Genomic DNA, 144179 nt, shown 5'->3' with positions numbered 1-144179 from the left:
AAGAGATTTTAGAAGCTAGTTTGTTAGAAGTTGAGTTCTGCTTTCCAAAGTTGTGGTTTGCCCTGAAGCTATCTGTATTTTAATGCTTATCCCACTGCCCCAAGGACAGCTGCCTAATCACGTACTCAGAACTCAGGTGACCTTGTGGTTGTGCTCTGGTGTTACAAAGAGAACTTAAAGATTGTGATTAAGGATTGCCAGTGTTGCCCAGGAGCGGCAGGACCCCTGCCAGAAACACCGCCGGACCCTGAAGGAAACAGACCGGATAAACAGTTCTCTGCACCCAAATCCCGTGGGAGGGAGAGCTAAACCTTCAGAGAGGCAGACAGGCCTGGGAAACCAGAAGAGACTGCTCCCTGCACACACATCTCGGACGCCAGAGGAAAAAGCCAAAGACCATCTGGAACCCTGGTGCACTGAAGCTCCCGGAAGGGGCGGCACAGGTCTTCCTGGTTGCTGCCGCTGCAGAGAGCCCCTGGGCAGCACCCCACGAGCGAACTTGAGCCTCGGGACCACAGGTAAGACCAAATTTTCTGCTGCAAGAAAGCTGCCTGGTGAGCTTGGGACACACAGAAGCAGAATTTCTCTAGAACCGGGCACGTTCTGTGTTTACCGGAAGTCCCACACCCGCGGATCCCGGCCCGCAGCAGCTCTCTGCTCCCAGACCCGGTGAGAGAGAGACCCAACCGCCTGGTCAGGTGGGCACTCCTGAGACTGCAGAGCGGAAGAGACCACCAACACTGCTCACCCCTGCCCACATCCCTGGCCCAAGAGGAAACTGTATAAGGCCTCTGGGCTCCCGTGGGGGAGGGCCCAGGAGCGGCAGGACCCCTGCCAGAGACACCGCCGGACCCTGAAGGAAACAGACCGGATAAACAGTTCTCTGCACCCAAATCCCGTGGGAGGGAGAGCTAAACCTTCAGAGAGGCAGACAGGCCTGGGAAACCAGAAGAGACTGCTCCCTGCACACACATCTCGGACGCCAGAGGAAAAAGCCAAAGACCATCTGGAACCCTGGTGCACTGAAGCTCCCGGAAGGGGCGGCACAGGTCTTCCTGGTTGCTGCCGCTGCAGAGAGCCCCTGGACAGCACCCCACGAGCGAACCTGAGCCTCGGGACCACAGGTAAGACCAAATTTTCTGCTGCAAGAAAGCTGCCTGGTGAACTCAAGACACAGGCCCACAGGAACAGCTGAAGACCTGTAGAGAGGAAAAACTACACGCCCGAAAGCAGAACACTCTGTCCCCATAACTGACTGAAAGAGAGGAAAACAGGTCTACAGCACTCCTGACACACAGGCTTATAGGACAGTCTAGCCACTGTCAGAAATAGCAGAACAAAGTAACACTAGAGATAATCTGATGGCGAGAGGCAAGCGCAGGAACCCAAGCAACAGAAACCGAGACTACATGCCATCATCGGAGCCCAATTCTCCACCAAAACAAACATGGAATATCCAAACACACCAGAAAAGCAAGATCTAGTTTCAAAATCATATTTGATCATGATGCTGGAGGACTTCAAGAAAGACCTGAACACACTTAGGGAAGCAGAGGAAAACATTAATAAACAAGTAAAAGCCTACAGAGAGGAATCGCAAAAATCCCTGAAAGAATTCCAGGAAAACACAATCAAACAGTTGAAGGAATTAAAAATGGAAATAGAAGCAATCAAGAAAGAACACATGGAAACAACCCTGGATATAGAAAACCAAAAGAAGAGACAAGGAGCTGTAGATACAAGCTTCACCAACAGAATACAAGAGATGGAAGAGAGAATCTCAGGAGCAGAAGATTCCATAGAAATCATTGACTCAACTGTCAAAGATAATGTAAAGCAGAAAAAGCTACTGGTCCAAAACATACAGGAAATCCAGGACTCAATGAGAAGATCAAACCTAAGGATAATAGGTATAGAAGAGAGTGAAGACTCCCAGCTCAAAGGACCAGTAAATATCTTCAACAAAATCATAGAAGAAAACTTCCCTAACCTAAAAAAAGAGATAACCATAGACATACAAGAAGCCTACAGAACTCCAAATAGATTGGACCAGAAAAGAAACACCTCCCGTCACATAATTGTCAAAACACCAAACGCACAAAATAAAGAAAGAATATTAAAAGCAGTAAGGGAAAAAGGTCAAGTAACATATAAAGGGAGACCTATCAGAATCACACCAGACTTCTCGCCAGAAACTATGAAGGCCAGAAGATCCTGGACTGATGTTATACAGACCCTAAGAGAACACAAATGCCAGCCCAGATTACTGTATCCAGCAAAACTCTCAATTAACATTGATGGAGAAACCAAGATATTCCATGACAAAACCAAATTTACACAATATCTTTCTACAAATCCAGCACTACAAAGGATAATAAATGGTAAAGCCCAACATAAGGAGGCAAGCTATACCCTAGAAGAAGCAAGAAACTAATCGTCTTGGCAACAAAACAAAGAGAATGAAAGCACACAAACATAACCTCACATCCAAATATGAATATAACGGGAAGCAATAATCACTATTCCTTAATATCTCTCAATATCAATGGCCTCAACTCCCCAATAAAAAGACATAGATTAACAAACTGGATACGCAACGAGGACCCTGCATTCTGCTGCCTACAGGAAACACACCTCAGAGACAAAGACAGACACTACCTCAGAGTGAAAGGCTGGAAAACAACTTTCCAAGCAAATGGTCAGAAGAAGCAAGCTGGAGTAGCCATTCTAATATCGAATAAAATCAATTTTCAACTAAAAGTCATCAAAAAAGATAAGGAAGGACACTTCATATTCATCAAAGGAAAAATCAACCAAGATGAACTCTCAATCCTAAATATATAGGCCCCAAATACAAGGGCACCTACATACGTAAAAGAAACCTTACTAAAGCTCAAAACACACATTGCACCTCACACAATAATAGTGGGAGATTTCAACACCCCACTCTCATCAATGGACAGATCATGGAAACAGAAATTAAACAGTGATGTAGACAGACTAAGAGAAGTCATGAGCCAAATGGACTTAACGGATATTTATAGAACATTCTATCCTAAAGCAAAAGGATATACCTTCTTCTCAGCTCCTCATGGTACTTTCTCCAAAATTGACCATATAATTGGTCAAAAAACGGGCCTCAACAGGTACAGAAAGATAGAAATAATCCCATGCGTGCTATCGGACCACCACGGCCTAAAACTGGTCTTCAATAACAATAAGGGAAGAATGCCCACATATACGTGGAAATTGAACAATGCTCTACTCAATGATAACCTGGTCAAGGAAGAAATAAAGAAAGAAATTAAAAACTTTTTAGAATTTAATGAAAATGAAGGTACAACATACCCAAACTTATGGGACACAATGAAAGCTGTGCTAAGAGGAAAACTCATAGCGCTGAGTGCCTGCAGAAAGAAACAGGAAAGAGCATATGTCAGCAGCTTGACAGCACACCTAAAAGCTCTAGAACAAAAAGAAGCAAATACACCCAGGAGGAGTAGAAGGCAGGAAATAATCAAACTCAGAGCTGAAATGAACCAAGTAGAAACAAAAAGGACCATAGAAAGAATCAACAGAACCAAAAGTTGGTTCTTTGAGAAAATCAACAAGATAGATAAACCCTTAGCCAGACTAACGAGAGGACACAGAGAGTGTGTCCAAATTAACAAAATCAGAAATGAAAAGGGAGACATAACTACAGATTCAGAGGAAATTCAAAAAATCATCAGATCTTACTATAAAAGCCTATATTCAACAAAATTTGAAAATCTTCAGGAAATGGACAATTTCCTAGACAGATACCAGGTATCGAAGTTAAATCAGGAACAGATAAACCAGTTAAACAACCCCATAACTCCTAAGGAAATAGAAGCAGTCATTAAAGGTCTCCCAACCAAAAAGAGCCCAGGTCCAGACGGGTTTAGTGCAGAATTCTATCAAACCTTCATAGAAGACCTCATACCAATATTATCCAAACTATTCCACAAAATTGAAACGGATTGAGCCCTACCGAATTCCTTCTACGAAGCCACAATTACTCTTATACTTAAACCACACAAAGACACAACAAAGAAAGAGAACTTCAGACCAATTTCCCTTATGAATATCGACGCAAAAATACTCAATAAAATTCTGGCAAACCGAATTCAAGAGCACATCAAAACAATCATCCACCATGATCAAGTAGGCTTCATCCCAGGCATGCAGGGATGGTTTAATATACGGAAAACCATCAACGTGATCCATTATATAAACAAACTGAAAGAACAGAACCACATGATCATTTCATTAGATGCTGAGAAAGCATTTGACAAAATTCAACACCCCTTCATGATAAAAGTCCTGGAAAGAATAGGAATTCAAGGCCCATACCTAAACATAGTAAAAGCCATATACAGCAAACCAGTTGCTAACATTAAACTAAATGGAGAGAAACTTGAAGCAATCCCACTAAAATCAGGGACTAGACAAGGCTGCCCACTCTCTCCCTACTTATTCAATATAGTTCTTGAAGTTCTAGCCAGAGCAATCAGACAACAAAAGGAGATCAAGGGGATACAGATCGGAAAAGAAGAGGTCAAAATATCACTATTTGCAGATGACATGATAGTATATTTAAGTGATCCCAAAAGTTCCACCAGAGAACTACTAAAGCTGATAAACAACTTCAGCAAAGTGGCTGGGTATAAAATTAACTCAAATAAATCAGTTGCCTTCCTCTATACAAAAGAGAAACAAGCCGAGAAAGAAATTAGGGAAACGACACCCTTCATAATAGACCCAAATAATATAAAGTACCTCGGTGTGACTTTAACCAAGCAAGTAAAAGATCTGTACAATAAGAACTTCAAGACACTGAGGAAAGAAATTGAAGAAGACCTCAGAAGATGGAAAGATCTCCCATGCTCATGGATTGGCAGGATTAATATGGTAAAAATGGCCATTTTACCAAAAGCAATCTACAGATTCAATGCAATCCCCATCAAAATACCAATCCAATTCTTCAAAGAGTTAGACAGAACAATTTGCAAATTCATCTGGAATAACAAAAAACCCAGGATAGCTAAAGCTATCCTCAACAATAAGAGGACTTCAGGGGGAATCACTATCCCTGAACTCAAGCAGTATTACAGAGCAATAGTGATAAAAACTGCATGGTATTGGTACAGAGACAGACAGATAGACCAATGGAATAGAATTGAAGACCCAGAAATGAACCCACACACCTATGGTCACTTGATTTTTGACAAAGGAGCCAAAACCATCCAATGGAAAAAAGATAGCATTTTCAGCAAATGGTGCTGGTTCAACTGGAGGGCAACATGTAGAAGAATGCAGATCGATCCATCCTTATCACCCTGTACAAAGCTTAAGTCCAAGTGGATCAAGGACCTCCACATCAAACCAGACACACTCAAACTAATAGAAGAAAAACTAGGGAAGCATCTGGAACACATGGGCACTGGAACAAATTTCCTGAACAAAACACCAATGGCTTATGCTCTAAGATCAAGAATCGACAAATGGGATCTCATAAAACTGCAAAGCTTCTGTAAGGCAAAGGACACTGTGGTTAGGACAAAACGGCAACCAACAGATTGGGAAAAGATCTTTACCAATCCTACAACAGATAGAGGCCTTATTTCCAAAATATACAAAGAACTCAAGAAGTTAGACCGCAGGGAAACAAATAACCCTATTAAAAAATGGGGTTCAGAGCTAAACAAAGAATTCACAGCTGAGGAATGCCGAATGGCTGAGAAACACCTAAAGAAATGTTCAACATCTTTAGTCATAAGGGAAATGCAAATCAAAACAACCCTGAGACTTCACCTCACACCAGTGCGATTGGCTAAGATCAAAAACTCAGGTGACAGCAGATGCTGGCGAGGATGTGGAGAAAGAGGAACACTCCTCCATTGTTGGTGGGATTGCAGACTGGTAAAACCATTCTGGAAATCAGTGTGGAGGTTCCTCAGAAAATTGGACATTGAACTGCCTGAGGATCCAGCTATACCTCTCTTGGGCATATACCCAAAAGATGCCTCAACATATAAAAGAGACACGTGCTCCACTATGTTCATCGCAGCCTTATTTATAATAGCCAGAAAATGGAAAGAACCCAGATGCCCTTCAACAGAGGAATGGATACAGAAAATGTGGTACATCTACACAATGGAATATTACTCAGCTATCAAAAACAACGAGTTTATGAAATTCGTAGGCAAATGGTTGGAACTGGAAAATATCATCCTGAGTGAGCTAACCCAATCACAGAAAGACATACATGGTATGCACTCATTGATAAGTGGCTATTAGCCCAAATGCTTGAATTACCCTAGATCCCTAGAACAAACGAAACTCAAGACGGATGATCAAAATGTGAATGCTTCACTCCTTCTTTAAATGAGGAAAAAGAATACCCTTGGCAGGGAAGGGAGAGGCAAAGATTAAAACAGAAACTGAAGGAACACCCATTCAGAGCCTGCCCCACATGTGGCCCATACATATAGAGCCACCCAATTAGACAAGATGGATGAAGCAAAGAAGTGCAGACCGACAGGAGCCGGATGTAGATCGCTCCTGAGAGACACAGCCAGAATACAGCAAATATAGAGGCGAATGCCAGCAGCAAACCACTGAACTGAGAATAGGTCCCCTATTGAAGGAATCAGAGAAAGAACTGGAAGAGCTTGAAGGGGCTTGAGACCCCAAAAGTACAACAATGCCAAGCAACCAGAGCTTCCAGGGACTAAGCCACTACCTAAAGACTATACATGGACTGACCCTGGACTCTGACCTCATAGGTAGCAATGAATATCCTAGTAAGAGCACCAGTGGAAGGGGAAGCCCTGGGTCCTGCTAAGACTGAACCCCCAGTGAACTAGTCTATGGGGGGAGGGCGGCAATGGGGGGAGGGTTGGGGGGGAACACCCATAAGGAAGGGGAGGGGGGAGGGGGATGTTTGCCCGGAAACCGGGAAAGGCAATAACACTCGAAATGTATATAAGAAATACTCAAGTTAATAAAAAAAAAAAAATCAAAAAAAAAAAGAACAAATAAATATCTCCTTGTTCATTCAAAAAAAAAAAAAAAGGATTGCCAGTGTTACATTGACAAACTCAAACTTATTTTTAATTAAGAAAAAAAATCAAACAGGTAGAGATTGTTACAAGATTTACGAAGGATTGATGAGGTTTTGGAACTTGTGAGAACATTACAGCCAGTTTACTTACTCCAACTGCCATTTCAAGATAGATTTAGAGGATTGATTTTGAGTTTTCATTTCGTGAGCTTGCTTACAGTTTTAGAGAGCCCATAGAGTGATATCATTAAAAATGGCTAATAGCCTTATATTATGTAATTTTGTTGCTTCTTCAGTGTAAGAAGTTAGAACTTAAATCTTTCAATGTATATGGAAATTTTTACCACAAACCTTTGCTCTCAAAATGAGCTTTAATATTTGGGGAGCAGCTGTTGCACTACTCCAGAAAAGAATATTTGAAGCTAATTTTAATCTTCTAAGGATATGTTAATTGGCTAAGTACCTCACCAGAGGACTTATGTCTTTGTTATGTACATTGAAGATAAAACTTCAGCTGTGTTAATACAGAGTTGTGGACTAGAGTCATGGAAGTATTTTAAAAAGAAACCTGGTGAAACATATCTTATTCCAAACAACAGTTAATTGGTTATTACAAAATACTGATATTTGGCCTATTACATATACAAATTTTTCAGGCAAAGTTGATAATTTTACTCTTTGCATGCTTTTGTATTTCCTGTACATTTGTGCATGCAACCCATAGAAAATGTGCTTACTGTATTATAGGTGGTTCATGTAATGAAAAGGCTCCATGTGTAGATTGGATCACTTGTTTATTCTCTTGAATTTCCCCTGCTTCAACACAGACTATTAAATCACGTGCTGTAGCCACTGTTTTTAAATGTTAAAAAATCAATTCATATACTGATAGCCAATGTGTGGCTTGTGGTTTACAATTGATTAAAAGGTTTTATCTTTTTAGATACTACTAGCCCTCAAATTTTACAATTACTTAATGCTTTATTAGAGGCAGGTTTTCTACATAAAATCAGTGAGTGATGATTTCAGTGTGAATTGTCTGACAATTCACTGTCCTTTCAATGCTCTGGCTCAGACAACTAAACAAAACCATAGACCCAGCTCCTTGAAAATGGTAATGGAGTTGATAACACACCCTCACGAAAAGAGGAAGACTCCATTTGCTTACTTTCAACGCCCAACCTCACCCTGCCAACTTAGGGATTTCTAAATAAGGCTAAAACTGGACCTTGTTACAGGATTTGGCATTTCTAATTAATGCTTATGTTTAGGTAAATAAAACTTGTGAGGTGCTGGAGAGATGGCTTAGTGGTTAAGAGCACTAAGTACTGTTCCTTTATAGGCCATTTAAGAACTCAAACTAGATTGCCTGGACCCCTTAACGAGGGAGGACAATGATACTAGACAGTTTATATCTTAATAAATAAAAAGGGGAAGTTATATCCCTGTATGCTATGTATGCTATACAATTATTTAATGATGCTCCTTTTATTTCAATTTTAAAATTTGGATGCCAAAGTTTATGGCACCCTACAACTAGGCATACTTCTGCCTAGGTGAAATAGAAAGATCCACATATTGACATGATCCTGTCCAGATATTTTATATGGGGAAGAGGGAATGTTTGTGTTTTTTCTACAGGATGCTACAAGAGTGTGCCAGCTGCCAGAGGTGTTTGCTGAGACTTGCTGATACTGGGAGCATGAAGATTCAGCTCTCATGGTTCGGGTCCCTGGAGTCATTCCTCTGCCCTGAGAGGAAGATGGAAGATTCCCCCTCATCTTTTGTCATCACAGAGATTTTGGCGTTGCTGCAGTCAGTGTTACCGCTGTGTGTGTCCCGTCCCACTGTGGCCTGCTCTCTGACCCTCTGCGCACTGCTGCTTGCTGGAGAAGACTGGGCTCCAGCCGTTGCTGCCCCCCTCATTCCCCTGGTGACTCTTGCTGCCTTAACTGGTGTTGTCGTTTTACAGACTGTAGCTTTACAGGAATGCTACCTGCGTAAAGCTACAGTGGACTGGGGAACTCTGTCCTGGTTATACAGATCTCAGAAATGGTTCCATTGTCTGCTGGTTGTTCCAGAGAAAAATGACTGATCCTGAACTGTCCTAGAAAAGACCTTGACACTTTCGCTGCTATTGCAGCAGCCATTACTGCTGCAGACATTGTGTCTGCAGTGTCTGGAGTTATCCTCCCCCAATCTATTGTTAGACAAGTACAATGGGTGAACTTTCTGGAGTAGTTACTAACAATTGGGAATTCTAAATTTTACTATAGGAGCGGCTTGACTACGGCCCTTGGTGGTAACAGCTGAGGAGGACCAAATGAGGTGCCCATTACTTATCGGGAGTGGCTCTGTTTGGTGCAGCCCTATGCTGTGGATCAGTGTTCATACTATGGTTGGTTTGCAAACTCAGATCTCAACAGAAACATGACAAGGCCGTTATCACTCAAGCACTTGTGGCCATTGTACAAGGGGCCTCCCCTGGAATTTGGTTATCTATGCTCAGGAATTAGTCGGTATCTGAGTTCTCTGCTCCTGCACCCCATGGATCTGTGGATCCATTGCACTGGGATGAGAGAGACTCAGTGATCCTTTGATCAGCCCTTGCACATCGCTGAGGTTTCCTCATTGCACGCGATAGGGTGATCATGATTTGTTATAAAATAATTGATTTGTTATAAAATAAATAAATAGGGGGAGATGTAGAGGGCCGCAATAACATTCGCCACCGCTAGATGGCGCTGGCTTCCACTGCGCCCCACATGGAAGGCCAGGATAGCCTCCGCCATTACAAGATGGGGGCCAGCCTTCGCCGCGCCAGCCGACTTCCTTTCAGGAAGTTAACTGTGTGCGCATGTGCAAGAGTGCCTTCGTGCCAGGTCTTTGCCCACTCCGGGGCGTGCCTATGAGATCATGGGTAAGCAACCAATCAGGCGTGGACACGCCACATTAGGGTGTATATAAGCAGCGCCATTCTGGGGCTCGCTCTCTCCTCTTCAAGATGTAATAAATGCTTTGCTGCAGAAGGATCCTGGTGTCCGCGCGTTGTTCTTGCTGGCGAGACGTTGGGCGCGCGACACAAGGTCAGTCCATGTATAGTCTTTAGGTAGTGGCTTAGTCCCTGGAAGCTCTGGTTGCTTGGCATTGTTGTACATATGGGGTCTCGAGCCCCTTCAAGCTCTTCCAGTTCTTTCTCTGATTCCTTCAACGGGGGTCCCATTCTCAGTTCAGTGGTTTGCTGCTGGCATTCGCCTCTGTATTTGCTGTATTCTGGCTGTGTCTCTCAGGAGCAATCTACATCCAGTTCCTGTCGGCCTGCACTTCTTTGCTTCATCCATCTTGTCTAATTGGATGGCTGTATATGTATGGGCCACATGTGGGGCAGGCTCTGAATGGGTGTTCCTTCTGTGTCTGTTTTAATCTTTGCCTCTCTATTCCCTGCCAAGGGTATTCTTGTTCCCCTTTTAAAGAAGGAGTGAAGCATTCACATTTTGATCATCCGTCTTGAGTTTCATTTGTTCTAGGCATCTAGGGTAATTCAAGCATTTGGGCTAATAGCCACTTATCAATGAGCGCATACCATGTGTGTTTTTCTGTGATTGGGTTACCTCAGTCAGGATGATATTTTCCAGTTCCAACCATTTGTCTATGAATTTCACAAAGTCATCGTTTTTGATAGCTGAGTAATATTCCATTGTGTAGATGTACCACGGATTTTCTGTATCCATTCCTCTGCTGAAGGGCATCTGGGTTCTTTCCAGCTTCTGGCTATTATAAATAAGGCTGCGATGAACATAGTGGAGCACGTGTCTTTTTTATATGTTGGGGCATCTTTTGGGTATATGCCCAAGAGAGGTATAGCTGGATCCTCAGGTAGTTCAATGTCCAATTTTCTGAGGAACTTCCAGACTGATTTCTAGAATGGTTGTATCAGTCTGCAACCCCACCAACAATGGAGGAGTGTTCCTCTTTCTCTGCATCCTCGCCAGCATTTGTTGTCACCTGAGTTTTTGATCTTAGCCATTCTCATTGGTGTGAGGTGAAATCTCAGGGTTGTTTTGATTTGCATTTCCCTTATGACTAAAGATGTTGAACATTTCTTTAGGTGTTTCTCAGCCATTTGGCATTCCTCAGCTGTGAATTCTTTGTTTAGCTCTGACCCCCATTTTTTAATAGGGTTATTTGTCTCCCTGCGGTCTAACTTCTTGAGTTCTTTGTATATTGGTTTTTGTTTTTTGTTTTGTTTTGTTTTTGTTTTCTGAGTTGGGGGACAAAGTCGAATGGGTTGGGAGGTAAATCGAGAATCTGGAAGGAGTTACAGGAGGAGAAAGCATGATCAAAATATATATATATATATATATATATATATATATATATATATAAATAACCGTGGTTGTTAATTTTTCTCACTATAATAGTCTGGATGGCATCTGTGATCTTTCAGAATTTGTAGAACATTTGTATAGACCTTGCTTGTTTTCACTGTCTCCATAGAAAAGTCAGTTCTCAGTCTGCTGGTCCTGCCTCTCTATATATGACTTTCTCCCTTTCCCTTGCAGCTTTTATATCCTTTCTTAGTTCTGTTCATTTATTTTATTATATGTTGTAGTATGTTTCTTTTCTGGTCCTGCCTATCTAGTGTTCTGTTTGTTTCTTGCACCTTGATGGACATTTCTTTCTCTAGACTGGGGAAATTTTCTTCTATTATTTTGCTAAAAATATTTTCTGTGACTTTGACCTAGGTTTCTTTTCCTTTCCCTATAACTATTATTCATAAGTTTAGTCTTTTCATGGTAACCTAGATTTTCTTGATGTTTTGTACCTGGGATTGTGTGTGTGTGTGTGTGTGTGTGTGTGTGTGTGTGTGTGTGTGAGAGAGAGAGAGAGAGATTTAACATTTTCGTTGAATGAGGATTTTCTTTGTGTTCTGGATCTGAAATTGTGTTCTCTTCCACATCTCAGTCTGTTGGTGAAGCTGATGTCAGAGGTTCTGTTTGATCTCTTAAGGCTTTCATTCTCAGTTTTATTTCAGTTTAGGTTTTCTTTAGTGATTTTGTTTCCTTGTTAAATTCTGCTCTCATATCTTGAATTGTTTTATTTACCCATTTGTGTTTTCATGGTTTTCATTGACACAGTATTCATATATTCTTTAAGGTTCTTGTCTTCTGCCTCAGTTGTTGCAATAGGGTTGCTGGCTTCTGAAGAGGCTCACTGTCTTTGCTGTTTATATTGGTGTTTTTATATTGGTGCTTTGTTCTGGAATCTAGGTATCTGGAGTTATGACATTTGATTTATTCCTTGCTATAGGTACTTGGTCATGTTTTCGTTCCATGGGTGCTCAGATCTCTTGGTTTCTGTTGCCTACTCTGGATTCTAGCCAAGTGTCCATGGTAGTCAGTGTTTTCTATTCAGTGGGCATCAAAAAAGAATGAAAGAAAGGCTAGAGGGTCAGTGGGGAAGAAGTAGGGGGACTCTGGGTCTGCCCCAGCAGGCAGAGTTCTGAGCAGATTTAGATGAGCTTGGAAGAGTGGCTTCTGTGAACAGGACTAACAGTAAATTTGGACAGACCCCAGATGGAGAAAAGGAAGGATAACAAGGGTCACTTACCTAGCCTTACCCTTCTGTGGCCACTGGGAATCTCTGGCAGAGAGGGGTTTTGTGGGTCAGGAAGTGTAAAAGGAACAGAGATGGGATAAAAGGAAAAGGCAGTGGGGAAGAACTAGAATGCCCTGGTTCTGTACCAAGAGGCCGAGTGGCTGAAAATATTCCTACTAATGTTTCCATGCATTGCCAGCTCTGGTATATAAAAATTCTTTGTGGTAAGTCATTGGCTTAGTCACTTCAGCATGAGATGTTAACCATCCTTTCTTTTTCATTATCGTAGTCTTGATATAGTAGCATCACCAAGTTTCCAGGTCTATTTTGAGACATAAAACAACAGATCCAAGAATCTTCAGTAGAATAATTGACCTGTTGAACTGTTGAGTTATTTAATGATCTTCATATTGTCTGAAAAGTTACTTTACAGTATATAGTTAGTATAGAGTATACTTTATACATGACAAGAATACCCACAGTTCATTAGACTCTTTAGCTCAATATTTTAGAAATGATTTTCTCATCAAAAGAACCTATTAACATTTGCAATGTTCATGAGAGCTTATTTTTCTATTAGGAAGGGTATTAATAGTTATTAAAGGATAAAATAATACCTTAGAGCCCATGTTCACATGACAGACTGATAGTTCTCTAACTTGTGGACCTGCAGCAATTCATGGCAGACAAAATAAATGTCATGATCAAGGGAGTGGTTGATGTGGGTGCTTCACCCCTGTAGCCAAATAATTTCTGGGTCCCATCTTGGAAGCTCTTTCCCCAGCCCACACACTTGACAGAAACACCTCAGGACTTTCTGTTCTTGTTCTAGATTCTGCACCCCTCCCCCTTTCTAGCACACAATGTCATCTCTTACCCATCTTGTCATATGTCCTTTGTCTCTACCAATGTAGACAGAGGTATTGGCTTAAGATACATCTTTGCACTCAGAGAGGAAGATGAGTCAGTACTTTCAAAGAACTAAGAGGAAATGAGAGAAGAATTTGTCATCATTTCCATGGTAGATCCAAGATGGAGAGCATAGGAGATGTTCAGTGATCAAGACACCCCAGGATTGTAACATCTTGAACACCAAAGTACACATCAAGGCATCTGCTACCCACAACTCTTCTGGGCTGTGTATTTTACTTCTACAGGCTGGTTGTTTTGAGGAGATACATATGGAAGTCGTTGTCTATGTCATGTGTAGCTGTGGGATGCCAGAGGTCCAGGCTCTGGCAATTCTCTAATTAAATGCATGATTTGGACTCCTGCCCCTATTTTAGAAATGGATTTTGTTACTCTAAGGCATATCGCAGGACGGAGAAATAGGAAATATATTTGGGGAGTATCAGATAGGACACACAAATCTCCCAACCAGAAGCTAACAAATGCAATGAGAGTCTACTCATGGTCCGTATTTCAGAGGAGTTGTTTTAGAATGGTAGCTCCATCTGTGGTTTGGCCCCTCTCCCAAGCCCACCTCCATCTGCTATCAGGTTGAGAACTGTGTCCAATGTATTTTGATCACATACACTCCTCCCCCAACTCCTCCCAGATCCATCCTCCTTTCCCTCTCTGCTCAACTTTGCACCCTTTTCTCTTTATTTAAAATGGTCAAATGCAGTTGATGCTGGTTATATAAGCTTGGATATGTGGCCTTCCATTAAATCATTGTCAACCTGCCAGAGCCATGCTCTGTCCCAGCAGCTCTCAGTTGCCAATAGCTCTTTAGCGAAGGGTGATGCTTATACCTACTTCTCTATATGTGGACATGTTTGTCTGGCTTGAGCTTACACAGGTCTTGTGCATGCTCTCTCTACTGCTATGCTGTGTCTGAAAACACACTCCATACTTGTAGTCACTCACTACTCTTAGCTTTTAAAATATTTCTCTTCCTTCTTCTGTAATGATTCCTGAACCTTGAGGGAAGGGGTTTGACATAGCTGTCCTGTTTAGGGCTGGGATTTGTACATCTCAATCCTCTTCAGACATGCTTCCTTTATAGTAGATGGTGATCATCCAAGTTAGAGTTACTATTTCTATGATGAAGTACTATGACCAAAAGGAAGTTTAAGAGAAAAGTATTTATTAGACTTACACTTCCATATCACTGTTCATCATCAAAGGGAATCCAGGCAGGAACTCAGGCAGGGCAGGAGTGTGGAGGCAGGAGCTGATGCAGAGGCCATGGAGGAGTGGTGCTTACTGGGTTGCTCTTTATGGCTACCTCAGCCTGCTTTCTTGTAGAACCCAGGACCATAAGCTCAGGGGTGGCCTTCCCCATAAGGGGTTGGGCCCTCCTCCATCAATCACTAATTAAGCAAATGCCCTACAGGTTTGTTCCAGCCTAGTCTTGTGGAAGCATTTTGTTGAGTGAGGTTCTTTTCCTGCTTATTACTCTCTCATGTGTCAAGTTGATGTAAAACTGGCCGTCCAGTGACTAACTTAAAGATGCAGGGGTGACTATTTTTGCTTTCAACTTGACTACACCTGGAATTACCTAAAAGCTCAAGCAGTTGGGTACACCTGAATTTTTCTTAACTGGGGTATTTTCTCTCAGAAGACCTACCCTAAATCTGGACCACACTTTATCTTGACATCCCATATAAAGGACATGGAAGGAGGAAGCTCTTTCCCTTTTCTGTTTGTCCTCCCTCTCCCTGGCAAGTTTATTACTTCATTGAAATTGGAGCTGGTTTCTTTGGTATGCTGACTTGCACTGAAGACCCACTGAGACATCCAGTCTCATGGACTGAACAACTACTGGATTCTTGGATTTTGAGTTGAGACAGCCATTGTTGGAATATTCAGACTGCAGCCCATAATCAATCCCATATTGTGGAAAAACTCTGCTAATTAAGGTAGAAGCCCACAATAACCTGATAGCCTTCTGGGGCTCTGTGTTCAGTGGAAGATTCCCACCATGATCAGGGCTTCTCCTTCTCTGACTGTCTGGGGAATTCAAACCCCCATCCCCAAACACAAACACCCCTACCTGCAGAATGTCACATAGTCTCAGATAGATTACAGGTTCAATTTAGCACCTGAGATTCCTGAAATGCTTCTCATGCTAATGATACATTTGGGTATCTTACACCTTCAGCCAATGATCTTTGCCCATCCTGCATGCTTCTACCCCTAGTTCCCTAAATTATATAAGCTTTGAATTACCCCAAGTAAAGGTGACCTGACTCCCCAAAGCTGGTCCTGGTGTGATCATTCACTGTACATACTCCCAGGGCTTATGGACCCCCATTGTTTTCTCTGCTCCCATTGCCCTCCCTTATGGACTATATTGGCCGATGACCCCTGGGGGCAGGAAGAGCCATATCATATATATTCATCCTGTCACTTCTGCACCTCTAGAGAATCGAATACAAACCTATTACCTGATTGTCTCTGGCCTGCCAGACCCCTGGTAATGACACTGAGAACTTTTATTAATTTCGAAACCTTGGCCTCAGCTTTGCCTCCAATTAGCTCTTATATTGACCCATATTACTCTGCCCCGTGCCCCTGAGTAGCAGCACTTGCTTCTTCTTCTGTGTCTGACTAGCGAATCTCCCGCCTCAGACTCTTTCTCAGAGTTCCTAACACTTCCTGGAAGTCCCACCTATCCTTTCCCTTCTGCTAACGGCCTGTAAGCTCTTTATTAAACCAGTCAGAAGGCGATGGAGAAGATGTTTACAAAACCACGGAGACAGGTGATGCTTCATGAAAATTAACAATGCCAAAACCTAGCCTGTAATTAGATCTCTGCTGGTACAGTTACCGGCTTTAGAATAATACAAAGACATGCTTTACACAGTACACAAAAAGATCACCTCAACACAGACCTACAGCTGTTCAAAGTACAGGGAGTAAGAGACTACAAAATGTCTCCTTTTCTGTGAGGATTTCAGTTTACATTTTAACACAATGGAAATTGGGCATGGGGGTTAGAATCTTTCCTGTCTGAATATATCTTTTGCTGCCAATGATACCTTCTATTTCACAACTTAAACCCCCTCCATCTTTAACAGCCTTTCCTTTACTTGAAACACTGAGGATCACCTTGACCCAGCCCTTGGCATCCATTAGCAGCAAGTCATCAGTTTAAGAGAAGTTGGGCAGTCTGCGTGAGAGTCTCTTTAGAACTGCTCTGGTGCCTTGGGGGTGTGGAATAAAATTAAATTGTAAGTCATACATGGTAATTTAATCATCTCATCCATAGGAAGTAGGATCCTAGAAGGAAAAGACATGCAATTTCCTGAGAGTGGAAATGCAAGCAGACTGCACCGGAAGCAGCAGGGTTGGGCTGCCAAAGGCTTGTTTGTGTCTGGAAATTCAGCTCTCTTCCCATGGCCTTCACCATCCCTGCCCGTGAAGTGAAAATTTCTATTGAAAGAGTTTCTGACGCTCTACTACATGGTACTCATTCGTCAATAGATATTTAAGGACCAGACACTAGGAATGAACTGGGGAGACAGGGTTTTTGATCTCTTAGAACCTATGCAGCAGCTTTATGCCTCATAGCATTTCTGTAGAAGGAAGACGGCCCACCCCACTCAGTGCGGGCTTCACTCTGTCATTAGGCATCAGATAGTCACAGTTTCATTCTGAGTTGTGCTGCTTTTACACTGGTTTTTACTGGCTTCTTTCCCTCAACCACTTCTGATACACAGAGTGCCATGACACTCAGTCAAACATGTGCTTTGTAAAACATATCATGGGCTGGCGAGATATTCAGCAGGTAAACTGCTTGCTGTGCAGGACTGATGACTTGGAAGCCGTGTAAAGGAGAGCATTGATTCACAAAGTTGTCTTCTGTCTTCCACCTGAATGGCTTGGGCATGCACACACACACAGACACACAGACACACAGACACACAGACACACAGACACACACACACATAGACACATAGACACACACACACAAGAGAGAGAGAATAAATAAAATTTTTTTAATGAATTGATAAATGCAAAAATAAATGTTATTGGTCAATTTTTGGTTTTGGTGATGTGGTTAAAGGATGGAGCATAGAATATTGTGGCCACATTCTTCCCTTGTGGCTGTGTCGTTATTATGTGATTATTGGATAATCATCCTTCAAAATAAAATAGTTAGAAATTCTTCTCATCTTGGTCTCATTAAATTAAAGAACAAAACAAAGCCTTTGCAGGGAATCAGTTTGCTGGAGGCTTCCTACCCTTGCTGTATCGCACTTAAGCAGTAGGCTTATGTTTTTGAGTGCCAGCGTGTATTATTGTCCTACGCAAACAGCCATGCTTAAAGCTTAATGAAGTAGGAAAGGCATCCAGGAAGAGCTAGAGCCAACATCTTGTGCATTTGAACCTGTCTGTTCTGCCAGTGACCCATAGAGTGAAGCGCTGTGTCAGCTGATCACATAGCTGGGCAGTGCTGACAGACGAATGCCTGTGCCGAGCTTGGAGGGAATACCATAGACACTCAAGTCAGCACGGTGGCCCACAACTCCTGTGGGGTCCTGTGATTTTTCTCTCTCTCTCTTTTTTCTTCTGCCACTGCTTGGAGCTGCAAGAATGCATCTTATTGTAAACACCATACACATTTTAAGACTATAAATTATTTTGTTTTGAGAAGGTGTATTTTAAAACTACTTGGACACATATTTCCCAATGATGATAATTAGCTGATTAATAATATCACAGCCATCAAAAAAGATAGCATGTTTTCAAAACCATGCAACAATAGAACACCTAATTATTGGAACACCTAATAATTATAACCTAGTAGATGCAAAGGAAGAAATGTTTTCAACTGTAAACACAAATACGGAAAACCAAACAGAACTGCGTCGGCCTAATGCTGCCTGCTTCTAGGACTAGGAGGCCAGGAAGCAGCTGCCTTGCATGGTTTTAGGGGTCACAAAAGCCCTTTACTAATACTGCCATTTTCAAAAGCCTGAGGTCTAAAATTTTTGAGAATTTTTCTTCCAAAAAACTGTGTTTTATTACAGTCATTGCATTTTGGCCACCAAACACAATGAGAGCTACCAGGTGATCCAAAGATGGGTCCTCGGCACATCACTGCAGTCTCTCCTAAAACCAATGAAATTTCACAGGCCTCAAAGGCACAGAGACGCCTTCACGGTGACCAAGGAATATGATTTCTGTGTGTGTGTGCGAAAGCTTTGGACATGGCCCAGAGAACTGCTGCCACATGTCCGAGCTTCTAGAATTTCAGGGGTCGCCCATGCAGAAAGTGATGCATAAAATCATTCCTGTGTAGCGGTCTTTGGCACATCTAGGAGTTAAGAAGCTTTTATTGCCATTCCGTGTCCCAAATGTCTTTCTAAGAACACGAAGAACCAAGTTTTATTTGCTTAGTAGATACAAATAAACTCTTTGCCATTGTAAAAAGAAATGTGACGGGGCTTCCTGTGAGTTTGGTGTACAGGGAATTATCTAAGGATGTTTTTCACAGCAACGGGGCTTTTGTTGTTGTTGTTTCTGTCCTTGGTGAGAGGGTGCGATTTTAAAGCAGTTTGGATATAGATGGCCGGGAAAACAAAGCCAGTTTGAAAGACATTTTATTATGAAAACGTGAAGTTCCAGTTTCCTTGTGAATTGGCTGACTTTACGGGGTGCATAAAGAGGCTAGGAAAACATCCCTTCCTCCCTTTGAATTACACTATCTGTGAGAATTAGGCTGGGCCTTGGGAAGTGTGGGATATGATAGTTATCTACTAAGCACAGCACACTTGGAAGTCTTGCCCCAGTAGCACTGCAGTTTTTAAGTCTCGTATCTGCGATTCGTACACACGCCCCTTCCACCGGACTCCATAGCTGGAGCCTGATGTACTGCTGTCTAATGAACGTGGGGAGTTTCCCAGGAATATTCTTTTTAAGCCTGGGTGCTTCAGGCTTAGAGAAAGGTCCTCTGAGGGGACAGGGGGAAGACACTTGAGGTGAGATCTCTCTAGAAGCTAATCAGACGGGAAGGTAGAGAGGCTGTGGGTATCAAGAGATCCATGGGGGGTGGTGCATAGGGTCTGGGATGCGTGTGATGGGATTCTCCTCATGACTCGTGTTTTTAGATATTTGTTATGCACTTGACAGTCGTGTTCTTCCAGAATTCATGCTGAAACCTAGGTTTCATTGTGGTGGAGTTAAGCGCCTGCATGGGAGTGACCGCCCTGCATATTAAGTCTCGTAGTTACAGTTGTGTAGCTTGGCTTTCTTGTGGGGCTCCTAACAGTGGGTGCAGGAGCTGTTTCTGACTTGGTTGCCCTTTGCCTTGGTTTGGGACCCTTTCCCCATCCAGGTTGTCTTGTCTAGCTTTAAAAGCCAGGGAGGTTCCCAGTCTTACTCGCAGCTTGATGTGCCATGGCTGTTTGATATCCATGAGAGGCTGTAGAGAATATATCTGTGTGGACGTGGTGCCTGTCAATAATAAATTTGACTATTTGATATTAGGCACTATCCCAGATGTGGTGAGTTCAGGTGCATGGTGCCTGAGCACAGATCACCATCCACATGGCAGAGTGTAGATTAGAATAAATGGGTTATTTATGACTTAGTAGGCCAAGAGTCTAGCTATATGGCCAAAGTATTTGTAAATGTATTTTGAGTCTGGGTCTTATTTCTGGGAACATGGGGCTAGGAAGAAGAACCAGATCTAAAGTCAATAGCAGGCCTCCTCTTTTCTGAAGAAAAACAGAGGAGGAGTGGATTGGTGACTGAGAGAGAAGAGGGGGGAAGGGGAACTGCCATCGGGGTGTAAAATAAATAAAATTAAAGCAGATTTTTAAAAAAGTGAGGGCTTTAGGAAGTGAATGGGGGTCGTGAGGAAGCAGGGTTCTGCTTTCTGCCCCGAGATGTCATCAGTAGCGTGTGAGCATGAAGGCAGAGAGCATCCCTCACTGGACACCGGCTCTCAGGCTCCCAGCCTCCCAGACTGTGAACAAGACAGTCCTGTGGTTTGTGAATTGCTTTGTGCAAGGCATTTTATTACAGTAGCCAGACAGACCAGGCAATGCCTTGTCCTCGGACGTGAGGAAAGTAATGTCTAACTCTACAGTTATTCACCTGGCCTCCGCCTACTGCCATTTCCATCTGTAACTGCCTCAGCCATGCATCCAAGTCTAGTGTCTGCACAGGGCTCTGCTCGATTCACGGTGAACAGAGATGATTCAGACCGAAGGTGGGCGGACAGACGAGAGACCCAAGTGTAATTCGTGATTCTCACAATTTCACACTGCGTCCATCTATCTACCTTGTTGTATCCCTACTTCCACGTTTGGTCTAGGCCTCCATCTTGTCATGTCGGATCTCCTGTGGTCACTCAGTTGGCCTGTTGGCATCCATGCTCTTTCTCTGAGATCCACTGTGCAGAGTAGAGTCAAAGCGATGGTTCTTATAGCAAATCCAACCTCTCCTTCTCCTTAAAAGATTCTATTATTTTAATAAAGACCAAATCCTGAGTGGGCACATCTTGTCCAGCTTCACTTTGTGTCACACCCACAGCAATCTTCTTTGCTGGTCTAGTTCTGACTTATTAAAAACAACAACAACAAAACCGGACCTTCATTTACATATCAGACACAACACTCATTTTATAGTGCAGAGCTCAGTCATTTTCATGGCGCTTTCAAGGCTGTGCAAACAGAATCACTGTTTAGTTACAGATAAGCCATTACTCTTGAAAGGAGTCACTAGGGCTGAGGACATAGCCAGACAGTAAAGGACTTGCCCAAAGAAATCATTAGTGACCACTCCCCTTGCCTTTCTCTATTAGGCCCCTTAGTCTGGGAGTCTCCTATCTTTGACATTTTACATAAATAGAACCACTGAGTTGATGGCCTTTTCTGTTTGGCTTCCTGTATTTTATGTGCTGTTTCCAAGGCCTATCATGTGCTTGGCTGCATCTGCATTTCATTCATTTTTATTATAAAGTGATATGGGTGTAACATAGTTTATATATTTGAGTGTTTTTACCTGTTGGCTACTATGCATAGTGGGCCATGGATATTTATATATAAATGTTTGTGAACAATCACACACACACACACACACACACACACACACACACACACACACAGAGAGAGAGAGAGAGAGAGAGAGAGAGAGAGAGAGAGAGAGAGAGAGAGACATATGTATGTAGAATTGCTCTGCCACATGGAAGCCAAGCTGATGTCCAAAGGAACGGTACAGTTTACATTCCTACACTGGAGAAAGGGTCTCTAAGTTACCCTCATCCTTGCCAACAACTACTATGTTTGCCCTCTGATCATAAGCAAATGCATAGCTGTAAAGTGACAACTCATCGTGGTTTTGATTGAAATGTTTTTCTAGCAACTGGCTTGCTTTCCATTTCTAGAATATATCCTTTCTTCCTGTCGCAGCACCTTTTCAGATGAAGCCCGTCTTTCCCCGCAGGATGGGCAGCACACCCAGTATCTTAAACATTTGTTCTTTTGTGATGAAAGTCTAAAATCCCATTTTCTAGGTGTGTGTGTGTGTGTGTGTGTGTGTGTGTGTGTGTGTGTGTGTGTGTGTGTGTGATTTGTAGATTCATCCCTGGAAGTTGGAAAGTTTTATAAAATCAGCAAACCAGCTGACGTCCTAGTTTTCTGCTCAGGGAACATTTTATGAAATAAAATAATGAACCAGTTTTGTGATGCAGAAATACATTTATTGAATGCAGACATTCACATTCTGTGCTCCTGGTGGATTGCTCAGGAGACAATCACGCTCCCAAATTCTTCCTTTGCATGGCTAATTATATCATTTATTAGAGGACAACTTGGAGCAGATGAGGGCCCAAGGGAAGCCAATGGAGAGAAAGACGAGTGCTTCATGCTAGAGTCCTTTAGAAAACATGTAATGACTTGGGACACTAATAGAAATCAGCTCCTTTGCAGTTATTTCCTTAATTTTTTTTAAATTTAATTTTGTGATAGTGTCTTATGTGACTGAGACTGATCTTGAATTTCTTGATCCTCTTGCCTCTACTTCCAAAGTGCTAGGATTATGGCACCATACACCTGGGTCATTTATTATTTAAATTATTTTGCTAACAAGTTAAAGTTTCCGGAATTAACATGCTTTTGTATCAGCACGTAGGTACTTTCTGTCAAGAGTGGAGGTTCTTTAAAAAGCAACATGGTAGAGTTCTTGTATCCCCTAGCTTCTGGCCCATGTCTCCCCATTGCTCATTCCTACTCGAAACCCAAGATCTCCATCCATTTCAGCTGAGTGCATTTGCTAAGCATCAGATGACATTTATTTATACAAATGAGTGCTAAGATTTCAGGAAACCCTGACCTGACATCCTCCAGCGTTTATCATTTGAAGTGACCCACACTGGAGGGGCCATGCTCACCTTAACGCTGTGACAGTGGGGGTATCAGTTCTCACACGAGCTCTTTGCCTAAAGGAATTGTACCCCAGAAGGAAGGGGCTGATTAGTGTGCCACAAACAGGAATGCACAGTGACATCTGCAAGCAGGGTTTTCCCCTCTTCACCTGCAGTCAAGGGTAGCCTTGGGTAATAGAGACAGAAAATAGCAATGGTATGGAAAACACGCATCTCAAGGGCTCGTGATAAATTGTTGAGTGTGTCAAGCTTCCTTTTCCCCCCATCTCTGTTCAGAAAAATCTTCATGGTTGAAGGCATCGAAACTTAATGACAGGAGATGGACATGTCACAGACAGAAGCGGCCCTTGGACCCTGGAGGTCGCAGTGGATAATGTGTGAAGGAATGTGCTTCCGTTTTCTACCTCTGTCCTAGGGATATGGTCCACTGGCAAGCCCTGTTGCACTAAGATCGAGGTGTAGATAACCCAGACAGGACCCAGACATGGACATTGTCTTCCTGACACGGCCTTCGGAATCCAGAGCACGCCCCTTTGCAGAGGCGAACACTGTGGCTTCCCCTGTGTGGAGGACTCGGTACCTACTTCTCCTTTTCTCTCTTTCAATCTCTAACTTTTCTAGTGAGCTTTCACTGTTTCTATGTCCTGTCCTTACATGTCCATCAGCTGGATATTATACCTGTAGAAGTATTATGTGTATGTCTCTAGGTTTTGATATACATTATCTGTGAATATAAGTGGCTGATATAGGCAAGCTATGTATATGTTACAAACATTTGCAATATACAAGTAAAAAGAAAACTTAACTATCTGTCAACACATGGGTTCATGTCAATCACTTTGTCTGCCATTTATGGGGAAAGACAATACTAAATTACCTAGACATGGCATGAAGATGACATGGAGTTTGCAGTTTGTTTGTTTCAATAGACTCAGTGCTCTTAACGGCACTATCAAAAGTATGGCTCCTCTCTGTCAGCCTAGGCCACTGATTCTCAACCTGTAGACTTTGATCTCTTCGGGGATTGAACCAACTTTTCACAAGGGTTGCATTTTAGATATATCTGGTTGCATATCCTATATCCTGATATCAGATATCTACATTATGATTCATATCAGTAGCATAATTACAGTTATGAAGTATCAATGACATCATCTTATGGTTGGGGGTCCCCAGAGCATGAGAAAGTGTATTAAAGGGTCGCAGCATTAGGAAGGTTGAGAACCACTGGCCCAGAGGATTCCTCTGGGCTCCCGTTTTGTAATTTTTTCCTCGACACTGTTCCGTCTTGTGCATTCTTCCTGTACTGGCACTGCTAATCCTGGGTGTTTTTAACTTCACAGCTCTCAGATCCATCATTCCAGTGCCCTAAAGCTACAGGGAGGCAGCTATTTCCAGAAATGCTGGGATTTCCTCTCAGCCCCCCCAGCTGCAGAGCATTCTGAGAGAGCTGCAGACCTTTCTGGGGTGTGTGAGGAGGGATATATTGGGTTCAGTTATCGACCAGGTTCTTCAGCTCCAGGTCTCAGAACCCTCCAGTGGCCAAAGGGTTCTGTGCTACACTGAGAGAAGGCCCATGGCCTTTTTCTCAAGTGCCGCAGAAGGAGCACATAATGTTTAGTGTGTGTCCCAAGACACATGGTCCTGGGGGGTCCCTGCTGCAACCTGTAATTCAAAGACTTTGGTATACTAGGTCCTGGAGGCATAATTATGTCAGGGTTAAAGGAGCTCCAGGTCTCAAATAATCTGAAATGTCTGACAATTGATGAAAATCATGGAGTCAAACGCTGTGTTCAGATTGGCAAGCCTGCTTTGGAAGATTTTCTGGCTATAAGTCACCTTGAGGGTCCATTTGTGCCTCTGTCTCATGTAAAGTGACCTCAGTACAAAGACAAAGCTCAACATCCAGAGAGGGAAAATGGCCAGATATACCATTAGCTTCAGAATAGAATGGTAACGTTTTAGGGCCTAGTTTTGGAGGAGTTAAAGGGAATGGCTCTGGACCAGAATGAGCCTTCTTTATCCCCTAAACTCCATCTGGCCTCTTTCACTGAGAAGATGCTCAGATGGGGACATTCTCACAAGACTGTCCATTCCCTAACGTTTCCTAGGCTCTGCTCCAGCCTGGCATATGGGAAGAGTCTTGATGCAGATGGACCTATGTTTCACTCCCAAAATTTGTTCATTTTGTGATCTCATGTCAGATACTTTACCTCCGAACCTCAGTTTCTGTTCCTATAAAATGGTAACAGGAGGGGTTGGGGATTTAGCTCAGTGGTAGAGCACTTGCCTAGGAAGCGCAAGGCCCTGGGTTCAGTCCCCAGCTCCGAAAAAAGGAACCAAAAAAAAAAAATGGTAACAGGAACAGTTCATCTACTGGAGACACAGGCACACAATGGACACCACCAAAATGCTGGTTCTTATCTCAACACTGTCCCCTGATAGCTTTCAGAGCTCCTATGACGTCCTGTGTCATATGACTCTTTGTCCAGACCTTCAAAATGTGTTCATCTTGTATAATCTACACTGCCAGTCAAGTAATCCTGCAAGTCAAATCCAGTCAAAGACCTGCCTCGGAATTCCTAACACGGAACTCCCTTGTGACCAGGGAAGCCACATATAAGCTTTTTTTGTTGTTGTTGTTTTTCCTAATGGGAACTGAGCAGCTGAATGTGAAGTAATGGTGAAACTTTCCTTTGCTGGCGCTGGCCCTGAATGCTATTTTGGCATCCTACCACCACCCTGATAATTGATTGTTGCATGGAATATTCTATAGAGCTGCAGCGTGAAATTGTGGCCTGCAAATCCAAGACAGAAAGCCTGCTCTCAGACTCCAAGGCCTTCATAACACCATCCAAGATGAAAAGATGGTCCGACTTCTATCAGACATACCTAGCTATTGTTTGGGCAATTTCTGAGGGCTCCCACGGCCAGAGCAGTCACTGGAAGTTGCCCCATTAGTTTACTGCTTGTAAGCAGCAGCAGCAGCAGCAGCAGCACCAGCAGCACCAGCAGCAGCAGCACAAAGTTTCTCTCTATGCCCTATATGACTTGTTTTAAATCCTTCCATGTTGTCAGATGACGCCAACCCAAAGGGGCCATCAGCCACCCACCCAGAATTCCACCTTCGAGGAGTTCAAACTTACTACTGGCCAAATCTTGTTAGTCCATTGGTCCCTGGGTTAGGAGCAGAGGGAGGAATGAGGAGGTAGTAAAACTGCACTGCAGGAAAAGCAGGCGTGGCTGGTTTGAACCAGATGTCTTCGGTTCCCAAGCCTAGTGCTCTTTCTTTTACATCACAGCCTCTTTTCTCCAATGACAGAGGATCTCTGTGCTAATGAGACCCACCTTCTAAAAGGATATGAGACATAGCTTAACTTGTGACACTATAGCATTAGAATTGGCCTCAGCTTGTTAGGGTCTGAAAATTTGGGAATAATCCACTATGAAAACCAAGTTCAAGCTAGCAGAAGTATTTTTATTCAGAATCTGTTATATCAGGGAGATGGCTGGATTCAGGATCCAAACTGTGTTAGCAGTGGTGGTCATGGCAATGATGGTGGTGGTGGTTGTGGTGGTAACAGGACAGAACAGCACAGATTAGGAAGGACGAGGGAGTCCAATCAAGTTTATATATACACTGGGTACCTTGTATTTCATGTGGTTTTCTTTATTTCCCAGTAGTTTCTTTGAGGGGCATGTTGGAGGGCCCCCAGCTGAGAACTAACCAGTGAAGCCTAGGGTTCCCATCTGTGTGGCCTTGGTTTATCCAGGACATCTGGGGCCAGAAGCCATTTCTGGGAATTCAGCTGTTTCTTAGAATTTAGCTTAGTACAAAATGGAGAGACTATATACGATGGAGTCCTTGTAGCTAAGGAGGTCTCCAACAAGCTAAGAGTGGAGTTGCCCTGAGGAGATGGGAAAGAAAAGGACCGGATAGTTCAGACAGAAGGAACAGTGGGGAAAGGCATAAGGTTGGATGCTAGAGAGGACGTTTGGAGGACTTGCTTCTCCTGGATGCCATGGTTAATGTGGTATGTCGACTACATTAAGATCTGAGATGGAAATATCTGCACAGGAAGGGCTGGGCTTCTCTTCCTCTCCTGCCCAGACTTCCCATTTACGTTTCTACCCATGTGTATAGATGGTGCATTAATTGGCTTTGCCTGTGGACCATGCAAGAAGTCTGACATTGTCTTCCATCCACTTTGCTGGGCCCTAACTCATGAGCCTTCTGTTGCAGCAGACATCACTTGCCTGTTTATATATCCTCTGGCATATTCTGTCCCACTGCTCACGTTGGGGTGCCTTCTTCATGTGCGGTATCACTGGGGACAGAAGGTAGTGACATTCACACCAGTTAGAGTAGCCTTCAGTGTAAGCGGTGCCTGCTGTGTGCCTGGCCACTATTTTAGGGGCTGGGATACAAGGAGGTCAGGTGATTCCAAGTTTCACACTCATGAGTACATGCAGTAGTGGAGGAGACTGGCCCTTAGCATGTTGGCAAGCAAACACATGTAGCATAACTTCAGGTGATGAAGAGTGGTGTGGAGCACAGAGATGATACTAGGAAGGTTTGCATTCATCATAAATGCCTGCACACACAACCTTCGCTTAGAAGTATGAAAACATTTTACATTGCAATCCATAGTGAATCAGGTCATCTCTAGGAAAGTAAAGGAAAAAGTATTGTATTCTTTTGAAAGCATGCCTCTTGGAAAACTCGGATGTTGGTTCCTCATAAGAAAACCAAACCTGGGAAGCCCCAAACCCGCGGATCCCGGCCCGCGGCAGCTCTCTGCTCCCAAACCCCGTGGGAGAGAGACCTCACCGCCTGATCAGGTGGGCACTCCTGAGGCTGCAGAGCGGAAGAGACCACCAACACTGCCCACCCCTGCCCACATCCCTGGCCCAAGAGGCAACTGTATAAGGCCTCTGGGTTGCCATAGGGGAGGGCCCAGGAGCGGCAGGACTCCTGCGCCTGAGACACTGCCAGAACCTGAAGGAAACAGACCGGATAAACAGTTCTCTGCACCCAAATCCCGTGGGAGGGAGAGCTGAACCTTCAGAGAGGCAGACACGCCTGGGAAACCAGAAGAGACTGCACTCTGTACACATCCAGACGCCAGAGGAAAACACCAAACGCCATCTGGAACCCTGGTGCACAGAGGCTCCCGGAAAGAGCGGCGCAGATCTTTCTGGTTGCTGCTGCCGAGGAGAGGACTTAGGCAGTACCCCACGAGCAAATTTGAGCCTCGGAACCACAGGTAGGACCAACTTTTCCCCTGCAAGAAACCTGCCTGGTGAACTCAAGACACAGGCCCACAGGAACAGCTGAAGACCTGTAGAGAGGAAAAACCACACGCCTGAAAGCAGAACACTCTGTCCCCATAACTGGCTGAAAGAAAACAGGAAAACAGGTCTACAGCACTCCTGACACACAGGCTTATAGGACAGTCTAGCCACAGTCAGAAATAGCAGAACAAAGTAACACTAGAGATAATCTGATGGCGAGAGGCAAGCGCAGGAACCCAAGCAACAGAAACCAAGACTACATGGCATCATCGGAGCCCAATTCTCCCACTAAAGCAAACACGGAATATCCAAACACACCAGAAAAGCAAGATCTAGTTTCAAAATCATATTTGATCATGATGCTGGAGGACTTCAAGAAAGACATAAAGAACTCCCTTAGAGAACAAGTAGAAGCCTACAGAGAGGAATTGCAAAACTCCCTGAAAGAATCCCAGGAAAACACAATCAAACAGTTGAAGGAATTAAAAATGGAAATAGAAGCAATCAAGAAAGAACACATGGAAACAACCCTGGACATAGAAAATCAAAAGAAAAGACAAGGAGCTGTAGATACAAGCTTCACCAACAGAATACACGAGATGGAAGAGAGAATCTCGGGAGCAGAAGATTCCATAGAAATCATTGACTCAACTGTCAAAGATAATGTAAAGCAGAAAAAGCTACTGGTCCAAAACATACAGGAAATCCAGGACTCAATGAGAAGATCAAACCTAAGGATAATAGGTATAGAAGAGAGTGAAGACTCCCAGCTCAAAGGACCAGTAAATATCTTCAAAAAATCATAGAAAACTTCCCTAACCTAAAAAAAGAGATACCCATAGGCATACAAGAAGCCTACAGAACTCCAAATAGATTGGACCAGAAAAGAAACACCTCCCGTCACATAATTGTCAAAACACCAAACGCACAAAATAAAGAAAGAATATTAAAAGCAATAAGGGAAAAAGATCAAGTAACATATAAAGGCAGACCTATCAGAATCACACCAGACTTTTCGCCAGAAACTATGAAGGCCAGAAGATCCTGGACAGATGTCATACAGACCCTAAGAGAACACAAATGCCAGCCCAGGTTACTGTATCCTGCAAAACTCTCAATTAACATAGATGGAGAAACCAAGATATTCCATGACAAAACCAAATTTACACAATATCTTTCTACAAATCCAGCACTACAAAGGATAATAAAGGGTAAAGCCCAACATAAGGAGGCAAGCTATACCCTAGAAGAAGCAAGAAACTAATCATCTTGGCAACAAAACAAAGAGAAGAAAAGCACACAAACATAACCTCACATCCAAATATGAATATAACAGGAAGCAATAATCACTATTCCTTAATATCTCTCAACATCAATGGCCTCAACTCCCCAATAAAAAGATATAGATTAACAAACTGGATACGCAATGAGGACCCTGCATTCTGCTGCCTACAGGAAACACACCTCAGAGACAAAGACAGACACTACCTCAGAGTGAAAGGCTGGAAAACAACTTTCCAAGCAAATGGTTGGAAGAAGCAAGCTGGAGTAGCCATTCTAATATCAAATAAAATCAATTTTCAATTAAAAGTCATCAAAAAAGATAAGGAAGGACACTTCATATTCATCAAAGGAAAAATCCACCAAGATGAACTCTCAATCCTCATCTTTGGTTGGTTTATATACAAGTGTGCAATTTCTAGGCTTGAAAGTAAAATGATGCTACCTGGTGCTGGATAGAGGAGCCTTATTTTTTATTATGGCAGCTTGCTATTTTTGTAACATGGTGATTTGGTTGAACACAATAAAGTACAGTAGTAACTGATCTCCCCTTCTTCCTGGATGAGTGAGGAGATGATTAAATGTTGATGTCAGCATCCTTGAGCATATTCAGATGAGCTTCTGCTTCTGTTGAAAAGGATGCTGTGTTTGATTGTGGTCCGAAGCTTTGAAGCACTACTTGGCATCTCCTTCCTTGGAGGTCTCACTGTTTAAACATAACAGATTTGATAGCTTGTTGGCAGGGTGGGGTCCAGCTTGTCTCCACTAGGTCATCTTCATATGAATCCGGTGGTTATACGGTTTTGTTCTAGGGATATTTCATTTTTTTAATAACGGTTTTAGCTGACATTCATGGAGAGAATGGATCCTTAGAACTGTGCCACTAGTGAAAGGAAATCCTGTCTAGAGTATGTTTCTTTACAAAGCTGTGTCACACCATCCTTTGGGCCCTCTGCTGGAGAAGTAGAATCAAGTCTCAAATAATGCCTTTTAAATTGTATCCTCTAGTATTATAGATGTAGGACAGTACTGTATCATACCTCTGTGGATGTAAAATAGCTTGTACCTGCTTTATGATACGTAGTGGTGACCGTGCTTTATCAGAGCTGTTTTTAATGATGTTGCTCAGAATGTTTTCTTTCCAGATGATGATTGAGAAGCTAATTTAAAAAAAAAATGGTGCCAGGTACCACAAGAGTAACAGAACTGTGCTGTTTTCTCGGGTTTTGTTTTTTTACTTTTTTTTTTTTAATGGAGTGTGCTGGATGTCTCTACAGTTTTGTTCAGATGACTGCAGAACCTGGAAAAGCTGTTGCTGCTGTTGATGCATAACACACTGCTATTATTGGTCTTTTTATATAAATATAAATATAAATATAAATATATATATACAGATATATAATTTGAATTTTTTGAAACTTTAGCTGTGCTGTCAACTTTGGAAAAAAGTATCCCCGTTTACTGTGTTGAGTTGGCACTGTACAGAAATTAACAGCCATATTGGTCTAGAAATGTTGAACTTAAGTTTTTTCCATTTGTACAGGGGTAACACACTGTATTAAATATGTAAGGTCTTATCTACGTGGGTTTGATTACAAAAACTAATAAAGTATTCTCTAAATTAAAAAAAAAAAAGAAAACCAAACCTGAGAGCAATTCCTAAGAACTTAGACAGGCAAATATATGTATTCTTTTTTTCCCCCCGTTAAATCCTAAGAGAATTGGACAGAAGCAAGTTAATCTTGTCTCCACTTGAGATTGTGCTGTGCTATTGAGATGTAAGGGCAGTTTGGTTTTGTTTGCTTGAGAGAAATGCCTTAGTTTCTTTCCTATTGCTGCAAAAAAAAATGCTCTTATAAAAACAGCTTAAGGGAGAAGGGTTGTCACTGCTCACAGTTCAAGGGCAGGTCCTTCTCACTTCAATGAATATAATCAAGAAAATCTCCTACAGATGAGCCCAAACGTGCATCTATGATAGGATTCCAGATTCTGCCAGATTTATAATTAACACGATCACAGGAAACAAGAGTATTTGCCAGATCATTTGTATTTAAACTAATTACCACTGCCGTCGACACCATCATTAGCAACATTGTAACAGGAAATATTATTAGCTTAATGTTTTTAGGAAGAAACATCTGACAGAGAGTACAGCCCGAAGGTTGGGTCGTATGATATGCACCAGTGCATGAACGATACACTACAGAAAGTATCCTTTATAAGATGGGCTGTGTGTACAGATACATATATAAAATAGGGTTTTTGAACATTAGTTACATTCAGCAAATTATTACTAATTAGGGCCATATTTCAAGGGACTAAGGTAAAATTATACATGTTCAGTTTTTAGGTTGTGTTTTTGAGGATTTTTTTCATATATTTTTAAATTATTTCTAAAAATTTAATACAGTATGTATTGATCATATTCAATGTTGGCACACACCTTTAGTTCGAGCACTTGGGAAGCAGAGGCAGGAGGATTTCTGAGTATGAGGCCAGCCTGGTCTACAGAGTGAATCCAAAGACAGCCAGGGCAAAGTGGAGAAACTTTGTCTCGAAGACCCGGGGGGGGGGTGCAATACCAATAGCAACAACCACAACCACCACAACAAAACTCCTCAAAAATGGAGTCCATTTTGCGTTGGTCAGCTACTCCAGTGAGCCTGCCCTAAAGTGTGGTTGATACAGCTACACACCCAGTGACACTCCGTCAGAGAAAACAAATTTTTTTCTCTTAGCAGATATCAATTGCAAATAGTTTCTTGGTTATGGATGAAACTTTATAGCCACGTACTCTTCTCAGGGGTGGAATTTTGTTTAGCATGAAATTGCCAGGCATTTTGTGCATGTTGTCTTAATCTCTGTGTGTCATGTGTTCACGTATGCATCAGCTCTGCAGTGTCTGGAAGAGCTTGGAGTCATTCACCCCCTCTGGTTCCTACAAATCTTTGCCCTTATGCATAGATCCCCGAGCCCTTAGGGGGCAGGGTTGGTGAAAACATCCCACTTAACTGAGTGCTGCACATTGACCATTTATGGGTCTCGGCATTAGCTTCCATCTATAGCAAAAACAAAGTTGTCTGATGTGGATTGAGCAATGGCTAGGATATAATATCTAGGGATACAGCAATTGTAGTGACAATTATGAAATTTTGGGTTCTTTAAAAAACACAGAAATATTATACGAATGTGCTTTTATTTTAATCCTAGGTGTAGGGTCATGAAATTGCTTCAGACTGTCCTCAGTAGCTAACCATGATTTGCTTCGGTAGTTTTGCAGCTGCAGATAATTTCTGGGATGGTGTGACATTTGGAATTCTGGGAATTTTTTAGAGGGTACATAAATGTGAGGGCCCCGAGAGGTGGGGGGTTGTTGTTGGTCATTTAGGGAGGTCGTTTGCAGTTTGTTCATAGGTGTGATCAAAGAAGAAATAAAAGGAAAGAAATGAGATTTGGGGAACCCTCTCTCTCTTTCCTCTCTATCCTCTTTCTCTTCTATCTGGCGTTAGAAAGTGAAATTGGGAGGATAAAGGGTGGGAAAAAGAAAAACCCACAAGGTAGCAAGACCAGCTACAAGCAATATTTCATTAGAAGTTACTTTATGGTTATGTTCCTTAAGCAGAATAATGTTAGTTTTTCCCTAGGGCCCAAGATCTATCTAGCCCCAAATTCTTGGCTTCACTTACAATGTCAGATATAAGCCCCATCTCATGGAGTGGGCCTTAAGTCCAGTTGAGGTTTCTGCGTATTCCTGTAACAGCTGTGCTACCATGGCGGCCGTCTATCTTGCAGGCAGGTCACTGTAGTGTGTGTCTGCAGCTGGACATATCAATGATGACTTTTCTTCTCTGGTAGCATGCGGAGTACATTCTAGCACCAAGCTTGTCAGTAGGGGTGAAGCTTCTACTTGAGCACCAGGTAGAAATCCCTTTCTTTGAAGACAAAAACAAGAGGATTCAGCAATAGGGCACTACTGTCAGGTTGGGGATCGTACCCAACAGTCTTCTCAATAGACTGAGATGCTTGGGGTGTTCTATGGAACTCCGTTAGTCAAAGATCCAACAAAATTTAACCCATTCCCAGCACTGGAAGTTCGACTTGGTGGCTTCAAATGTCTATCTTGCACGTGGTCTCATTGTTTTGAAGGCTCCATTTAGTTCCCTTACATCTATGTATATATTTTCAGAGGCTTTTACAGTAGTAGGTTCCCACGTAGCTTTCCAAAGGCCTTAATGAGAGTTTTCCACCCCTATACTCTCTCTTTTGTTCTCCTCTCCCATCTACCTCCCCATTCTCCTTCCTATTCTGCTTTCTCCTTTGTCTCCATAATACTACATTCTGTTTCTTTGGAAGATCTTTTCTCTCCAGTTCCTTACTGGGTACCTACCCTTTGTAATTATTCAAACTGGAGCAAACATATCAAGAGCTTGAGGGATAATATTATATATAAAGAAAACATTTAATATTTGTCTTTTTGAGTCTGGGCTACCTCAGGATGATTGTTTCTAGGTTCATCCATTTTCCTGAAATTTCCATTGCTCTAACTGGCTGAATAATATTCCACTGTGGAAATGTACCTTATTTTTATTTTACATACATCATTGATGGACATCTAGGCTGTTTCCAGTTTCTTGTTATTGCAAAGAGAGCAGCATGAGCATGAATGGGCAAGTATTTGTGTAGTAAGATATACAGTTATTTAGGCATATACCTATGGGTGTTATACTGGATCTTACGGTACCTGAGAGAGAACGGAGTGGAAGAATAGAGAGAAGGCGTGGGTAGCCTACGTGGGTCCAGCCAAGTGTGGCAGCTGTGGGTTCACTGGCTGAGTGCTGAAAGCTGGTTGGTGTCATACATAAATGGTAGACTTATGGAGGAGTTAAAGGCAGCAGCCTGTAAGAACTAGTGCAACCTGGAGGCCATACCATGAGCTGAGTCACCAACTCTGTAGGTCTTAGGTGTAACATGCTACATACATTTGGATGAAGATTTACTACATAACCACTAAACCACCTGGCCAAATGTGGACTAGCATTCTAGAAATTTTAGACTATTCAATGGATTATGGAAAATAATTTGTAGTAAATAGTCTAGATTTGATCATAAGTTAATTCAGTCAGAAATCAAACTGATTTATGGATGAAAACTAAATATACATACTTAGTACATTTTTACCAGCATTTTAACCAAGCAAGTAATTTACTTTGACACTAGTTGACAAATATTGTCTCATACCCATGAGCTTATCTGTAATACCAAAATCATGCTACTTATGAGGTACCAAAGGCTTGCTAATTAATTTAACAGTGAACTAATTATAAATAGCTTTTTTTATAATTAGTCCATAGTGGGAGGTTTTGTTTAATTTACACCAAACATGTCCATCATTAGGTATCTTTTGGTCTTAGAAGCAATCTAAACTTTCCTGTTATAAGGGACCAGTGAGACTCTACTCCCCATGAGAAGAGGACTACAGCAAAAGCTGATTTTTTTTAAATTCATTCATTCAATGGATTAAACCCCCAGTATGTGTCAGGAACTGCTAAGTCCTGGTGTGACAGCAGTGATAAAACACATGAAAAGACATATTTTCAATGGGAGGCATGGCAGAATCAAACCAGAACAAAACAGAAAAAAAGAAAACTCAACAATCGCCCACTCAAATAAATTTATGAGATAATGTCGGATAATATGAGTCGTGAGGTAAAATCAAGGAAGAGAACAGCATGATGGGTAATGGTTAAAGCTACCATGGAGTAGATAAAAGCTCTTGAAGGACTGTAATGGAGAAGGGGTGTGGGAACCCATAGAAGCTTCTGGGAATAGCCGATATACAGACCTTGGTGGGGAATGTGCTAGAACTTACCTAGAGGCACAGTTCTGGAAAAAGTGTGGGGAAAGACAAAGATACTGAAGAGGGAAGAAGTAAGGGTACTCAACACTCTGGGCCATGGTGCCTACTTGGGAAGTGAGAGTCTTTGAAAAATGTGTTTTGAGGTCTTTTATTAAAGTTCAAGGGAATGAATATTATTGTAGTACACTTCCCTACCTTGAAGGGATAAAAAAGAAATAGGATTTAAAAACAAAAGTTAGTTACAGAAATATGAAGAAAATTTACATTTCTGAACCAGATTTTGCAAAAAGGATATCATTTTTGGAATAATTTATACAGAAAATCTATAAAGTTTATTCAAAATGTATAATAAATATCCCCCCTCCAGCTTTCCCTATTGTGAACATTTTATCTGCTGTTCCTTGGAGACTGAAAGTCTATCTTCCAGGGAAGCTCCTTAAGACAGAAAGTAAACAACTCAAAATAACTTCAGGAAGTCCCTGAAACGGAACAGACTCACCAGCTCCTTTTGCCCCTAAGAGTAAACAATAAAAACTACCGAGTATCACTCTCAGACATGCCAAACTACAAAGAAGACTCGGCCAGACTAGCTGCTTGGAAGAAGCAAGAGCTAGCTCATGAACTGCCTAGAGGAGTCACTTAGAAGGAACACTTTACACTCTATTCATCCAACTGTCGGGCTGTGTACAATGTTCCAGGTTTACAGTTTCTGTGAGTGTCACCCATACTGAGGTGAGCTTTGGTGATGCAGCTGTCTTTGAGTCATTTCTGCTCCTTTAAGTAACCCCTTACCCATATTCATGTAAGTTATCCCAATAAAAATCATTGGTTTCCCCAACTTGGGCTTAGGTAGTGTCCATATTTTGGTCTGTCATGGGATCCCTCTCTGAAGAGAATAGATATGTGTATGTGTTGTGTATTCCTGGAAAAAGTCTTGCCACACACCACATTTTCCAGTGTTCACCCCAATGCTATTGACTGAACTAGTCACTAAATTTCAGCACTTCTTTGGATTTTGTTGGTTTCCCCATCCGAGTCCTCTTCTGTGGTCTGGTAATGGTACAATGTTACAGGTGTTGTCATGCCTCCCAAGCCACATCTGGGCTGTGGTCTTTCTTATTCTTCAGGACCTTGCCTGCCTTGAGGAATCAAAAAGAAGGAACCTTGTGCAATCCTTGAGGAATACTAGTAAGGAATGCTCCCAATCTGTGGGTTTTTCTTGCTTCTTCCAATATTAGACTTGGTTTTTGAGTCTTTAGGATAATCCTGTAGAGCTTCCTTACTAAGGAACACTGCTTACTGCAGGCAACAAGGGTGGCTGAACCTTTAGGAAAGCATTTCTCAACCTATGAGTGATAAGGTTTTTACAGTGGTTACCTAAGACTTTCAGAAAACACAGACATTTACATCATGATTTATAACACCAGCAAAATTACAGTTGTGAAGTAGCAATGAGAATAAGTTTATGGTTGAGGTTACCACAACAGGAGGATGTCTATTAAAGGGTCGCAGCATTAGGAAGGTTGAGAACCACCAGTCTATGACATCATCGTAATGTGAGCACCATTTGATTAAGATAGGTTTGCCAGATTTTCTTTTCTTTATGCCAAATAGTTTTTCTTTTCCCTCACTCTTCTTTGGAATCCAACTCACTCTGGGGAGATGACAGGAGTTAAATTTTTTGGAATGCTTCAAATAGATAAATAACACAATTCTATTTATGCTTTTAAAGAGTGAGTGACTGACAGCAGAACATTGGACAGACAGACTGAATAGCTTCCAGTGGGAGCCCAGCTGTTGGAATTGGGTTTTATGGAGGAAAGAACACCTACAAGTTTTATGCTATTTCTGCTTCTTCCTGCTCCTTCCCCAACTGCAAGGGCTACTGGCTGTGATGGATATTGTATTTTTTGACTAATTATCGAATCACTTCCTGGGAGGACAGTGTTAACCGTTCACAATTAGAAAGATTAGAAGATTAGAAGATTGCTGATTGATTCATTTGCATTCTTAAAACAAACTTCTAAGCTCCAAAAGTCTCAGATGTCAAAGGGGAAGAATTAGCATACAAAACTTAAGATAATCTAAAAATTTCAGGGCTGAGGAAGCCAATGTCTTCAGCACTTTGAATTTTCTGGGTCTCAATTTAAGTCCTATAAAAAGAAAAAATACGGCTTTAATTTTTTTCCTCTGTGCACATTGAAATTTATGTTCTTCCTTCCCCAATGTAAAAACTTACTTTAGTGCTACACAAGGGATGGGACAGTTTTCATGAGCCATCCAAAAGGGTCCCTACCTGGGATGGGGTCGACAACGGCATCCTGGGAAGAAGGAGGTTTAAATCTCAGAGCTACCCTGTGGCTATGGATGTGGGTGTAGACAAGGGAGTCTGGCATCCCACAGGCAACTGTTTTAAAAATAATATTCTCCCATTTCAAAGCACGATAAACTGAACTCCAGGTAGGCAGGGACAAAGGTTGTCCATCTACTCCTAGATCAGCCCTCTAAGGCAGCCTGCCTGCTCTGTCTTCCAAACCTGCTTCTTTTTGATTGCTTCTGAAAAGGCTTTGCTGGTCCTCAGCCAGCTGGCTCATTTTCCAGCCCATGGAGTTCTTTCCATTGGTTCTGCCTCCTCTCTAGGCTGTACTGAGCCACATGCATGAAGGAAAATATCACAGGGGCAGTCGAGCATAGAAATACAGAGGAAAGGATACCACTTCCTTCTACCCAGTTCTGAAGGTGCTGGGAAGAGCAGAAGAGAGGATAGCTGTAAAAGGCCTTGGACAGGCAGTGTTTAAACAAACGGTAGGGAACATAGTGTAGTTATTTCCGAGGGTCAGTCTTCCCCCTTGTTCTCTCCCTGTAGTAGGCTTGTATCTTATGTCTAATTCTCTCCCTTAGATACTTCAGCTTCTGGACTCATTTCACTTTTCCTTACCTATTGTTTTTTTTTTTCATTCTAACCCTAGGTTTATTCAACAGTCCTTTCACTCTACACAAGTACAAACACAGCTTATCTAAAATGCTACAAAGTTATAAAACTCAAAACAAATTTTTATAGTATTAACTGTACAACAAAAGCAAAGAGGCAATGCACACATTGCCAAGGTTAACCTGTGACATCATCATGAATGGCAGGTGACAATGGGGTGGGCTAGGTTTCATGAGGACCCTATAGAACTGGCTCACCAATGTTAGAAAGTAACAGAGACACAGGGATAGAAAAGACAACCATTTATGGAGGTATCCTTCAAAGGTTTTAACCCTAGAAGTTGAAGGGTACTCAGCAGCGGCCATGGGCAGGCCTAACAGAACAGAGGCTTGGTCCTTTCCACCGGCGTGGCACAGCAAGGGCTTGACTGACTGGTCCTAGGTCATCTGGAAAACGGTGTGCTGTCCTATATTCCAATTGGCTCTGCTACCAAACAGACTCTCAAGAACTGAAGGGGTGAACTTTCTAGCCAGAAAACTACAGGGTACCTCTATGGGAACAGTCCTGAATCAATAGTACCTCTACAAACCAGAATCCTCCTGCAGAGGAAATATCTCAACTGCTGTACAGATCCTCATTTGGCTAGAGAAAAGAACAAAAAAACTGAGTCTGGGGAACATAAGTTACAGAGGTACGGATCCATGTCCCTGCTTATTGGGAGGAGTTGGAGCTGGATCGGCTCTTGTGGTGGCGGTGGCCGGGGGATCGAGACCTCTTTCACATAGGGGACCTGCGTCTCGGGGATCAAGACCTTCTCCTCATTAATGGAGGTGACCTACACCACATGGGAGGTGGTGGAAGCATTCTCCTGGGCGGGCTGAATCGCCAAGGCGGTGGACGAGGCCAGGGTGCCAACACCGCAGTGGCAGTGATCTCTTGGCCATCAATTTGTCCTCCATCCATGTGTTTCAGCGCCTTCTCTGCTTCATCTGGATTCTCAAATTCCACATACGCATAGCCTTTGGATAGATGAGGATGTATCCTTTCTACAGGCATGTCAATCATTTTAATTTCCCTGTAAGTAGAAAATATTTCCATGATATGATCCTTGGTCACATTCCTGGTGAGCCTCCCAATGTGCACTTTGGTGGGTTTAGGTGAAGGGCTCCACCTGTTCCTCTCTTTTTCATCTCTTTTAGCTAAAAAGACAGAAAAATCTTCCCAACTGTCTGTATTTCTGTTGGTTCCCTCTGTGGAAAGCACAGAACACAATTTAGAGCCCATGGCTGTCAGAGGGTAACTCAGAGGACTAGTGGGGGATGCGGTGTGATGTGCATCCTCAGGGATTAATAACTCATGGAGCATCAGGCGATATGCTTCTGGGGACAATGGGGTCCTTGGGGTCTTTGGAGTGTGATAGGAGAGGCTCCATGCTGGGCAGCGCTTCATGAAGGGCCAGAATCTGCTGCTGCCACCACGGGTGTCCTGGAACAAATGCCTTCTGGTCCCCAGCTGCCACTGGCTAGAAGAGAAGCTTGAATGCAAGCCAGCTGTAAGCATTTTGTGGCCTTCAGAATTATGACAGTGTATGTGCCCCCCATCCTTCTCTCTCTCTCTTTCTCTCCCTCCCTGTCCCTGTCCCTGTCCCTGTCCTGTCCCCCCCCCCTCTCTCTCTCTCTCTCTCACACACACACACACACACACACACACACACTGGAATCTATGGTTTAAGTGACTTTCTTAAGAAAACTGTAAGGGCGAATGTTGAAAATCATGCTATATATACTCATTTCTTTAAAGATTAGCGTCTAAGCTAGGCACTGGTGGAGCAGGACTTTAATCCCAGCACTAAGTAGGCAGAGGCAGGCAGTACTTCGAGGTCAGTCTGGACTACAGATTGAGTTCCAGGACATTCTAGGCTAAACAGAGAAACCTTGTCTGGGAGAAAAAAGGCATCCAAGCTGTGGTCTCCTCTACATATTTGGGCAACGGTTGGGTAACATGGGAAGACACACACAGCTGAGAGGAGAAAAGAAAAGCAGAATGTGACCAGGCCTTTGCCCTCTATCGTCAATCTCCTCACCCTAATTTTAGGAGTAAGAAAATTGAGGCAGATGGCATATAATCATCAAGAAGCTTTTAACTGCCCAAGAGAAGGCTACTAGAAGAGATGGGATTACAAAACCGTCCCTACACTGTGTCTGTGGGTCATGACCTTGAGATGTGAGTCTGACCTTCCCTCCGCATTTCCTTCCTTCGAGTCCAAGTCTTGAGGTAATCTCGTCTTTCTGGCTTTCCAGGGTCTTTTTGACAACTAATAGCCATGAAAGTCCTTGCTAAGTGACATTGGAAAGGAAACATTGGGTCTTTGGCCGTGGAGGGAAGAGCAAATGTTGATGAATTACTGAAATATTTGGTGAAGGCTTTGCCACCCAATGAGGTCTCTGGGATGCACTTTCCTGAAGGTTTGTCTGTTCTGTGCTGAGGAACACGCAATCCTGTGGCAGATACTAGTGCTATGAAGACAGCATTCTCCCAACTGCCTGGTTCTGCCTCTTCCCTGCTTTGTGAAATTAGACACAGCACTGACCCTTTCTCTGCAGATCCATTTAGAAATCTCAGAATTGACTCTGTTTCCTAAGATTATGTTGCCAAATATGAGAACAGACTAATGCACAGCTCTTGGCATCAAGATTGCAGCCTGGAAACTGTGATAAGCATGCTGACGTGTGCTGGCTAGACTGTTAGCCATACTAGAGTATGCAGAAGTCACATGCTGGTGTGAAGGTAAGTAGGCTCCATGAGGACCCTAGAACAGCAACATCCCCTACAGAGAGCATTCTGTGGCTTACAGAGATTTAGCTCCTAAGACTAACATTTCCCGTTTGGATTAAGTAATAACCCCAGACCTAATAAGGGTCTTGGAGCATCCCACTTTTTTGGCTTAACCTCCATCCTCCTGTCATGGTGTCATGCTAGAGATCCACAAACACCACAATGATCCATGGGAGTTAAAGTGACCTAGCAGAAATCTATAGAATATCCACCCAAACACTGAAGAGTCTACTTTCTTCTCAGCAACACATGGAACTTTCCCCAAAGATGCCAACATCGTAGGACAAAGAAAATCTCAACAAATAGAGGGAAATCAAAATAATGCCTTGCATCCTACCTGACCACCAGAGACTAAAGATAGATAAAAGAACAGTAAAAGGTGGCAGAAAGTAAACAAATTCATGGAGATTGGATAATTCACTAGTGAATGAAAATAGGCCGAAGACAGAACTCAAGAAGGAAATGAAAAATTCATTTGAAAGAGTATTGTGTAACATTCAAATGTGTCTTACTTGTTTCAGACCTTATTTTAATTTTACTTTTAAAATATTTTAAACCTCATTCTTTAGAATATTTGTGATAGTAGATATGAGTTGTATAAAAATAATTGTTTTTGTGACATTTTCATATTATATATAAAATTGTGGTTTTTGGCAATCATGTCCCATTTTTCTCCCTCTTCCCAAACAATCGCCCTTCTGCTTTTATTTCATTCCTTAAAGATTTATTTTTTCATTTTTTGTGTGTATGAATGTTTTGCCTGCATGCATGTCTATATATCATATACATGCTTGGTTCCTGTGGAGGCAAAAGAGGGCATTGCATTCTCTGTCACTGGACTTATAGACAGTTATTAGCAGCCATGTGGGTGCTGGGAACTGAACCTGGGTCTTCTGCAAGAGCAGCAAGTTCTCTTGACTGAGCTATTTCTCCAGCCCTATATATTTTGATTTTAAAATCTATATTTCACATATGTGTGGGAACATGATATTTGTCTTTTTAACTCTGGTTTCATTTGATGTGATAATCTCTGACTGTGCATTCTGTGTAAATAATAGGATTGCTTTGTTCTATATGGAAGCATGAAACGCCAGTGTGTGTGTGTGTGTGTGTGTGTGTGTGTGTGTGTGTGTGTGTGTGTGTGTGTATGTACGTGTATGTGTGCTCGTGTGCATAAATGACATTTTCTTTATCAGGGCATATGTTAATGGATACCTCTGCTGATTCTGTAACTTGGTTATTGTGAAGAGTACTGAAAGGTAGCTCAGTGGTTAAGAGAATTGACTGCTTTTCCAGGGACATTTGGTTCAAGTCCCAGCTAACAACCTGACACCTTCTTCTGGTTGCCATTTGCTTGTGTGGTACGTGTACGTCCAGGCAGAACACCCATACATATAAAAGAAAAAGAAAAAAAGCAATTACACTAAAAATTTAACCATAATAATCATAATTTGTTTAAATTACAAATATTAGGTGGGCATATGTCTTAGAGTTTTATTCCTATGAAAAGATACCATGACCATAGCAAGGAAAACACTTAATTGGGGCTGGCTTACAGGTTCAGAGGTTCAGTCCATTGTCATCATGGTGGGAAGGCATGGTGCTGGAGCAGGAGCTGAGAGTTCTCCATGAGCCACAGGCAGCAAAAGGAGACTGTACACCACACTAGGCATAGCTTCAGCATATGAGACCTTAAAGCCCGCCCCTACGGTAACACACTTCCTCCAACAAGGCCACACCCACTCCAACAAGGTCACGCCTCCTAATAGTGCCACTTCCTATGGACCAAGATTCAAACACATGGATGAGTCTCGGGGTGGGGGTGGGGTATACGTATTCAAACCAGTCATACATGTAAATTAATTGAGCTCATGTTTGGTAACACATCTAGCATTGCTCTTTTTGCTCAGTATTACTTTAGGTATTAAGGATTTATTATGTTTCATGGAGGTTTTAGGATTGCTTTTTGTAGTTTTCTGAAGGTTATAATTAGAATTTTGATGGAGGATTGCACTGAATCTGTAGATTGGTTTTAGTAATACAGCTGTTTTCACAATATTAATTCTTTCAGCCCATAAATACAGGATTTTCTTCATCTTTCAGTGGTCTCCTCCCCTCCCCAATTCTTTCTTTGGTATTTTGAAGGGTTAGGTTTATAGGTAGGGATTTTTTAAAAGTTTGTAAATGGTACTCTTTTCTTGATTTCTTTCTTGGAAATGTTGTTATTGGTATGTAAAAATGCTATTTAATTTTTGTATGCCAATTTTCTACGATGCTGCTGTGCTGTAAGAATTTATTAAATCTTAAAGCTTTTGTTGTTGTTGTTGTTTGTTTTCCTGAAGGATTCATTGAAGATTAGACCATGTCATCTTTCAGTAGGGGTGATTTAACTTCTTCCTTTCTGATTTGCATCCCTATATTTCTTCTCCCATTTTCCTGAGATGCTAAGCATTCCTGCTGCTTACATTTTATCAACTTGACACAACCCTAGGTCTTCAGCTGAGGAATTGTCAGATTGGTGCCTGTAGTAGTTTCTTGGCTTCTAATTGATGTAACAGGTTCCAGTCAACTGTGGGCAGTGCTATTCTTGGGCAGATGGGCCTGAGCCATATAAAGCGCTGAACATGCCATGGGGAGCAATATGCGGTGCTCCCTTGTGGTTTGTGCTTCAAGCTTCTAGCTTGAGTCTCTTAACGATAAACTATAAATTGTCAGCTGAAACAAACCCTTCACTAAACAAGTTTGCTTTTGATCATGGTGTTTATCACAGCAAGAGGAAAACCAAACCAGAACAGTAGTTAGGCAGCAGATTGTGTAAAAGTAAAGAGAATAATCTTCTTTTTTCCCCCCCTACTTTAAAGGAAATCTTTCGGTTCTTGCTTGTTTAGTATAATGGTGGCTATAAATGTTGTTGTAAATAGCTTTTGTTATGTGGAGTCATATGCCACTTATATCTGGTTTCTTTTCAGCTCTTATCACGAAGAGATGATGACCTCTGAGAAGGCTTTTACTGAATGTGTTGAGGTGGAAGTGTGATTCCTCTCCCTGTTCTATTTATGCACCACATTCCATTTATCTCTCCCTCCCTGGAACGAAGCCAGTGCGATGATCGTGGCTCATGACATCTTTAATGTGCTGTTGAATGTGGGTTGTAGGAATTTGATGGGGCTCTATGACTCTCCCTGGGCAAAAAGGTGTGAAACGTTTTCTTTTTGTTTGACTCTCAGTTTTGGTTCAAAGTAATACTGATTTTGTAGAGTGGATTTGGCGGTGTTTATGCCTTTTCCGTTTTCTGAAGTAGTTTGAGGAGCATCACTGGTACCGGAATTAAGCACTAATTCTGCCGGCTTGTATTTCTGTACTGGCATCAGCAGAGGCTGCTTTTCTGTTGCTGTGACCTAAGTTCCTTGTATTATGAAACTGAAGGGAGGAAGGGTCCATTGTGTCTGTTGTTTGTGGAATACAATCTACCATACCAGTGTAGGAATGCTGGCAGGGGTTGTGTCAGGCTGCGGCCATGGAACATGGAGTATCTGGTTCTACCTGAGTTCCCATGACTCACATTCACTCAAGAGCACACTGTTGCCTCTCCACACACACAGTTGTTCTTGATGCTGGGTTGGGTTTTTTTTGGGGGGTGGGGGTGGGGGTGGGGGTGGGGGTGTTGTTTTCCAGTTTGATAAGATATAAGACGCTATTTTATTATTTACTTGCTTTGTGACCTATAATGTTAATCCTTTGTCACAAGGTCCTGTATTGCAAGAAAACTGTGTACTACAATGTTTGGATGAGGTATTTTTAGATGCATATGGAGTATATTTGATGTGTGATGATTTCTACATTCGGTGTTTCCTAATTGACGTTTCTGCCTGGATGATTTCTCTTGTTTGTGAGAGTGGGTATCAAAGTCACTCACTATTACTGAACTTGGGCTTCTAGACACCTGTGTTTCCAGTAGTGAGGTTTCTTTGTATTTGGTTTTAAATGAAATTATATATATATATATATATATATATATATATATATATATATATACAGTCATTATATCTTCATGATTAATTGACCCATTTTGCTAGTGTGTTATGATCATTACTTCTGGCTAATTTTTGTATGCAGGTCATTTGGCAGACATAGTTAGAGAATGTCTTGCTGGGTTTTGTATCTCACTTAACTGACACATCAGTTTTCATTCTTTCCCTTTCAGTCTCCTGTGTGTATCCTTGATATGGAGGTACACTTCTTTTAGGGATTAGCTGGATGTTGTATTTTAATCAAACCAATTAGATGGTTATTTTATTACAACCAACCTTTAAAAAACATTTATTTTTAAAAATGTGTGAATATGTGGCTATTTGCAAATTGTGCAGGCACCTAAAGAGGTCAGAGATATCAAATCTTCCTGGAGCTGGAGTTGTGAACTGACTGAACTGGCTGAACTGGCTGAACTGGCTGTCGGGAGCTGAACTTGGTTTCTCTGTGAGAGCAGAGAGGACTTTTAAGTACTGAGCTATCTCTCTAGCTCCTAGTCTGCATCTTATAATTAAAAATTAAGACCACTTATATTTAGGGATATTATTAAGAGGCGGTAGGTGAATTTTGTTCAATGTGCTCTTGGTTTGATCCAATACAGTTTGTTCTGTTCTTTCTCCCTTATTCGCTTTAGGGGTTTGCTAGTTACTGCTTTGGCTACATGTAATCATTTTTTTGTTATTGTTTGGTGTTCATATCTCTCCCTCTCATGCAGTTTTTTTTCTTTCCTGAACTCTAGTCCTTGTAGACATCTTTCTTCTATGACTAGAATTCCTTTAAGTATCTTATGCAGTTCTGACTTGGTGGTGATGAATTGATTTAGATTGTGCTTATTGTAAGAGGTCTTCATTCATGCACTGATTAAAAAAATACTTTTCTTTATGTTTTGATTGACAGTTATTTCCTTTCAGGGCTTGGGTTTTATTATTCCATGATTTTTTTTTTCCTGGCAACTAGGTTTTCTGCTGAGAAGTTCATCTTATTCTGATGAATTTGCATTCATGAACGTGTTGGCAGTTTTCTTCCGAAGCTTTTAATATTCCTCTTTTGTTCTTAGCCTTAGCATTTTATTTAATGTGACAAGGAGAGGTTCTTTCCTTGTCGTGTCAATTGGGAGCTCTAACCGTTTCCTGTCCTTGAATATTGTGAGGGTGAGTTTTAATTGCCAACTTCACAATGTCTACACTCACCTGGAGGCAAGCCTCTGGGCACAGCTGTAAGGGATTACCTAGATTAGTGTTAGCCTCTGAGCATGTCTGTGGGGGATTGTCTCGATTAAGTTAATTGAGGTGGAAGGGAAAGATGCTCTCAATGTGAACCACACCATTTTCTAAGCAGAGGAACTTGAACTGTATTATAAAACACAATATCTTGGATGATAGAGAAAATGTATGGAGTACAAGCAGAAGGCTTTCATTCGTTTCTCTCTTCTTGCTGCCTGTAGCTTCAGTGTGACCAGGTTCTCCAAACTTCTACTGCCTTGGCTTCCCATCATTGACTCCTCAGTGATGGAAACTGTCTCCTGTGAGTTGCTTTTGTTGGAGGTATTTTATCAAAGAAATTGGAAAAGAAACTAAGATATCTAAGATTTCTCTAGCGTCCGGAAACGTTCAGCTACATTTCATGAAATAGATTTTCTATGCTTTTAGTTTGTATCTTCTCCACATGGATCCCTAGGTTCGTTTTCTTGGTCAGGTCCTAGAGATTGTGATACTCATGTCTGTGTTTATTTATTTCTTATCTATTTTTATCTTGACCTTGATTAAGTCTTCAGCCTCTGCTATTGCTTGTGTGTTATTTGAATGGTTTTTTTTTCTTTGATTCCTTGAGGTTTGTTTTTTTTTTTTTCTGTTTGTTTTTACAAACTTAATTTCCTTGTGGACTTTCTCAGTCATGTTGCTGAATTGCTATTCCAGGTCTTGAACTAACACCTTTGCCTTTTTCACTTGTTCATTGGAATTCTTTTTGGGGTCATCAATTATGTTTAAAACCAGACCTTGGAATACTTTGCTTAGAGGAAGCCTGCTGCACTGACTTTTCATGCCTCTTCTGTTTCTGTGTTGATATTTGTATGTCTGTTGGGGTGGCTTCTCTTCCTGTTTTATTTAGTGAGCTTGTCCATCAGCCTTGACTTGAGGGCTCAATTCAAAGCACCATCTAGAGAGAACAAAAGGCACAGCCACATCATCATCAGAACCAGATCCAGCCATACAGAAATATAAACTACAGCCCACCGCTATCTCAACTGATAAACACAGAAAAGAGAGCATAAAGTAGAGCAATCTATAAGGTTAAATATTTACTACAGTAAAATCAATAACTATTATAATAGTAAATGAATGAAAACAGAAAGGTGAAGGAGACTAACAAAGAATTGACCAAGCTGCATATGAAAATGTGAAGGAAAAAGGAGAAGAATGTGAAGAAGGAGAGAAAAAAAGCAATAGACAGTCTTTTTAGAAAATGAAAGAAAATTGGATAACCGTAAAAATAGGATTAAACAATAAAAATATAAAAATAGTTTAGAATATAAGTCAATTGAACATCAATAAAACATTGAAGCAAGAACAACAACAAAAAGCAAGAGGGAGAAGGAGGAGAAGGAAGAGGAGGAGAAACCTTTGTTAGATGACAAAGAATTGGAGCGTTTTCTTTATTGGTCCTGTAACTCTGGAATCTTCCAGGTGGAAGATGGTGGGGATTTTTCTTATTGTCTTGAGACAGTGTCTCACTATGTAGCCCTGACTGTACTGGAACTCACTGTGTAGATCAGGCTAGCTTCAAATTCAGAGGATTCTCTGCCTCCCAAGTTCTAGGATCATAAATATATGTCACCATGCCTGGATGGATGATGGTTTTATCTGAATGTTCTTAATGTTCTTTCAATTTAGTCTGGGGTTGACTGCTAAGAGACGGGCTAGTGTCATGGGTCAGTTGCCCATTTCAATGCCACGTTCATTCTGGAAGCTTCCATTTCCTGTGTGTGGTGGTGTTCTGGGATCATTGCTAGCCGAATTGAGCTTCATCACTTATAAATTGGGTGGCTTCTTACGTGTTAGACAGACTGTCCTGTAGTTTGTACATTCAGGCATAGAGAATGGCCTGAGAGAGTGGCATTCTTCAATTGCATTAAGAAGTAACAGAAGATGGGAATCTTCACTGAAGGGAGAACCAAGAGAACCCAATCCTCTGCCTGGCAGTCTCTGTGCTTTCCAGAGCTTCCTCCCAGCAAACCACCAGCAGGAAGGACAAGACTGTGGAAATCAAGAGCTTCCCTGGACCCTGGTTTAACTACACTTAGGAGGAAGGTGGCGCTAATACCAAGCAGGGCTGGATCTTTTGGGCTCCTCTGGTATGCAAACATGGTGGAGCTTGTATCCCAGAGAGTGGGACTAGGGGTGTCTCAGTGTCTCACAGCCAAAGGCCCCACTGTTAAAACTTCTCAAATATCCAAGTCTGACCCTGTCCCCCTACCTCCTATTCCTGCTGTCTCCCACTCAGACAGTGTGGCAGTGTAACCCCAACTCCTCAAGTTGTTATTGTTCCTGGCAGTTCAGTTTCTTACAGCAGGCTTCTTAAGGTGATGGCTGTAGCTTACTGAGTGTATTTCTTGTTTGCTGTTAGTCTGACACACAGTCAGTATCATGACCACACCAAATCTCCCACTGGCCAGAGGGCTAGGGAACTGGATTTCCCTGTGTCTGTTCTCACTGCTGGTGTTTCAGTATGTCATTGCCCTCACCTCCTGGATGTGGGATGAAACTGTGGCCATTTCTTCATAGTCTCTGCATGAGTTTTCTATTTCTCAATGACTCTCTACTGCCCATCACATCTTCTCCATTCCTGACATCCTCTCTCCCCTTTTCCTGAATGTTTCTCTGTTACCCTGTCTGTTTTCATTTATGGTGTCAGGAGGAGAAAGCTTCTAAACTTCTGTCTAACCCATGAATGCCATCAGAACTCCGTAAGTTTAATTCTAATCAGTAGAATTGCATACTCCAGGAAAGATGGGAAAGAACATTCAGAAAATACAGATCATTTTCTTCCCTTAAGGAGCTGTCTGTTGGAGGGCTAGCTGATAATCAAAGGCCCATGGGGGGATTCTCTGACAGCTATTCTGAATTTTCTTCTTTCCACCTGTTAGCCCAGCATCTTCCTTCTCTTCCCAGACCTCCCCCTTCCTCCCTCTCTTCCCATATTCTCCCCACTTCTTTTCCTTTCTCCTCCTTTCCTTTTCCCTCCCCTTTTCTTTCATATCATCTCTCTTCTCTTTTCCTTTTATATCTACCCCCATCTCCGTTTCTCTCTCTTTTTTGGTTTCAGTCACTATAGTCCAGGTTATGTCTCTGCAATGAAGATATTCTTTCTATATCTTCCCCATAACAAATGTTTATCGTTAACCTTCCATGCAATTATTCATGACAGTTTTCATTACATTCAAAAGTAAAATTGGAAGAGTTTGCCTTTCTGGTCTGCCTTAGAGAAGGACTAGAACACCATGCTATATAAAAGTGCATTTTTTCCAGTTTCACATTAAAAAGGGATCCAGATCTTTTTGCATGTTTGCCAGTAAAAATAGAAACTAGAGAAGCCAGAAATACATTCAAGAAAAAAATACATCTTCTACAAATGGTAGTGGTCTAAATGGATGGCTGCATGTTGAAGAATACAAATAGATCCATATTTATTACCCTGCATAAAACTCAAATCCAAATGGATCAAAGACATTAACAGAAAAACAGATACACTGAATCTGTTAGAAGAGAAAATGGGGAATAGCCTTGAATGTATTTGTACAGAAGAAGCTTTCTGAACAGAACACTATTAACACAGACAGGGACCTCATGAAACTAAGAAGCTTCTGCATGGCAAAGAACACCATCATTTAGACACAGCAGCAGCCTACAGAATGGGAAATTTACCAAGTACACATCTGATGGACGGTCAGTATCCCAAAAAAATATAAAGAACTTAAGAAACCAGAAATCAAGAAAACAACCCAATTTAAAAGTGGGGTACAGATTTAAACAGAGTAGAAACCCAGATGTCTGAGAAACATTTAAAGAAATGCTCAGCATCCTTAGTCATCAGGGAAATGCAAATCAAAACGACTTTGAGGTTTCATCTTACATCTGTCAGAATGACTTAGATCAATAAAACAAGTGACAGCTCCATATGACAAGATTGTAGAGTAAGGAGAGCACTCCTCCACTGCTTATAGGAGTCCAAACTTGTACAGCCACTGTGGAAATCAGCATGGCGGTTCTTCAGGAAGTTGGGGATTAATCTCCCTCAAGGTCCAGCTATACCCCTCTTGGACATACCCAAAGGACACTTCAGCCTACCACAGAGACACTTGCTCAACCATGTTCACTGCTGCCATATCCATAATGGCCAAAAATTGGAAACAACCCACTTGCTCATCAACAGAAGAATGAGTAAAGACAATGTTGTACATTTATACAGTGGAATATCACTCATCCATTTAAAATTAATCATAAAATTCACAGGTAAATGGAGGGAACTAGAAAAAAATCCTCCTGAGTGAAGTAACTAAGACCCAGAAAGAGAAATATGGTATGTATTTATTCATATGTGGATATTAACTGTTAAGTCAGTGATAACAAAGCTACAACCTGTGGAACCACTAAAGTCAGGAACAGATTAAAAGACTAGAGGGGGACAGATGTATTTCCCTGGAAAAATAGGGACATTGACTAGATATGGGTGGATAGAGACAGGAACTGAAATGGGAGGGTTAAGTGGGGAGGGGAAGAGAGAGAGACAAAGAAGGCGATACAGTGAGAGACAGATAAAATTAAGGGCATACAAGGTGTGGTATTGAAATCTAACACAGTAGAAGTTTCCTAAAATATACTCAGATGAAAGTAATCTAAGTGAAATAACCAAATAATAGGGGAGACAGAGCCCCAACTGACCATTTCTTGTCCCCAATAGAGTCTTCTTAGACCAGAATTGGGTTATGTCTAATTGAGTTGTTGGCTAAAGGAATCCAATGGAAACCCCACACCACCCAGGCTGTCACCAAGACTGTAGGTTACTCTCTAAAGGCCCCATTGCTGAAGACAACACCCATACAACTCACTGAACATGAAGAGGTTGAGCTAGTGCCTAAATAGAGCTTTCACCCCTATGTTCTAGTGTCTTTGGCATAGGAAGGTTCTCTTCAGGCTACCAAAGGAGGAATATAAATACCAACCCACCCATAAACCCTGTGATCTACAACGGTGTGCTGCCTGTAAGATATGCTAGGGCAATGTTGGCACAAAGATATGGGCATAACCAACTAATATCTGATTTGGCTTAAAGCTTAATCCATAAGATGGAGTGGATTTATATACATATTTTTATACACATGGAGTGTGTTTGTATACATACAAATATACCTGATACTAGGTGACCATGAACCTTAGACTAGTTAGCCGAGGGATTTAGGGTAAAACCAAATATTACTGTTCTTAAAAGCAAAACAAAGCAAACAAACAAGCGAACAAACACACAAAAGTGTAGCAATAAAATGACTTCTAATGACATTCTACTATACTCATATTTCAGTACTTTGCTCAGTTATCATCAGAGAAGCTTCCTCATGCAGCAGATGGGAGCAGACACAGAGATCCACAACTAGGCATCACACAGAGTGAGAGACCTGGGAACACTTAGTTCTAAACAGAATGTCTCCATCAAATTCCTCCACTTAGGGGCCAGGGAACCCTGTTGATAATGAGGAGGAAAGAGTATAGAGAGGGGACGGAGGACACCAAAGAACAAGACTCTTTAAATCAAGATGATCAACACACATGTGAACTCACAGAGATAGGCAGCATGCCCTGGACCTCAACAGGTCTATATCAGATGGTGTTCTAAAGCAGAAAGTAAAAGTGGACATGTGTCCCCATTCCTTACCCAGAACCAATCTCCAATTGGTAACCACTTGAAAATGAAAATTTAGTTTTCTCCAAGAGAAGCTAGGGAAACAAAGTGCTCCCAAGGGTAGGCTGCACGCCCAGCAGTGCATGACCAAAATAAAAGAAACCCATCAGGAACCCCAGCCCAGCCAGGGGCACCTTCCAGTCTGTGGAGCTGACCTTGGGTGCTGGCTCCCTACCCACTCCTACAACACCCAGAAGAAGCCCAACTCCCAGGTGTTCTAACACTCCCAGGATCAGAGGTGAGGAGGCCACAACAATTGCCTCAACACCTGGAGTAACTGGGACCCCCAGGATCCAGGGACACAGGAGTCTCCACCCAGCCAGTGACATGGGTTCCCTTCTGTTTTGAACCAGTGCCCGAGCAGACCATAGGGGCTGGCTCTGCACCAAGTACCACAACTCCCAGAGGAAGCCAGACTCCCAGGTGCTCTAACATGTCAAGGATCAGAGGTGCTCTGAGCACACAGGATCACAAAGGAAACTTGACTCAAGAGATCAGACACAACCAAGATCTCAGCATCACAAGATTGCAGTATCATAGGATCACAGGATCGCAGAATCATAGGCTCACAGAGACAGTTGGACTCTGAGGAGTGCTGACACAACCAGGATCACAGGAGGTACAGGCTGCAGTCAGAGACAGCAAGGGCAGGTAACACTAGAGATAACCAGATGATGAGAGGCAAGCACAAGAACATAAGCAAAAGAAACCAAGGCTACTTGGCATCACCAGAACCCAGTTCTCCCACTACAGCAAGTCCTGGATACCCCATCATACTGGAAAAGCAAGATTTGGATTTAAAAATCACATCTCATGATGATGATAGAGGACTTTAAGGAGGACATAATAAATGACTCATTTAAAGAAATACAGGATAACACAAGTAAATAGGTAGAAGCCCTTAAAGAGGAAACACAAAATTCCCTTAAACAATTACAGGAAAGTACAGCAGGTGAAGGAATTGAACAAAACCAGCCAGGATCTAAGAATGGAAATAGAAACAATAAAGAAATCATGAAGGTTGACAAACTTGGAGATAGAAAGCTTAGGAAAGAGATCAGGAGTCATAGAAAAGATACAAGCTTTTCTGGTTGCTGACTAAAGGACAGGCTATCTTGGGAGAAAGGTTTTGTCTGTGTTTTTAAAGGGGGTGGTTAGGGTCTGGACACCTTCTAAAGTTAAATGGATCAGATTTGATAAAGGTAGACCTCTTGAAAAACTAGATTTAAGAGAATCAAACCACAAGACACCTTGATGATACTAAACTCTTGTTTTGCGATTTATATACTGCAGAATGTGCAGCTTGGTGAGGCCCATCATCAGAATGCTCAGCTGGCCTGCTTGGACTCCTGATCTCAGGGACTTTCAGCCAGATCCAGTCGGGACAGACATCAGAGGTTACAACAATCATTGGGTGGCCTTTTTAAGGCCAAACAACTCCTCCATTTCCCCTACCCCTCAAAGGTATCTTTTTTTTGGGGGGGGGGTTCTTTTTTTTCGGAGCTGGGGACCGAACCCCCCTCAAAGGTATCTTAACACCCATGTAGAGCTTGAAGAAGTTATTGAAGAGTCCCCTAAACTTTGTGAGGTTAGAGGTGGTTATTCTAAAGTTGTCTTTTTGGAGAATTTAGAAATGATCATAATTTAACTGGGAGGAATTAGCTCAAATTGATTGTACAGCCATAATCTCATTTGGTAGAAATCCTTATATTTGTTACTAAGCTGACATTACAATCTTTTACATTGGTACAGAATTTATTTCATACATGTTTAAGATTTTCATTGATATGAATTTCTTACTGAATTAAAATTGAGATTAATGACCCAAATCCCATGGGGGAGAGAGCTGGACTCTCAGAAGTGTGGATAATCCTGAGAACTCAGAGGAGACAACTACTTCTGTCCACATTCCTGACCCAAGAGGGGCCTGCCTAGACCCCACTGGACACAGGAACCTAGGAACAGTCAGGGAGAGGATTCTTCCTGTCTCTGCTATCACCCAGAGCTAAAAGGCAATTGCCAGGAGAGCTGACACACATGAGAATAGACGTAAGACCAATTCTTCTGCTCTGAGTGACTCACATGGAGCCTCAGAACACACAAACCCAGCAGCAGTCTGGGACAGGACCCTTCCGGTTTCTGTGCTTGGAGCTGACCTGGTCCCACAATTCTCTGTACCCAGATCACACTGGAAGAAAACAGGTTTACAGGAGTGCTGACACATGGGCTTATAGGAGGATCAAACCACTGTTAGAGATAGCAAGACAAGCTAACACCAGAGATGACCTATGGCAAGAGGCAAGTGCAAGAACCTAAGCAACAGAAACCAGATTTCTTGGCATCATCAGAGCCTAGCTCTCCTACCAAAGCAAATACTGGATATTCAAACACACTGAAAAAGCAAGATTTGGATTTAAAATCATATCTCATGATGATACAGGACTTTAAGAAGGACATAAATAATTCCCTTAAAGAAATATAGGACAACACATGTAAACAAGTAGAAGCCCTTAAAGAGGAAACACAAAAATCCCTTAAATAATTATAGGAAAATACATCACAACAGGGGAAGGAATTGAACAAAACCATCCAAGATCTAAAAATTGAAATAGAAACAATAAAGAAATCACAAAAGGAGACAATCCTGGAGATGGAAAACCTAGGGAAGAGATTAGGAGTCATAGATGCAAGCATCACCAACAGAAAACAAGAGATAGAAGAGAGAATCTCAGGGGCAGAAGATACCATAGAAAACATTGACACAACCATCAAAGAAAATGTAAAATGTAAAAAGCCCCTAGCACAAAACATCCAGGAAATTCAGGACACAATGAGAAATCAAACCTAAAGAGGTATAGAAACAAACAGGTATAGAAAAGAATGATGACTCCCAAGTTAAAGGGCCAGTAAATATCTTCAACAAAATTATAGAAGAAAACTTTCCTAACCTAAAGAAAGAGATGCCCATAAACATACAAGAAGCCTACAGAACTCTAAATAGATCGGACCCAAGAAATTCCTCCTGTCACATAATAGTCAAAACACCAAATGCACAAAACAAAAAAGAATATTAAAAGCAGAAAGGGAAAAAGGTCAAGTAACATATAAAGGCAGACCTATAAGAATTACACCAGACTTCTCACCAGAGAGTATGAAAGTCAGAAGATGCTGGGCAGATGTCACACAGACACTAAGAGAACACAAATGCCAGCCCAGGCCACTATATACAACAAAAACTCTCAATTACCATAGATGGAGAAACCAAGATATTCCATGACAAAACCAAATTTACACAATATCTTTCCACAAATCCAGCCCTACAAAGGATAATAGATGGAAAATTCAAATACAAGGAAGGAAACTACACCCTAGAAAAAACAAAAGAGTAATCAAATTTCAACTAACCCAAAAGAAAAGAGACAAACATAATTCCACCTCTAACAACAAAAATAAAAGAAAACAAGAATCACTCTTTCTTAATATCTCTTAACACCAATGAATTCAATTCCCCAATAAGAGACATAGAACAGCAGACTGGATATGTAAAGAGGACCCGGCATTTTGCTGCATACAGGAAACACACCTCAGTGACAAAGACAGACACTACCTCCAATTAAAAGTCTGGAAAACAATTTTCCAAGCAAATGGTCCCAAGAAACAAGCTAAAGAATATTATTTATCTATTTTAATATTCTAATATTGAATAAAATCAACTTTTAACCAAAAGTTATCAAAACAGATAAGGATGGACACTTTATATCCATCAAAGGAAAAATCCATCAAGATGAACTCTCAATCCTGAATATCTATGCTCCAAATACAATGGTACCTACATACATAAAAGAAACCTTATTAAAGCTCAAAGCACATATTGCACCTCACATAGTAATAGGGGGATATTTCAACACTGCACTCTCATCAATATACAGATTATGGAAACAGAAAGTAAACAAAGACATAGAGAAACTAAAAGGAGTTACGGACTAAATGGATTTAACAGGTATTTATAGAACATTTCATCCTAGAACAAAAGAATATTCCTTCTTCTCAGCACCTCATGGTACCTTCTTCAAAATTAACTATATAGTCAGCCACAAAAGAGGCCTCAGCAGATACAAGAAGATTGAAATAATCCCATGCATCCTATCAGATCACCACAGACTACAGCTGGTCTTCAATAAAAAAGGGACAGAAAACCCACGTACATGTGGAAGTTGAATAACAGTCTACTCAATGATAACCTGGTCAAGGAAGAAATGCAGAAACAAATTAAAGACTGTTTAGAATTTAATGAAAATGAAGACACAACATACCCAAACTTATGGGACACAATGAAAGCAGTGCTAAGAGGAAAACTCATAGCTCTGAGTGCCTCCAGAAGGAAATCGGAGAGAGCATATGTCAGCAGCTTGACAGCACACCTAAAGGCTCTAGAACCAAAAGAAGCAAATACACCCAGGAGTAGTAGAATGCAGGAAATAAACTCAGGGCTGAAATCAACCAAGTAGAAACAAAAGAACTATACAAAGTATCAACAAAACCAGGAGTTGGTTCTTTGAGAAACTCAACAAGATAAATAAACCCTCAGCCAGACTAACCAGAGGGCATAAAGACAGTATCTAAATTAACAAAATCAGAAATTAAAAGGGAGATTTAACAACAGAATCTGGGGAAATTAAAAAAATCATCAGATCCTACTCTAAAAGTCTATATTCAACAAAACTGGAAAATCTGGAGGAAGTGGACAATTTTCTAGACAGATACCAGGTACCAAAGTTAAATCAGGATCAGATAAATGATCTAAGCAGTCCCATAACCCCTGTAGAAATAGAAGCAGTTATTAAAAGTTTTCCAACCATAAAAAGCCCAGGACCAGATGGGTTTAGTGGAGAATTCTATCAGACCTTCATAGAATAATACCAATACTGTCTAAACTATTCTACAAAATAGAAACAGAAGGAACACTATCCAATTCCTTTTATGAAGCCACAATTATGCTTATACCTAAATTACACAAAGACCCAACAAATAAAGAGAACTACAGATCAATTTCCCTTATGAATATTGACACAAAAATACTCAATAAAATTCTTGCAAACCAAATCCAAGAGCACATCAAAAGGATCATCCATCATGATCAAGTAGGCTTCATCCCAGGGATGTGGGGTTGGTTTAATATACAGAAATCCATCAATGAAATCCAGTATATAAACAACCTCAGAGGAGAAAAACCCACATGATCATCTTATTAGATGCTGAGAAAATATTTGACAAAATTCAACATCCCTTCATGTTAAAAGTCTGGGAAAAATCAGGAATTCAAGGCCAATATCTAAACATAGTAAAAGCAATACACAGCAAACCAGTAGCCAACATCAAACTAAATAGAGAGAAACTTGAAACAATCCCACTAAAATCAGGAACGAGATAAGGCTGCCCACTCTCTCCCTACTTATTCAATATAGTACTCAAAATCATAGCCAGAGCAATCAGACAACTAAAGGAGGTCAAAGGGATACAAATTGGAAAGGAAGAAGTCAAAATATCACTATTTGCAGATGATATGATAGTATACTTAAGTGACTGCAAAAGTTCCACCAGAGAACTACTAAGCCTGATAAATAACTTCAGCAAAGTGACTGGGTATAAAATTAACTCAAAGAAATTATTAGACTCCCTCTACTCAAAGGATAAACAGGCTGAGAAAGATTTTAGGGAAATGGCACCCTTCACAATAGTCACAAATAATACAAAATACCTCCATGTGACTCTAACCAAGCAAGTGAAAGATCTGTATGACAAGAACTTCAAGTCTCTGGAGGAAGAAATTGTAGAAGATCTCATAAGATGGAAAGGTCTCCCATGATCATGGATTGGCAGGATTAATATAATAAAAATGGCCGTCTTGCCAAAAGCAATTTACAGATTCCATCAATATTCCAACCCAATTCTTAGAAATAGCAATTTGCAAATTCATTTGGAAGAATAAAAAACCCAGGATAGTGAAAACTATCCTCAACAATAAAAGAACTTCTGGGGGAATCACCATCCCTGACCTCAAGCTGTATTACAGAGCAATAGTGATTAAAAACTGTGTCGTATTGGTACAGAGACAGACAGATAGATCAGTGGAATAGAATTGAAGACCCAGAAATGAACCCACACACCTATAGACACTTGATCTTTGACAAAGGAACTAAAACCATCCAATGGAAGAATGATAGCATTTCCAACAAATGGTGCTGGTTCAACTGGAGGTCAGCATGTAGAAGAATGCAGATCGATCCATGCTTATCACCCTGTGCAAAGCTTAAGTCCACGTGGAACAAGGACCTCCACATAAAACCAGATACACTCAAACTAATAGAAGAAAAAGTGGGGAAGAGTCTCGAACACATGGGCACTGGAGAAAATTTCCTAAACAGAACACCAATGGCTTATGCTCTAAGATCAAGAATCGACAAATGGGATCTCATAAAGCTACAAAGCTTCTGTAAGGCAAAGGACACTCTCATTAGGACAAAATGGCAACCAACAGATTGGGAAAAGATCTTTACCAATCCTACAACAGATAGAGGGCTAATATCCAATATAAAAAAGAACTCAAGAAGTTAGACTCCAGAGAGTCAGATAACCCTATTCTAAAATGGGCTATGTGCTAAACAAAGAACTCACAGCTGAGGAATATCAAATGGCTGAGAAGTACCTAAAGAAATGTTCAACATCTTTAGTCATAAGGAAAATGCAAATCAAAATAACCCTGAGATTTCACCTCACACCAATCAGAATGGCTAAGATCAAAAACTCAAGTGACAGCAAATGCTGGCGAGGATGTGGAGAAAGAGGAACACTCCTCCATTGTTGGTGGGATTGAGAACTGGTACAACCATTCTGGAAATCAGTCTGGAGGTTCCTCAGAAAATTGGCCATTGAACTACCTGAGGACCCAGCTATACCTCTCTTGGGCATATACCCAAAAGACGCCCCAACATATAACAAAGACACGTGCTCCACTATGTTCATAGCAGCCTTATTTATAATAGCCAGAAGCTGGAAAGAACTCAGATACCCTTCAACAGAGGAATGGATACAGAAAATGTGGTACATCTACACAATGGAATACTACTCAGCTATCAAACACCATGACTTCATGAAATTTTTAGGCAAATGGATAGAACTAGAAACTATCATCCTGAGTGAGTTAACGCAGTCACAAAAGAACACACATGATATATATTCACTGATAAGTGGATATTAGGCCAAAACCTTGGAATACCCAAGATACAATTCACAGACCACATGTGGCTCAAGAAGAAAAAAGACAAAAGTGTGCATGCTTCAGTACTTCTTGGAAGGGAGAACAAAATACTCACAGGAGGAAATACAGGAACAAAGAATGGATCAGAGCCTGAAGGAAAGGCCATCCAGAGTCTGCCAAACATGTAGTTCCATCCCACGTGCAGTCACCAAACCCAGTTACTACTGGGGAAGCCAAGAGGTACATGCCGACAGGAGCATGATATAGCCGTCTTCTGAGAGGCTCTGCCAGAACCTGACAGATGCTCTGACAAAGGTGGATGCTCGCAGCCAACCATTGGACTGAGAACCGGGTCCCTAATGGAGAAGTTAGAGAAAGGACTGAGGTAACTGAAGGGGTTTGCAACCCTATAAGAAGAACAACAATATCAACCAACCAGACACCACATCACTCCCAGGGACTAAACCACCATCCAAGGAGTACACATGGAGCAACCCATGGCTCCATCAGCATATGTAGCAGAGGACGGCCTTGTAGGGCATCAGTGGGAGGAGAGGCCCTTGGTCCTGCGAAGGTTCGATGCCCCAGTGTAGGGAATGTCAGGGTGGGGAGGAGAGGGGGCATGGGGGATTTTTGGAGGCAAAACCAGGAAAGGGGATAACATTTGAAATGTAAATGAAGAAAATATTCAATAAAAGTAAAGACAAAAACAGTGTCTGAGAATAAAAAGTTATTATGGTATCAACATTCTGAAAAGAATAAAAAGAAGAAAGCAAATGGCATTTTTGGAGATTTTTGTTGTCATTTTTCTTTTCAATTTAAATTTTTTCTTATTTTTTTATTTTCAGTATATATTTTCTTCTCTCTTTTTACCTAACAGGTTCTTTGCTTACATATTATGGATATATTGTGGTTTCCAGTTTGGTATTTTTATAGGATTTGTAAGCGTGTAAATGAATGTGTCTCTGTGTCTTTATCTGTTTCTAAAGCCTTTTCTTGGGTTCTTTTCGTTTTGTTTCTTTGTTTTGTGCTATTCCTTTGTGTTGGATCTTATCCTATTTTATTATTATCTGTTCAAACCTGTTTGCTTCCTGATGAAAGACAGAAAGGGGGTGGGCCAGGTGGGAAGGGAGGTAGGAGGAACTGGGAAGAGTTGGGGGAGGGAACCCATAATCAGGGTATATTATGTGAGGGGAAAAAATCATTTTCAATAAAAGAAAAAAAAGAGGAAAACTGAAGAAAAGTAGAAAGCGGTATTTTTGGTGTTCTTGCCAGCAAATTACTGATCTAACTAGAATTTCTTTTATTGCTATGAACACTTCTCCCATATATTTTTTGTTGTTTACATATCTTATTTTTAATTCTATTGCTGATTATCTGTACACTGGTTTTTGTTTTATAAACTACTCATATATAAAGGCATGATCTCTCAGTCTCCTAGGTTTCAAACATTAATGTCAAGTATATTTTAGTTCTTGCTATAAATGTGTATTATCTGGTTTTCGTTGTCACAATTATATACTGACAAAAAACAACCTGGAGGAGCTTTATTTTCCTCCACAGTTTGAGGGTATAGGCCATCACTACAGGAAGGCATGGTGTGGTGGGGATGCCTTTGGACCATGGTGGCGGGAGAATGAGGTTACTGGCTCACATCTGAAACAATTGGGAAGCAGAGAAAGGAGAAAGCTACTGCTTCAGTGACTGCCTCATTTATCCCAGTCCATTCAGTCCTCTGGGCTGGTGACCTGCACATTTGATGAGCCTTCCCTCCCGCACTGAACCTCTGTAAACACTTCCACAGGCACACTCAGTGGTGTATCTCTTAGGTGATCCTCAGTCAGCTATGTTGTCGAGGAAGATTAACCATGACAACATTCATGCAGCTGAATCTTTCAGTGTTGAACTTTGGAAAAAAGCATCTGTCACGGGCTGAAGAGATGGCTCTGCGGTTAAGAATATTCACTGCTCTTGTGGAGAACAACTCAGGTTTAGTTCTTAGCTCCCATGTCAGGTAGCCTCCAGTTGCCTGTAACTTTAGCTCCAATGGGATCTGTCACCTCTGGCCTCAGACAGCATCCGTACTCATATGCACATACACATGTACCACAGACAGACACACAGACAGACAGACAGACAGACAGACAGACACACACACACACAAAACACAAAACACACACACACTTAATTAAAGACAATACAAATGAGTCTTTTTCAGAAGTTAAAAATGCTTCTATCAGAACTTATTTTCTATTTTTAGCACATTGGAGTGACAGGGGCAGGGAAGAGATTTATAATCCAGTATTTCAGAGCGTTAACCACCTTTTGAATGATAATGAATATGGTAATCAGAAAATAACGATATCCCATCTCCTTACTTAGAAAACTCTTGGGAAGTCCCACACCCACGGATCCCGGCCCGCAGCAGCTCTCTGCTCCCAAACCCTGTGGGAGAGAGACCTCACCGCCTGGTCAGGTGGGCACTCCTGAGGCTGCAGAGCGGAGGAGACCACCAACACTGCCCACCCCTGCCCACATCCCTGGCCCAAGAGGAAACTGTATAAGGCCTCTGGGTTCCCGTAGGGGAGGGCCCAGGAGCGGCAGGACCCCTGCGCCTGAGACACCGCCGGAACCTGAAGGAAACAGACCGGATAAACAGTTCTCTGCACCCAGGTCCCGTGGGAGGGAGAGCTAAACCTACAGAGGGGCAGGCACGCCTGGGAGACCGGAGGAGACTGCACTCTGCGCACATCCAGATGCCAGAGGAAAACACCAAACGCCATCTGGAACCCTGGTGCACGGAGGCTCCCGGAAAGAGCGGTGCAGATCTTCTCGGTTGCTGCCGCCGCGGAGAGGACTTAGGCAGTACCCCATGAGCACACTTGAACCTCGGAACCTCAGGTAGGACCAACTTTTCCCCTGCAAGTGACCTGCCTGGTGAACTCAAGACACAGGCCCACAGGAACAGCTGAAGACCTGTAGAGAGGAAAAACTAGACGCCCGAAAGCAGAACACTCTGTCCCCATAACTGGCTGAAAGAAAACAGGAAAACAGGTCTACAGCACTCCTGACACACAGGCTTATAGGACAGTCTAGCCACAGTCAGAAATAGCAGAACAAAGTAACACTAGAGATAATCTGATGGCGAGAGGCAAGCGCAGGAACCCAAGCAACAGAAACCAAGACTACATGGCATCATCGGAGCCCAATTCTCCCACCAAAATAAACATGGAATATCCAAACACACCAGAAAAGCAAGATCTAGTTTCAAAATCATATTTGATCATGATGCTGGAGGACTTCAAGAAAGACGTGAAGAACTCCCTTAGAGAACAAGTAGAAGCCTACAGAGAGGAATCGCAAAAATGCCTGAAAGAATTCCAGGAAAACATAAATAAACAAGTAGAAACCCATAGAGAGGAGACACAAAAATCCCTGAAAGAATTCCAGGAAAACACAATCAAACAGTTGAAGGAATTAAAAATGGAAATAGAAGCAATCAAGAAAGAACACATGGAAACAACCCTGGATATAGAAAATCAAAAGAAGAGACAAGGAGCTGTAGATACAAGCTTCACCAACAGAATACAAGAGATGGAAGAGAGAATCTCGGGAGCAGAAGATTCCATAGAAATCATTGACTCAACTGTCAAAGATAATGTAAAGCGGAAAAAGCTACTGGTCCAAAACATACAGGAAATCCAGGACTCAATGAGAAGATCAAACCTAAGGATAATAGGTATAGAAGAGAGTGAAGACTCCCAGCTCAAAGGACCAGTAAATATCTTCAACAAAATCATAGAAGAAAACTTCCCTAACCTAAAAAAAGAGATACCCATAGGCATACAAGAAGCCTACAGAACTCCAAATAGATTGGACCAGAAAAGAAACACCTCCCGTCACATAATTGTCAAAACACCAAACGCACAAAATAAAGAAAGAATATTAAAAGCAGTAAGGGAAAAAGGTCAAGTAACATATAAAGGCAGACCTATCAGAATCACACCAGACTTTTCGCCAGAAACTATGAAGGCCAGAAGATCCTGGACAGATGTCATACAGACCCTAAGAGAACACAAGTGCCAGCCCAGGTTACTGTATCCTGCAAAACTCTCAATTAACATAGATGGAGAAACCAAGATATTCCATGACAAAACCAAATTTACACAATATCTTTCTACAAATCGAGCACTACAAAGGATAATAAAGGGTAAAGCCCAACATAAGGAGACAAGCTATACCCTAGAAGAAGCAAGAAACTAATCGTCTTGGCAACAAAACAAAGAGAAGAAAAGCACACAAACATAACATCACATCCAAATATGAATATAACAGGAAGCAATAATCACTATTCCTTAATATCTCTCAACATCAATGGCCTCAACTCCCCAATAAAAAGACATAGATTAACAAACTGGATACGCAATGAGGACCCTGCATTCTGCTGCCTACAGGAAACACACCTCAGAGACAAAGACAGACACTACCTCAGAGTGAAAGGCTGGAAAACAACTTTCCAAGCAAATGGTCAGAAGAAGCAAGCTGGAGTAGCCATTCTAATCACCTCACACCAGCGAGAATGGCTAAGATCAAAAACTCAGGTGACAGCAGATGCTGGCGAGGAAAATTGGACATTGAACTGCCTGAGGATCCAGCTATACCTCTCTTGGGCATATACCCAAAAGATGCCCCAACATATAAAAAAGACACGTGCTCCACTATGTTCATCGCAGCCTTATTTATAATAGCCAGAAGCTGGAAAGAACCCAGATGCCCTTCAACAGAGGAATGGATACAAAAAATGTGGTACATCTACACAATGGAATATTACTCAGCTATCAAAAACAACGGCTTTATGAAATTCGTAGGCAAATGGTTGGAACTGGAAAATATCATCCTGAGTGAGCTAACCCAATCACAGAAAGACATACATGGTATGCACTCACTGATAAGTGGCTATTAGCCCAAATGCTTGAATTACCCTAGATGCCTAGAACAAATGAAACTCAAGATGGATGATCAAAATGTGAATGCTTCACTCCTTCTCTAAAAGGGGAACAAGAATACCCTTGGCAGGGAAGAGAGAGGCAAAGATTAAAACAGAGACTGAAGGAACTCCCATTCAGAGCCTGCCCCACATGTGGCCCATACATATACAGCCACCCAATTAGACAAGATGGATGAAGCAAAGAAGTGCAGACCGACAGGAGCCGGATGTAGATCGCTCCTGAGAGACACAGCCAGAATACAGCAAATACATAGGCGAATGCCAGCAGCAAACCACTGAACTGAGAATAGGACCCCCGTTGAAGGAATCAGAGAAAGAACTGGAAGAGCTTGAAGGGGCTCGAGACCCCATATGTACAACAATGCCAAGCAACCAGAGCTTCCAGGGACTAAGCCACTACCTAAAGACTATACATGGACTGACCCTGGACTCTGACCTCATAGGTAGCAATGAATAGCCTAGTAAGAGCACCAGTGGAAGGGGAAGCCCTGGGTCCTGCTAAGACTGAACCCCCAGTGAACTAGACTGTTGGGGGGAGGGTGGCAATGGGGGGAGGGTTGGGAGGGGAACACCCATAAGAAAGGGGAGGGGGGAGGGGATGTTTGCCCGGAAACCAAAGAATTATTATTAAGTATTAAATAAATAAAAAAAATTTTAAAAAAAAGAAAAAAGAAAACTCTTCTAGATAGTTGAGGAACTGAAGCTGGCTATGTTATGGAGATGAGACCTCCTAGGAATATCCATTGGCAAATCCCACTTTTCCGTGAAGTAATCAATCAGGGCTTAAAAGCCAGAGAGCATCTCTTTCAACTCCCTTACCCAGGGCAGAAATCCTGCAACAGTGGGGCTACAGTCCCTGGACATGAGTCCTGAGGGACCACTCCTCTTGCTGGAGTTTTGCCTGGATGATCCATGCTAAGCCTGCCCTTGTCCTTTGAAGCCCTGTAGGCAGGGTGGGTCTACCAGGGACAGTGCCAACTATGTGCCACACTGAGACTCATGAGTGCCAGGACCTCACCATGTCCCTGTGTCCCTTCTGCCATGATGTTGAGACCCTGCCTGCACAACAACAGGTTGGGTCTCATCCCTCTGCTGCCATGTTTAACATTCTTAGCTACCACTGCAGTCACCCAGAATCCTTCAAGCTAAGACTCCCACCCTTTTTCTCCTCATGTCTCCTTTGTGTGGAAGTGGGCTTACTGGTCTGGCTTTCATTGTGTCACCACTTTCCCTCCTTGGAGTTTGGGCAGGTGCTGTCTTTGGCTTACAATACTAACAGTTATCGACCTGGGTTTGAGGGGGTGAAAGTTGGACTTTTGGACCTTGGCTCCTTATCTACTTATACATAAGCCTGGTTGTTCTAGAGCTAGTGAGACTTATCAGGGTAGCCCGGAACAGGAAGAGAAGATGAGGATGAGGTGGGGTGAGTAGAACTGGGTAGGGCTGGTCTAGATGGGAAACACACTCCTCTCTCAAGCTGGTTCTGGTGATGACAGCGTCATTGAAGTAGAGGAGGCACCATCTACAACTGATTGACAGTGGACAAAATGGCCGTATCTGAGTCTGTCTCGTTTAACAGATGTGGAGGCCCTAATTTAATTATATGGCACTCTAAGAAGAGGGCATGGGATGGGGGTTGGGGGAAGAATGTTGAGTTTGTCTAGTGTGTGTAGGCCAGAGTGATGTTGGTATTCCCGCCTCCCATCAGTTTCAAAAGGAAGGTCCTCCTGTAGCACCAAAGCCTTGATCTCAGCCAGCCTTGATCTCAGTCAGCTTCAAACAATAGCAAAGACTCATTTTGCCTAAGTCGCTATCTTTCCCCTACCAAATGAGAGCAATAGTAGGACTCTTCCTCCTGAGACTCAAAAGTCATCTCAGTGGCTAGACAGCCATGAAAATCTGCAATTAACAGGGGTGAGGATGTGGGGGGAACATCTCCAAGATGAGACCTAGAATAAGTGAGGTGCCCAAGAATCGAGGAGGTTGGCCTTAGCTGTGAGTCACTTCATTGGGGGATGTGGAACCTGAAGAGGCCACCTCCTGTAGCCAGGCAGAAACCCCAGTGGGGCAACAGGGACACCAACCCACACACAAAACTTTCAACCCCAAATTTATCCCATCTATAAGAAATTCAGGCACAGGCGATGGAGCAGAGACTGAGGGAATAGCCAACCAATAACTGACTCAACTTGAGACCCCTCCCATGGGCAAGCACCAATCCCTGACACTATTAATCATACTCTGTTATGCTTGCAGACAGGAGCATGTGGTCCTGAGAGAGGCTCCACCCCTCTGACAGCTGACAGATACAGACACCCACAGCTGTACAGCGGATAGAGCTTGGGAGCTCTTACAGAAGAACAGGAGGAAGGACTGCAGGGCCCTGAAGGGATAGAAACTCCACAGGAAGACTAACAGAGTCAACTACCCTGGATCCTTGCGGCTCTCAGAGTCTGAACCACCAACCAAAAAACATACATGGACTAGACCCCACACATATGTACCAGATGTGCAGTTTGACCTCATGTTGGTCTTGAACAACTGGAATGGTGGCTATCCCAAAAGCTGTTACCTGTAGGTGGAATATGTTCTTCTAGCTGAGCTGTCTTGTCTGGCCTCAGTGGGAGAAGTGCCTAGCCTTGCAGAGGCTTAAAGTACTGGGGATACCCAGGGAGCCCCATCTGCTCAGAGGAAAAGGGGATGGGAGAAGGATTGTTGGAGGAGGTGAGTAGGAGGGGGTCTGTGAGTAGGATGTAAGTGAGTAAGTAAAACAAAAAAGTTAAATAAAAAGTCATCTCAAGAGCTTTGGGGCAGTGACTGAGGAATGCTGGTCACAGTGTTCATTCCGTTGGACCGGGAGGAATGTGATGCTTGGTAGTCTGAGTGCCTGTCTCCTAACCTCGGTGCCAGGTTTCCTGAGGCTCAGTTCCACTCAGGTCCATAGCTTGACATAGCCCAGGACAGCTCTCCAGTTAACAGAGCATGTTTACCTGGCGGCCTGGTGTGGCAGCAGCTTCCTGGAGACCCGGGTCACACTCCTCATTTTCTTCCAGTGCCCTGCCAGCCTGTTTGAAACTCACCTTTGAATAGTCTGCGAGAGGAAAGTTCTTCCAGAAACAGGTTTCTGTCAGGTTTGGTGTTACCATCTTCAAACTCAGGAATTTGAAATCCAGAAACAAAGGCAGGCCTGAGCTCCTTCTCCGTGATCCCTCTCAAACACGCCGTGATTATGTATTCATGTTGGTCCAGGTGGTTTGCTTAGGATAATTATTCTTCTTGTAGAAATAAGAGAAATTAATCACTCTGGCTGCTTCTCTTTGATTCTCTGGTGTCCTGGCATGCCAATGCTTGAGCAAACATAGCCCACGCAGTGAGTAATACTGGGTGGAGGAATGGTATTTCCACTGCTCGAGTTTGGGGAAATATCACTGGAACACAAGAGCCAGCCCTCTGTAGATGAATAAATAAATAAATAAATAAATAAATAAATAATGAATAGTGAATAAGTCAATGGAGCAGTTCCTCTCCCCAAAGCCTTGGTTTTGTCTTTAAGAATGCTAATTTCCCCTCTTTTGATGGGTACAGTACGGTAGTTAGAGTTACATGTACAAGGCCCAGTGACCCTTGGGTGTTTGGTAGGCTTTTCTTCTAGCAGCATTTTTATTACTCTTCTCACAATGCATTGTGCATGTGGATGTGATTGATAGATGGCAGAAAGGTAGGCAGATACATGAAAGAGCAATATATCTTCGGTAGATGCTAGATCAATAGACGATAGACAGGTTATCAATAGGCAGATACATACATGTATAGATAAAGCGCACCGGGATTGGAGAGTGCTTTCATATTTAAAGACAGCTGAGCTGAGACATCAGGAACGGCCACTGAGCTTGTGTAGGGTGGAGAAGGTACTAGAGAACCCTGTTTTAGTGTGTGTGTGTGTGTGTGTGTGTGTGTGTGTTTATGTGTGTGTATCTGTGTATGTGTATGTATATGTATATGTGTGTGTTTGTGTTTATGTGTGTGTGATGTGTATGTTTGTGTGTGTATGTGTGTGTATGTGTATGTGTATCTGTCTGTATGTGTGTGTGATATATGTATATGTGAGTATGTGTATGTGTATGTGTGTGTATCTGTGTATGTATGTGTATCTGTGTATGTGTGTGTATCTGTGTATGTGTGTGTGCTTGTGTCTGTGTATCTGTCTGTATGTGTGTATGATATATGTATGTGCATATATGCATGTGTATGTGTATGTATGTGTGTGTATGTGTGTGTATGTGTGTCTTATGTGTGTGTGTATGGTATAGTATATGAATGTGTGGTACACATATGTGTAGTATGAATGCATGAACGTGAACAAGTGTGCCTGTACACAGACATGTATCGAGGCCAGAGATGAACATTGGTGTTCATCATTGAACCTTATTCCTCTGAGACAGGACCCTCACTGAACCTGAAGTTAGCCAGCAAGCTCCAGGCATTTGCCTGTCTGTCTTCCACTGTGCTAGGGCTACAAGCATGCGGCCATTTCTGGCCTTTTACCTCGGGTGCTGAGATCTAGACTCATGCTCATGTATCAGGTGCTTCTATCCACTGAGTAGACTGTCCGGCCCTCAGAACTCTATTTTTGTAGATTCATGTACTCTGTGTCTTGGAGTCAAAGTGCAACCTTCTAATAACTGCATAAACACTAAATGGCAGACAATGTGCAGAGTTCATGCCAATTCTGTCCCCTGCCCTCCAACACTATAATCACATTTATCACACCATATCCATTGCCCTAACAAATCATTCCACAGTCTAATAGAAATTCTATTTTACAACGGTTATTTTAAAATTGATTTCAGTGTCAATGTCATCTCAAATCTCATTAAGCATGTGTCTAACTAGGGTTGAGGCTGGTGTGGGGTCTCCTGAGTTCTCTCTCACATGTTTGTGCCTATGTCCAATTTAATCTGCCTCTTTGGTTTGTTATTTTGTTGTTTTACTGCTTAAATGAAGACTAAGAATGTTAAGGTCTCTCCAACGCACTCTGTGGACCATGCACAACAGCTGATCTAGAGGAAGCTGTTGAACCAAATAGCCTTTGGGAGACCCCATGGGCTCTGGTCAGCCAAGGAAACCTTGAGGAGAAACAAAATCAGTGTATTTGGACATGAGTCTCAGGACAGACCCTTCTGACATGAAAGCCAAATGTCACAGGGACATTTTAACATATGCTCACACACAATGCTTGTACACAGCATGTCTGCTGTGTGACTGCCCATCCCAGCCTCTTCCATAGAAGAAGATTTTAAGACTCAGTCTCCCTACATACTGCAGAGCCCAGAGTCAGTGTGCAATTGGCCCTAAACAGAGCTTTGTTTGTTTTTAAAAATTAATGATTAAGCTGTTTTTCATTTTTTAAAAAAATTATTTATTTCATGTACGTGAGTACACTGTAGCTGTCTTTAGACACACCAGAAGAGGGCATCAGATCCCATTACAGATGTCTGTGAGCCACCATGTAGTTGCTAGGAATTGAACTCAGGACCTCTGGAAGAGCAGTCAGTGCTCTTACTGGTCACCACACATCAAAACATACAAGGTTCATATCCTCTGACAATGTTCTTCCTGTATTAGACATTGATTTTCAGAAGAAAACGAGAAAGACATTGCAAGATGTATTTTTTTGGTTTCTTCAGACCAACTTTATTAATAAAAATAAGAATCAGGAAATGAGATATATGTCCACTAATATGAAAGCATTTGAATTAATTATGATATACTTTCAGACATAGTAAGTACTTGGGGATATTCAAAAGAAGTTTGTAACTCCATATTTATTGGCATAGAAAGGCATTTGTAATGCAGTACTAAATGAAAAAAATTACAGACCTGTACGTTTAGTGTTCCACTTGGACGTTATATTTATGTGTATACACAAAAGATATCTTAGGATGTGATGGTCTGTGGAAGCAGGGCTTAAAGATGGATGCCCCCTCTCCAGTTCTTATGCTTAAACATTTTTGTGAATGACATCATGGTTTATAACCAGTCAAAACAATACCTACAAAGAAGAAACAAAGAACCTGGAGCGCGTTCAAATAAAACGCTTAACGTTACTGTTTCTACTAATTTCTCTGATTTGTAGTATGACCAGTGGAGAACCTCAACTTCTGATAGACCTGGGATGTTAAAGATGGCTAAAGAAAAGTAGATGATAAAAGATCTGAGAAGACAGAGCAATGCTGTACTGTATTGGCGGGCTCGCCCTAAAACAGTAATCCACTTGTGAGAGAGAGATGCCAACTTCCCATGGGCTCTGTGAGCTGGGTGTCCTGGAAACAAGGTCCCGCCCACGTCGTGTGTGTTATAGGGCAGCATGGGGGTGGTAGGCACTGTCTCCCAGCTGTGGGGAGCGTTGAGTCTGTCCTGCTTCTTTCCTTTCTGAAGGACCCAGCAGGGAGAATTAGAGACTTTCAGTCCAGCCTTTCTCTACTTTGGCCTAATACTTAGATGCTATCCTGTAGAAATACCCTGGTTAATGCATATTAAGATATTAAGATAGGACATGCTTCCTTTTTTTTTTTTTTTTTTTTTTTTTTTTTTTTTGGCTTGCCTTTGCATCATTAGCCTGAAAGGAAAGAAAACTAAAAGCGCCCATATCCTGTTGTGTAACTAAAATCCCCCAGTGGAATTTGTTTAGTGTGAGAGTGATTAGTAATTTTTAGCGATTGGTAATTTTCTCCCTCAGGTGGTTTTTCTGCATTCCTGTAGAGATCATGTACTCAGCAAAGCTGCCAAGAGAGACGAAAAGACACGGGCTGAAAATATCATACTTTAGAGAACAGTGTGTGCAGCTGAGCTGGCCTGAGTGTGTGTGTGTGTGTGTGTGTGTGTGTGTGTGTGTGTACATAGTATGTGTGTATATAGTGTGTGTATGTGCATGGTATGTGGGCATGGGGTATGTGTGTGTGATGTGTTTGTTCATGTCATGTGTGCGTGTGTGTGGTATGTGTGTGAGAGTGTGTTGATGTGCACATGATATGTGTGTATATATGTGATATGGTGTGGTGTGTATATATTTGTGGTGTGATATGTGGGGAGTGTGTATATGTAGCATACACATTTGTGTACTCACATGTAGTATGTGTATACTGTGGTATATGAGTATTTGTGTGGTATGGTGTGCATGCATGTGTGATATATGTGTATGTGTGGAGTATGTATGTGCATATGGTATGCATGTATATGTGGTATGTTGTCATTTTGTGTATGTAAGTGTGTTTGTATGATGGTGTTTATGTATGTGCAATGTAATGTTGTATAGTGTATGTGTGTGTGTGTAGTATGGTGTTTATGTGTGGTGTGTGTTATGTATGTATGTGAGTGTATGTGTGGTATATGTGTATCTGTGGTATGATACATGTGTGGAGTGTGTGATATGTAGTAAGCATCTATATGTGTGATTTTTGTGTGTTTGGTGTGAGTGGTGTGTGTATACATGTTGGTGTGTTTGGTGTGTGTATTAGACAACTATTTCAGTGATAGACACAGCGGTTTGATTTACAATCATTCTTTCCCATCTCATACGAGCTCTGGCCTTGCAGGAAGTTCTATTCCTCAATCATCTTATTCCAGGGAATTGTAGCTGTCATCCATCCACTCATAAACGAGTCTCTCCCCTTAGATAATTTTTAGCCCCTCCACTGGCTTGGGAACAGCAAGCCAATCTAAAAATTGTACTTGAAGGAGACCTCTGGATTTTATATACAATTTTTAGGGCCTATTATGTAAATTATAGGGTCGAGGTAAGAAAAAATATGGATTTTTTTTAAACTAGGAAAACAAAAGACAGCAGGTGTCTATTATGAAACACCCATAAAGAAGGACTAATTTTTTTGTATTCGTGAAGTCCTAAGATTCTGCTTCTCAGTAAGGTTGGCATTTATGTGCTGGGAAACACACCCAGCTATGCCCTAGGAAGGTCTAGGTGTTTTGTGCCTTACTACTCCCTGGGGACTGAAGCTATTTAGTACAAAAGCTAAGCAACCTGGGTGGCCTTGGGATCCTCCCACCAGGAGCTTTCGTAATTCCATTGCTGCATAATTGTGGATACTCACTCTGCTCCTGGAAACCTCATTAGTGACCGCCAGCCCCTCAAAATGTCACTTTCTGAACTGAAAGAAGGCTGTTGTTGTGTTCGGGCATCCCCCTCTCGGAATGGGATCTCCCTGTGTAGTTCAGGGTGGTATTGAACTCACAATCCTCCTAGCTCAGTCTCCCTGGTGTTGGGATAGGTATAAGCTAATGTGCCTAAGTTCTCTTTGTTGTCTACAGCTGGAGTGATGTTAACGACGTCAGCGTCAACATTAAGAGGAAGGGACATGTACTGCTGGAACTTAACGATTTTCTGACAGATACTAACGAATCCAATGCTTTGCTGAGCAGCACAGTTCGTGGGTTGAGCTCATCGTTGTTGTGGTTGGCATTTATTGTTGCAACGGGCACTCAAGCTCTTCCATATGCATTTATTGTACTTTGGGTTTTCTGTTGTTTTATAAGAATACTGTGATGAGTATTTCTGGTTGTCAACTTGATTACATCTAGAATGAACTACAATCCAGAAATGGAGGGCACATCTGCGATCCAGATCTCCAGACAGGAAGACTGGCTTCCAGGTAGCTAGGATGAGGGTCTTAAAGCCCAAGCCCACAGGGACACACTTCCTCCAACAAGGCAGTCGTTCCTAATAGTGCCACTCCCTGGGCCAAGCATATGCAAACCATCACAAATACTTCACGTTTTTGTTTTGTATTTTGTTTTGATAGGAAGGCCTGGAAACACAGCCCAGACTATCCACTGATAACAGTTTTCATTAGGTCTCTAGACTGCTGAGAGGAGGAGAATTAGTCTTTCCCAGGCATGAGCCCCCAAATGGTAATCCACTACCAAGTGGTCAGCCTTGAAATCCTACACCTACGAACAACACTAACTAGACTCAGCAGGCTGTGTGCATGTGTGTCTCTCTGCGTCTTTCTGTGTCTCTCTCTGTCTCTCTCTCTGTGTCTCTCTCTGTGTCTCTGTCTGTCTGTCTGTCTGTCTGTCTGTCTGTCTGTCTCTCTCTCTCTCTCTCTCGGATTGGGAGCAAGGGGGTTGGAAGGAAGAAATGAAAGGGGAAATGATGTAACTATATTTTAATTAAAATTGAAGATTTACTTTTTATGATATTAGAGATTGAACCTAGAGCCTCAAGCATGTATGGTTGACAGAAGCTCTACCACAGAATGCATCCCATCCTTTCTCTTCTGTCTTGATGGCAGGTCAGTGAAGCCCAAATGGGTGTACACTATCTTAGCATTTCAGATGCAGTCTTTGAGACTTCACGGCTGAAGCAACAAAGAAACCCTGGGCTTCCTGGTTCCAAGCTCTCTCTCTTTCTGAAGAACCATAGGCAGAGTTTAAGGAACCAAGAGGTACAGGCCTGCTCCGAACCCTGATCTTGGTCATAGACCAGTATTACTCCTGTAATAGAGGTGGCTTTGAGTGGGTGGATCTGCCACTCTGTAAGTGCACTGAGTGATCTAAGAAGATGTTCTCCTTCCTTTGTAAACCAGCCTTGTGATGCTATGGGAGCTGTTGTGACAGGCTTCAGGAGCCTGCCACCTTGTGAGGTCTGTTCAGAAACTGCCACAGATTACCTGCTGGCTTAAGCAGTGAACCCATCCCTCCAGCTGGAGAATCTTTCCTGGGAGACAAGTACAAAACTCACTCTCTTCAGTTCTTAGAACTTCAGTGTGAGTGGCAATTCCAAATGGGCTGTCCTAATCCACCCAGTGCCATAGCACTCATTTAAATGTTCAACTTAAATATTCAATGAACAAATGATCCAAGTAACTCCGACTCACGGCAGAAGAAGGGGCAAAAGTGGGCAATGTTCTGTTGGGGTGGCTAGAGACCCCAAAGGGGTTGGGTGAACCCCTTTTCTCAAGCTCAAAGGTGTTGGGTACATGGTGGATGTTTCGTGATTATTCATTGGCACAACAGTGCTGGAAGGCATGCAACATCCATTAATGTCACCTGCCCTCTCTCCTGTGCACCAAGCTCTTTTGGGTCTAAGCTGCAAACTCCATTTGGCGGAAGCTATTAAATGGTCATTCTGATTTTGCTTCCAAGGGGAACTTGGGGACCCCCAGCCCTGAGATTCTCTCACTGCTGCCTCTCATGAGACTCCAGTGATAACTCAGTAGGTCTTACAATGTCTAATCCTTCTACTTAGTTATTAAAAACCTCCAATTTGTTTCAGGAAAAAAAATTCCTTATAGAAACCTGTGAAGCTTGATTTTCTAACAACATGAGACTTCTACATGAAGCTTTCACGAAGGACTTACATCTTATAAGTTCTGGTTAAAGAAGGAAGTATTATCTATCAAAATAAAGAAAATTATTAACATGTCGAGCTTCTAATTGCAGCTCTAGAAATCAAATCAACCAAAGCCCATGGGTGTGCCAGGGTGTCATTTCAGTGACAGCTGGGGTTGGGGCTGAATTCAATGGTAGGACACTTGCCTGGCATGTGCACAGACCTGAGTTCCTGTTCTCAGCACACACACAAAGAATAAAAACCACCTCATTTGTGGTTGTAAAAACAGAAGTCATTTTTAAGACCATCAATAAAGAAATGACTAAAAATTATAGCATATTCATGCAATAGACTACTATTCATCAAGTGAAAATTAGAATGTTATCTAAGCTATATTTTCATACTTAACAGCTGAGGGTGGATATGCATGGTATCATCACATTATTAGTATTGTTATTAAAAATCATGTACAAAGCAAGAGACCACATGTGCTGGCTAGCATGGAGACAAAGGGGAATGCTCAAGAAATGCTGGGAAGAGTGTAAAGTGGTCCAGCCCCCATGGCGATCAGTGTGAGGGTTTTATAATGGTAAAAATAGATCAGCCGTGTGACCGAGCCATACTACTCCTGAGAATTGACTCTGAAGACGGTGTGCCACAGAGGTACTTCAGTGTCTACTGCAGTGCTATTCACAATAGATGAGCTACGGGACCAACCTATGTGGCAAAGGACTGGGTAAGGGAACTGTGCTCTAGGATGCACAGTGGACTTCTCAGCCTTACGTAAGTATGAAGTTATTTTGTTTGCAGGGAAATAAATGCAACTGGAGATAATGAATTTAAATATGCAAGGACAGTCTCAGGATGACAAATATCTCATATTTCCTCTCATTTGTGGTTCCTAGATTTTACATAGATGCATGAAATCATGCATGTATGTAGGACACTGGCTATGGGAACAAAGGGGACTGCCGGGAGGGGGCTGTTTAATGAACTATCTTTATGTGGCCCACCACCATGCACAGTGACTATATACCAATGAAAGGTTTAAAAAAGGTATGAAAAACTGTACCTATATGGGCATGCGTGTGAGTGTGTAAGAGTAGCCACTGTTAGTGGTGGAAATCCATGGAGGCAGCGATGGAAAAGGACGATCACACAGTTAGCTGACCACCCCCCAGGAAGAAGGTGGTCACAGGGTTAGCTGATCACCCCTGGTTCATGTATCTTTGTTTTCTGTCACTTCAGAGTCAAATGAATTGTAGGAACCTTCTGCATTTGAACCTCTGCCTCTTACTCTTCAGTTGCCTGCGTGTGAATGTGTAAGTGTGTGTATGTGTCTATGTGTGAGCGTGTGTGTGTGTGTGTGTGTGTAAGGTGTGTCTGTGTGACTATGTATGTGTGTATGTGTGTGCTATGTGTACTATGTGACTGTGATACATGTATGTAGTGTGAAATGTTAGGTGTTATTATGATGTGTGTATGTGTATGGTATGTGTGATTGTGTATGTGGTGTTAAGTGTTGTGTGTGTATGTAATGGTTTATGTGTGTTGTATATGCATGATGTGTGTCTCTGTGTGTTATGGTGTTTGTGTGTGTATGCATGAATGCACATATGCATGTGTGTGTACTTTATCTCTGGGGTAAATTAAAATTATTGCTAATAGATTGCTCAATTGGAGATGGGGGGTTCTTGGTTTTGTATTTTATCCTCTTATTTCTCCTTGATTACTGATCACAGATACTCTGTAAAGCAGGGAATAGATGAGGGATCACCTATGGATGTGAACCGGATATAATTTCCCAGGGTTTTGTTTGTGTCAGATAGCAATGGCTCTTCTCAGTCTCAGAGACCTTAACGAAGTATGAGGTAGGCGAAGGGTGTGGGCTGTTTGTGCGTTAGCTCTTGCCTTCACTTGCCTCGAAGCTGCAGATTGAAAGCAGATTTAGGCATGAGCTTTCAGTTACCAATGTCAACATGGCCTCTCAGCCTTCCCGACCTTAGGTTTTTATCTGAGTAGCACGTTAATATCCACCAGTCAGGGTTTCCTGCTTTTAAATGATATCTCATGGGAAAGCTCCGGACTTCACATTCCTGTTTAAATATTCTCTTCAAAACAAATCTGGGTTTTATTCTCAAAGCCTGTGCTCTGTGAATGTATGTGTATGATGTGCGTGCTACATATATGTGGTGTTAGGGGTGTGTGTGTGTGTGTGTGTGTGTGTGTGTGTGAGAGAGGGGGGGGAGAGTGTGTAGTATGTGTGTGTTGAATGTACATGGTATGTGTCTCTGTGTGCTATGCTGTGTATGCATATGTGTCATGCCACTGACATTCTTTGCCCTGCCCTGTCCCCTGCCCTGCCCTGTGTGCCCTTATCCTGTTCTCTGTCCCCCTGCCGCGCTCCCGTTCTTCTCAATATTTTTCTGCTCATTTCTTCTCTCTAAAGTTCTACTTGCTTCTACTTGGTTTTTTGCTTTTTTTCTAATCCACCCTTCCCCCCATCTATTTCTGAAGACTGCTGTGGGGAGAGAGATGCAGTTTACAGAGGAAGAAGGGGAAGCACAAAGTCTGGGAAGGAAAACAACTCTTCCCTCCACACCCTTGGAGCAGGCTGAATCCTCCCGATGTCGAGGCATATCTGCACGTGCTGCTCTGATGTTACCCGCTGGGTTCTTACCTGTTTGGTCTCCAGAGCCCTCTCCTCCAAGGCTCCAGTTCACTGAAACACTGTCCTCTTACCACGCCCAGGGAGCTCCAGCATTCCCAGGCCAACATATCCACCTGTCAAAGCCACCCAAGCTGCCCCTTGGGTGTCGCTCATTACCCCACGCTGTGTGCTTTCACGAGGAATGCACTCTGTCCTTGGCCTTGCATCTTCAGAGTCTGGGTCAGTGCCTCACACCCTGTACATAGGTGCTTCAAAAGAGGCAACAAGTGTCTGCCACCATTAAGATATCTGGGGAGCCGGCATGATTCCACAAGGTGAAGTCGCCTCTACATCGTCTGGCGTGTTGCTTCTCTTTAGATTCCGCCCATCTGGCAAGCACAAGGAACTGAGTCTGGATCCCAAGCACCCACATACAAATCCGGACATGGGAGTGCATATCTGTAACACCAGAATTGGAGACAGAAACAGGAGAATCCTGAGGGCTTAAAACAGTGAACCTTGGCCTTGGGGAGAGATCCTGCCTCAAGGTAATAAGGTGGAGAGCAATAGGGGAAGACACTTAACACCTTAGTCTTATCTCCACAGACTCACACATGGGTGTGCCTGCCTGAACATTCACACACATTTACCACACACACACACACACACACACACACACACACACACACACACACACACAGGGGAGGGGGAGGGGAGGGCGAGGGAGAGGGGGAGAGTTGATCCACAGAGCCTCAGTAGGTCCAATGAAAAGAGGAAGTGTTAGCTATTACCTATATCTGCTTATTACTTAAACTTCCAAACCCCTGAGCTTCCTGACCCAGGTTCCCAATGAGCTTGTCCACCCATCCTCCTCCATGAACTCTATGGTGGTCACGCCCAACTGCAATTTCTATACCTCTTGTTTGTTGTTGATGCTGTTTTCTAGTTTTCCTTATTCTTTGTGGGAAATCCTCTTATTTCTCAAGCTTTGGTTCAAAGAATGTTTTCTCCTTGTGGGAGTTCTTGTGTAAATAAACTGAAATGTAAGAGTACGGGAGGAAGGAGTTACCACAGAGCAAGAACTCCACGTGGGTTAGCGGTCAGCATCTGTTTACCAAAGCATCCAGGGAAAGGCCATGCACATAGTAGATGTTCAGTAATTGGCTAATGGATAAATGAAAGGTTACTTGGTTGAAATGACCATGGAATAGGTCATTCTGATCCATGAATATTGTGAAATTTTAATTTATCAGGATGGGGGGTTGTATGCACACATGATGAAAATAACTCCAGCTGTTCCAAAAATGACCTCCAATACTTCTTGGAAAATAGCCAGTAAATGACTGGTTATGTATAGACATAGATACTGTAAGATCACAAGTAATATGTAGATTTTTTTCCTTTGGGTTAGCTGACGATCCCGTTTGAATGTGGACAATGTTAGTATAATAACAAACAAAAGGACTTTTGTGTTTAGTTTGTTCTCATTTACTGTAAACATATTTACTGTAAGAATACAAAGTTACCTTTTTCTCTAGAGGTGTTGGGATTTCCAGCTCAGGTGGCTCTGGGAATTGAATCCAGTTTCCCGAGTATGCTGGGTTTACACTCTATCCACCATGCTACAGTGCAGCCCAGCACAGCCCAGCCCAGCACAGCCCAGCACAGCACAGCCCAGCACAGCCCAGCACAGCCCAGCACAGCACAGCACAGCCCAGCACAGCCCAGCCCAGCACAGCCCAGCACAGCCCAGCACAGCCCAGCACAGCCCAGCACAGCACAGCACAGCACAACACAGCACAGCCCAGCACAGCACAGCCCAGCACAGCACAGCCCAGCACAGCCCAGCACAGCCCAGCACAGCCCAGCCCAGCCCAGCACAGCACAGCACAGCACAACACAGCACAGCACAGCCCAGCACAGCCCAGCACAGCACAGCACAGCACAGCCCAGCCCAGCACAGCACAGCACAGCCCAGCACAGCCCAGCACAGCCCAGCCCAGCACAGCACAGCACAGCACAGCACAGCACAGCACAGCCCAGCACAGCACAGCCCAGCACAGCACAGCCCAGCACAGCACAGCCCAGCCCAGCACAGCACAGCCCAGCACAGCCCAGCACAGCACAGCACAGCACAGCACAGCACAGCACAGCCCAGCACAGCACAGCCACAGCACAGCACAGCCCAGCCCAGCACAGCACAGCACAGCCCAGCACAGCCCAGCACAGCCCAGCACAGCCCAGCCCAGCACAGCCCAGCCCAGCACAGCCCAGCCCAGCACAGCCCAGCCCAGCCCAGCCCAGCCCAGCCCAGCACAGCACAGCACAGCACAGCACAGCACAGCACAGCACAGCACAGCACAGCCCAGTCCAGCACAGCCCACCCTTTCTCTTGGGAGAATAAATGATCTGAAGCATATGGGCTTCATAAATAGAGGCACAGAACATTACAGTTACAGTTGACACTTCTTGAGTAGTAGCTTTCATTTTAAAGCACAAGCAAGATTTTGAACTTGAACGCTTATCACAATGGTACACCAAAACCATGGCCTGATTGTGCTCTAAGATGCATGTGTTAGAAACTTGATCCTCATTGAAACAGTGCTGGTAAGTAGGGCTTTGTGGGAGGTATTTAGGTCATAAAGGTTGTACCCTTTATGGGCTCATTTACAATCCATTTACAAATGGATTGTTGGAACTGCAAATGGGCCTGGTTGTGGTTCTCTCTCTCTCTCTCTCTCTCTCTCTCTCTCTCTCTCTCTCTCTCTCTCTCTCTCTCTCTCTCCCCTTCCACCCCCCCACCCCTTCCATACCCCTCCTCCTTCCCCTCCCCTCCCCCTTCCTTCCTCCTTCTCCCCTCCCCTTCTCCCTCTCCCTTCTGTTCAGCAAAGATATCAGCTGCTGGCACCTTGATCTTGTATGCCCTAGAATCTAGCAGTGTGAGGAAATAAACTGCTGTTTAGGACTGACCCAGTCTCTGCTGTTCTGAAATAGCAGCAGAAAATGGACCAGGACAACCAGACACAAACAAACAGCAAAGAAGAACCAACGCATCCTCCTCTAAGAGCCAGTGGTGTATGCGGGAGTCCTCACAGCATCACCAGTGTTTACTCCTCGTGGGTTGAGGGTATAACCTGCCATGGCAGGGAAGCCATGGTATTGAGAGCTCTCACTGCTATGACAACAGGGCATGAGGTTGCCTGCTCACATCTCCATGAATCAGGAGTCTGAGAATGAGGACGATTGGTGCTCAGCTTTCTAACTCATGTCTCCCTTCAGCCACAGGCTCAAGCCCATGCGACGGTGCTTTTCCCGTCCCAGTTAACCCCTGGAATCACCCTCATAGACTCACCCAGAGATGTGCCTCAGTCGAGGATTTCTTAATTCAATCAAGTGGACGATGAAGATTAATCACTCTCTGACATGCCAGGAGCAGCAGGAGCAGGAGCAGCAGCAGCAGGAGGAGCAGCAGCAGCAGGAGCAGCGGCAGCAGCAGGAGCAGGAGCAGCAGCAGCAGGAGCAGGAGCAGCAGCGGCAGCAGCGGCAGCAGCAGCGGCAGGAGCAGCAGCAGCAGCAGCAGCAGCAGCAGCGGCGGCGGCGGCGGCAGCAGCAAGCCTTCTGGTCCTCTGGGTGGGGCTCATTCCTGACCGTGTTCTGGGAATATCCCTGGCCAACGCCAGCAAGTCCTGCTTAAGAGATTGTCAAGAGTGTTAGAACACTTTGTGTGGAGAGGGTACATTCTTCTCAGGTTGTCATTGTCACTGGGTCACCAAAATAGTATGATCTATGTGGGAATGTTCACAAAGTATTATGGCTGCTATTTTATGCTCTGAGTGCCAAGAACTAGTTCTTCACCTTTTCATATTCTTATGTAAGTGTCTCTACCAAAATTCTTCCTTGCAGACTTAGGCTCAGGGTTGGTGACACTACTCTGGGTCATTTCTTCTCCTTTTGAGGAACTATTATAATTTCTTAATACATTTTTCTCCTTCTTTCCATTAACCAGCACTTGGCCTATTGCTATATCTAGCTGCAAGAGAGGCTGGGGAAGTATGTTCTTTAATCTCCCATGCTATTTTTCTAGTAAAAATGTCATATTCTCTTTAAGAAAGTGGAAGATGGTGTATTTTGGGTCAGGTGATGAGCAGTCTGGTAGGGGCTTCATTCAACTCTGTTTTTAACCTTCTCTCACTTTTATGTACCTTGTATGGAAGAAATACCCTCTGTTCACTGGTCTGAATTTGACACAATATTTCTTACTTCTGTGTCTTCCCTCATTATTTTCTCTTGATTGAAATACCTCTGGACTCCTATGAATTTTTACCCTTTGGGACTTGGCTTCAACATCACACATAGTAATTACATGCTTTTCTAGACTCTAGTCTTCTCACCCATACCACATACGGAAATGTTTACTTGTTAATACACACAGTGCCTCCCTCGTCAGCCTACCACTACAAAGGCATCAGGTTTCTGAAGCAGAGAAGCCATGTTGCTGTACTTGGAGGCAGTGTATGCAGTTTGCTGTTGCTTGTGCTTAGGCTAAAGCAGAATAAGACTTATGAAGGTTCAGAACAGCCCGAGAAATGTCAAAGTCCTGTAACTGTACTGTTTCTATGTTGGACTTTTGCAGAGAAAAAACATTGCTGGGAACATTAATTAATCATAGAGGATGAGGAATGGGACAAAGATTTTCATAATCAAGCCTTCCTTTTGGATGACATCATTATGAGGATGGTCATGGTACACTATTTTCAGGGTTTTTTTATTCTTCTTCAAACTGGTAATGCATTTACATGTTTCATACATAAAGCATACAATGGCAGTTCCCTAAAAGACTCTTAAACATCTACCTCTGTCACTGAACCATCCCCACCTTCTGGATGGACATCTACTGGTTTTTTAAAATTTTTATTCCATGACAGTTTTTGAAATGCAATTCTAGGTCTATATACATTTATTCTCTTTTTTCCAAAAAAACAAAATGTTACAATTTGTAGAGGGCCGCAATAACATTCGCCACCACTAGATGGCGCTGGCTTCCACTGTGCCCCACGTGGAAGGCCAGGATAGCCTCCGCCATTACAAGATGGCGCTAACCTTTACCGCGCCAGCCGACTCCCTTTCAGGAAGTTAACTGTGCGCATGTGCAAGAGTGCCTTCGTTCCAGGTCTTTGCCCACTCCGGGGCGTGCCTTATGAGATCATGGGTAAACAACCAATCAGGTGTGGATGCGCCGCGCTAGGGTGTATATAAGCGCGCCATGTTGGCACGGCGAGGCTTCTCTTTAAGATTAAAATAAAAGTTTGGTCACAGCAAGGATTTCTATGTACCCATGTGTTTATTGCCGGCGAGAGGTCGCGCATGGGACAACAATTAACTTATATTAATTAGCATGATTTACAGATATTATCTCTCAATAAATCAATAACTTATCTTCTTCTTCCTGCTCCTTTTCTGCTTTTCCCCCCTATGTTGCTTTGAGAAAGGGTCTCACTATATATCCTAAGCCGGCCTAGAACTTGTTGTAGCCAAGAATGTCCTTAAATTCATGATCATGAGCCTTAGATTCTTAGTGTTGAGGTTTTTACAGATGGGTGCAGTTCCATCTCTTCTTGTGTTTGTATAATGTGCCACTGTGCCATAATTTATTTAATCAACCTCCTCTTAATAACCATATTGACATTTTTATACAATGTTGTAGGCAGTAACTTTAATTAGTTGATGTATTTGTACATCAGTAGCATTTAGCAAAACTAGAATTTCTAGGTATATATGTATATGTGTGTGTATGTGTATGTGTATGTGTATATGTATGTGTCTGTGTATGTGTGTGTGTATGTGTATGGTGTGTGTGTGTGTGTGTATGTGTATGTGTATTACATTGATGTTAGGACTTGGTTCTAATGCTTTGTCCTAATTCAGTCCCCCAAATCAGGAATCTGCATGTCCAACCACTAAAGGTCCCTGTACCCAATTGCTTTTGATTAATCAATAGAGCCAATTGCTGGAGGTTAAAAGGGGTGATATTTCTAGGTTGGGGGAGAGGAGAATGCAGGGAGGAGGAAGAAAAGGCCACCAGGAGAAGGGGTAGGATGGACCACACCAGGAAGGAACAGGAGGCAGGAACAGCTGATATGTAGGTACAAGAAGGAAAGAACCCTGGAAGGAGTGAGGGAAGCGAAGATAAAATATAGATTTTAAAAGATATTGACCCAGGAATAGCGGAGGGGAATGTTTGCTGGCTGCGGGGAGTTTTAGAAGTGCCCAACCATTGAGCTAGTCAAGGAATATTAAAATTAAGCTGGCATATGTGTGCTTGTCATTTGCAAATCCAGAGGGCTCTGGTGGGTGGAAGAGTGCCCCACTGGGAGCCAAAGCAGGTTAACTAATTCCCACAAAACACACACACACACACACACACACACACACACACACACACACTAACACACACTAACACACACACATCTATCTGTCTGTCTATCTATCTATCTATCTATCTATCTATCTATCTATCTATCTATCTATCTATCCATCCATCCATCTATGTATATATTACTGCAAGTGCATGTGAGCAGGAGAACCGGCCCTAACCGTTGCCTCAGTAAGGCAGGGGAGCTGGTCCCAGTGATGCAGACACGGGCGAGCTGGTGGGCTGGTCAGCTCAGCTACTACCCAGGCCCACATCCAGGGCTCTGAGTTGACCCACACCAACATCTACCCCATCTATGAACCCCTTGAACATGTGAAGAGACTATTCTCCAGATCCAAAGCTACAGGATCTCCATGACACAGGGCAACAACACCATATCTGAGAGGAGTCCTGGGGTGATCCAGTGTTGATTGTGTACCAGAAGCCAGAGGCCTCGAACCAGACCAATGAATCATTCCAAGAACATTTGCAAGCAAAGCTGTGTGGGTTTACTGTGTGACACACCATGACACTGCAGCCCCTGTGGTGAGGTGGTTTTTTATTTCCTTTTCTTTTGGGCAGAAAGTTCCAGGGGCAGAGGGCAGAGGGGATGAAGAGATGGGTGGGACTGGGGTACATGATGTGAAATTCACAAATAATCAATAAAATTTTTAATTAAAACTATTATATACTATATATCGAACAAACACTTTAGTTGTAGTCATATATAATATATATGTTCATATAATATGTTTTTGTTCACAGTCTTCAGTAAGGTTGAACTCATTACTCACAGTAACCTGCAGTTCCCTGAATGTGCCATTGGTCGAGACATAATAAAAGACACCTAGTTAGCATTTCCTTGGGGACAGGTACCCTTTCCACCATGGGCATGTCTCAAACAGAAAGATATATTTCAAAGCTTTGATAGATACAGACAGGTAGATCTTCATAAGAATTCTTCCAACTCATGATTTTTCCAATGACTTACAAAGGCTATTTTCAGGTAACCTTGGTAACATTTTATTAAACTTCTGGAGTTTTTCTCACCTGAGAGATTAGGGGAAGCTTCTCTACCTAGGTTTACCTTACACACTAATGTCTGTGAGTGAAATTGGGTGTCTGCTTGTTCTGCTTGTTGAGAACCAGACTGGTCTGTTTCCTGTGGATGCTGCCTATCTTTGTGAATTTTTTCAATTGGATGAGTTGAACTTTTAAAAATGTGTATTTTTGGATGTGTACTATGTAATTTTTTTGGGTATTGTACATATTTTGGAGTTTAGCACTGTGTATTTCAAGATGTGAGAATAAAAACTGAGGCAGGGTCTCATTTCATGGCTCAGGCTGACCTCAACCTCGGCAATCCTCCTGCCTCAGCTCCCCCAGTACTAGGATTACTGGGCTGCACTACCACACCTGTCCTCAAGTTGTAAATAGATTTTGCCTAGTTAAGTTTTGTCTTTTACTTTCCCCCCACTGAAAGAATTAAAAAAAAAACCCAATCTTAGAGAGCCTATTCTGTAACTTCCTGCAGGCCCTCTAGATTACTTGTCCATTAGAAAGGCTTTCAACACTCAAGGTCATAAGAGAATTCTGAAAATTTTCTTTGTTTTACATTTAGATATTGAGTCTACTTGAAATTTCAAAGTGTTGTTTAAATGATTCCAAGCAACTATGTCCTTGGTATAGTACTGCCAGAGGTAGTAAATAAAAAATGCAGGCGGTATTTAAATAAACAACAGATACACTTCTCTTCTATCACGACCTGTGCCATATTGGAGTGTTCGGGACATTTCTATCTATATGAAGTAGCTATCCATTGTGCACTCAGGGTGCAGACCTAACTGGCACGCTTGCATTTCATCTCACAGTTCTGGGTCTCGAGCCCCTGGCCCACGTGCCAGCTTGAGTAGACGCTCACTGCAGGCTGTGCCTGTGCTCGAGATCATTTGCTGTCTACAGCTGGATGATGCTCTGCGATGCCTCTGTTCTCCTCTACAGCTTCTCAAGTTTGTATGCACTGTAGGCAGTGCACAAATCAAAACAGATTTGTTTACTTATGAATAACTGACTAGATGGATGGATGGATGGATGGATGGATGGATGGATGGATGGATAGATGACCAGCTCCTTCTGACATTTTGTCCAAAGTTACTATGAGAAAGTATATACTTCCAGGATCAGGAAGAAACTCTGGTTGTCCTGGACAGGTAATTCCTGGTTGTGTGGCTCTGATGAAGAGTTATTTGAGCCATCGAAATAATTATCACAATTATTATTTCAAACCGTTAGACGGTTACAGTTACATAACAATTTTTCCCCTTTGGGGGACTTAAAACATCTAGAAACTAAAAATGTATTGTTTAGCTAAATTGGACAACAATAAATGTAATGTATCTTTCTGCTTTGGAAGCACATATAGGCAATGGTCCTATCGCTCTCTCTCTTACTCCTCATAACTAAGGAGGTGCAGAGATGTGCTGTGACAGCAGGCCCCTTCTCCCGCAGGGCGTAGCACACACTGAGCCGCCGTGATGAGGAAAGACTGTGATGCTGATGAAGCAGCAGTCCGGTTATGACCAAGGATAGCCGGGTACTTGTCTCTGTCTAATTTACTGCAGATTATTAATACAGTCTTTCAGCAAACATTTCTTTAATGCTTATTGATGCTAGACACTGTGCTGGGTGTGAGGGTCAAGTAGCCATAGACTGTGGTCGTTAGGGGGCTTTGCAGAAGCCAAAGCTGGCTTCTCCTGGCTGGTTGAAAGCCCATTGCTAAATTTCCAGGAACTCTGTGAGCCTCACAATCAACAACCATGGAAGGGCTTCCACGTGGAAACTGGCCAGCAGCACAAAGCAGGGCTTTCTTAGTGGTTCTCTTTCTCTCTGCCCTTCCCTTAACTGGAGAAGCAGCTATTAAACATACACTTGCTTCTCTCTCTACTCCAGACTCCTACAATACCAATGTGTTTCGCTTTTCCAAACAATGTCGTCTTCAAATGTTGAAGGAATAGAATATAAAATTGTAATGTAAGTCATTGGTCATCTGAAGAAAATAAATGTGAAAAATTTAAAAGTAGAGTTTTCATTGGGTGGTGATGGTGGTGGTGGGCTTTAATTCCAGTACTCAGGAGGCAGAGGAAGGTGGATCTCTGAGGTCAAGGCAGGCTTAGTACAGAGTTCTGGGACAGTCGAGGCTACAGGCAGAGAAACTGAAAAACAAACAAACAACAACAATAACAACCCCCAAAACAAATAAACAGAGAGAGAGAGAGAGAGAGAGAGAGAGAGAGAGAGAGAGAGAGAGAGTTTTACGGGGAAGAAATGGCATTTTGGTGGTTTAAAGAAACGGCTTAGTTTATGTCTTAATTTAACACGAATTAGGAGTAAGAGAATTAAATGAAGTAGCATGCGTAAGGCACATAGACAGTACCCAGGCAGGTAGAGCATGCAGCATCCAAGTCAAGGTCCACACTGTCCACTAGATCCATAAATGAGGTGTATTTATCTATCTCCGTGGTGTATTGTGTGGAAGGTGAACAGAGGACTGAAGTCCACCTCTGCTCTATTCAATAAGCTAAAATGATCTCCTTAATTGAAAATAAGGAAAACATTTAGGAGCTTAGCTGCTAAAAGAGAGGAGAAACCGCATGTTGCTGGAGCCTGAGAGACGCTGTATGGCTTCTCTCGGTTTTGTTTTGGTGGTGCTGGGAACTGAACTTCGAGTCTCTTTCTTAGTTCCTTTATTATTGCTGTGAAGAGCCCCCATTACCACGGACACTTACAAAAGAAAGCTTTAAACTGGGGTCTTGCTTACAGCTCAGAGGGTGAGTCCATGGCCATCGCAGCAGGGAGCGCTGAAGCAGTAGCTGAGGGCTTACTGTAGAGAACTATGGGAAGAGAGAGAGGGGCGGGGGAGGAGGAGGAGGGAGGGAGAAAAAGAGGGAGAGAAGGAAGGAGGGAGGAACTGGGGAACGGGGTTGGGGGACGGAAGGGGGGGGCGGTATGAGGGGATAGGAGATAGGTTGACGGGAGGGAGGGAGGGTGCGGCTATTCTCATCTGAACCATTACAGACCTCATACACACCAGTCAATCAGGATTTCTGAGCACAGCGCCCAGCCAGCACAGACTTCTTTCAGTCACCTGCCAAGAAAGCCTTTAATAAAAAAAAAAAAATTAGTTTATAAACCCCGACTTCCTGTTTTCCTCTGTGTGCTCACCTTAGCTTTCAGGTAGAGAGGAAGAGCTGGCCTCTCACAGGCTGCTAGCCCTAGTGTTTGAAACTCAGTTTGTCCTCTGACAGAGCCTTCCAGTCTCTGTGAGGAGAATGGTCATCTTTGGTTCTCTTGACGTATTTTTATGTACTAGATAGCTTTTCTTCTTCCACACTAAAGGTAGTTTTCCTGTGGAGATCGTATGTACATTTTTTAAGATTGTGACTTTATTGTTGTTTTTGGTGGAACTGTAAACAGTGTTGTTCTTTACTTTTAAATCCCAGTTTCTCGCTGCTGGTGTACCGTGCACCAAGCTTATTTGTTAGAGTTTAAGTCTCTGTGGAGTTTTCTACTTGAATACCACGCTACCTAAACAGATGCCTGCTTCTTCCTTCTGCATGTACCTTTAACTTTCTTTTCTTGTCTTATTGCACTGGCGATGACCTTAAGTAAGAGAGACACAGTGCTAGCTTTGTCCTGTTAGGGTTGTTAGGGAAAACATGTCCTCTTACCACTTTAATATGAAATGGTGTGAGTGTGTGTGTGAGTGCATGTGTGTGTGAAAGAGAGTGCATGTGTGTGTGCACATATGCACACATGCATCCATGTATGTATGTCTATAACTGCATTATGGGTGTATATGTGCGAGAGATAGGGAGTGCGCATGTACGCGGGGCATGCGCACATGCCTTCTTTAGGCTAAGGAAAATCCTTTATAGTTTTTACTTTTTTTGAGACTCACAGAATGTAACTGATTTCTTTTAATTTGCTCTATTGAGATGTTTGGTTTGTAACATTCTTTTCTGACTGTGGAGGTGGAGAAGGCAAAGAAGAGCATTCTACCAGCCTGACAGCATCAATCTTCGAGTCAGCTCTCTGCCGCTTCAGTACCCTACTCCCAGTCTCCACTATGAAATGAGGATTCTCTATCAACTGCCTGGGGAAAGAGGCACCTTGTGGTGGAGTGATGAGCTCTAATCTGGGCAGCTGCCTCCTCTTATCTTCATGACCTTGGGCAAATCACAAAACATCGTTTCTAAAATCAGTACCGTAATTACCTTATCAGACTGTGGAGATACTTTCAAATGGTAATCGCTCTGAAGTACTCTACAAATTTAAATTATCGTAGAGGATACGTTCTTGGAGGATAGGATTCTTGTCAGTTCATTTTTGTATCCCTAAGTAAATGCTTAACGTGGGCCTAATTATTGTTCAGTTATACATATCCGGCCCTCAGGGCCACGGTGTGCTGGGAGAACCGCGTCGTGTCTTCACTGCATGGCTGTCAGAATCCAGGTCTGTGATCCAAGACTGAAGTGCCGTCGCCACAGTCGAAAAACAACTAGACCACATCAGGAGCTGGAGAAAGCATTTTACAACATTGGCTCAGGTCAGCCACGAATGCTAGCTGTTGCTTTCAATTTTATTTGGAAAAAAAAAATCCCCATTAGGGGGACTGGAGACCTAGAGAAGTGAAAAGATACAGTATAGTTTGGTTTCCTTTGCTTTTGGCAGGTTTTTGGCTATCTCCTAGAGGAACATTGTTTCCCATGTTAGATAACAGAGGTTGAAAAATGGGGACATGTGGTCCCCAAAGCAGCAGTGTGTCTTACGGTTCCTTTTTCTGAGCGTCGTACAGGCCACTAGGTGGCACTGTTTACCCATCTATGTTTCTTTGCTTGGTCCTCTGCAAGGATCTTAATTCTAAACTAGTGTGTTTTGTTAGGCGTGCTGGTGAGGGAGAAGAGTGTTAGGAACGAAAATACAAATGAACCTCCAGAATCAATCTGGAGGGCTGATTAGGGGTCAGCTCTCAGCCATGGTTATACCAGACTCTGCAGGCTTGTGTCCAACTATTTTTAAAACTGATTTTAAGAGCAACATGCAATTAGTTTCCATTTTCTTTAAACCTTTAACGAATGACAAGATAAAATGAAATGTCATGGCTTGGGATGTGGGACCGAGGAGGTGCCCTCGGATGCTTGTGCCTCTTTCTCTCCCAAAATCATTAATGAGGTCAGGGACCACTAAGAACCCTAAAGCCGCTTCTACATGAATCTCTCTTGTGAATTAGCCTCCGTCCCAGGGAAGCCAAGCACTGGGGTCCGTCTGGATAGGGCCTTTGGAGAAGCCGCCCCATCTCCCGGCTGGTAGAGCTCCCTTTCTGCCTTGCCATGCGCTACACAGTCCCAGAGGACTGTTGTTTATCTGGAGACCACACGGATGAAACTTATGGGGATTTCAAACTGGCACATACAACTTTTGGTGAGAGAAATGAAAGAGATCTTCTTTCCTTTCATCCCCAGACTGCAGCCGTCAGAGAACACACTAAAAAGCCCCGACCTAAGGACCCAGAAACCAAAGGTTGCCCCCATTTTGTTTCGGAGCCTCGGAATCTGCCATTATCTCTTCACTGTCTGTTCTAACTTTAAAATCGACTTGCGCTATTCTGCCTAGAAGCTTGGTAGTTATTCATTCATTTATTTATTTTGACTTAGAAACGACACAACAGGGATCATAGATTTTTTTCCCGTTCTGAATCTTCCTAAAGCTTTCTGCCCTCCCCTCCGCAACCCCCACCCCCGCAATCCCTGCAAACCGCCCCAACCCCTCCCCCTCTCCCCCCTCCCCCACTCACGAGCTCCCATTTTCTCTGCTTTGCCGCCAGTCTACCAGCACACACCACCTTGAGCTGATAAACAACTAAATATAGTGATGGTTTTGGCAGCTTCCTCTCGAGGCCTGTCACAGGCCCCCTAAAATGGGAATTAAACAGGCTTAAGACACACAAGAGCCTCTGCTATGCTTGGGGAAAGAGGACATTTTCTGTGTCGTGAGCAAGTGCTTCTGTTTGTGTGTCTGTGCCCTGCCTTATCTAAGGAACAATAATAACTTTAATGGTTGTTAACAGACGCACTGTTAAATGCCCAGAATCCTCTCAGCCGCGCCTCACCCAGAAAACTCTTTATGTGAAACCCACACTGTGTAATCAGTGGCCCTGTGAGGAAGCTGGGTGCTGACTAGATGACAGTCACCTCTGCTCTAGATACTCCTAACAGCAATGGCTGAGATTTGCATTCTGTTGATTCTGTGTGGAGGACCCATGACATCTGGGATAAATTCACTCAGGACTCCAGTCTGCATAGACCTCAAGAAAGAAAGAAAAAAAAGCAGGGAGGAAGGGAGGCAAGGAGGGAGGGAAGGAAAGAAGAGGGAGAGAGAGAGGAGGGGGAAGAGAGGGTGGGAAAAGGAGAGAAGTTCAGGTTGGCTGTAGTACATAGGAATTCCAGCTCTCTGAGGCTTTCACCACAGTAGTGAATACTAATTATACTGAATGTGTCAAGTCTTCACAAACCAAACAAGCATTCCCAGGAGACAGATAGTGCCACCAACCCCACTCATGATGTAACCTGAATTTAAAGCCAGGGCTCTCAGAGGGACAGGCAATTGGGTTTAACTCTTATGACACGTGCCAACCCTTTCACTTCTGCCTTGACCTAAGGGAAGAAGGGACATAACACTTTTATTTCGTCAGCTAATGTGTTATTAGGGCTGGCTACGCGCGCTGGTTTTTGGAGACACCGAGAATAAAGAAATTGTCTTGAGGGATGCACAGTTTGCAGGGATTTTTCTCAGGGGGGCGTTGGGGGGTCAGCTGTGCTTTATAGATGGGTTGCTTCCCCCAAATCTGGGCAGAGTGAAGCGGACTTCAGCCAGGCGAGCGTGTATCTGAAGCCTTCTTCTGCCCGCGCCTCCGAGAGTCCCGGAGACTAATGACCTTGTGGAGATGTTAGTAGAAGCCTTTTCCTTTGGATGCCATGTGGATTGTCCTCTTCCTCTTCAGATTTTTGTTGTGCTGTCTTTGTGGAAAGAGGCCCAAAGTCAGTGGAGGCCAAACCTCATGACCTGGACTCCCTGGTTCCCTCCCATCTTTTAAGGCTACCCGATGGAATTGTACAGTGACTCCTGGACCCAGAGTAGGCTCTTCTAGACATTGCTGAAGTCAGCCACTCCTGCTTTCTAGGAGACCAATACCCACTTCTAATCTCTGGGGCCCTGGTCATCACTGTGCTTTTCTGTCCCCAGCCAGAAACAGCTCCACTTCTTACTTCGTATGCCTTACATGGCACTTGGAGAGAACTGAGGTTGACAGGTGCTTCTGCATGTTACTGTCTTATAAACACACATAGAGACCAGCCAACCACATCCATCTCACACACACACACGCATCATAGAGACCAGCCAACCACGTTCATCTCACACACACACACACACGCATCATAGAGACCAGCCAACAACATTCATCTCACACACACGGCATCATAGAGACCAGCCAACCACGTTCATCTCACACACACGGCATCATAGAGACCAGCCAACCACATCCATCTCACACACACACACACGCATCATAGAGACCAGCCAACCACGTTCATCTCACACACACACACACACACACACACACACACGCATCATAGAGACCAGCCAACCACATCCATCTCACACACACACGCATCATAGAGACCAGCCAACCACATTCATCACACACACACACACACACACACACACACACACACACACACACACACGCATCATAGAGACCAGCCAACCACGTTCATCTCACACACAGCGTCCTGCAGAGAACATTGTTCAGAAGTGTATTTTGAGTGAATAAATTACATAAAAGGTGTCACAGGTTCTTTGTTGGCTTAATTTCAATAGTTGTAGCTAAGATCTGACAGTGTGAAGTAAACTGGCAAAAGTAATTTTCAATGTATGCATTTACTTAAGTTTTGCTTCCATAATCTCTTGCAAGTATTTGAGTTATGGAAGATTCAACAGGTAGTCAGCAGGGCTAATTCAGGAGGAGCACTCCACGGTGAGGAGAATTTTTAATCAATCTTTCTTTCTTTCTTTCTTTCTTTCTTTCTTTCTTTCTTTCTCTCTTTCTTTCTTTCTTCCTTCCTTTCTTTTTTTTTTTTAACTTTCTGGGTTAGAGAACCATTTCCCCACATTTGTGTGGAAACTTGAGTCCTGATGAAGGAATGACCTATCATCTCTACTCTCGGTATACATGCATGTGCAGGGCTGCTAACAGTGAGGATGGGTGTCTGGATGTCTTATGGACCCATGTTTTTGAACATGTATTGCATGCCTGGCATTCTGCTTATCAGTATACATGTATCAAGTCATTATCCTCCCTGTTTACAATTATCAACAACAAAACCCCCCAAACTCCAGAGCCTCAGTAGCTAGTGGGTGACAGAATCCAGATGGGATGCAGACTTGAACCCAGGCTAAGTGCAGCGCCCCCGCCACACTGCTGGTTTGTGACAAAGGTGTCTATCCAGGGAATACATAGGACAGTGATTCTGAGCAGTGACTGGGATGGTTCAGCCCAGGTCTTCTTAGTGGCCCATTTTACAGGGGAAGGATCTGAGGCTTGGGCTGAGGTGAAGTGACTTATCAGGGACACCACCTCCAGGGGTAAGCTAGGAGGTTAGACAACGGTGTTTCATCACATAATTCATACATACACAAATCTAGCCAGTTTCCCCCATATAACAGACCTATCTATGGACACTGGAAGCAGGAACAGTGGTGCTGATCCTGGGACAATGGAGCACTGTCTGTGTTTTATAAAGGGTCCGAGTGCCGCTCACTGACTAATCCGGTAAGACTCAGTATGGGAACTATGCAATTCATCTACTCTGCTCTTCTTAATGTCTAACCAAGCCAGCCAAGGGTGCTGAAGTCAGCTATTTCTAGACAGGGACAGACTCTTGGTCAGTCTCATGGGCCTCTTCAGGGAAGGGTGTCAAGACAGTAGAAGCAAAAGAGAATGAGCAAGACCATGGTAACAATTGAGCATTGAGTAAGAAACGAAGAGGGTGGGGACAGAGGGCCAGGCCCAATGGGGTGATGTCACCGTTTCTACAGGACAGATAGAAACCAGACTTCTGTTCCACGGCAGAGGGGCACTCAGGTTCCAGATATTAAGTCAGGATGTAAAGTTGGAAGTGTCTCTTGCTCATTAGAGCTGGATTCTCATGGAGAAGCTACCAGTTTGTCCTGCTGTTGGGCTCCTAGCATGTTAAAGTTTTAGTCAATTCCATGAGAGGGGATGACTCAGGTAAGCGAGGTGTAGGTATCCGCTTGCTTTAGTTAGGGTGTTGGGAAACACAGAGGGAAGTCAGGGAGTCTGGACAGCCAATTCAAGGGGAAGGCCTCAGCCACAGATGGGGTGGGGAGGGTCTAGGAGCAGAGCAAGGCTGAGAATAGGAGGATCAGGGTAAACATTTCCCAGACCAGGTTGGCCAAAGGTGGATTTGTGTGCACATTGGTTGAATGTACGTTGTCTTTCTCAGCCATTGGGCCTCCAAACCATTGCCACCAAAGTATTGTGATCTAGCAATTTACAGATACTGCTGTTATCGGATAACGGAGCCTGGTACCCTTTAGTAGAAACATTGAGAAAATGATGATTGGCACCTAGTGGAATGTGTCCTGTTGTACACATGTGGTTTCTGATTAGAGGGGTGAGGCTGTGTTTTACAGTTTTTTTTTTCATTTGAGAGAGAAGCACATTCGAATCACTTGGGGCAGTTTGGCCTTTCCACGGTGACAGGCAGAGTCAGCAGGCCACACCAACCCTATTCGGCAGCTTACAGCTTCATTGCTAAGGAGCAAAAGAGTGATGGCGAAGTCTTGAGGTGAAAGGGTAACAAAACATTTCTATCATCCGTGCATAGTTAGACTTTTCTAAACAAACATGGAGTTCTGACCTGAAAGCGGCACGATCAATGTCCCTTGAAAATCTTCTTCAGTCTTTTGTATGACACTTTATGTCCTCCCTACCAGACACAAGACCCAATCCTGAGGGTGGATCTCTGTGTCCTGCCCACACATGCATTTCCACTGCTTTCTGAGGCAGAGAGTATTCAGGTAGGCCCCGTTATCAATAAAATGTGAAGAGATGAGTTTTCAAAACTGATGTGTTTTATGCTGATATTTTTAGTAATTATTCTGTCTCTTTACTGCTTCCTGACGAATCTGCTTCCCGTTTCAGCATGGGGACCCTTCAGTTGGCTCTTTACTTGCTCCTCAGCCTTTTGTACTTCCCCTTGGTTTGAAGACCTGGAGACCAATGTCTGTCAGTTAAAAACCCTCAAATTCTTCCTTGATTATAGACCCAAGTGAAAATGTTCAAGTGGCTGGGCTCCTGACTAGTCTAGTGGGCGGGAGGTACTGGGCCTTGGAATGTTTGATTTGAAAAGGACAGAAGGAATTATTGCTAAGTGGTTTTGTTCCTTTGATTTCGGGCCTGTCAGTTGGTTTGTTTTGACGTAGTGACGCAGAATATAGCTAAGGCAGAAGTCTTTATCTCTGAGAAAGGCTTGAGCATTTGCAGTTGAAATGTTGTGATGTGCCGGGGCTGCTCAACAAACATTGGCAGGAAAGGGGGGAGGGGCGTTAGAGGGAAAGAAATGAAACAAGATATAGCAATAATTATGGAAGTTAATCATGCTAGCCTTTCTTCTTTAGGGATTGTTATTTTCCATAATAGAAAGAAGGTAAAGAAAATGTGTTTAGGTAAACGTACTCATCCGATTGTATTTTTGATTTACGTGTGTGTGTGTGTGTGTGTGTGTGTGTGTGTGTGTTGCACACATGTCCCAGTACACACAGAGCTCGGAGGACAACTTGTAGCAGTCCTTTCTCCTTTCCTCGTGTCAGTCCTGTGGATGAAACTTAGATCATAGGGCTTGGTATGTGATACTGCCATGCACTGAGTCATTTGGTGAAATCAACTTACTCATTCCAGATGAAGGTAAAACACACACACACACACACACACACACACACACACACTCATGCATGCATACACGATGATTCCAGGGGCAAGGCATCATGCCTCGTGTTACAAAGCCAAATGGAGAACCTGGACAGGAAGTATATTCATGCCTAGTTGGGTGTCCTTTATTCTGCTTGCTCTGTAGATTAACCATCAGTAACTTCAACCTGCCAAGGTCCTTTATGAGTCTACTCTTTTCCAACCTAACGTAGTTTACTCTCCTGTGACTTTAATTAACAGAGAGATTCCCCCAACTCCAAGTGACTATCAGAACAGAAGCCAATGTCAATATAACTCTTTGTTCTACTACATTCTTAAAAGAACAACATTGTGCGGACAAATGTACAAGGAATTTCAACTAATGAACAGCCACTAACCATATCTAAAGTTGAAAACAGGAAACTACACACTACAAGAGTGTCCAAATAATGTCCCCAAAGTAATTACTAATTTAAGTGTGTAATAAAATGATAAAATGCTTTGATAAGACTCTAGTCTACGAGTCTCTGGGATCCTTCCAGCATCTTGGCAGGCAGCCAAAGCCCAGTGTAGCTCCTTGTTTGAAAGTCTGTTTCATTAGAATTCACCTGTGCCCAGAATGCTTGCACACTCCTCTTAAAAAGACCAGGGTTTGGTCTGAGGGGAGAAAACTGAGAATCGTGTGTGTGTGTTTGTGTGTTTGTGTGTGTGTGTGTGTGTGTGTGTGTGTGTGTGTGTGTGTGTACACCTAAGGGTGGAAGCTGGGAGTTTACTCACTCAGGTGAAACCCTAAGGTAACTACCAAGAAGTGATTAGCACCTAACTGTCAGAATGGAATAGCCTGCAATCAGTCAGGAGGAGGCTCCAAGTCATGTGACTGACTGAGGAGAGGGATTTCAGAGATAGCACAAAAAGCAAGTTCCCTTTGCAGTCAGAACCTGGGAGGCCAGGAGTGAGATGACTCCATAAACCAGAAGGGCTGGAGGTGTTGGCAGCTCAGAGAAAGGATTCTAAAAAGAATGTCGAATTCAAGAAGCACTTACTTCCTTAAACTGGCTAGGAGACATTTTTAGATTAAGTTTAAGATACATTACCTAAGTGATTTGTACTTTGTCAGCAAGAGAGAAGTGTTTTATCCATCCCCCACCCCCAAACAGACCTTAATTCATTTTGCTACTAAGATGCTTGTCATCAGCGTAAAATTGTTCCATTGTATGCTCTAGTTCTGGATGACTTGGAGCTGCTATTGGACGCCAACTGTAGATTTCAGTTCTCACTGAGAAATGACTAGAATGAAATCATGTTTCCAAGAGAATTGTGTATTCACTTAAAGTTCAGGAAAATAAAAACAAAACAAAACAAAAAGTTCCCGCCTACTCCCACCCAGCACTTAACTCAGGGTCACCACCCCTGGAATGCTATGCTTTTGAGCTTTTGACTGGATTTGCTTCTGAGGTTAAGAGAAGTGTGTGGCAGATGTTGGGAGGCAGTTGGGGGTGAGGGTGGGGCAGAGGATGAAGAGGCTGCCAGATGTTGAGCGGGAGGGTGGGTGTGAGGATGAAAGCCTGCCAGATGTCTACAGTGCAGCCTGCCGGGCACCTGCTTTTCATGATCTCGGGAAGATGATTTATGTCCCCATCGTGGACTCTCATAAAGGACCTCCCCTCCCCGGCGAGCACAGAATCCAGGGCTACAGTAATGATTTTTCTGCATGGCTTCTTGCCTAGGATTGGATCTTCTTAAAATTTCAAGTTGAGGGTTATGTGAATAAAAATACACAATCAGCCAATATGGTCATTTGTAAAAAGAAGGGTGTTGTGGGGGAAATTTACATTTAAGTCTGTTGTCCTAAATTATAAAGACAATCACCTTTTATTTTCTATTTATTTTCTCCTTACAACGTGGAATGGTTTGCTCTTCTCTTTTCCCACAATGGATTTAATAGATTTATTCATCAAGTTTTCTAAAATTAGATACCAAACTGATGTTTTTCTCCCACTGGTTAATTTTATTCTTAGCGGCACTTACATAAAGCCAGGCAGTGAAAGATATGGCAAAATTACTAACTTGCTGTGACCTGGAATGCACTCTGAATAAAATAACAATCATGAAGACTGATATACCCGAGAGACTTAAGACCAAGTGGCCTTAGGGAAACCTATTTGTGTTCTGGGCCACATGCTTCCTGTGGTTTTTAGGAGTCTAAGTTTTCTTGCTATCTGGACCAGACTCTGTTCTTGGGATAACTAAACAGAAACACAAAAGAAAATATGTGGTTCTTATAATTTGCTTGTATTTTAGGCAACTGTTGTGTTTTCTAGGACATTTGATTACAGCAGGTAAAATTCCTTTCTCAGATTTTATTTGAAAGGTTTAGAATTAAATATTCTTTGGGGATGTGGAGGTGAACCAAGAAACTGGTAAGGTGGAGCTCTGTTGGGAGGGGGAGGTGCTGAGAGTGGGATTCCCCACTTTCACAAGGTCCAAGTGTGTCATTCTCCCAGGACCACACAGGCCAGTGCTGCTCACTGCTCCTGGAGATGCACTTGTGCATGCAGCGAACAGCTGCTGAGCACCTAGTAGGCAGCTCTCGTTAATTTCTGGGAATCCAGTGACAGACATCTGTCTTCTTCTGGACATGGTATTGGGGGTGAGGGGAAGGAGACAGACGCTAAGAAGACGTGTGCTGTGAGACTAGCAGAGTGTGGATTGGGGTAGATGTCGTTAGATAGGATCTAAAATCATCTTGGAGACCCATCTCTGGGTGTGACTGTGAGGAATTCTCTAGATTGCATTTACTGAGATGGGAAGACTCACCCTACGCATGGGCAGCACACTCCTACGGGTAGGAGTCCTGGACTGATGAGCACTGGCGAATATCTCACTTTGTTTTGGCTGCAAATGCAAGGCGGCCGGCTGCATCAAGCTTCTGCCGCCATGTTTTCCCTGCCATGATGGGCGGTTCCCTCAAACCGGAACCAGAACATGCCCTTCCTTCCTTAAGTTGCCTTTGTCAGTAACAAGTAACTAAAATGGGCAGCACTCTTGTTGGCTTTTTGTTGTTGTTGTTGTTTTGTTTTTGTTTACTTCCCGTAGCTGAATTGAGCTGGGAGAGACAGTGGTTCTCTCTAATGTGCAGACATCATTTCCTCTAAACACACACCCAATAGTGGACTTTCTGGATGATGTAATACTTCCGCTTTTTAAATTTTATAAGGACCTATATGCTGTCTTCCGCGTTCTCTATACTTATCTACGCTCGTACTAATTTCGCGTGAGGATTCCCTTCTCTCCACATCCTCATCACCACTGGTCTTTTTCTTTTCAATTTTCTTGTTGCCTTTGGGTTGGTGCTGGGGGGTAGAGTTGGGTAGTTGACCATGAGGTTCCCCCAGCCAGGGCATGCTGTCCCTGAGCTCCTGCACCCAGAAGCAGCCTTTGTCTTTTAGACACAGGTCAGTAACAAGAGTGAGTGGCAAATTCGAATTTTCATTTCTGTTTCCCTAACAACTGTTGCCTGTTGGTGTTTGCATGCCTCTTTCTATGACCCAGTCTCTGCATTTTTTAAGAATAAACTTTTAATTTTAGATGTTTTGGGTTTGTTGAAAGACTGAATATACCACGGAGAGTCCTCAGCTCATTTCTAGTTTCCCCTATTATTGAATTAATGGCACATTTGTCACAATTAGAGAGCCACTGTCTAGGTAGTATTATTAGTTATAACTCAAATTTTAGTTACTTTCTTTTTAAAAATGTTCCTTCCTAGAGTCCACTCGGGGCATCACACTGCATTTGTCCTGCTTTCTCTTTGGGCTGCATGGCTCAGAGTTTTTTTGTTTTGGGCGACCTTGATGATTTGGGCAAGTACTGCTCCAGCATTTTGCAACATGCCCATTCATGGTGCTCACTGGATACTGTCTTCATGATTCCACTGGGGCTAGAGAATTCCAAGGCCATCATTCTCAGGAAGCAATATCAACACTGCCTCAGTCTGTATTGCTGCTGACATGGACTCTGATCTCCTATTTGTAGTGGCACTTGTTAGGTTTGTCTGCTCCAAAGTTGTTCTTTCCTTCATTTCTACACCATGTTTTACAGATGGAAGAGTCTATGCAGTCTGTACTTACCTGTGGCCCAGGCCCTCAGGGTGGAACATCTACAGAGATCGTCACTTTTCCCAAGAAAGTTTGAGGATCCGTCTCTGCTTCTTTGTACAGCTAGCTCTCACTGGCTGTCAAATTTTTGTGAACTGCTTCCCTTTGCATCAGGAGTTCCGTGATTAGCAACACATTTCTCCACTCCTGGCTTTCTTTCCACTTTTTATTCAGTCCTTTGTACCAGAAAAGGCTCACTGGTATTGCTTTAGTTTTCTAATTTGAGCTATCCCACAACACCACGAAGTTTTGTTTCAGTTCTCCCTGGGCCACTGGCCCCTTTAGTTGGATCTGGTGGTGCTTAGGCACAAGCCCATTGCTGTGTCTATGCTTTCTCTCTAAATGTTTTCTCTTTCCTTTTGTTTTTAGCTCAAGGTACAGTTCAGCAGTAGAGCATCTGCTTAGCATGTACAAAGCCGGGATGGTTCTTGGAAACATACTCAGACAGAGAGAATGGAAGGGAGGAAGGAAGGAAGGAGTAAGCCACCAGGTGGGACTTTCTTCTGTTCAGTACCACAGGCTAGTCCAGGTCCTCCCATTGTGTTTCCAACTTTAGCCCTAGCCTGAGCATCTCTCTAAGGAGCCTCGTCTATGGCATCTGTCTAGATGCCTCTGGTTTGTTTTTCTCGCTATAAATTCCCTTAAAAAATGGTGACCGAGTCGGAATGTGGGGGGAGGAGGAAGTCTAGGCTTCAAAGGTGGGACAAGTTTCTAACAGTTGGTGTTTCTTCACTGTAGGGTTCTCCACAAATGATGGAGCTGCCCGGATCCTTACCTGTGTCATCTAAACAGGCACGCTACTCCTTACTTTTCAGAATTATTGTGAGACTTAAAATAAAGTGTTTATAATGAGCCCAACAGACAGCCTCTGTCTGAACAGCCATGTCTGTGGCACAGGGTGGGTCTATATGGGTGTCACCACCCCGGTGTTGGCTGGACACCAAGGAAAATAAGTGTTCAAATTTTAAAAATTGAATAAACTAAACCATGTTACCCATGAAGGAAATGAAGAAAAGGATGTTTTAGTTAGCATCTTACTACTCTCCACATGTTCCTGTTTACCCCCTGTCATTATGGACTTACTTAAAAATATTTTCATCACGCTGTACAGAGTAACAGAAATAACACGTTACCATCCTATGCACAGTAACAATAGAATGAGGGCATCCACAGATGCTACTCTTTTATTCTTCATAACATGGACTGTTATAATCTTCATTTCATAGTCGAGGGAACTAAGGCAGGACTTGGTTAAAACCTTCCCGGAGGGTGCTCAGTCAGGGTTTGAATTGAGGTTTGTCTAATGTCAGAACTTGGGACCATTAGTTACTGTAGGATGGTTACTCTTTCTATAGATGTAGGTATATGTGTTCTCACATATGCTCACATCCTAGTGACAGCCCACGCAGTGTCTCCCATGCTGCAGATGCTGGGTGAGATTATTAATAGTGATTGCTGCAGGCCCTGTCTCTTGGCTGCTCAGAAGTCAGGATTTAATGGGAATATCGCACATAGACAAGTGGTCTTAATGCAGTTTTGCTGGACTTGTACAATTGTTGGTGTTTAGAACATTGGATGGCAGTGTTTGCCTCATGATAGAGAGATAAAGAGAAGGAGAGGGAAAGGGATCCGGGAAAGGGGGTGAAGAGTGGGAGAGAGGGAGAAAAGGAAAAAGGGAGAAGGAGGGAGAGTAGGAAGAGTCAGTAACATGAATTTGAATAGGGTAGATTTACACAGACTCCAGTGTAGCCAAATGGAGCAGAGGAAACGAAGTTGTTCAGGTTTGTGGGAAATTAGGTGACAGACCACAAAGAACATTGGTTTTATTCTTCAAACCATCTTGGATGGGCCATATTTCCTAAACCCCTGTGAGTGTGGGCTTGTTCTAATGACTCTCGTGGACCAATGGATCATGGATGGTAGCGACATCTTGATATGAGTCCAGGCCTTAAACTGAGATGTTCCTACTGGCCCTCTGGAAGCGTTTGCCTCTGCGCACAGCATTTCCCCAAGTATCTCTGCTCCTCCCCTCTGGGCTCTGGAAGAACAGTGGGGGTGACTTGAGGGGACGTGGCCTAAATTCAGCCTGACCCAGTGGGCTGAGCTGAAACTGGAGTATAAGATAATTGTTAGATGTTACTTACCTTTGAGATTAGGGAGGAGAACTGTGTGTGGCATAATCTCAGCCAAAGTCCGAGTGAAACAGGAAGGAAAGGAAACATCACAAGGTAATTGTGAAGACGGGCTGCAGGGTCCATGTAAAGCTGCCATTTATGTATGCACAGGAAACTGAAGACCTGAAAACAACGGGAAGAGGAGCAATGGATTTTGTTGGGTTCTGGTCACAAAACAGCCAAGTTTACTTTTAAAGACAGGACTTACATGACATGGACAGACTTACAGACTTAGAATAAAATCGTGGCGTTCATTCTCTTTCTCCTTTCCCACTCCCAGCAGGTCCAGCACATGCTCACCAAGGGAAAACATTACAGATATGGTCCTTCCTTAACAGGTCTTTATCGTTAGCTTAGTCAACAGAAAACTTTTGTGTATGAGACGTGAGAAAGGAGTACTTTTCAATCAAGGAAGAGGCAGTTTTCGGAGTAAAGAAGGAGACAGACAGCTTTTCTTAGTTTAACTATGGGGCAGATGTTAGCAGGAGATTAGCCTTGGCGATACAATGGATGATGTTGATTTATCACTGCCTTGTTCTCAGTGCAGGCGATGTTAGGGTCCTCTCCTCTCTTTCCTTGTCTATTCTCAGCCTAGGGATATAATGCATATTCTAGCAACTGACAGATCTCCAGGGTCCTGGCCGAAGGCAGAGTCTTGCTGGGAGGGTTTACAATGTGTTAAAAGCAAAAATGTTATGGAAGAAAGGTTGAGAGAATCAGTAGCTCTGTGGGAAAGGCCGACAGAGGAGAAACTTTTGGGGGGGGGGAATGTCTTAGAATACAGAACTAGAACATTATGCTAGCTGAAGGGAACCCAGGGTAAGGGACAGGACAGACAGCCCTTTCTTTAGTGGTTATCCCTGCAGGTTCCAGTTGGATGGTATCACTCCAATTCACGGTGAGGATGCCTCCCCTTGGTTTTTCACTATGGCCTTTGTCTGCAGTTGATTGGTTGTAGGAGACACAGTGCTTACTTCTTATTTGTAATCTTCTATGCATCAAAGTTCTCCCAGGCTTGTCCCGTTGCCTTCACGACCATGCATCCTTTATGTGTCTCTTGGGAGGAAAACTTGTACCACCAGTGAATGGAGAACACTCAATATAGTTTCCCTGGGGCTTAGGGACACCATCATTTGGACCTTGGTGACTCTGAGATGCTGTCGCATCCCCTTTAGTCTTCAATGGAGCAATCCAAGAGAATTAACTCTTTCCAGCTAAGGCAGAAGTGAAGGGTCCTCCAGCTGAGTTTTGAGTATGTGCTGTCCCATCATCGTTGTTCGTGTGACCACAAGGCTCCTGATTGCAGACATAAGACAGCTCCATAGGAAGCCTTGCCACTTAAAGAATCACAAAACATATTTCAGAAACATATGTCGAACACTTGCTTGTGACAGACGCTGTGGTTGGTGGGTAGTGAGGGATACAAACACAAATAACTCGAAGTTCTCCTCTTCCCGGGAGCCTTCAGTTTAGTGGAGGAGATAGGTAAGGATGGAAACCACCAAGCACGTGGGAGAAGCAGAGAAAGGACACATCTGAGCACTGGCCAAATGCTGAGCCACTTGGCCTCCAGCTTCCAGATTGGAACATAGTGTAACGGAAATCCTACCCTGGCCACATACAAAGGCAGAAGCGTGCCGGATGGAGGGGCTGATTTAAAACACTATCCTAGCAGGGTGGTCAGAGCGGAAGCCCCTCTTTTGCTGTAGGGAGAGATGAGACCCAAACAGATGAAAGAACCTCTTGCTAAAACCACATTTTGCAGCATCTTTTCCTCTTAACCTCCTGGGGACACTGCACAGGATGCTTCTTGAGCAGGCTTCCGCAACACGGAAGGTGGCATAATTCTAACTAACCTTCCTTGGGTCAGAACCAAGTGGGTTTATATTTTTGGCAGTAAAACAAACTGCAATAACCACGAATTGGTTCTTCAGATGGAATGATGGAAATTAAAAACCTTTCAGCTTCTTGAACCCTCATGAAAACCATTCCAGAGATCTGGTAGCAAAAGTACCGTTTGCTAATAGTTAATTTGTTTTTTTGTCTGTTTGTTTTTGTTTTTGTTTTTCTCTTCTTAGCTGTAGCAGTCTCGGGATGCATGCCTGGGAACCAAGCACATAGGCTGGGAAAAAAGTTCAGGGAGAATGTTGAGCAGCAGATGTTTTTAATGTGCTTGGAGGCTACATATGTAATATGTAGAGAACACATTGCATCCAGGAAGGTCATAAAATATGAATGTGAGTATGGTAAGAACCAGGCAGTAAGGACAGGTTGGCCCCACAATGGAAACACTTTATTATGCTGTCTGAACTGTGTGGCTTCAGGTCATGCAGTGTGCCCACCCTGCTGCCCTCTTGTGAGAGGATCCCCATATTCTAAGGCTGTCATTCCCTGTTTTGTCCCTAGTTAGCTTTCCCCTGGCTACAGTCCTCTTACTAGCTCCCCTGGGGAGAACTCCAGCCTCTGCCCTGGAACTATAGTCTAATTTAAAGGTGAATGGAAGCCCTCAGAGTTCTCCATACTCCTCAGGGGAGGAGCTTTGAAAGGGAGGAGGGAATTGTCATGATAAAAGAAAGCCTTCTTTCAAGCTCTCATGCTTGAAAGAAACCCCAAACGTTACTCTCGTTGCCAATAAGATTTTGCTTTTTGTTGTTGTTGTTGTTGTTGCTTTTTAAAAGCAAAGCAAAGCAAAGCAAAACAAAACACATTTTAGACTCACACAAAACGTGCCCATATAGGGTTCTCTTATGCTCGTGGTCCATTACAGCGTCAGCTTCTCGGTACCTTTGCACATCACTAACAGTTACTGATGGCACACCTTGTTTGATTTCCCTATTTTTTCCAACACTATCCCTTTGCTGTTGTTCCAAGATCTGACATAGGACCTGGGATTTCGTTTGTTCCTTACGTTTTCTTAGTCTTTTCTTGTCTCACGAAATCAAGAGATAGAGGGAAAGATGGAGGCTGACGTTTAGTCTCAGCTTCCACACAGACCTGGGTGGCTCAAAACATCCATTTCCAAGTCTATCTTGAGGACACATGAGAATTTTGAGAGGCACTTCAAAGCACAGGACATCCAGGACCCACACCAGAAAAAAATGAAATTGGACTTCTTGGGGATATATGAATTGGCTATGAGTGTGGCTTCATAGACACCAGGTGAATGCAACAATGCAGGCTTAACTGAGAATGAAGACTGATGTGTCCTTCTGTCCTAGAAGTGGCAGGGAGAAGTGAGTCCCAGAAAGGCTGAGGATTAGCCTTTAGATTCGTACACACATATCTCTGGCACTGGTTTAACGCTTACTGCTATTTTATTTGTTTCATTTTATACCTATCTCGAGAACAGAGTTAAGTGGTGGGGACTGCCTTACTTGATGAGTCTGATTTGGGGCTACAGAGCTATAGATCCCTCTTGCTCATCATTACCCTGATTTCAGCTGTCTAGTGGGTATAGTCAACAACGTCTTCTCAGAGCAAAATAGAGCTTCAGCCCCAAGGCTTTGGAGGCTCTGGCCCCTGGCCAGTTGAGGCACTTAACATTCTCTGAAATCAAAGCACTCTCCAGAAAATAAAGGGTTTGGATTAGGTCACTTGACTCTCTAGTCTGTCATTTATTAAATGTTCCACCTTGAATGAGCATCATGATTTGGCCAGGTTCACGTTCCCATCATCAAATAAGAACAGGGCAAGCAACACAGAGGATTAGCACAACATTACTTGCCACGGTCCTTGCTCAGGATGCTTTAGGAGAAGTTCCTCTTGCTGGTTGGTGTCACTGTTACCTTTAAAACCAGGGGCATGTTTCTCAAGAATTCAGTGTACTATGTGTGGGTCGAGTAAATATAATAATTGGAAACCATAACCAATTAAACAGGAGACCCCTCTCAGAAGACTGACCTGAGGAGCTTTGGAAGGGAGAACTCTCTTGGAAATTCCATTTGTGACACTGTGCATGATCATCTCAGTATATGGGAAATCTAAAACAGTCAATTCAGGGCTCTGATGATTCTCAGGGGTTACCTGAGGTCAGGGGTGGACAGAGGGTTGGGGAGTTGTTGGTCAAAGGATGCAAAGTTTAATTAGATAGGATATGTTTTATCACCCAGCAAGATGACTGTAGTTAATAATAATGTATAACATATTTCAAAATAACCAAGAGAGCAAATTTCAAATGTCTTCCCTAAGAGATGACATCAGGTGATGAATATGTTAATCAGCTTGATTTAATAATTCTACACCGCATACATATATCAAAACATCACACTTTACTCTACAAAGGTATACAATTATGATATGTTAATAGGAAAATAATGTTAATAAAATAAAATAGTTGTAAAAAATGATGACTTTCACAGACAAATCAAACAGGAACCTCTGGGTTGGAATCCAAGTCACCAAGTGATGCCAGTGTACACTTGAGGCTAAGAGCTACAGCCTGGGGAGGGCCAGCTTTTCCTGTTCAGCAAGTTGAAGAAATAGGAGTGGTCCAAAGACTGAAGAAGTTTTATTTTACCTTCTTTCTTCACGCTCCACAATTTGTGGCTCAGCCTGGGCTTAGGGTAGGGGGGCACGTGTATGTGTAGAAAGGGATGGAATAAAAAAAACCTGAAAATTAGAGCTTGCCATCTCTACACGCGGCTGCCTTTCTAGTTATATGAACTATGTGAAAGGCAGGCGAACTGCGGGGTTCTAACCTACACGTCCTCTGCAGACGTCACCCCTACACACAGATTGGAGGCTCTTAAGATGTGTACGGTTTATTGAGTCTAATTTAGAGAAGCACGCTTTTCATATTATTCTGCATCCGTTTGCTTGTCTGCTCCGATCTGGCAGGTGATTGTGCCTGAACCAAAGAGCTCTGCTTAGTGCTTTAGCACAGAGGCGATGGCATCTCCAGGAGCTGGCATCACCGAAAGGAGACCTGCATACTACCATGCTACTGCCTAAGGGCACCTGCTTGATCTTCCTCCCTCCGGTTCTGTGCTTCGTTCACCCTCATATTGAGACATAGTTTTAAAAAGGCTCTGAATGCTCGTCTTATTATTAATACAGGTGCTTACTTAGTTGCTGATAAATACAGAGCCCCCGCTCTTTGAATGTGTTGTAGCTTTATATGAAGCTAATGGAGCAAGGCAATGCTCAAACGTCAAATTAAACTGCACAGCTCTGTAATCACTCAGACTGACATGGCATAAAAGGATAATTAGTAGTTCATTACATGAAACATTGTTTGTTCAGCTAAATTGATTTCTCAGCTGCCCATGTTTTCTGTTTACTTAGTGAGCACTCCACTGCAGTTTTGAGAGCTAGGAAATCCCTTCCCCTGGACTCTCTCTCTCTCTCTCTCTCTCTCTCTCTCTCTCTCTCTCTCTCTGATCAGTGCCACTTTAAATATGATTTTCTGGATCTGGGTAAACCAAACCGTCAAACGACATACAGGTGTACATAACAGTCTCGAGTGTAGACGGACGCTCAGAACCTAAGACTGGCTGTGGTTAGGGATGCTGTCAAAAGGCCAGAACATACCGGATGGCTTTCTACCTGGAAGTGCTTTTGTGGCTACTTGCTTTTCAATTTAAGGGTGAACTCCTCTCTCTCTCTCTGAAAGGGGCAGGGGCAGTGAGACAGAAAAAGGAATGGACATCTAATTCCTTGCCGTTCAAAGTGGAAAAATTTCAACAAATTTTTCTTAAACCCTTCATGTTTCCCATTAATGCCAACATAAAGAAAACCGTGTCTGTTTTAGGGTTCCCCAGTAGCCTGCTTCCCACCAGCAGCATCTAGACCAAAGGCTAAGTGCTGACTTCAAACCTTCTCAAACTTGTCACTGGTGAAGATAATGTGAACTTTCTAGGTTGGAGTTGCACAACTTTCCAGAATAGTCCCGCCCACCTTGTCTGCTTCCTCATCCATTGTCCCTATCTCTCTGGGGAGTGCACCATCCACGGGGAATTTGCAGAAGGAGGCTTCTTGAGTGACTGTATCTACCTTGCACCTTGTTTTATCTTTGCCATTGACTTGCTCAGCTCTGCTTGGCCAAGATGCTTTGTGCTAAAGGGCAGCTTGCAGGTGTGGCGGCCACAAAAGAGAGAGAAGTCAGTTCTGCAGCAAATTCAAGCTGTGGGCACAGTGAAATGCAAGCCTAGTGAGTTGGTGGCTCACACAGGTGTCAGCAGCAGCTACTATTGCTTGTCCTTAGGGGAACTTGGAGATCTGCTGCTGGACATAAAACGCTTCCTCGTGTTTCTAGGGAGAAGACAGGAAATGGGTTAGGTGGGTCAGTCCAAGGAGAAGCTGGGCAAGGGAAGCTCAGGGGCTCCTGTATATTGGGGGTTCTTTGCCATTCATCTTTGCAGCTGGGGTGCATGTTGGTGGAACTAAAGACTGTATTAAATTCCACCATAGCCAATTTTCTTCCCTAGGCCCATTAGGACATTAGGAGGCGCCTCCAACATAAACACAACAGATTGAGCAGGCGTCTCTCACTTGCCAGTATTAGTGGGAGGAAATAGAGCCTGTGCAAATGAAATCAGTAGATAATCCCTAAGGCTCACCAGGGTCTTTGGTTTAATCTCTTTCCCTAGCAACGTTGTCAGGTGCCAGACTCAGAGGAAGAGAATCCTGACCTTTGAAGGGAACGTGGACACTCTTTATTTGTGTTTGCTGCACACAAAGACCCAGGAGCAACTTTGAAATTCCATTTCAAAGTTTAGTCACCGACGAAAGTAATGCTCGGGTCAAAATTCAGGGCAGGCTTCTGCCTTGTAGACTTTAAGTCTGGGAACTAGGCAGTGCGTAGACCTGTGATTACTCTGTGTACAGGAAGACTAACACTAAAGCAGAAATGATGGTTTGATGATGGCCACGTTCATGAACTGGAGCTCCACAGTGCACCTCGGGGGATGCTTAAGTTATCGTTGCGTGGCCTTTTCTGGGAGATGTGAATAAACGATGATTCACCACAGAGAAGGCACTGATGCCAAACCAAAGATCCCACTCACATCACCTTGGTAAGTCAGAGAATTTGGAGAGTGGGGAGGTCACTTATATGAGTGTGAAAGAGGGATTCCTATAGGAATGCGGGTGACTCATAGGTTAGCTGTAGGTAGCCATATTGCTAGCAAGACCATCCCAGCATGGGTGAGGACTCCTAAGGCTGCATCCCTGGAGCTCCCAACATGATTCAGGCAGGGCCACAGGGCAGGTGCTGCACCCCAACAATTGTTGCTGTAACAACATTAGGGAAGAACTTTTTGTGGTTTTTGTCAGCTTCAAAGACAAAATTACAAACTGCCTTTACTTCCTTAGGCTTGTACAATAAGTGTTCTCTTCACCTGAGTTTAGGACTCTCTCTCTCTTCCCTCTGGAAGGGGATGGCTCACTTTGGAGAGGATAGGTAGCTAAGACAACTGAGAAAGATGGGAACCTAAAACAATGCCCTCTTGCATTTCCTCTGTGCCACCTCCAATTGCAGGCTTCCCTTCCCTTCTCATACTGTTCCCAGTGCTGCTGGTCAGGGTCCCTCAACCTTCCTAGTGCTTTAACCCTTTAATACAGTGCCTCACGTTGTGGTGACCTCCGACCATAAAATTATTTCATTATTATTTCATAACTATAATTCTACTAATGTTATGAATCATATTGTAAATATCTGAAATACAGGATAACTGATAGTCTACCCCTACCCACAGGTTGGGAAGGGCTGTCCAAAGCTGTTGTGTGACGAGGATTTTCATGGGAGATGCTTCACAGTCTACTTGCTCCAGAGAGGGAGCCTACCGTAGAACAAAGTATGGATACCACCAAAGTTCAACTTGGTGACCCAATACAGTTTACTGAGGTCCTTACAGGAGTATGGGTGTGATAGTTTGAAGAGGTTTGGCCCCCATAGACTCGTGTGCTTGAATGCTTGGCCTAAGGGAGTGACACTATTAGGAGTTGAGGCCATGTTGGAGTAGGTGTGGACTTGTTAGACATGTGCCACGGTGCGGGGTGGGTTTTGAGGGTTCCTATGATCAAGCTCTGCCCAGTGTGGCATCAGAGTCTGTTCCTGTGTGCCTGCAGATCAAGATGTAGAATTCCTGGCTCCTCTAGCATCAAGACTGCCTGCATGATGCCACGTTTTTCACCAAGATGATAATGAACTGAACCTCTGAAACTGTAGGTCAGCATCAGTGAAAAGTTTTCCTTTCTAAGAGTTGCTATGGTCGTGGTGTCTCTTCACAGCAGTAGAACCCTAGCTAAGACGAGGGGTGAAGAGCTACTTACAGAAACAGAGATGACTCAACGACAGCGGCATCATCACAGCCCATCTCACACGGGAACCTGGAGCACACTGCACTGCTTGTGCAGCTCAGCCATTGGAGAGTGGCCCTTCCAAGTGACTCCGATAGCTTGGGAGGTGTCTGTTTCTTCCAGGCAGCCGGTCTGGTGGTCTAAGGGTCTTCTTTGCTGCTCAGCTTGTCTGTGAGAGTGACTCTCTGCAGTCCTCATAACTTAGTCTGGGATGGAGAGGCCTCGACAATCTGGTGAGTTTCTGGGACTTCCTGGAGTTATTTTGAATCATTTACCTTTTGTTCTAAGGACCTCCCCTAGGAGCTGGAATGTTTCAATCTTGGAGGAAACAGCTACTCAACACAACTGTTCCTGGACCCTAGCTGTTCTGGGTGCCTGCCCACGGGCTGAACTCTTTGCCTTCTCAACTTGTCTCCCGGTTTCTCCTGTTCAAGTCATAGGCCTTCCGGCTCCTTTCTGTCAGTGTTTATCTCCGCTCTCTTGTGGTTGTTTTCCATACATTTTGGGGCTCAGATTGGCTATTGCTATTTCTGCATCCGATTTCCACCACTGCTGTGGGCTTGAACACAGCCATGTTACAAAACTAATGTCCACGAAGGCAGGATTCATGTTTACCCTGAGATTTTCTGAAGTTTCTGCCAGAACTAAGTTATTGAACCTTGCGTTCCAGCTCCTGGATAACTCTGCTCTTTCCGTGGGCTGCCAAAAGAGATGTGTAAGTTGTGTGTCTCAAAGAAATCCCCAGATGCTACGCGTCTCTGCTCTCTCAAACAGAGTCCCTTTGGCCTGTTTGCCGTGGCCAGGTAACCAGACAGAGTTACACCCAGACGGCTTTCTTAGCTGTCCGTAGGCTCTCTTCCTTCTTAGCCTCATTGATACCAAGATTTCCCTATTAAATCAAGAGCTGTGCTGTCACGCTTCCCAGTTCCTTACAGTTGGAGGGGTTGGAGCCTTCTTAGGCCCGTAGTTTACTGTTTTTCTCTTTTCTTTTCCTGTCTGTATGGGCTCTTCTCTTTTTCCCGTGAAATCAAATCCCATCAATACCAGGACTCATTGGTGTCTCTCCATGTAGGACTCCTGGTTTCCGGCTTTCCATTGGGATTCATACTTACAACTAAGTGTTACAGGGTAGAATGGACATCCTAGAAGAGCTTAGGAACTTGAATCTTTTTCTTGGATATTGTCCTGTGTGTTTCTGCCCTTTTTATGTAAATTGCTGTGTTGTCGTTTAGCTGTGAATCATCCACTATGGTCTAATGAGGTTAAGCCACTGGGGTCTCCAGCAGGTGGCTCAGTCCTTGAGGACTGTGGAACCTTGGTGGTGGGGGGGTGGTGCTGGGGGTATGGTCAGTGGAGGTGGGTTAGTGTTGGTGGGTCAGTGGGGCAGGAGTCGAAGGATTACAGTTTAGCCTTACTTTTAGAAACACAAAGAATGAAGCAGGCACATCTCAAACTCCTGCAGTCACAGCTTATCTGCCATGGAGGACTACTAAACTGTGAGCCAAAATAAGTCTGTCTCCCATTAAGTCACTCCGGAAGGGGACAAGAAAAGTAATTAACGCTGCTGTATCCAGTTGCAAAAGTGAAAAGTCCTAAGACTTACCCCTGATCACTCTCGCCTCCTTTCCCCCTAGCCAATTCGTCTGTGGGTTCTGCTGCATCTCTTGAAGGGACACTAGCCCACTGGAGCATGTGGCTCTGGCAGGCCTTTCCCTTTTCTTCAGTCCCCTCTGCTTTAATCATTAGATTACATACCTAAAGTTAGCCAGCAAGATCTATTTCCTTATTTGGCTTCTTCCTCCTCCCCAGGCTGACTATCAAAGTATTGAAGTCCAGCAATCAAAAGACCCCCGTGGCTCACCTAATTAACATGTCCAATTAGAATTAAACACCTCACACTAACATGGGGTTTTCCCCAGTACCATTCCAAACTGCTATTTGTCTATGGGTCATGCCCATTCCCTCTCTTTGCAGAGGCAGTCCTCTGTCCCTTTAGGATAAATATCCTTGACCCGTCTCCCTGTTCCCTTCCCTTTCATCCTCATCCTCTATCTCCTGTCTTTGTCTCTCATTTCCCATTCTTTGTCCCTCTATGGCAAATAAATCTCCTTTGTGCTGAGAATTTGGTCTTGGGAGTCCTGAGTCTGTTCTGATCTTTACATCTCTACTCAGACTTGTCTTCAGGCCTTGGTATAACTCAGTGGTAGAGCACATGTCTAGCAAGAGTGAGGCTCTGGGTTTGATTCCCAACACTCGCAAAACCAAACCAAACGCTGTATGCTCTGTGTATTACTTTTTCTACAGCTCTAAGTCAACCATCATCTGACCACAGCTTCCTAACTAATTGCCCCTGGTTTGCTGTCTAGTTTTGCTACAAGTTAGAGTCATCTGGACAGAGGGAGCCTCGATTGAGAAAATGCTCCTTACCAAATTGGTCTGTGAGGGCTTTTTCTTGCTCAATAATTGATGCAGAAGGGCCCTGCTAACTGAGAGTGGTGCCGTCCCTGGGCTGTTGGTCCTGGGTACTTCAAAAAGCAGACTGAGCAAGCCAGGGGAAGAAATCTAGTGAGCAGCGCCCTCCGTGGTCTCTGCTTTAATTCCTGCCTCCAGATTCCTGCCTTGAGTTCCTGTCCTGACTGCCCTCAGCGATGAAATCTAACAGGAGAGTTGCTATATGAAATAAACCCTTTCCTCCCCGATTTGCTTTTGGTTATGGTGTTTAATCACAGCAATAGAAACTCTAAAACTAAGACAGTGAGTCTTCTCCTCCCCTCTGCTCTTCGCAGAGCTTGCAAAGCACTCTTCCTCAGGTGTTTGGGTATAAGCTGCCCTATGGCTTCCCCTTACCTTTGCATCTGAAAACTCTTTAGTATAGCTCTCTGGTCTCATGGAACCTTGCCTGTTGTCACTTTCTGATATCATTCTATGTTCTATTTCTGAAATTGCTAGACTTCTCTCCAATAAAGCTCTTGTATTTTGTTGCCCCTGGCCTTCCTGGAACGTTCTTCCCCAGATCTGGGTGTGGCTGTTTTACCCTCATAGTGAAGATTGCAATGCAAATGTCCCCTAGGAAGGCCATGCCCGAATCATGCCTGACTTACCCCAGATCCTCTGTTGTTTTCCCTCCTAAGATTGAACAATTACCTGACATCCTAAATGTCTCCTTTTTTGTTTTTTCTTTTTGTTTGTTTTGTTTTTTGTGTTTTTGTTTTTTGTTTTGGCTAGCTGTCTTTCACACAGAGAAAGAAAGTGCCATGAGGGTCCAGCTTCTTTGCTGTTCATAACTTTATCCCCTGTGTCTGGAACACAAGAGACACTTGCTGTTGGATTGTGTTGAGTTAATCAAGTCCAGGATGTATGCTCACATAAAAGAGTGTACTGGAGATGCTCTTTCCTCTGCTTTGGACCTGGTTAAAGAATGCTATCAAGAATCTGTCGTTATAGTCTACGGCTTTCCAGATGTTCATCATACCTTGGGGCTGGTTTCCTCCAGTGAGTTTTGCTCTAATGCCTTACTACTTGTGTATAGTACCTTTGTCCTCCGACTTGTCCCAGAATCTCTTGGCTTTCATCTGTGCTCATGCCTCTGGAGCTCTGGGGTGCTGTACTGCTTCCCAGCTGTGAGTTAACTTTGTTGCCAAGGTTTCCTTCTCTTCCTGGTGGTAGCCTTGCTCTACGTTCTTCGCGTGAGCGCCGTCAACTCGTTAGAGAATCAGGGCATCCTCAGCAGCAGTGTGACGCCTACTCTGGCAGGACTAAGAAGGTTCATTCTTCACAAGTGCAAGCACAGTTCCTGCTGCAGTCAGGGTTATTGATGACCCCTCTTCCCCAAGGCTTCAGTGACTCCAAAGCATGCTGGTTCCCTTTGTCCCCTCTGGGGAAGAGCTGGCACATAGTTTATACGAAGTCCCATTGAACCTCAAAGTCTGGTTGTATTGCAAACAAGAGAAAAACAAAGCATAGGATATTACAGCTTGAGGCGCAGTGTAGAAAAATGAATATGGAAAAAAATAAGTATAATAGAAAACATAGAATTAAAAAGAAAATGTTACTTGTATGTTCAAGCCATTGTTAGGCGTCTTGATAGTAAGTGTGAGTACATAAGTTTAAATAATTTGCATATCTCTGTACTTCAATTACAGGTTTACGAATGATACATGTAAAATGTACTGATATTTTAATTTTGCTTAATGAAAAGTTATAAAATGAGTAAGATTTATTGAAGCATCTGGAATAACTCCTTTGGATTTACTTTTTATTTGGATGATTAGGCCAGGAGCACTTTTAGGAAAAAAAAAGAATATATATATATATATATATATATATATATATCTGAAAGAACAAAGTGTTAGTTCTAAAGCATTTCAATCTGTCAAGAAAATATATATGTACGTTTTTCTGTTGAAAGGCACATTATGTACACAGTGAATGAGCTCTTCTGAGTGCTCACATCTGTCAGAAAAATGAAATTTTTATTATATATATATATGCACATATATATCACCTGTTGACCAAAATCTAGCTCACTTATTCAGTGTCTGTTCAAATAAAATAGATATTTATGTAGTAAGATAAAATGTAACATTAAAATTGTATTCATCGTCTATGTAACATAATTAATTTAACTATTCTACTATTGATAGACATTTGAATGATCTATTATGTGACTATAAACAATATTTATGTTTATTTTCAATGTGAAAATATTTAATATTTAATTGTAAAATGAGTTGTTGTTTCATGAGAATGTGCATTTTAATTGATAGGTGCTGTGAGAATTGAGTTCTGGCCAACATCGGAGAATCCGACTGTCACACTCTCTTCCACAACTAGATGCTTAAATTGCTAATGTTATGTGTGAACACAATTTCCTATGGTTTTATGAGATTTATTTTACAGCTGTATTGAAATGTAATTGACAGTTAATGTGTATCTATGCATGTCTCTGTGTGCATACCTGTAAAACCAATATAACAACTGAAGAGGCAACCATTGCTATGAGTTCTAAATGTTTCCTTGGAGCGTGAAATATTTAAAAAAAAACAATCCATGCTACCGCCGGCAGGGCACCGGTGGACAGACCAAACTGTTCTCAGCCCAGCAGGCTGGCCGACCTCTTCTCATCTCAACAGACTCTCTGTCCTGGAGTTATGAAATCTCTCCACCTGGCTCGCTAAATTCCCATGGCAGGTCTCTGCCATGCCAGCCCCATGCTTCCAAATTCCCATGCTATCTTGCAAACCCATGCTTTGCCATGGTACCTTTCTCTTTGGAACTCAGTTGAGTCGCTTTGTCAAGGAAAACACACAAAATTGGTTTAGAATCAACAGGTAACAAAATTCTGGGCGCAGCAACTAGCATCCTAATTTGTAAGCTATTCTAAGTTAAATCCTCCAGTAGCAGGTCCCAGTGGATTTGCCACCTGAACAGGGGCCTCCACTACCTACCTATTAGCCTCTATGCTCATCTCATGTCCCCAAAGCCCTATCTTTTCTCCTGCTTGCCCTCTCCTGGTCTCCAACCCGGAAGCCCCGCCTACTGGCCCAGTGATTGGCTCCTTGAAATCTTTATTCATTAGGGGAAGGTTCTGCTACATTTGCTTTTGTCTTTGTAGTTAGTTTCCTGACAACGTCCCTTTTTCTCCTGTTTTAAAATGCACTCAAGCAGCTTGCCTTCGCTTTAATCTGCCTTCTTCCTTTTGGCATGATTTGAAACCCATCGGTGTTGCTGTGATTCGATAGATTGTATCTCTTTCTGTGCCCTCTATTGAACTGTATGGATACATCCCCAGTTGTCTTCTAATCACTTACGTGTGGATGTCAGGGTTGCATTCAAATGCTGTGGGTATTCTGTTCTCTGTCCATTTGCTTTTCTTTCTCTGGGGTACCTAGCATTTGAAATAGCTGTAACACGTGGTAGATCAATGTTAAACTTTTGAAAAGACTGTTAAGTGGCTTTCTAAAGTGGTTGTTTCCACAGTGAGATCTCCAGTTGAGTAACACCTTCTCTAATACCCAGTCTTCCAAATTTAGACGTTCTAAGAGATATACAGTGATATCATATTTTAATTTACATTTCTTGAATGGCAGATAACACTGAATATCTCATTTGGCATGTACAAATCTTCTTTTAAATCTTATTTAAATCTTTTGCTAGTATTTTACTTGATTGTTTGCCATTTTATTACTGAACACATTCGATAAGTGTAACAATTCTTTATATATTCTAGAAACACTGGCTAGATCTACATTTTGCAAATATTTTCTTTTGATCTGTGGCTCTTTATTTCCTGTTCTTTTTTCTTCCATATTTCTTCTTTCGAAGAACAAATTCCCCAAATGTTTATGAGTTACACTTTACGGATTGATTTCTTTTGAAATTTAATTAAAAGTTTTAATTTATGAAGATTGAAAATGTCATGCACGTGTGCTGTATTTATACTGTTTATATTCCTTTTCAGCCTCAACTCCTCTCATATTCCCCCCTCAAATTTGTAACTCTTAATTTTTTAATATTACTATTACATAAAATAGGTACAGACACACAGATAAAGACAGCCTGATGAATCCACTTACTGTTACTGTGTGCTTTGTGTTTGTGGATGACTGCTTAGGACTGGATAAACTATTAGGGATCATCCTTGTAGAATCCTTTATTCTCCCTTTCTCAGCAGCCATTAATTGACACCTAGAGGTGTGATTTCTTCTATTCACATTAGCATGTCATCTCACATTGTCTTCACCCAGGTCTTGTTTAGGTGAACATATTGTTGAGATTTTTATGGGTGCAGCTTTCTACTCATATGTACTAGACCCTATCTTATAGAAGAGGTCCTAATCTTCTGGCCCTTGCAATCTTCCCATCCATTCTCTCTCCCTTCATGTTCTCTGAAATTTAGCTGTAGGGATTTCTTGTAAATCTATCACTTGCTGTTGGGGACCCGTGGTCAGTTGTTTTGTGTATTTGCAAATTTCTAATGGCCTCTGCCTGCTGCACAAAGACCCTCCTTTGATGAGCAAGAGTTATGCTTCCCTGTGGGCATGACGGTACATAGTTGGGAATTATACTGTTTTAGGGAGGAAGCTATAGTAGGCTCTTCTCTAGGGTCTTTGTCCTCAAGAGCCACAAGTAGTCGAGTAGGTTTACTGTACAGGCATGAATTCTTTGCTATTGATGAACCTTAAGTCCAGTTCGATGGTTGCTGGTTGCTCCCTAGATATAAATGCTACTATTATTATATCTTGTGGAATATCTCATCATTTTGGATATTGTTGTTGTTCTTAGGCCTCATAAACTGGGTAGAATGGTTAATTGTTTTCTTTCTTGGTAGCTTGCATACCTACTCCTTGGGGAAGGGGTTTCTGGGTCAGTTCTAGCTCTATTTGTTCAAGTCCTGACTCTAGAGTGTGTGATGTCTTCAGAAATAAAGTCCTACCCTCAAGTTCTAGGAGGTACCAAGAGCACTGGCAATAGCCTGTGTTATTTTGAGAGTCTCTTTGATTCCTCTGGCCAAACAGCTTAAGGAGAAATTTTGCATTGGGGTTTTGTTAGATGGCCTATGGCTCTTTGGGTGTATTATCACCCCAATTAGTGGAACTGCATTCAAATTTGGACATACGTATACATGTATTTCTATATTATGTAAGTATACAATATATATTTCTTAAGTAAACATAATGTTTCCCTTGGTATTTTTCAAATAATTGTAGTATTATTTCTCCTTCCTTATTGCCCTCTTTCTTCCTCCTCAGTTAAAGACCCTCCCACCTCAGTTTTCCCCATTTCCTCCTTTATGAGCTTGTGTTCTACTATCCTCCTATCTAGAACCCCTCCCCCCAGTTCCCTTTTATTTTCCTGCTATCTGCAGTGACTCCACACCATATGCTCATAGCTAAAGATTAGGAGGTAAGGTTCATAAGCAAGAGAACATGTGACATTTCTCTATTTGGGTCTATGTTACCACACTCAATATATTTTCTAATTCTACCCATTTATCTGCTAATCTCATGATTCCATTTTCCTTTCTAAAAAGGTAAATAGGATTCCAGTGTGTATGTGTACCACATTTCCACCGTCCATTCACCAGTTGAAGAAGAGTTGAGGTTGTTTCGTTCCCTAGCTCCTGTGAGAAGTGCAGCAGTGAACGTGGCTGAGGGAGTGTCAGTGGAGTAGGATGTCAGTCATTTTGGCGTATGCCAAAGAGTAGTATGGCTGGGTCATATAGTTGATTTATTCATGACTTTTGAAAATTCTCCATAGTGATTTCCATAGTGGCTGAGCCTGTTTGCATCCCAGCAGCAGAGAGAGTGTTGTTCTTCCCCTCATCCTTGCTAACGGTTGCGTTTGTTGTCAGTTGTTTTCTGGGCCTTACCCATTCTGACTGGGGTAAGATGAAATTAAAGTAGTTTCAATTTTTATTAACCTAGCTACTAAGGATGTTAAACACTTTAAGGATGTTTCTTAGTGAGTTTTATTTCTTATTTTTATGAACTCTCTGTTCAGATCCATAGCCCATTTTACAAATGGGTCTGTTGTTCCCTTGACACCTTGATTTTAATTCTCTATCAAATGCAAAGCTGACAAAGATTCTCTTCTACTCTGTAGACTCCATCTTCCCTCTGTCAATTATGTCCTTGGATGTACAGAAGCTTTTTAGTTTCATGAGGTCCTACGTGTCAATTGTTGGCAAATGGGATCCTATACAGAAAGTCCTTTCCTCATCTATGACTTAGAGTACTGCCTGTTTTTTCTTCTAGTAGTTTCAGTATTTCAGGTTTTACATTGAGGAGTAGGATCCATTAAACTTTGAGCAGGGTGATAGATACAGGCCTAAGCTAATTCTTCTACATGTGGGAATCCAGTTCTCCCAGCACCGTTTGTTAAAGATGCCTTTTTTTTCTCTAGTCCATGTTCTTGGCATCGTTGTCAAATACTAAGTGGCTAAAGTCTCATGATTTTAAAGAAGGAGTGAAGCATTCACATTTTAATCATCCGTCTTGAGTTTCATTTGTTCTAGGCATCTAGGGTAATTCAAGCATTTGGGCTAATAGCCACTTATCAATGAGTGCATACCAAGTGTGTTTTTCTGTGATTGGGTTACCTCACTCAGGATGATATTTTCCAGTTCCAACCATTTGCTTATGAATTTCATAAAGTCATTGTTTTTGATAGCTGAGTAATATTCCATTGTGTAGATGTACCACATTTTCTGTATCCATTCCTGTGTTGAAGGGCATCTGGGTTCTTTCCAGCTTCTGGCTATTATAAATAAGGCTGCTATGAACATAGTGGAGCACGTGTCTTTTTTATATGTTGGGGCATCTTTTGGGAATATGCCCAAGAGAGGTATAGCTGGATCCTCAGGCAGTTCAATGTCCAATTTTCTGAGGAACCTCCAGACTGATTTTCAGAATGCTCCTTCTGTTTCTATTTATTTGAATAATTCAAAAATACTGCTTGAAGATCTTTGAAAGTTTGGTAGAATTTTGCTGGACCTGAGCATTTTTTAATTTTGGAAGCTATATATTATGCCTCCATCACTCTTGATATGGGTCTGTTTAGGTTGATGATCCCATCTGCCTTAATTTTGATAGTTTGTATGAATCTAGAAATGCATCCTTTTTATTTATATTTTATAATGTACTGAGTCTAGATTTAAGAAGTATTCACTTACTCTGAATTTCTCTGATGTCTGCTGTCATGTTTTCAGTCCTGATTCTGCTAATTTGGATCATGCTCTTGCCTCTGCTTCCCCATAGCGTTCTGTGCCCCGAGGGGAGAGGGTTGATGAGGACAGTCCACAGAAGACCGAGTGCTGCAAAATCTTTCACTCGCTGCACATCGCTCAGCTGTGGGTCTCTGTATTAATTCCCATCTACCACAAGAAGTGCCGCTGATGATGGTGAACGAGCATCCATGGGAAGGGCAGCATGTCATTAGCAATTGTTTTATTGAGATGTCCCTTTAATAGAAAAGTAGTGTTTGGTTTTCCCGTGGGCTTAGACACTATTTAGCCTCAGCTTCTTAGCCACCTGAGCTGTGTTAGGCATTGGTTTTCTCTCACAGAATAGGCCTTACATCCAATCAGAAAGTGGTTGTCTATTCGCATAGCCTTTGTGGCACTACTGTGCCAGCGTATCGTGCGGTCAGGTCACTGTCATAGATGGCAGGATTTGTAGCTGTTTTGGTGGTTACTTTTCCCTGTAGCACGTCGAATGCCTTTCAGTACCAGGAATGATAGTCTGTAGAGGTGGAGGTTCTGTTTAGGAACCAGCTCGACTTCTCTGTGTCCGATGAGAAATGCAAGTGTTGTCCTTAGCGACCAGGACTAAACCAACAGTTTGTAGAGAGAAAACAATAGCTTTGGCAACAGACTGGGGTGTTTGGGGGCTTTTAAAGGGCCCCTTTGGCCAATGACTCAAGTAGATGGAGCCCAATCTTAACCACTGGAGTGTCAGAACAGTGTTCGAAAATGGAATAATGCAAGAGAAATTCTGAGCGCTGTAAGAAAACCCTAAGAAGAGAAGTCTTCTAAACTTTCTTTAAAATATGGAAGCGTTTTTGAGATATGCTTCCATGCCCTCCATATTTAACAGATAGGAGTGAGTTTACTTTGAAATACTCATCACAACTGGCTATTGCTACGTGTTGATATGCTTCTATGGAAAACATGTCCACCATGTACAGCTCGTTCTTGTTACAGTGCACTTTACTCGTGTGACTCCGCATGGCTCTCAGAGTATACATTGTCTGATGCGCTGAATAAAATTGGCTACTGCATGAGACTTTAGTGTGACGTGTTTGTTGGCCTTAATCTCCCAGGCCCCATTGCCTCTACCATGGTAAACAAGTGGTACCTGGATCAGGAATCTGAAGTCGGCTATGAGATGAGAGAGTGGGGACCCTCACAGGAGGAGGTGAGTGAGAACGATGGGCAGAAACCAAGGAAGGCTTCATCCTATGTGGAGTTGTGCATAATTTTTGGAAAAAACCCCCACAAGTGTGAAAATCGCACTATTAAATTGCTTGCAAGATGTTTATGATCGTAATCCCTGGTCCCCAGAAGGAGCTTTAAATGAAGGTGTACGGGACATGGTCTGAAAGAATATTGAAAAGGCACTTGAGCAAGGGGTAAGATCCCCAGTCAGCTTCAGGTCAGTTTGGCATTGATTTGGACTGTTATTGAAATACTTAAGGAAAATAAGGAGGATATTAATCATGATAAAGAGATGACTAATTCCTTGAATGAAAATAAACTAGATGATAAAACTTAAAATTGATAAAAGAGGCAAAAAGAAAAAATTTCCCCCTCATTTAGGTAAAATCAAAAGTAAAAACAGCAGCCAGAGTAAGCATGCCAGTGATGACTGACTCCCTTAGCTCTTTTTCTGGAGCCTCCTTCAAGTAAGTATCTTCCAATGCCTGGAAATGACCTTGAAGCATGGGGTGAGGAACTTGATAAACAGTCTAATTGTATATTCTCCCCATTTCCTGAGGAGAATTTAGGCGAGTCCATGAAAATGCTAAAGTTATAACTTAGGTAAGCTAGGACATGACAAGGCAGTGGGCTTTGTTTCCCAGTCCCTCCTGGCCTCATGGTGTTTGCTTGATATTTTGTGTGCAATTTCCACAGAACCAAAATGTTTATATGCACTAAGCAATCTATTTAAAACTCTAGAAAAAAAATGGCATTGAGCTTCACATATTATCTCCACTGGCAAGAAAAGAAAAACAGCTATTTGAATCCAGACTAAAAGAGGTGTTTATGTAGCGTCTGGATCCTTCATTGCCTTTAAACATTTATTTTCCCTACTAAATTGTCTCCTACTAAAAGATAAACCATTGGAATGTATGTTTATACTATAAGGATATAGAATACTAACTGCTTGCCTTACTCTTCTCATCAGGAGATGACCCAATGCCAACAATTATATGGATTTGACCCTTGCTTTATTACATTGTGTTTAGCTAGTAATCAGTTTGCGAGAGTGTTACAGAATTCTATGGGTTTTCAATTGCAGACTACTGTGAAAGGGTAGAAATCATTATCCAGGTGGTAAGCTATGGCATTTTCTCATAGGAACTGAATTTGTGATTGAAAACTTGTCCAATCTTCTCCCATTCCATAGGCAGATACTTATTTTATTAATGGCTCCTCTAGTGAGATAGGAGGATTCCTGGTCCAGATACTCCTCAATCAATTAATATCTTTTTTTTTTCAGCTTAACATGTAGAACTGACTATTTTGATTTATCTGTTATGCTTAAATCATAAACCCTTGGATATTGTTTCAAATGCTTTAGTTCCAGAAGGAAATAAGCAAGCTGATGCATTATCCTGCCCTATTTTTACTTCTCCAGAAGAAATTAATTAGGGAGGGGTTTGCATCTGTCATTGCAGATAGATCCACTGAAACATTATGGATTCCTCTCTGGCTTCTCTGGTCCCAGGACATCAAGGACAGTGGTGGAGGGTGGGGAGACAGTAGAGTTACCTGAAAAATAGCAAACCTCCTGTTAAGGGCCAAAAGGAGACAAGGACCATATTGGAAGTCAAGTCTGCCTGCCTGGGCCCAAGCTAAGGCCCTGTGCTCCAAAGGAGAAGCTATTCTACAAAACACACAGAGCCCAATGTCACCTGAGACTCTCTTTGGGGTGATACTAGGTGCTTTGACTCATGAATCTTCCCTGAGTGCCTTTGAGCTCATGTATGGGTCTTATGTTCCTCATCCTCCTTAGCTTTAACTTGTCGATTGGATGAATCCAGCTCCTGTTATCTTTACTAATGACTCCTTGTCTATACTTGGACCTTGGGACCATAATAGAATCTCATTCATTTATCTGGAGAAGGGACTACATTTAATTTTTCCTTGGGATTTAAATCACTTCCTATTCTCATAGGACATCATAACATTTGTGCTCCCATTAAAAGGCAAATATGTGCTTACGTTCTACAAGATACCAGAGCTACTAATCATATGGTTCTCTTTTCAAATTATTCTCTGGATTTTTCAGGCCAATATAATAATGTAACTAATAGCCCTGGACAAAAGTCGGATCCCTGTTCTTGGTGGCAGAGTATTGCACAAAATGCTTTTGCCGTTCTGATATTATTCATGTTTACAATTTGCTTATTGATACTCATGCATCAAATGACAATCAGATTTATCTATATCTCAAATAAAAACTATTCTGAATATCCTTCTATTAAAAAATAAAAAAAGGAGAAGATACATGTGTGGTGGTTTGAATAGAAATGGCCCTGTAAACTCGTGTGTTTGGATGCTTGGTTCATAGAGAATGGCACCATTAGAAATCGCTGCCTTGTTTGAGTGGGTGTGGTCTTATTGGATAAAGTGTGGTACTGTAGGGGTGGGCTTGCCCAGTGTGGCACAGTCTTCTTCTGCTGCCTGTGGATCAAGATGCAGAATTTTTAGCTCTTTCTCCAGCACCATGTCTGCCTGCACACTGCCATGTTTTCTATCATGATGATAATGGATTAAACCTCTGAAACTGTAAACCAGCCCCAATAAAATGTTTTCCTTTATAAAAGTTACAGTGGTTGTGCTGTCTCTTCATAGCAATAAAATCCTAAGACAGATGTGGGAACACAGTCCAAGAGTAGAATTGCTGGAGATTATTTTATCTTAGCCATTATGACTGGTGTGAGGTGGAATCTCAGGGTTGATTTCATTTGCATTTCCCTGATGTTGAACATTTCTTTAGGTGCTTTTTGGCCATTCAATAATCAGCTCTGTACCCTATTTTTTAATAGGGTTATTTGGCTCTCTGGAGTCTAACTTCTTGAGTTCTTTGTATATGAGTTCCCATTTGTCGATTCTTGATCTTAGAGCATAAGCTGTTGGTGTTTTGTTCAGGTAATTTTCCCCAGTGCCCATGTGTTCGAGACTCTTCTCCACTTTTTAGTCTACTAGTTTGAGTGTATCTGGTTTGATGTGGAGGTCCTTGATCCACTTGGACTTAAGCTTTGTACATGGTGATAAGAATGAATCGATTTGCATTCTTCTACATACTGACCTCCAGTTGAACCAGCACCATTTGCTGAAAATGCTATCTTTTTTCCATTGGATGGTTTTAGCGCCTTTGTCAAAGATCAAGTGACCATAGGTGTGTGGGTTCATTTCTGGGTCTTCAAACTCAGGTGATAGCAGATGCTGGCGAGGATGTGGAGAAAGAGGAACACTCCTCCATTGTTGGTGGGATTGCAAACTGGTACAACCATTCTGGAAATAAGTCTGGAGGTTCCTCAGAAAATTAGACATTCTACTACCTGAGGACCCAGTTATACCTCTGGTGGGCATATACCCAAAAGATGCTCCAACATACAACAAAGGCACATGCTCCAGTATGTTCATAGCAGCCTTATTTATAATAGCCAGAAGCTGGAAAGAACCCAGATGCCCTTCAACAGAGGAATGGATTCAAAAGATGTTGTAATGGAGTACTACTCAGCTATCAAAAACAATGACTTCATGAAATTCATAGGCAAATGGAATGAACTAGAAAATATCATCCTGAGTGAGGTAACCCAACCACAGAAAAACACTCTTGGTATGCACTCATTGATAAGTGAATATTAGCCCAAAAGCTGGAACTACCCAAGATGCAATTCACAGACCACAGGAAGCTCAAGAAGATGGATGACCAAAATGCCGATGCTCCCACTCCTTCTTAAAATGGGAAAAAATATCCATTGGAGGGGATATGGAAGCAAAGTTTAGAGCAGCAACTGAAGGAACCGCCATTCAGAGCTTGACCCACATGTGGCCCATATATATACGGACACCAAAACTAGATAAAATTGATGAAGCAAAAAAATATGCATGCTGAAAGGGACTGGATATAGATCTCTTCTGAGAGACACATCCGGAGCATGTCCAATACAGTGGTGAATGCCAGCAGCAAACCACTGAACTGAGAACGGGACCCCCATTGAAGGAATCAGAGAAAGGACTGAAAAAGCTGAAGGAGCTGCAACCCCATAAGAACAACAATGCCAACCTACCAGAGCTTCCAGGGGACTAAACCACTACCCAAAGACTATACATGGACCGACCCAGGGCTCCAACTGCATAGGTCGCAGAGAATAGCCTTGTTGGGGTACCAGTGGAAGGGGAAGCCCTTGGTCCTGCCAAGGTTGGACCCCCAGGGGAATATGGGGGGGCAGTAAGGGTGATGAATGGGGGAACACCCGTGTGGAGGAGGGGCAGGGGAAGGGGATGGGGGGGGCTTATGGACAGGAAACTGGGAAAGGGAATAACATTTGAAATGTAAGTAAAGAAATATATCTAAAAAATAAAAAGAATTGTGTGGAAAGAATTCTGAATGTAAACAAGACAAAAGTCTTCTGTTTCTTTAAATCCTGGAATTGTTCTGGTACTGTGTTTATGTGCCCCTTGCAGGTGTAGCAAATAGGAGTGAGTTTATTTCAGATTTTTCATTATGACTGGCTATTGTCACTTGTTTATACGCTTCTATGGAAACATGTTTACTGTGTGCAGAATATATTCCACGTGTGGCTTGTTCTCGTGATTGTACACTTTAACCATGTGTTTTCTTAACTCTCAGAGTATAAACTGTCTGATGCTCTGAATAAGGTTTGCTACTGCATGAGACTTTAGTCTGACCGTTTATTGACTGTATTCTCTCAGGTCCCACCATGTCTACAGCAGTGACACTGAAAGTTTAGGTGGGGATAAAAGGTGTCAAGTTGAAGCATTTTCTTTCTTGTTATTTGGCTACCCCACTTTTCATACAGGTATATATTTTAAGAAGTTTCTACTGAAGTAGGTTTTCATAAGGCCTTTAGAATCAGATGTCCCTCCCTTAGTCCTCTCTTTCATCCCCTCCCTGCTTAATCCCCTGACTCCAATTTGCTTCCTGTCTCTCTATAACTATATGTTCTATTTCCCTTTCCATAGGAAAGTCTCCCTTTTTACAGTCTATTCTATTTTAAGTTTTGTGGTTATATAAAATATTGCATGCCTCTGAAATGCTTAAATGCTAACATTGACATATAAGACAAAAATACAATATTTATATTTTGGGGTCTATGTCGTCTCACTTAAAATTATTTTTCTTAGCACCATCCATTTACTTAGAATTTTCATAATTTAATTTTTCTTAATGGCTGAATAATATTCTATTGGATATGTCACATATTTTCATTATCCATCCATTTGTTGATGGACATCTAGGCTGTTTTCAATTTCTGGCTGCTATGAATAAGAAAGCAATGACCATGGATGAACAAGTGTCTTTAGAGTAAGATGTGGAGTCCCAGGGTATATACCCAAGAGTGGAATAGTGGATCCTGACAAAGATCTATTTCCAGCTTCCTGAAGAACCATAATACTGGTTTCCATAGTAACCATATAAATTGACACTTCTGACAGTAATAGGTGAGTATTCCTCTTTTTCCACAATCTTGCCATCATGAACTTTCATTTGTCTTATTAATCTTAGCTATTCTGATTAGTCAAAGAGGAAATCTTAAGTAGTTTTGATTTGAACTTCCCTGATGACTAAGGATGTTGAACATTTCTTTGTGTTTCTTAACCATTTGTGTTTTATCTTTTGAGAACTCTCTGTTTAGTTCTGTACCCCATTTATTAGTTGGGCTATTTGTTTATTTAATATCTAGTTTCTTGGTTCTTTTTTTAGTTCTTTATGTATTTTAGATATTAACCCTCCATCAGATATATGATTGATAAAGTTTTTCTTTCTATTTTGTAGACTACTGACTTAAAAAGATGATGTCCTTTGCCACACAGAAGCTTTTCAACTTCATGAGGCCCTATTTATTAATTGTTAGTCTCAGTGACTAAGTGATATGATCAGTGTCCTGTTCAGAATGTCTTCTCCTGTGCCAATGAGTTCAAGACCATTTTCTACTTTCTCTCATATTCATGATATCTGGCCTTACGTTGAGGTCTTTGATTCATTTGGAGTTGTGTTTTGTGTAGGGTAATTAAATAATATGGATTTATTTATTTTCTTCTACATGTAGCTATCTAGTTTGACCAACACCATTGCTGAAAATGCTGGGTTTTTTCCCGCTGTGGGTAATTTTTGTTTCTTTGTATAAAAAATAAAAATCGAGTGTTCATGTGTGTATGGGCTTACACCTGGGTCTTTAATTCAATTCTACTGGTCCATCTGTCTGTTTTCATGCTAGTATCAAGCTGTTTTTATTACTACAGCTCTGTAGTACAATTTGAAGTCTGGGATGGTAATACCTCCATCAGTTCTTTCATTATTCAGGATTGTTTTAGCTATGCTAGAATTTTTGTGTTTTTATGAGAATTTGAAAATTAAGTTTTCAATTTCTGTAAAGACTAGCATTTTGGTAGGGATTTTATTAAATACCTAAATTGCTTTTGGCAGTTTGGCCATTTTTTGCTATAATCCATGAGCATGGTAAATCTTTCTAATCTAATGTCTTCTTCAATGTCTTAGTTTTTATTATACAAGTCTTTACGTGTTTGGGTAGAGTTATCCCATGGTTTTGTTTTTTCTTCTGTTTGTCTGTCTGGTTGTTTAGTTGGTTGGTGTTGGTTTGTTTTCCAGGTTTCCTTCTCAGTGTCTTTGTCATTAGAATATAAGAAGGTTACTGGCTTTTGTATGTTAATTTTGTACCCTACCTCTGTGCTGAAAGGGTTAACTCGCTGTAGACAGTTCCTGTTGGAGTTCTTAGAATCTTTTATGTATAAAATCAAATCATCTGCAAATAGTGTTTTTTATCTCCTTGACCTTTTCATTCGTCTTATTGCTCTAAGACTTTAAGTATCATATTGAGTAGGTGTGGAGAGTGGACAGCTGTGTCTTCTGATATCAGTGGAGATGCTTTGGGTTTCTCTTTGTTATGTTGATGCCGTCTGTGTGCTTACTGCGAATCACCTTTCTTATGCTGAGAGGTGGTCCCTCTATCCATAGTCTCTGTAGGACTTTCACCATGGTTGGTGTTGGATTTTGTCAAAGGCCGTTTCTATATCTAACGAGATGATCATGCGGCTTTTGCTTTTCAGTTTATGTGGTAGATTATGTTTATAGATTGATGTATGTTGAATTATCTCTCTATCTGTAGAATGAAGACTACTTGATCATGGTGGATCTTTTTGATGCGTTCTTGGATTAAGTTTTATTAAGGATTTTTGCATCTATGCTCATAGTGGATATTGGCCTAAAATTTTTGAGGGGTGGTCTTTAGGCGGTCTGGGCATCATAATAAGAATTAAGAAATGCTTCTTCCGTTTCTATTGTTTTGAGTAATTTGAGCTGTATAGGTGGTAGTTTTTTCTTGAACGTCTGATAGAGAATTCAGTTCTGAATCCATCTGGCCCTGGGAGGTTTTCTGGTTTGGAGACTTTCAATTACTGCTTGTATTTCACTAGGGGTTACAGATTAAATTGTTTATCTGATCTCGATTTAACTTTGATAGGTCCTATATATCAAAAGATTAACTTATTTCTTTTAGTTTTTTCCAGCCGGTGGAGTACAGATTGTGAGAGAATGCTCATCTGATTCTCTGGATTTCCTTGGTATCTAATGTAGTGTCTGCCCTTTTCGTCTCCAGTTTCATTCATCTGGGTCTCCTCTCTCCATCTTGTACTTAGCTTGGATAAGAGTTGATCAGTCTTGATGGAGTTCTCAAAGAACCAACTCTTGGTTTCAATGATTCTTTGTGTTGTTTTTCTTTTCTTTTCTTTCTTTTTCATTGATCTGGGCCCTGAGTTTAATTCTTGCCATCTCTTCTTTCGGGGTACTATTTATTTTTTGTCCTGAAAGTTTCTGGTGTGCTGCTAAGTTGCTAATATGAGTTCTCTCCATTTTGTTTGCTTGTTTGTTTGTTTATGCAGTTAGTGCTATGATCTTGCCTCTTGAAGTACCTTCATTATGTCCTACAGGTTTGAGTATGTTCTGTTTTCATTTGCACTAAATCTTAGAGTTTTTCATTTCATTCATTTCTATTGTGACCAATTTTCATCCAGTAATGAGTCATTCTGCTTCCCTGAGGTGGTGTATAGTCTGTTGCTGGTATACAGCTTTAATTTTGTGATCAGATAGAATGGAAGCTGCTATTTCATATTTTCTTATGCCTTTTGATACTTTCGTTGTGTTCAGGTTTGTAGTTAATTTTAAAGAAAGTTCTATGAGCTGCTGAGAAGAAAGTGTATTCTTTCATGTTTGGCTGATGGGCCCATTTCATTTATGATGTCATTTAACTCTAGCATTTCTGTTTAGTGTTTCTCTAGATGACCTGTCTATTAGGGAAAGTGGAGCAGTGAAGTCACCATCACTGTGTGAGAGACAGCATATGATTTTAGGTCTAACAATGTTTCATTTATGAACTTGGATGCCCTTCTGTTTGGTGCATAGATGTTTAGGATTGCAATAACCTTTTGGTGGGTTTCCCATCTGATGAATATGTAGTGTTCTTTCATATATCTTTTGGTTATTTTTTTTCAGTTTTAAGTTTATTTCGTCAGATATTAAAATGCCTATGTCTGATTGCTTCTTAGATCCATTTGTTTGGAATATCTTTTTCCATTCCTTTGCCCTGACATTGTATGTATCCTTTTTGGCAAGGTGTGTTTCTTGGAAGCAACAAAATGATATATCCTCTTTTCCAATTTACTATTCATTCTTTTTTGTGGAATTGAGACTACTACTATCTACAGGTATCAATGATTAGGATTTATTGATTTCTGTTATCTTGTTATGATGTGGGCCCTCCCCTTCTTTTAACTTAATATTCTATAATTACTTGTTCCTTGCATTTTCTTGAGTGTGGTTAACCTCTTTAAGGTAAAGATTTTCTGTTAACACCTTCTGTGGGGCTGGATTTGAAGATAGATACTGCTTAAATTTGATTTCTCCACAGGACATTTTTCTTTCTCCATCTATTGTGATTACTAGTTTTGCTGGGTATAGATTGGACTATAGTAGTCCAGACTGATATCTGTGGTCTCTCAGAGCTTCTAAAACATATCCAGGCCCTTCTGGCTTTCATAGTCTCCTCGGAGAAGTCAGGTGTTATCCTAATTTATGCGCCTTCATATTTCATTTCACCTTTTCCCCTGAAGCTGTTAATATTCTCTCTTTGTTCTATAGTTTAGTGTTTTGATATTTTGCACGCATCTTGAATCTTAGTAGATACCTCCTTCTGTAGGTGGGAGAAAATTTCTCCTATGATTTTGTTGAAAATATTTTCTGTGTCCTTGACCTGGGTTTCTTTTTCTTCCTCTATTCCTAATATTTATAGATCTGGTCTTGTCTTATTGTCCTAGATTTTCTGAATGTTTTGTGCCTGGAACTTTTCAGGATTAACATTTTCTTTGACTGAGCTATTTATTTCTTCTACTTTGACTTCAGTGCCTGAAATTTTTCTCTTCCATGTCTTGCACTCTGTGCTTGAGGCTTAGGTCTAATATTTTTATTTGACTCTCTGAAGTTTACATTTCTAGTTTTATCTCAATTTGCATTTTCTTTAGTGAATCCACTTCTTTAAGAAATTGTATCTTCATGTAATTTTTTTATAATTCCATTCAAATATTTTTTCACAGATGTTATCAAGAGATTAATTCATATTATCTTTAAGGTCCCAGAACATATTTATAATTGCTGTTTTGAAGACTGTTTTGTGCTTCAGCAATATTACATTTCTCAGGGTCCTCTGTAGAAGGGTTACTGGGTTCTGATATAGTCTTATCATTTTGGTGGTCAGTATGTGTGCCTTTGCTCTGGTGCCTAGGTATCTGGAGTTATAACAATTGCGATGACTCTGGTGTTGATGTCTAGTCTTGCCTTCTTTGAGCTGGTATTTCATTCAATAGTTTCTTTTGCCCTGGGTGGATCTTAGGCAGCTATGGTGGGTGTTGGCTCCCTGGTAGACAATGCTTTTGCAGGTTAGTGGGTGAGAGAGAGGAGTAGAGATGGCTAGAAGAGTCTGAGAGGGCTTCCTGTCCACACCAAGAGAAAGGGTCCTCAAGAAGTTAGACGTGTGGCGGGAGAAGGGTTTCCTGCAAACAGGTTGCAGTAAGATAAATGATAATCTGGAGAGACAGGAATGAAAAGGCTAGGAGATCCTGGGTCTGAACCAAGAGTCGGAGTCTCTAGTACATGGATTTGAGGTAGGAGAAAAGGCATCTCTAAGTAGACTGCTATAGGGTGAGACAGGAAAAAGCATAATGGAAGGCAGGATGGAGACAGAAAATTGACTATCCTGGTCCAGGCTAGAAGGAAGGTCTGAAAGAGTCCACAGGAGAGAACACAGCTCGGTCTACAGCAAGGTCGGTGGAGTCTCTGGACAGTGGTTAGTTTGCCCTTTTTTCCACAATCTTAGGTTGCACTTTTAGTCATTTATTTGTGCTCTTCTGGATTTATTTTTTTAGTGCAGGCACTTAGTTCTTTAAAGTTTCCTCTTAAGACTGCTTTTGAGACGTCTCTGAGGTTTCTCTGTGCTGTGTTTTCATTTTCATTTAGAAATTAAAACAATTTTTCCTTGCTTTCTTCTTTGACCCATCCATCATTCAATAATGTGCTGTTTAATCCCCATGACTTTTTGTTCTTACTAGAGGGGTTTTCCTGTTTATTTTAAGCATTATTGCATAGTGGTCAGCTAGTATATGCAGAGTGTATTTTCTTTCTGAGTTTGTTAAGATGAATTTTGTGTCCTAGTGTCTGGTCTATTTTACAGATGTTTTCAGGGGTTGCTAAGTAGATTGCATATTCTTTGGTGCTTGCGTGAAATATCTTTAGGTATCTACTAATCCCATTTGTGTATAATGCCACTTAATTGTGGTTTTCCTACATGCATTTTGTTGTTGTTCTGGTGGCTGTCTGTTGGAGAAAGTGGGGCTCTAGAATCACCTTCTTATATTGAGCTGGAGTTAATCTGTGAAAGTTTAGGAGTATTCTTTTTATGAAATCAGGTACACCAGGAGCACAGTGCACTTATATATAGGATTGTGATGCCTTCTTGATTATTTGCTCCCTTCATCAGAATGAAGTGTCCTTTGTCACCCACAACCTCCACATCCAGGGTCAACTCTACGTGCTGCCCAGATGCTATGCTGAGCTGGCTCTCCCAGGTGCTGCAGCTGGTGAGGGGCAGGGAAAGCTCTCTTGCTCTGGTGACCTTAGGGGCAGGTCTCCCAGGGAGTGAGGGGCAAGGGTGTCTTTCCCTCATCCATGTGACTATGCAGGAGACAAGTGGCAGGGCCAGCTTCCCCAAGCTTATATCCTTGGGGATCTGCAAATCCCACAATGCACAGGGCCTACTCAGCAGCTGCCAGGGTGCAAGCTCAGCTCTCTTGCTCTCCTGCCACAGGGTTCGCTTTCCCAAGACAGCCAGGTGAGGGATAGGGCAGGTTCTGTATAGCCCTCGGACATTGCTATATCCCCAGGTGGCAGCCCAGATCAGGGTGTCTGTTTGGTCTTTGCGGGTAACAGATTCCTGCTATTGCAGGACCATAAACCCTCGCAGGGTTTCCAGTGGCAGCTCAGACTCCCCGGTGGCATCCTAGCTACTTCTCACTACTCTTGAGTTTCTAGTTCTGCCTCTCCTTATTGTTCTATGTCACTACCAGTTATTTGCTCCTCTTAGTGGCGCCTGGGGACTCTGAGTGTCTTGGGTTGGCTCAGGAGTGGTCTCAGGAGTGCTATGCCCTACTTGGGCATTCTGGAGCTCGGCAGGGCCAGGTCTACCCTACCCTACCGCAGACTGGTGGTCATGCCAGGGTAGCTCCCTGTCTGAGTTGGCCCCTTTGAGGGTTGTCCATCTCAGGCTCACTCCTGCCCGGGAGCCTGTCCAGGCCTGCCTGATAATCATCTCAGACTCGCTTTTATCAGGGAGCGTTAGGCTACTGATCATTCAGATGTTCATAGGTCAGGTGAGCTTTTCAAATCTGTCTTCCCTGAAGGTTGCGTTCTCTTCAATGCTCCTATCTCTTTACTAGATTCACTCTTCTTCTCTCCCACCCCCACTCTGATGTTTTGAGATAGGATTTCTCTGTGTAGCCTTGGAACTCTGTAGACCAGGCTGACCTTGAACTCGCAGAGATCTGCCTGCCTCTGCCTTCCGAGTGCTAAGCTTAAAGGGATGCTCCACCACTGCCTGGCTAGCATTCTGTTTTTAAATCCCTGCCTGTCCTTGACAGTTCATTCAGTAGTGCATTTGTCTTTCCTTGGACATCATCCAGGAACTTACTGCCCGCCTCTGTAAGTTCACAGAGATCCCGTACCCCCAACCCTACCCCGTCTTCCTTTAATTTTTGTGAAATCTTGGATCAAGTTCAGGATTGCTCTTTTAAATTCTGTAGGCCAGGGTTCATCTAGGTTAATTCTCATTGGAAAACATTTCAATGGGACTGGGTTTTGGAGAAGTACATATTGTCTTGGCATTTCATACTCTCTGTGCTTCATGATGTAGCCTGCGCATACAGACTTCTTTCTTTGGTTGTCTGTCTGATGTAGGTTTCTAGCTTGCCTCAGGTCAGGATGGTATGAACCAGAGCTGAGCCTGAGAGTGTGAGGTAGTACTTGGTTCTCTTATTTCTTTGTGACAACCAAGGTTGCCACTGGTTTTGAAGGTGGAGTTAAGATAATAAATTTATATTGTAATAAGCCATATATACATTTGGGGTGTTTTGTTACAACAGAAACAGGAAAGTGAAATGATGCAGCTTCCCCTTTACCTCCTGATTTTCTTTATGTCTTTTTTTTGTTTTGCTATTGTTTTATACACTGACCTTAAGTTATCCAACCATACTAAATTTGTTAGTTCTAGTAGTTTTTTTCCTTAAGTCCATCATAGCAAGGGTGCTCTTTTTTCTGTTTCTTGGCTTGCTATGCTGTCACTTCTAGTTCTGAGTTGGCTGAGGGTAGTGATAGTGATCTTTATCTTGTTCCCGATCTCTAGGGGAAATGGTCAACCCCTCATTATTACACGTGGTGGAAACTGTGCTCTCCCATGTTGTCCTGGGGATTGAACCTTGAGCCTCACACAGTCCTAGCAAACACTCTGCCGCTGAGCGGGTTCCAGCTCGTCTTCCTTGTAAATTATTCTTATCAATTTGAAACCTTTGATACTTTTAGTTCTGAGAGGTTTTTTTTTTTTAAATAAATGACACATATTGGATAGTTTTCAAATTATTTTGGAGGGTCATTTATTGAGACCATTATATGATCTTCTTGTTTTTTAATGTAAGAGCTTATAGTAATTGATTTTTAATAGTAAACCAATCTCGTATTCATAGAATAAATGCACCCCAGTTTGCCATGATGTGTTATCCATTCTGTTTATATTGTTTCAATGTGCAAAATTGTATGAATAGTTAATTTATCATAATAAGGGAGGTTGCTCTGCCATTTTGCTATCTTGCACTGATTTTGTTATGTTTCAATACATAAACTGTACACCAGGCTAATACTAGCCCCGGATAATTAATATAGAAATATTAACGGTACTTCAATTTTCTAAAAGATTTTGAATAGAATTGATGTTACTTTTTACTTAAGTAATTTTGAGAGTTCGCCAGGACAGTATTCTCAGCCTGGAGATGTCAATGGGACATGAGTTTAAACAATAAATTTAATTTCTCGAATAGAGGAGAACTACTCAGGTTGTCTGTTTCCTAATGAATGAATTTTGACTGTTTCCTAGGATTTTTTAAATTGCATGTAATTAATTGAATGCATTGATGTAAAGTTGTTTGTAACATTCTCTGTTTATGTTCTTTTGCCATCGTATCTCCCATTATATCATATGTCATATAATTTTGAAACAGAGTACAAATATGTATGTCAGGGTATTCTCAGAAATATGATAATTTTGTCTCTGCCTCACCAAGCTGGGATTATACGCATGTCCACACACAAGTGGCCCTTGGTCCTTGCATTGGTCATTTGTATCTTGGTTTATTTCCTAATCAATCTAATTACAGTGTTCTTAATTTCAACAATCTTTCAAGAACAGCTAAATTTTTTGTTTCCTTTGTTTTTCTGCTTTTAAATGTTTTCAATTAATTTATTTCTACCTTCTTTATTATTCTTTTTATTCTGACCACTTGGGTTTTTTAAACCTATTGTTTTCATTGTATTAGTTCATAGAACAAAGAGTGGTAATTTGATAAATATGTTCAGTATATAATTGTCGAATTACAGTAAGTTACCTTTCCACTTCTTTACACATTTGCCTACTTCAATTTGCTTTTTAATATGCCTGTTTTATACATGGTGATTTCAGTTCTCTTTGACACATTTTCTTTTTAATTTTATTTTTTTGAGATTATGACATAATTATAACATTTTTCTTCCCTTTCTTCCCTCCAGACCCTCCCTTAGGCCCACTTTACTCTCTTGCAAATTCATGGCCTTTTAAAAAAAAATACAGTGTGTGTGTGTGTGTGTGTGTGTGTGTGTGTTCGGTGCACACACACACACACATACACACACTCACTCCTGAAAATAACCTGTTCAGCCTATATGTTATTCATAAATATGTTGCATGTCTAACCATTTTGTTTGGAAAACCAAATTGCTATGTTCTTCCTTGGAGAAGAGTGTTTCCCCCACTCTCAGCATTCCTTACTTGCCTGTAGTTCTTCCTCTGGGGTTGAGGGCTCACAGTTTCTTCCCAGTCCACTTTGGTGTGTCTGTTGGTGCCATTCTTGTTCAACTCATGTTAAGTAGTTATGTTGGCAAGACTTTAGGGGTGCAGCTTCTGACATTTCTAGAAGACACAATCTCACACTAAACTCCCTAATTCTGGTTCTTACAATCTTTCCACTCCCTGTTCTGCAATGTTCCCTGAGCCTTTGATGCAGAAGTGTTTTGTAAACGTGTTCGCTGGCACTGAACTCTGCATTTTGATACTTTGTGGCTTTCTGTAGCGGCCTCTGACTGTTGCAAAGAAATGCTTCCTTGATGAGAGCTGAAGATACACTTCTGTGGGTACAAGGACAAACGTTTAAATTGTCAGGGGTTGGGCTGGTTTAATAAGGTAGTGGTTATAGTTTGTTCTCCAATAACAAGTTCACAAGCATTCAGTAGTTAGCTAGGTTTCCAGTATTGCTCATGGTTTTCTTCTTGTCTAGGGGATCTTAAGTCCAATCAGAGTTGTTGGTTACTGTCAAAGCATGCATGCCACTACTGAACTCTTACAATTATCATGCTGTGCTGTTCACTAATGTGGCTCACATGTGTCATAGCTAGGTAGGACTGTTGACTGACTCCCTCCTTTGGAACTTCACATGACACATTCTAGTACCGAAAGCTAGTCCTCAGGGAAGAGGCTTTCAATTCAGTTCTAGCTCAGGGTCATCTTGGCCTTTTTGGTTTTGAAGTGTATGGCCATCTTCAGCAACAGGGATTTATCTTCCACTTCTGGGGACAACAGCAATAAACTGTATGTTTGGGGAGTCTCTTGGACAACTATGACCAACAGTTAAAGCAAAACCTTCTTATGTCTGGTATTGGGAGTTTTGTTGGATGGTCTTTGGTTCTTGGAGAAAGTGTTGTCAGCACTGATGAGAAAATTTATTTAGACTATATAAGTATATTTATAGAAAGAATTACATGTATTATAGGGTTTTTCTTAGAAATAGTTAATAGAGTGATTCCTTATAACCGTTTCAGACATCTTTACAGTTATTTTACCCTCTTTCTTCTATATTTTCCTTCTTCCCTGCTCCACAGAGAGCCCCCCTTTTCCCATGACCCCAGTGGGATCATTTACCCCCTGCCGTTCCTCTTTAAACCCTTCATTTTTAATATGTTCAGCACTACAAACTCTCCTCTCAGCTATTCTAGAAACATCTCTGACATGACAGAGGTTTGTCTTCCTCCAGTTGTAAAGAGCATTCGGACTTTGGTTTAGATTTGTCTAGCACATGGATTGTGTTAGAAACAGTTTTGTTTCTAAATATTTGGGGGTTTTCCAGTTACTTCTATGTTACTGATTTTTAATTTAACTCTGATTTAGTCTGAGAACACATACTTGTACGACTTGAAGATTTAAGGTACCCAAGACCTGGTTTATGGCTCAGAATAAAGGTGTGTGCACGCAGGTCAAGAGAGACCTTGAGGGAGTTCGTTCTTTCCTCCCACTGTGTGTGCTCCAGGCATCAAACTTAGATCATCAGGCTTGGTGTCAAGTTTCTTTGCCCAGTGAACCATCTCCTCAGCCCTTTATACCTTGCTTAAGATAATTATTAAAATTTCAACTATATATATTGTGGATTTATTTAAGTAATTATTTTCAATTTATTTATTTTTTATTTTTAGTTCTATGAGGTTTTCCCTGTGTAGTTTAAAGATATATTAGGTGAATAAACATTTAAGGATTTTATATCTGTATACGTGAGCTTAATATTAATATAGTGACTCCCGTTTCCTTACCATTTCTGTTCTGTTTATTTTTAATTTAATTATGTGTTTGAAGCTGACATACTTGAGGGTCTCCCCGCCCCCCATTTAGTGGGTAGTAACAGAAGCCATTTGTGAGTGTGTGCTCCTTCTTAAGACTTGTTCTTTGCAGTCATTTGGGTGATTACATCACTGCCTTAAGCTTCCTCATGAACATGCACTAATCAATTCTTGGCTGCAAACTCAGTGGGGACTTCGGAAAGTTCCATATATTCCTCTCTCGCTAGATTCTCTGTGAAATGCTACCACCTCAACTTCACAGACCGTCCACTCGGTTTCCCAGACTCTTCAGCCCCAGAAGTCTGCCAGGAACGCTTCTGTGTTCCTTGCTTTGGAACCTGGAATCTTTCTCTAGGCAGCAGGCCATGTTGTTTATTTCCTTAACCTTCCCTTGCACTCTCGGATTCCAGTGTCTAACACGTTGCCGAACCTCATGCACTCTGTGCTGTTCTTCAGTTGTTTCTTGCAGAGGCTTATGTAGTTCTTGGTATTTCCTCTTCACTGGAAGAGGAAATTTCAGTAGTCTGTATTTTAATTTTCCTTAATTTTTTTAACGACCACAGCATGTAAAAAGTCATGACAAGATGGCTGGTAAAAGCATTTGCCACCCCTGCTGTATAACTTGAGTTTGAGCTCAGGACCCATAGGGATGAAGGAGAGTATTGACAAGCAGCACCTACAAGTTGTCTTCTGGCTCCCAGTGTGGTGACACTGTGATATATGCTCACACTGTGGTATGTGTCCATCCCTGTGCACACACAAACACATACAGAATGAATAAATGTTAAGACAATATATGTTTAGTTTTTTAACTATAATTGATCTTTTCCTATCTTGCAGTTTTTATTTACATGTTTTTATAATCATTTATAGGAGTACTCAAGAGACAGAGGCAGCCAGATCTCCGACTTCCAGGACAGCCAGGGCTATACAGAGAAAGCCTGTCTCAAAAACTAAAACCCAGACAAATAAACAAAACAACAAGAGCAAAAGGCACGGGGGGGGGGGGGGGGGTGGGGGGGGCGGTGCATATAAATTAGGAACTGAGAGTTAGTTCCCAGAGCACAGTCAGAAAGACCCAGGAGATTTGGTCATGCTGAAAATGTCAGGAGTGGGGGAGGAGGGGCGGGGGCGGGGGCGGGGGCGGGGGTCATAATGAGTTGCCCAGGAGGAGACACCACTGTGAGGTATGTCATAAGGGACTAATAATTTAACATCTAAGAATAAAACCAACAACTACTGACTGGAATGACCAAGTTCATATTCAGTATTGATCGCCAAAGATAAATACATTATGCGAAGATTTGGGGTTTATTTAGCCAGAGTTCCCACGGGCAAGAACCTAATAGATCTGAGGTCCAGGTAAAGCAGCAGACTAGAAACTCCCTCCAGGAGATTCCGTTAAGGAGAAGGACTAGTATGGGAATGAGTGGAGTATTTTAAAGAGAGGAAGAGGAAATTTACAAGGCAGTGCTAGGGCAGCAGAGAAGCACGGAAAAAAAGACTTGTGAGGAACTAGAAAGCCAAACAATGCACCTGGGCAGAGATGCTTCCCAGCGTTAGCCTTAGCTGTTAGTGGAGAAGCAAAAGCTCTATCCCCCCCACCAACCCCATCCCCCATCCCCCATCCTCCCAGTTACCCCCCCCCCCCAGAGGAGACTGACAAACCCTAACCTCAGGCCACACCCACTGCCTCAAATCCCGCTGTAGGTTTTGGTGAGATCATGGTTGCTTCAAGGAAAAGAATCCTTACTATGTGTCACTCAGAGAGCAGTGGCCGCTGTTTTTTTATTTTATTTTATTTGAATGATCTTATACTGTAAAACTGAGCTATTCTGAGGGCCCAAGAACAGGGAAAAACTTACAATTCAAAGAGCCCAAATTTAACCGGCCACAGTCCCAGGACAGGAAGACCACTGTGGGGATCGGGAGGGCCAGCTAAAGTGCAGCTGCAGGAGGCCCCACTGAGGCAGCAGAGTGCATAATCCTATTGTTGGAGGTAGCTGGCCTCATCAACTGAGAATATGCAGGGGTTTGATTGCGCTAAACCTGATGTTAGTGGATGGAGCAGCTTATAGAACCGGCTGTAGAACTCTGAAGTGCTTCCCTGCAGCCAGATGATTCACTTAGAGGATCTGCAAATCATGGAGTGTTCTTTGTGTATCTCAGTGCTGTGGCTGCTTTCCACTCTGACAGTCTTTTTTTTTTTTTAATTTTTTTTAAATATGTGTGTTTTGCTCATTAATTTCAACTTTTTTGACTTTTTAAAATTGGATAGTTTATGTAACTACATTTCAAATGTTATCCCCTTTCCAGGTCCCCCCTTCTATTCCCCTCCCCCTGCTTCTATAAGGATGCTCCCCCTCCTACCCACCCACACCCACCTCAACACCCTGGCATTCTTCTACATTGGGGAAACCAGCCTTCACAGGACTAAGGGTCTCTCCTCCTATTGATTCCAGACCACACCATCTTCTGTTACGTATGCGGCTGGAGCCATGGTTCCCTCCATGTGTACTCTTGGGTTCATGGTTTAGTGCTTGGAAGCTCTGGGGGTCTGGTTGGTTAATATTATTCTTCCTATGGGGTTACAAACCTCTTCAGCTCCAACAGTTCTCTAACTCCTCCTTTGGGGTCCCTGAGCTCAGTCTGATGGTAGCTGCAAGCATCCTCATCTGTAATAGTAAGGCTCTGGCAGAGCCTCTCAGGAAACATCTGTGTCAGGTTCCTGTCAGCAAGCATTTGGCATCAGCAATAGTGACTGGGTTTGGTGGCTGCATATGGGATGGATCTCCGGGGGGGGGGGGGGGCAGTCTCTGGATGGCCTTTCCTTCAGTCTCTGCTCCACTCTTTGTTCCTGTATTTCCTCCTGTGAGTATTTTGTTGCCCCTTCTAAAAAGGGGGTCTGCAGAAGAAGCTAATTCGCTACATACATGTCTAAGGGTTCAAAGCCAACACCAGCACAGGGGAGAAGACATGCAATGTTTCTCTTTTTGGTTAGCTCATGCAGGATGATTGTGCCACGTTCTATTTTTTTAGCTGTAAACTTAATAATTTCAATTTCTTAATAGGTAAGCAATATTCCATTGTGTAAATGCACCACATTTTCAGTATCCATTAATCAGTTAATGAACATCTAGGTTATTTCCATTTCCCTACTCTTGTACACAGATAAACTATGATGAGCAGATATCTTTATAATAAGATACAGAAGCCTCTGGGTGTATACCCAAGAGTAGTATGTCAGGCCCAGTGATGTCAGGACCATGTGGCCTATCTGTGACCATCTTTTGAGCACTCTCCACCCTGGTGTCTGGTGATTACATCAGTTTTCACTCTCACCAGCAGGGGTATTTCCCCTTCCCCACGTCCATGCCAAAGTTTGCTTTCATTTGATTTTGGTTTTTATATTTTGATCTTAACCACTCAGGCTGGAGTAAGAAGAGATCACTGAGTTGTTTTAATTTGCATTTCCCTGATTGTTAGGATTTTAACATTTAAGGTCAAATTCTTTAAATTTGCATTTCCCAGTTTTTTAATTGGATTTTTGTTTTCTTGATGTGTAGGTTTGGTTTCGGTTTGTGTTTTTTTATTTTTACTTTTTATTTTATTTTAGGTATGAATCCTCTATCAGATGTATAGCTGGCAATTTTTTCCCTCATTCAGTAGGCTGTCCCTTCATTCTAATGATCTTGTTCTTTGCTATAGAGACCACTTTAGTTTCATTTGGCCCCATTTGTCAGTTGTTGGTCTTAGTGACCATGCTCCTGGCATCCTGTTCAGAAGAATCCCTCTCTGTGTTGCTTAGTTACTTTTCAACTGCAGTGACACAATAACATGACCAAGGCAACTTATCAAAGAAATAATTTAATTTAGGGCTCACAGTTCCTGAGGGTTAGAGACCATGGTCATAGGAGAGAGCATGGCAGCAAGCAGGCATGGAGCTTGGAGTGGTGGCTGAGAACTGACTTCTCCATCTGCATTCTAGAGGCAGAATGTTAACTTAGGGTGGCTTAAAATAATACTTTGAACTCCCAAAGCCAGTCTCCTGTGGCACATCTCCTCCAACAAGACCACACTCCCTAATCCTTTTCAAACAGTTCCTCCTATTGAGGACCAAGTATTTAAACATTTGCACCAGTGGAGGTCATTCTCATTCCAAGCACCACAAATGTCTGTAAGTTCCAGTGTTGTGGTAGTTTGAATGAGATGTCCCCTGTAGTATTGGCCCTTTGAATACTTAATCCTAAAAGGGATGCTTGGTTTGGGTAGGATTAGGAGATGTGGCCTTTCTGGAGGGAAGATGTCATAGGGAAGTAAGGAGATTTGAGATTTCAAAGTCATAAGTCAATTCTTTCTTACCATCTTCTTCAGCCAATCTTTTTAGCCCATCCCCATTCTATTGTGACTTCCTATTACCACCACATTTGATTGCCACATGGTCTACCTACTCTCCTCCTTTCCCTTCTTCATTCTGATCTCTCCAGAACACTCTTAGACCTGGTGCTGCCTGCCCACCTCCTCCCCTTCTCCTAGCCTACTCCATCTTCTTTGAAGTCACTGCCTTCTTTGACCAGAGCCAGGGTACCCCTAGTTCTACTTCTGCTGCTCAAAATTGGATTTAGATCTTAAGTCCTGCTTAAGACAACTCCCAAGTCTTCCTCTACCTGCTAATTCATGGCCCACTCAACTTTGCACCAGTGGTGCCTCATTTGGTGAATGAGTCCAGAGCCACAACTAGAATTTCTGAATTTGAACCCTCTAGCCTAGAGTGACCCCAAGACTGAAAAACCAAGCATCATTCTATTGGTCTACAGCTGATCCCACTGGGAAAGAAGCAATGAAAGACCTGAGACAGCAATGCCAAGAAACATGGCTACCTAGAAGAATTCAAGAAATCAAACCAACCCTTAGAAGTAAGTCTCACCAACAGATCAAAAGAAATAGAAAAGAGAATTTCAGGTCTTAAAGAAAAGGTAGAAAAAAATAAATAATTTAAAGAAAATGTTAAACCAAAACTCCAGACATCCAGGAAAACTGGGCAAAAACCCAAACATACAAATAAGGTATGGAGGTAGAAGAAATCCAAATCAAAGACAGAAAACAAATTTAACAAAATCATTGAAAAAACTTTTCCTAATCTAAAGAAAGAGATGTCCATCAAGCTGCAAGAGGAATACAGAACACCAAATAGGAAGGACCATTAATGAGACTCTGTATGATACATATTTGTCAAATGTACAACTGAACAGATCAAATGAACAAAGAAAGGATATTAAAGGCTACAATGGAAAAGGACCAAGTTACATATAAATGCAGACTTCAATGGAGGCACTGAAAGCCAGAAAGGCCTAGGTAGGTGTTCTACAAACTCTGAAAGACTACAGATGCCAGCCCAGATCACTATCTCCCACCAAAGGCTGAAAAACAATTAACGGAGAAAGAAAAAATATGATTAAAAAATTTAAACAATTCCTGTTTATCATTCCAGGTCTGCAGAAGATACTAAAAGGAAAACAAGTATGAAGAGAATAATAATTACCCCCCAAGAGGACAGAAGGAACAGATAGTTTCAGAACAATTAATCAAAAGGGGAAGAAAAAATACCTCAACAGCAACATAACAGGAATTAATAAACACCATTCAATAATAGCTCTTAATATTAATGATCTTCCTTAATATAAAGACACAGACTTCAGACTAACAGATTAAATTTGAAAACAGGATCTACCTTCCTGCTCCTCCATGAAACACACATCAACATCAAGGATAGACATCATCTTGAGGACGGAAAAGGTATTCCAAGCAAATGGAGCCTAGAAGAAAGCAGCAGTAGCTTTTGTAATAGCTCACAAAATAGACTTCAAAGCAAAATTAAACAGAGACAGGAAAAGTCACTAAATACTCTTTATAGGAAAAGCCTACCTAGGGGACATTACAATTCTAAACATCTATGTACCAAACAGAAGGACACCCAAGTTCATAAAAGAAACATATTAGATCTAAACCCACATAATGACTCTGACACAGTGATAATGGAGGACTGGAGAACAGCATCTTTACCGAGATAGATAGGTCATCCAGATGAAAACTGAACAGTGAGATGCTAGAATTGAATAATGCCAAGAGTCAAACAGACCAAATAGACGTCCATAGAGCATCCCAACCAAAT

At 42.4% G+C, this 144179-nt stretch overlaps 1 pseudogene; it reads right to left on the bottom strand.

The window, feature by feature from the left end:
* Positions 1-39103: 39103 nt before the first annotated feature.
* Rnps1-ps2 (RNA binding protein with serine rich domain 1, pseudogene 2) lies at positions 39104-39952 on the bottom strand (annotated as a pseudogene).
* Between the last annotated feature and the right edge of the window lie 104227 nt (positions 39953-144179).

This window comes from Rattus norvegicus, chromosome 2, assembly GCF_036323735.1.
Source record: "Rattus norvegicus strain BN/NHsdMcwi chromosome 2, GRCr8, whole genome shotgun sequence".
Classification (NCBI taxonomy): Eukaryota; Metazoa; Chordata; class Mammalia; order Rodentia; family Muridae; genus Rattus; species Rattus norvegicus.
The sequence above is the reverse complement of the archived record's forward strand: the minus strand, read 5'-3'. Positions and strand labels throughout refer to the sequence as shown.